The sequence below is a fragment of the Homalodisca vitripennis genome, chromosome 3 (genome assembly GCF_021130785.1).
Source record: "Homalodisca vitripennis isolate AUS2020 chromosome 3, UT_GWSS_2.1, whole genome shotgun sequence".
NCBI lineage: Eukaryota > Metazoa > Arthropoda > Insecta > Hemiptera > Cicadellidae > Homalodisca > Homalodisca vitripennis.
Window position 1 is genome coordinate 121,206,244 of NC_060209.1, and position 109,369 is coordinate 121,315,612.

At 33.9% G+C, this 109,369-nt stretch overlaps 1 protein-coding gene across 1 annotated transcript; it reads right to left on the bottom strand.

Annotated features, from left to right (window-relative positions):
- Nucleotides 1-5,715: 5,715 nt before the first annotated feature.
- LOC124357448 (ras-related and estrogen-regulated growth inhibitor) lies at nucleotides 5,716-92,282 on the bottom strand. The gene is made up of 7 exons (XM_046809269.1): nucleotides 92,155-92,282; nucleotides 84,095-84,230; nucleotides 25,031-25,167; nucleotides 17,461-17,616; nucleotides 14,525-14,677; nucleotides 14,159-14,318; nucleotides 5,716-12,995 (listed from the first exon to the last, which is right to left on the bottom strand). Exons 2-7 carry the CDS (start codon nucleotides 84,204-84,206, stop codon nucleotides 12,757-12,759), a joined length of 957 nt encoding a protein of 318 aa, XP_046665225.1. The 5' UTR covers nucleotides 84,207-84,230; nucleotides 92,155-92,282; the 3' UTR covers nucleotides 5,716-12,756.
- Between the last annotated feature and the right edge of the window lie 17,087 nt (nucleotides 92,283-109,369).

Sequence of the window (109,369 nt, forward strand, 5' to 3'; positions counted from 1 at the left end):
CTAGTCATTTAATATGTTCCTCACAAAGATAAGTTCAAAATGTAAAATACATTTTAACCGCAGTTTTATTCTATTTATCAGACGTACTCTTCATATTTATCACACGTAAAATGTCATATTAAAAATGGTAAAGGGATTGAATTAACATTACCAGCAATTCTTTGTTGATTTTCCATTCAAAGGAGAATAAATAAAACCGCGCTGCCAGGAAAAACATTTACATTTTTCTTCGTTTATCGACTAACACTATACAAATGTTGACGATTGTTCCTTTGTGAATAGAACACATCTGCTTTCTCGTATATTATAATTATTTTCATGAATATGTTCTTCTTTCACATGAACTTGCTCATAAGTGTGGTGTATTAAGTAAATATATTTGTAATTAGTTGTTTTAGTTTTCCCTCCTACTTTACTCCACTGTACTTTGCTTTACTTACTTTATATTGCCTTGTATTATAATTATTATAGTTATGATAATTATTATATTTATTACATAATAAATTCTCTCAATAAGTATTTAAGTAGTTTTGTCTAATGATGTAAGTTCATATTATAAATGGTAGTAGTTTGAAAGAGTAGTATTTATTGTATCTTTGATTGTGTATTATAGATTTAAGTATAATTACTTTATTTTTGTTTTTATATTTTAGTTGCCATTTGAACGGTGATATTTTTAAATTGCAGTAAGACCTCCAATCAGGCTAAGCCTTTGAGGATTAAATATTTTTCATGATATACTTCTTAAATGTATGTACGTATGTAAGATGTTGTTTGAGAAATAAATTTCTTTCTTTAAATATAATTATAGTTTAAAGTATGTGTGAGAATATTTTGTGAATAGGTATTTGGACCTTAATAAGAAATATATGTAAACTACTATTGTAATATTGCATTGCAATAATTGGTACTACCTGTAAAATATAATAAAAATACAAAGTTAAGAAATTGTGAAAACAATAAAAAAATATAAAAGTATTGTATGGTAATACAAGTAAATTTTTTTGTTCCTTTTATTTTTCAGGTTTGTTTTTAGTTTATGGCCTGAAAAAGATAATCTAATACATCAGAAATATTGGCCAATCCAAAAAAGTCTGCAATTACTGAATAATTAATTTTTATTTGTAAACAACTTTACAATTTATTGTATTTTGATATGAATGTTTGTTACTGGAAAACAGAAGAAATAAATTAAGAGAAACTAAATTAATACTACAATTACTTTTTAAACGTTTATAATTAAAATAGATGAAATTATTACTTTTTTAATAATAAGTAAATAATAGTATTATGGCTTACATATGCTTTCTTCCACCTTTACTTTTAATAAATTAAGTTCAGAAAGAGAGTGGAAAAGCCTACTCTTTCCAAAATGGTAAATATTAAACCCTAATAATATTGTACTCATAAATATCACATTATTATTGTAAATAATAAAACATAGCAACACAATAAATAATAAAGGAGTATTTCTGAGGCCCATTTTTAGGTACAAATGTACCATATATATTTTATCAAATTTTAAGATTTGGGCCGAAAGAAATATTCAGTCATGGTTTATAAAATCGAGGTTCAAAAAATGCCTTATTCTACTTTTGCAAGTATTATAAAAAATATATCAAGTGTATGCTACGTTACTGTGTAAATTTAAATTTCTTTCTTCTTCAACATTTTATCAAGGACAAATTTATATATAAATCAGTAATTCCTATTCTGCTATGGAACAGTGAAATATGGAAACTTAGGTCAACAGTAACAGATTTGTTCACATTATGTATTTCATTATTTATCGACATAGTAGACAGTTTGACTAACTGTTTAACGATTTCTATTATTTTATTTTTTGTATTCACGGAACAAAGTAATATGTTAGCTGGTTCCCTGCGAGTTGACACGTTAAAATCACAGTTCAGGATGCATTCGCCACGCACTGGATGCAAATAAGTCTGGACCTGGCAGGAATGTAATAGTGACAATACTCAGGTGGCACAATGACTGACAAGTGTACAGTACAAACGGAACCTTAACCTCCCCGACAGAGGAGTTTTTCTTCTCCACGCGATTTTCACAGTCGCCAGAAATACCAACGGAATTCTTACACTGACGTTATAAAATTACTCAATATATCGCACACTGGTTTCAATGCAGGAAATTTGCATTGAAAATTTTCAGATGGAATTGACAGGCGAGTATGCGACAATTTACTGTTCGATTTCATTGAATTTGGTATACACTGGACCCTAAAACAATAAGTTAATATTCGTGGACCCTTTAAGAAGGCAAGGAATTGATACTCATAGCTACTTCACAATAACGGGACGTTTAGGGAGCTCGGCAGCCAGCTTTGAAGATGTCTAAGTTCTCTGTCCACTGTATTAAGCGCTGTTCATCTTCACCATATGGAAGTTCGAAGTCGAGAGCGAGAATACCTCAATCGATAATAGTATAGAACGTGGAGCAAGTACAGCCAAATCCTCTCCATGTAGATGGGGACTGTGGAGCGACCCATTTGTGGAGCGACTAACAGTTTGAGCGACCACCCAGTGGACAAACTCAAATTACTTACAAGCCGATAGTACAGTGCCGGTCCCTGAAAGTAAGCTATCAAGTCGAAACCAAACAATAAGATGAAATACCAATAACAATAATTAACACTGCTCTTGCCAGTTATTTCTCAGCCTTAAGTAACTACATGACATAGCACAGGTCGTAGTTCTAACAGGTCGCGGTTACCTTGCTAAATACGTTCCTCAATTTTTAACGGAGTAATAACTCCTTTACAAGGACCTCAAATTACCGTTTAGTTAATTCTGATTACGTTACAGAGTTAGTGAGATCTTAACACCTACGATAAGAGGCGCTCATGCCAGAATAACATTCTATACGTGTGGTTTAATACGATTAAACATCTTGCCAATAAAAGTTGCCTCAACGGGACCGTCACGAAGTAAGTTTAAATTCCTGAATATTAACCAATATGATTTTTACCAAATGCTAGGAGCGAACAGCGCTACTAAATACAGTTGCATTCTGACTCGTGACTAGAGGTAAGACTTTAATAAGTAATCAGTATTTTATAACTGTTATTTTTCTAAAATATCCGTAACGGATACTGAGAACAAAATATACTGATGCCAGATAAATTGTATCCAGTACTCTATATGGTTACAACATACAGATATTTTCTCGTACCGATTACTTTTATTAGTCCTGATATACCCATCTCCTCACTGATACCGAACACTGAAATTCTAATACGAGGCTGATAGATACAAAATAAATACCGCGATTGTAACGCTACAAATGGAAAATATTGCAACTTCACAATGTAAATCACTTATCAACCTCGGTGTCAGTGATATATTCTTGAAATAGTTATTGAGTAATAAATGTGTCGTTTTATAGGAAACTAAACATGGATGCAAAACGGAAAAAGTAGCGATTTATGAATATTGTCCAGTCCTATCAACAGTGAAATCTTCAAGTACAATATTTGTAAATATATTTTGTCCTATAAACGATCTGTATCCAACCTAAAAACAACCAAAATGTGCAGCGAAAACATCTGGCAGTTGATCCTGTCTCTTCTGAAGTTCATCAACCAGCAGGTACAAATATCAGACGATACGCCAGTTATAATCTTAGATTCTAAAGATAACCAACCTATTTAGGCCTTTTAAAATCTATACTTACCATTAAGTTCATTATAAAATCGAACCCAACGGGTTACAAAGCCACTGGTTAACATTCCAAAGACCAAACCTAAACCTTACTCGTCGACAAAACAATCGTCTATCTTATTAATTGTCAGTAACTGCTTACATATCTAAAACATCACTGAAAAATCCAAAATTGATACAGCAATTTTGAAAATGATGGTCTGGGATTTCAGCCGTTTACAATAATGAAGACCGGGCGTTTAAAAATCTAATGAATACTGTGGCTCTCACTTAGAAAATTTCCTCTGGGACATATTTTTTAATACTCTGCTTCCAGCAACTTTTGAGGAAACCCTGAATGGTTAAAAACTAATTTACAATAGGAGGCCCAAACTATTTGCAATAGTTTCATGGAAATCACTGCACATTACATAAAATGATAATTTTGAAATGAAGCTATTCTGCTGGATTGCTCTGTTTTTGAGAGTTCTCACATATCTAACACTGGTAGATCAGATAACTGGGGGGAGGGGGGGTTTAATGGAACCAATAAAATATCGGTTATCATCTCAGACAATGCGAGTAATATTACTCACTAGTGCTGTAACCAAAGAACTGAAATGGAGACACATTGGTTGCTATGCGCACAAACTAAATTTCATACTGTAAATAGCTCTTAATGCAGTTGAATATACTGTAAAAAAGGTTATATCAATTTTAACATTCTTTTCAAAGAGCACTAGAGCTGTGCAAAAGCTTCTAGCAACAGAATGGGTATAAGGGCCCAGAAAAACTATCACAAGACATTGTTACTTGCTAGAATCTCCATTTTATGCTAGAGCGTTTTGTCTGGAAGATGACATGTTATAAACTAGCAACACTACACAAAAATATAGTACTATTGTCAATAATGAGTGGAATACTTGAAGGAAATTGTGACGTTCTGGAACCATGTTCTGAAGTAGCAAAAGAAATGTGAGCACTTTGTTACAGCTAGCAATGTCATCCTGATCATCTTTGATCAAGAAAATTTCTAATGCGTGTGAAGAAGGAGCAATTCGAGCTCCTTCCACGTTTGTGCACCTTAATGACAGCGGGATACGTCCCCTGTCTTTAGAGTTCAGTGGGCCGGTCGTAATCAGCTGAATGACGGCTGATCAGGTATACAGCAAATACGTTATCGTACCACGAACATGTCCTTGACGTCAGCGGTCCTTCGTGCTACTTCCTAAGTGAAAATCTCGCAACTAATCAAGATTGGTGCAGTATTTCAATCCTTTCTAAGCTATATAAATTAAATACACTCATTTTTAAATTGTTGTATTTAATATTAGCGAATATGGACTGCGGCTGGGTCCATATTGGTGTAAATTCACACACATAAGTCCATGGGATTAGGAACAGCCGCATCGCTCCACCCTGTCAGTCAGGGATAATGATACCAAACAACATGTAATACACTGACATTGTCACATAGTATACGCTTACTCATAAGAATCAGACGTTACTAAATAACTCGTGACGAAAAACAGCGGGAGCCGTGCTGGCCCCAACTTTGAGCTTGTCAGTGCCAAGAGCGTGAGTGCAAAGCGACTACCTGGACCATCAGCCGCAACTCTCTATCTGCTAATAAGTTTGTAAGCTTTTAAGTACAAGCCAATAGTTCTAGGACGCACGGAGCTTTGTTTCCATGTATTTATAGTAAACACGAAAAAATTCTTCGTATTATAAATACGTAATATACAAGTATGAAACACTACGTGTATAAATAGAGTAAGTATTTATAGTAAATATCTTTTTTTACTGCCTGGTGTGGGTAGGCAGGCGTATATTATTATTTTTATTATTTATTGCTCTAATTCAGTAATTCCTGAACTTTGATTTGTAGTATTAAAATTTAACACTAACAAATAAAGCATTATAGACAATATATTTGTAGGATTTAGAGAGTTTTTTATGAATAATGAAATACATGCAGCCTGAAACAGACATAGACATTCATTATTCTAGGTGGAAATTTAAAGGAAAACCATGTGTAAAATGAATAATAATTTCAAACGGTTATACAATATTTATTTACATTAACTATAGCATTAGTTATATACACAAAACCATTACACTCATTTTACTTACCTGTTGTACATTTTCATTTTATTGTATATCTAATATAATATTCTTACTGTGGTATATGTTATCAAAGTTTTATGATTCTTTATATTAATCTGAACATGTATATGAAATATTTATTAAAAATAATTTTTAACTTTATTACATATCAAATTATTTTATTAATAGCTTTTAATATGTGGTGTGTAATTTTAAGTTATCTACAACAAGTTTATAGCTCGATGCCTACTTATTCATTCATTTAAATATCAGAGATACAATTCCCACTTTTAACTTTACAATGTTGTGTTTTGTTTGAGGATTTCAACGTTTATAATGTGATATGTTACATTTTTTTTAATCTAATGAAAACCTTTGTTAAAACCCCATACCTATGATATAATTACTATGTTACACTCACTTAAAAGCAGATTATAAAGTATCCCAGGCATTATAAAAGTTTCAAGTTCTAGTTCGATAATTAACTTTGTACGTTTATTTTTTTACTTTCCTTCTTTTAATGGTTCTGCAAATTTGTGTCCCAGCTTTAATGCGTAAATTGACTCTTTAGTGTTCTAGTTTCACCTTTGATATTGTGACTTGTGTTTGTGCTCTTGACTTATCATGCTCTGACTTGCGCCCTGTGCAGTGACAACGCCTGAGTTCGCTAATATCATGTCTGGACTCCACGTAGTTTTCAAGTATGTTTAATTTATACCTCTTTTTCAATCTCTTTTTAGTGACAGTCCATTGATGCAGGTTGTAGATTTTAAGTACATGTATATGTACTAATTGTCTCACCTGACGAATAGGATATATATAAATCCTCGAAACAAAATAAAAGAGTATACGAACTACTTCAGCACAGAGTTTTTATTTTATTTTGCAAAAAAGCCCGTGAATTTTGTCCGTTCAGACTGACGGTGAACTGTTTGTAGTACACTGAACCGGATTCTACTGTAGAGTATATTTTCCAAAGTATACATGATTTACCATTCTCCCACAGCATTACGGCACTATCGTGTTTTTACAGGCACGTTTCACTGACGACTGATGTGTAGAAAATCAGCTACCCACGTGACGTTTGGCAGGAGCCTTTAATTCTTGTAACAACTAGGTACTTACTACATTGACAGCTAGCAATTTATATTTAAAGAAACAGCGAAACACCTATTGTGCTATCAACAGATTTAACGTACAACAAGAAACATTCACGCGTAAGAAGCATTACAAGAACACTCGCTTAAAAAGTCACAACCTCGCAACTACGGAGTGTCCATTTATGATATTGTTTATATGTGGTTTTTTGTTATTTCATCTAAGTTTGGCGTCCTTTCACAATCTTGAAAGTAAACTATGGAATCTTTAATAGATTGAACAGTCTTTTATGCATTAATTTTTTATTCGGACTTATTTATAATGGGTGATTCACTTGAGAGTTTACAATTTGAAATTCAAAGAATAAGCGTTGTATTTTACTTATTTGTTATAATATTATTTATACAAATTTCTCAGAGATTGACATTAAATATGAAAAATAATATCCTTCAAATGACCGCCACGTGCAACGTAAGACTTCAGCCTTTTTCATGAAATTTTCCGTACTTTCTTGTTTAGTTGTTGTGGAGTTTAATTGATAAAATCCTTTAGCTCCGGAATTGAGTTGGACTTTTTTGCGTAGACCTTCTGCATCAAGTAACCAAACGAAATAATTCAGTAATGCGAGGTCACGTGATCTTACTGGACAATGTTGATTATCGAAATGAGAGATTAAATGGCCGTGAAACTTTGTGTGCAACAAATGCGCGGTTTCTCGAGCTGTATCCCAAAGTGTATCCGCCGTGTTTTTGAAACCACAAGTCGTTCGAATCGTTATTCCACCTAACTCCTGCCAAAATAACCGCTTATCACCTCCCAATAACGTTTTCATTTGACTGTAACTGCATCGCAACGGGAATTTTCAAAAAAGTAATGGCCAATAACGCCCCACAAACCGCTACCTTTTGGATGCATTAGTTTCATTGTATATAAAATTGCATATTTGATATAATTTAAATTCTTAATTTTTAGTTATAAACGAAATAGTATAAGTATAATGGCTTGAGTTATAAGAGAGAAAAATCAAAACGAGCATTTTCTAATATGCATTTTCATGGTCATTTATTTAAAAGAAACAGAGAGAATTGTAAGGACTTGGTTATATTTGTTTAAAATACATATTTAGAGCCTACATTTTTCAAAGAAAATTTATATCCTTTAATAGCACATCAATTCAGAAAATATTTGAAATTTGATTTCAGAAAAAGTGTTTGTGTGAAATAATTTTGAAAATACTAATCTTGTGTAGCATGGATTAGATTCACCCTTTCGCTTTATTGCGTTTCTGTTCAAGTAGACTGTCTGTTAAGTATCTCGATGGACTAGAAGCACAACGATATTGATTACTCTTTTATGGTTGTCGTCTCTAGGCGCTGAGCCTCAGATTATAGGCCTAAACCTAGAGGTTCAGGTTCGAATCTCGGGTTAAGTAAGCATGGGACTTTAGAGAGCTAATAAACAATCATTTGGGGTCATAACCAGCCCTGGTAAACTGTCCCGGGCTAGATCGACCATCTAGAATAACTCATGTTGATAGAACTAATACAATTGTACATGTTTTATTTAAAATAATTAACACTTAATAAAAATATGCTTTATTTTAAAGTGCGCAGTATATAAATTAGTAATAAACATATTTTCAATAATATCTGTATCTGTATAAACATTGAATATATTTTATCAAGTTCTACCAGCCTAATGACACTATTGTAATAATTCTGAGAACCCCCATAAAATTGCACCTTGAATGTAGTAGCACATGGCTGATTGCAGTTTACTTGCAGCAAACAGCAAAGTTTAAAGTGAGTAATAATAATAATGATATTGAGTACATTTCTTTTTTTATGATTCTGGAGTAAGAAATTGGCCAGCAATGTTATAACTGCAAAGCCTGGCCCAGCTTCTTCTTCACAGCGAGTACTAGATTTCTGCATATTGAATAAAAAATCAGGACACCTAGTACACTACAAAGGGCTTATTATAAAGTAGTTTTTTGTAATGAGACCAACGCTACTGTGGAAGTGGCTGTACTATGTGGTCATTTACTGTCCTAAGTGAGCCATAAAATGATAATATGGGAGGGAATCCGCACATTTTGGTAGACATTATAAATACACTTATAAAAAATCTGCTTTGAGGTTGTTCATTTTGAGACCACCTGTTTGTTAATTTTTTACTATCATGAGTGCTTTTATTCCCCAGTATTCAAGTGCGGCTGGTTTACCTTCCAGTTGAACTTACACTGGGTACGGCAACAGCGATGCGTCACTTACATTTATGTCTCCATAGATGTCCAGGAGCCGCACATCAAGATGTTGGGGTTAAATTATTATATATGATAGCGGAGACGACTGTCGGTGTGGGTGGAGCTCCCTTAGTGTTAAATGTTATTGCAAGCCTGGAAATGAGGGAATACTATCCCCTATTAGTCACTGGAGAAGGGTTGAACAGAGTTAGCCTCTGCTTCTACCAAGGTGACATGACACATCATCTCATTGCTTTTAGTCCTAAGAGATCATTTGCGCTTCGTCCAGAATGACATAATATTCAGGACGGATAAGGTACGAGGGCATGCCTAATGTGTTCTAGTGTAACATCCTCGAGCGATAAACAGAAAGACCTAGTTCAGTCTTTATCACTCCAAAACCATAGGATATTATTTTAATTTTTGTTTCATAACAAAAAATACGAGATCTCTGATATTTCCTGTGTTATTCGGTTACTAGCACCTTTTTTATGAATGTGGTATTAACTAACATTTCCTATAGCTACATTTAATTCCTACCCAATAGACTTTTATGTGTAAAGCTGCGTTTGGTGTTGTATATATATAACAGTAAACAATTAATATAAAATATACATATGCCAATATGACTTTATGTAATATGTAATGAAAGATATGCAATTTTTATAATTACCACACACGTAGTTTTAGGCCTTATGATTTACATAGATAATTTACAACCTACTTAAATAATGTGATAATGTTGACAACTATACTTATGTATAAACGAATAACATCTAGATCTAAGCCTGGTTCTAAAACACACTGCTGATTCAATGAAAAGTTGCTATACAAAATAAATTAGGCCTTGCAATACATTTAAAACACACACTGGCGCTCGGGATAACTTGGCGGCTGCTTAAAAAGCTAATAAAGACAAACTAAGTTCTACTTACAAAGCAAATAGGAATGTTATAATCACAATTAGTTTTCTATGCATAACGTAACACCGACCAACAACTATAGATTATTGTATGTGATGCATTAACAGAAAATATTACAATCATATGACATTTAACACTGTAATATTCGGTTTATGTGGAGATACATGTGTATGGTTCAGCGCTTACAAAGTGTTTCGTAAACAGAACAGAATGGTACCTATAATCTTCAGTTAAATGTTTACGGCTGTTCAATTTCCAGCAATTTCTATTATGTACTAAGCAATTAATCTTTTTCGTTTACCGATGAATTTAAATAACAATTCCTGTTGCAATTATTACATACATGTAACTACAGTTTTTATTCAATGTATCAACACATACATATACAAGAAACTGATAGGATGAACGTTAATTTTGACTGCCGAAGCCTCAATATAAAATTATATTGTTTGAGTACATTATAAAATTGTATTATCAATACTTTAGCTCGGGCAGGTTCAAAAATAGAGAAATCGTTTTTTTTAATGAAAATTTACCTAAATGTAGAACTTATATGGGATACACCAAAACCGGATGGGTAACTTAAATCTGGGAAATCGAATGAATGTTCAGGAGCGGCACATCACTAACAGCAAATGTCGATATATTGGGTAAGAAGGGCTGATCGATTTCGAAAGTCGGCTGTTGCGGTGAGTGGGGCTTTAGCCTACATATGATGGAATATTTTCTCTGACATGAATGAGATAGTACTAGTACAGGTCATTCTTCCTCGTGGGATCTTGGTACGAGGCGGCTCCCACCCCCAACATAACCTTCCTGAATATCCTGTCACACCGGATCAAGAGTAAATGTTCTTTTAGGACTAAATGTAGTGAGTTATTTCTTCAACTTCGTATCATTAGTGAATAAAAAATTTGAAAACATTCTATAAAGAATGTGAAAGCAGCATAAAAGAATTAAAGGAGGGAATGTCTTCAAGGGCTGAGATTAATGCCTCCAGCATCGCAGCTAATGGGGAGTACGGCAGCACCTTCCGTCACAGATGGAGACGGACGATAAACATCCCTCGAATTGATATCAGTCAGTAACAGATCAAAATTGTAAACATTCTGATCACGAATGTCTGAGAGATCTAAAATTACAGTATCATAAATTCTTCAAAATGTCACGATCCGACTTGATGAGCTTTTTTCAGTTTGGACACTGGCTGCTGCTTTATCAATAAAGTCGTTTCTTTGATAGTCCTCCTGCCCAGGCTATAGAATTGGCCCATGAAATCTTTTTCTGGACTCCAATAAAACATAAATAAATGTTTAAAAAATATTGAAGCTGAGGCGGTCAAAATAAACTTAATCATTGATACAATACAACAAAGACGCATTCTTTACCTTGTGCGTACATTTGATTGTGACATAAAGTAGCACTGCATAGAGAAATCTACAAATACTATTGTACAAGTAATACACAAATCGCAATGATTAAGTAAATAAATTACACGAACATTATATCATAAGATTAGAATTAAATTTATGTTTATTTACAACTCGACACGTAGGTATAAGAATAATCTTGAGTGGCATGGCAAAGTTTAAAATTTGATATACTTTTAAATATTCATAACCACGTTATTTTATTTCGAACTGGACAATGCTTAAACTTCCTGTTCAATAGAGCATAGGCATTTATTATCATATTCTATTTTGTTTAAGGTAGTTATATTTCTTGGGTTTAATGCCTGTAATTTATGTTATCACTGACAAGAATTTAACGATTTTTTACTAAAAATTTACTTATCAAAACAGGAATAAATCTATGAACTGATTAAGGATAAATAGATTCTAAGGACATTAAATTTACATTAGTGTGTTCATTCGTTTTCTACTCCCATGTTCTACTGTCATGTTAAGGTAGTGTTGATCTAACTCTAACTCAATATGTACTTTTCAGTACACACAGTAAGAACCACAAAGGAAACACAAGAAACAATAAACTAAAATAGATCTAAAGGAAACCACAGTCAACCACAATGAGATTTGTAAAAAAGTTCTGAGAAAACAGTTTGAGCTTATAAAAATAGTGGCTCTATTCTCTAGCGTTCGCTGTAATGATTTAGATTTTGCGTCGTAACATTTTATATCTTATTGATTTTAAATATATAATTTATACACACCCAACTCCTTATAAGTTTTCCTCAACGATAGTATCATTTCTCATTTAACAAAGTAGTAAAGTTTTTACTACTATTGTACAATTATTATTTTATTAGTAATTGTAATAATTTGTCATAAAAATACTCAAAATGACTCAAACGCCCATGAAATGTAAAGTCATGGTCCATTGGTATACTAAATACAAGGTGTATTTTCTAATAAAATCTTTAGGGATAAAATCTATTATGCGCGTTAGTACTGCGTACTATTAAGTTTAAATCAAGGCTGACCAACAGCGGTTAAAAGCTCCTACTTCACCCAGAAAACTGTACAATATAATAACTGCATGGTGAATACAGTTGATATAGAATTCCAATGATTGAATTACAGGGATGTTGAGCAATATACCTATGTTATCTATTCACATGAGAGTCTTAAGTTAAATAGATCTTTCTCATTAACAATGCGTTTATCTGACTATAATCTCTAATAGACATCCGAACAAAATCTTTCGAATTAACAACCGACTTATATTAACCATGGAACTTATATATAAAAATGCATGGACAGGGAGATCAGCAGCTAGCGTTGTTGCCACGCATGGAGATGCTCATGCGTCGGTCAGCCTGGCGTGTGCTGGGGGTGGTGACCGGGGGTGGTGGGTACCTCCAACGTCGGGGACGGGATAGAAGGTGTCCGTCTGTTGAGGCTCGACCTCTGAACGGCGGCAGCTGCTCGGTCTCCGGTATCGGTGAAGGAGATCCTGGACTCGTCTCTTCTTCCTCATCCAACTCTACTTCTGTCCATCGGCGGCCTGAGAATACACCATGATTAAGTTAGGTTACCCAAATCCAAATTACAGCATAAGATATACTAAACTTAAAATTAAAATTAGTGAGGGAATAATTCCTCACACCTCGAGGAATATAGACAAAAAGAGTGAAAATAATTATACAGAAAAGAGTATACTATTCATCTTTGTGGAATCCCTTGTGGTATTTTGAGTGTTGCCAGGTATTTTTCATTTGCAAAAACTTGTACAAGTACATCCAAAGTGATACAATTCAAACTTATTGGATGCTGTAATCTACGGTATCAGTGGCATTTAACACTACATAAGACCTAAAGTAGTACTGAATTACCCTTTTCAATTCTATTAACGAACAATATTGACTTGAAATACCAACGAACGAGCTCCATCAACTATATGACGTTTCGATCTAAAACAAATTGGCTAATTATAAAGAAACCGTTGCCTTCTTATATAATCTCAGATTGAACTTAGACGCTCCAAAACCTTCAAACATATGCGTATTATCGATTTGGGTTGATAACTACCTTAATCAATTATATGACGTTTCGATCTAAAACAAATTGGCTAATAATAAAGAAACTGTTGCTTTCTTATATAATCTGAGATTGAACTTAGACGCTCCAAAACCTTCAAACATATGCGTATTATCGATTTGGGTTGATAACTACCTTAATATTTTGTATTCCTCTTGTATACTTTATTTGTAACAAAATACTGGAAATAATACATTACTGATTCGTAAGTTAAACAAGTAAGTGAATATTTTTACATATGTACCTACAAGTCAACTACGTAACAACAACATTTATTCCATAAATAATGTTAAGACAGAAGCTATCTCTAGTTTATTGATTTCAATGCTGACTTAATTCGCAGTGAAATCGTTGTTTTGAATTTCACGAATATCTCATTGTCTTTTACATTCCAGTAAATTTTATCGATGAAGACTAAGAGGAAGGCGTTTCCTAATTATATCCACACGGCAAAACAATTTATTAAACATATCAACAGTTAGGTTAAGGGGCATAGAAAGAGGTATGCTATTATTTGGAATAAACAGGTTGCCGTTGACAGAAGATGATGTAACGGCAGCTGAAATTTCTGGGCTATGGGGATCTTACTTGATTACTGAACCAGTAATATTACCGATAGACAAATGTTACCTAGGATCATGGAAAGAGAAGGCTTGCCGTTGGCAGATGCCGATGTGACTGGAGCTGGTGGAGTGTCTGGGCTGTGGATCTCACTCGTAGATCGCTTCAGTTTGGGGAACTTTGTGTGTACCTTCCAGAATTGGCACACGTCTCTAAACACTGCCCACACCTTTGTTAAACAGTAGCAGTTATTAAACCTCTTCATAATTGTATAAGGCACACATGACGCAAAATTAGTCCTTTCATTCTCATTGCTAACCGAGAACAGATATTTAATTATAATCTCCTATATATATATTAAACTCTTACATTTTCATAGACATTGAAATCGACTTGTTAACGAAATCATCTATTTTATAACGAATCGTCACTTACTTGTTCAATACTTTCTCTGACTGAAATTTCGTGGAAACAGACACATCCGATCTCCTTGCTCCTCCTCTGTCCATCCTCCAGCGACACCATTCTGTCTCCCCACTGGTCGACCTTGTTCCCAACCAGTACTACTGGGACATCAGTCACACTTTCCTGGAATATTAAACTTCATGACGCCTCAGTTTTGATATCTTAATGACTATGTGACTAGGTGATTCTACATTCATTTCGCCAACAAAAGGTATAAGAATGTCATACACGTGACCCAGTTCATAAATGCCAATCGAGATTCTGTATTATTTCCAATTAGTGTAAACTTAAATTCACACACTAAATATCATGCAAAACTTAATAAATGGATATATACCAGCAAATATACTGAAAGAGTCAACTCTCTTTTATTGTCCATAACAGCAAAGGATAACTATGCATTAATTGCGAATTAATTTAGGAAATGATAAAGTTAAACTTCTTTTTTCAATTTATTGGTTAACTAGAGGCAAAATATGAAAACTATCTAAACATAAACCAAGAATTAAGTTATCAAGAACACCGCTGTGTTATAATAAGGCGTTATGGGTAGTTATCTATAAATGTTTGAAATTTAAGATCGAAACTGGCAACAGATGTTATCACTAATAAATTATTGATACTTTGTGTGATTGTGTTAATAAAAAGTCAGTGCAATGACTAGCAAGTTAAATAAACTGTTTTTTTTTGTTTTCATTGAAGGTTTCCTATATTAACCTAGTATTCTAAAGAATGAAATAGGTTTAAAACTGAAACGTTTTGATAGTATTTTTAATTATAATTAAATAGTATAAATCTGTGTTCATAAATAAAATCAAGTGTCATATACGTTTATATTTGTGAAATATGCATATTTATGTTATACTACATTTTATAACTAATATTTTGCAGCGTAAGAATTGGGGTTATTACCGTAGAAGTGTTGCACTTTACTTGGGAGTGAAACAAAATAGGTATATAATCAAAGGTTTTCATCATAGGTAATAATAAATCAATACAGTTTAGGAATATACAGTGTGCATGAAAAGTCACAGAAAGGTTAATAATGTTTTAAACCATTTCTTGTAAAGGAATGAGACTTTGTATATCATATTACTTATAAAAATCTAATTGTGTTATATGATTTTTAGGATTTTATCTCATTAGGGGGACGCAAGGAGTCGGAAGAAAATCTTATATTAGAGTATAGGTCGAGATGTGAATTTAAATTCTTTCATAGTGGAACACAATGCCGCAAACTGAACATTTAAAGAAGAAAGTTGGGCGACCTATGCTCTAATTTAAAACGTGACTTTTTATGGGCCCCCCGATGAGGTAAATTACTGACAATTGCATGAAAATTTGGATTTTTATGCATTTATTGGATTCAAACACACTGCATGTGCATAGCAAGAATTATGTATAGAGCTTTAAGAAATATAATGATTATTATAAATAGTAAAGAATTAAAATACCGATTACTTTTACTCTTGTACCTCTTTCAAGTAAAAAAAAGAATATTTTTAAAGTTTGAGGTTAAAAATATAATCTATAAAGTTTAGTTCCTATGAATCGTTATTATTATTACCAGTACTTATAAAAATGTCACTACTAAGTGTTTAATTGAATCAAGGGGTGACCGTAAGGATCTTTTCACGTCCTAATGTTACTTAAACGGAAGGCAGTAGTTTAGCAATTCTCCCTTGGTAAGATCTCTATAAATGGGTTTTATTTCTTTCCAACAATCTTAAAGTAAAACAAAAATTAATCTGGGTATCAAATTATATGAAAATAAGAAGTGACATGGAATCACGGAACTGGTACAGTCGCAAGAATCTCAACCACAACACTCAACTTTAATTATTATTATTTTCGACCAATGTTTTTGCATATGCAGTATTATATAATTTTCGCATACAGAAAGAAATGTAGAATGTTTTGAGTGGATATTTTTTCACTTATAAAAGTTACGGCCTCCTCTTAACAAACAATTGACAAATAACAATGGTGTTTACTAGGAGAATGGTGAATGTGCAATTTACATAATACATTTTAAACATTTATACCTTATTTCAGGTTAGGAACCCACTAATTTTACGGACGACTTAATTATTTAAGCTTCTCTCTTAATCCCTCATAGAAACAAGAAAAAACTCATATTCAAGTTAAGGAAGAGGCATTATAGGAAAAAGTTAAGCGAGCGAGGTACATTCCCTTTTTTATATAATGTAGCAACTATGTATACACTGTATATTTTAAAAGCAAAATAAAAAAAAAACTCCTAACTATATATTATTAAGGATATGTCCCCGAAAGGATATAAATAGGAAGTACATAAGAAACATAGGACTGAATTTATATATATATATATATAAAAGTTGTATATTCCAGTATAATCAAATAAAAAAATTCATGTGAATATATTCTGTATTACGTTTGTTAAATTGGCGTAACTAGGTCTTCTTTAGGAGTGGCGATGGATCTGATCGAAGAGCGCATCACACACAGGTAGATAAATATTGATTTAAATCAGTTGGGGAGGCCTGAAAGTGAAACATTTTACTGAAGTAATTCAACAAGTTTGATTGCTGTATTACGAATATTTTATATTATTTTGAGGGTTCTTGAGGGGTTCCATCTACCTCACCTCTCTCATATTTACGCCGCTGTTATAATACCCAGTTGTTATTCCTTCAACAAAACTTTAGTTTTAAATGTCTGAAATTCAGAAGAATAAAGTCAACTAAATCCGAACGTGACTGTACGTTGTGGCTGCACGTGTTGGTTGTTTTTCTCACACAAGATTGAGCACAACCATAATGCAGGAAGAGAAGTAATCTAATGAGGCAGCCAGGTTGTCGTGGTGCCTGGCCGCAGTAGGAAGACATATCACATGTCCCCTCCACCTCGACTCCTCTGCCCCTCACCTTTGAGCTGTTGAGACGCCGCTTGCGCTTGTTATAGTTGATGAGGAACTTGAGACGGTTGCACTCGTCGAAGGAACACTTGTCCGTAACGGAGTACATCAAGATGAATGCCTCCGCCCACCGGATGTTGGCCTCCAGAGTCAGACACTCACTCTCCTGGAATATTTACACACATTAACAGTGGACCTTCAGAACTTAACCAACTCATGTTATGAAAATGTTCACTTTACATCGTATGCTGCCAGATGAATGCCTCCGCCCACCGGATGTTGGCCTCCAGAGTCAGACACTCACTCTCCTGGAATATTTACACACATTAACAGTGGACCTTCAGAACTTAACCAACTCATGTTATGAAAATGTTCACTTTACATCGTATGCTGCCAGATGAATGCCTCCGCCCACCGGATGTTGGCCTCCAGAGTCAGACACTCACTCTCCTGGAATATTTACACACATTAACAGTGGACCTTCAGAACTTAACCAACTCATGTTATGAAAATGTTCACTTTACATCGTATGCTGCCAGATGAATGCCTCCGCCCACCGGATGTTGGTCCTCCAGAGTCAGACACTCACTCTCTTGGAATATTTACACACATTAACAGTGGACCTTCAGAACTTAACCAACTCATGTTATGAAAATGTTCACTTTACATCGTATGCTGCCAGATGAATGCCTCCGCCCACCGGATGTTGGCCTCCAGAGTCAGACACTCACTCTCCTGGAATATTTACACACATTAACAGTGGACCTTCAGAACTTAACCAACTCATGTTATGAAAATGTTCACTTTACATCGTATGCTGCCAGATGAATGCCTCCGCCCACCGGATGTTGGCCTCCAGAGTCAGACACTCACTCTCCTGGAATATTTACACACATTAACAGTGGACCTTCAGAACTTAACCAACTCATGTTATGAAAATGTTCACTTTACATCGTATGCTGCCAGATGAATGCCTCCGCCCACCGGATGTTGGCCTCCAGAGTCAGACACTCACTCTCCTGGAATATTTACACACATTAACAGTGGACCTTCAGAACTTAACCAACTCATGTTATGAAAATGTTCACTTTACATCGTATGCTGCCAGATGAATGCCTCCGCCCACCGGATGTTGGCCTCCAGAGTCAGACACTCACTCTCCTGGAATATATTTACACACATTAACAGTGGACCTTCAGAACTTAACCAACTCATGTTATGAAAATGTTCACTTTACATCGTATGCTGCCAGATGAATGCCTCCGCCCACCGGATGTTGGCCTCCAGAGTCAGACACTCACTCTCCTGGAATATTTACACACATTAACAGTGGACCTTCAGAACTTAACCAACTCATGTTATGAAAATGTTCACTTTACATCGTATGCTGCCAGATGAATGCCTCCGCCCACCGGATGTTGGCCTCCAGAGTCAGACACTCACTCTCCTGGAATATTTACACACATTAACAGTGGACCTTCAGAACTTAACCAACTCATGTTATGAAAATGTTCACTTTACATCGTATGCTGCCAGATGAATGCCTCCGCCCACCGGATGTTGGCCTCCAGAGTCAGACACTCACTCTCCTGGAATATTTACACACATTAACAGTGGACCTTCAGAACTTAACCAACTCATGTTATGAAAATGTTCACTTTACATCGTATGCTGCCAGATGAATGCCTCCGCCCACCGGATGTTGGTCTCCAGAGTCAGACACTCACTCTCCTGGAATATTTACACACATTAACAGTGGACCTTCAGAACTTAACCAACTCATGTTATGAAAATGTTCACTTTACATCGTATGCTGCCAGATGAATGCCTCCGCCCACCGGATGTTGGCCTCCAGAGTCAGGCACTCACTCTCCTGGAATATTTATACACATTAACAGTGGACCTTCAGAACTTAACCAACTCATGTTATGAAAATGTTCACTTTACATCGTATGCTGCCAGATGAATGCCTCCGCCCACCGGATGTTGGCCTCCAGAGTCAGACACTCACTCTCCTGGAATATTTATACACATTAACAGTGGACCTTCAGAACTTAACCAACTCATGTTATGAAAATGTTCACTTTACATTGTATGCCGGCAGAGGAATTCTAGACCTTTTATTTATATAATGTTCTCAAGACAACTTGATGTTAAAATGTTATTGTTCAAAAACAAATATCACAGCTTAACCTTTTTGCTCTCGTCCTCTTTCTTTGATTCTCTGGAAAAATCTTACAAAGAGCATTTAAGAATATACGTCGTGAATTACAACGATTGAATTACACCTAATATACTTGTTCGAGTAGTGTCAACTTTGATAATCCAAACTGTTACGTTAAAGTTTTGAGGCTTTTTACGTAACAAATGACATGTTGAAAAGATTTTTCGCAATTTTCTACTCTATGCAGTAACCAGGTAAAGTGCAGAAGTAGTACGGTTGACCGACAATAATAACATTGTACATACATACAATTAAAAACAAAGGCCTTCATTTTCTGACTTGAACAATGTACCGAACACGTAAACATATTGTATTTTGTAACTTACAATTTAATGTTCTGTGGTGGAGGAATACAAAGTTATAACGAATAATAATGGATGAGGGCGAATGACATAACAGTAATATATATTTATAAATTGCGCTTTCAAACCTATGTGTGTAAGTCACCATTGGGAAAGTGCCAAAATTATGCATTTCTATAGATAAAACAAGTATATAGAAAATGTTGTCAGGTAGTTACAACCTATCATTACTAGATAGATTTGTTTATTGTTTTTGTGACCAATTTATGATATGTCGAAAGATTTTTTATACAGCCTCAACTCTTTTTCGAACTTTTACGGATTCCTGGAAATTTTATGTAGGGTGAAGATCTAAAGCTGAGTGTGGTTTTGTACAAAAGAGGAGAGAATATAAAAAATACACTAACCCTCATTAAGTTTGCTTGTTATACATATATTGTATTTTTACTAGACTCTTTTACATTCCTGCGAAGTTGTTATAAACAATAAGGTGGTAAAGAATATACGAGGAATCTACTTCACAACCGCTGCAAGGGTTACTTTGTCTCTCCACAGTCAGTTAACTTCTAACATCGTCTACCACGAACATGTGGTGTTGTGTTAGTGGGGTGAGCAGAATAAATTATGTAACTCGGTTATTTCTGAACATCCAAACACATGTCGCTGGCTATCTTAACCTTGGATCATTTTAAGGTCACACGTTGGGCTAACTTAGGTATTAATAAACGAAACCTCTGATCATGTAACAGTCTATAAGAATATAAGTCATCCAAGCCTGACATCTGTTATTTTAATTAGATAACGTTTGTAAACCAAATATTTAGCACGGTACTACTTTACTTTACCACACAAATATCTGACACATGCGTAATCTGTTCTATTTTACAGTCAAAGATAAGACTGTCTAGAATATTATTCTCAAAACCTTTAATCACTGAAGGTACTCCGCTTAAACGTAACTTAACTATACTTAAATTTTACTTGTTGCCAATTTATAAAATTTGGAAATGTATTATCGCTGTGTGTTTTACACTTATGAGGAACGTCTGATTAGAAACCAAATTAGCATGTGCTCTATTTGAGTAGGTGATCTGAGATATTGGCACTTCGGTTTGTACTGATTTTCGTATAAAATTCTGGTTACGTACAAAAAACAAACTGTACATATTGGAGGAAGGATTATAGTGCCAGAACTGACGAATTCTAGTATACTGGTAACCTCTGTGAGTTCAGCAATTAGCAACGTGTTGAATTGAAAACAGAGTAAATGATCATTTAGTTGGCATTTCAAGACAAGATTGGGAATAAATTGAATTATAACAGTATATACGAGTAATATGACATTAGTCAATACCTGCACTTATTCAATGGAAATATTTCCAGTATAATGTATTTCAAAGAAATAAAATCACATATTGTTGCTTCTCCAATTACGTTCTCAAACACGAAATCGGTTTGAAAATGCTTGATTTCCAAGTTTCGAGCACATATTTTCCTTGCAGTTAACTTTTAGCTCTACTGACATTTAGCTTACACCGTCTGTCATACAGAAACGACCGGGAAGAACTCGACTACAAGTTCATCTGGTGCCGAGACGGAAAATTCTTCATCAGGAAAGCCGAGTGTCAGCCAGTGAAAAAGATCAGCACTTATGAGTTCGACTTGAAAGTCACGCCTCACAGTACCTAGGCATGTGCGTGATATTTGAGTATCTACCATAATTATATGCAAACAACAACAAACTCATATCGGATGGATTTCAATAGCTTTTTTTTATTTCACAGAATAATTTAAACTAAAACGTGATATATGCGAACGTAAGAAGTATGTGACAAAATTTTGATGTTTTTGCTAGTAACCAAATTAAACATAGTATAAGTTTTGTAATCCTGAGCGAAATTTGGATTAGCAGTGACGAAGTCGAGCTAATATGTTTATGAGGAGGAATTTTATGTTATACTTTAGCCAATATTTACTGTGTTCAATTTAAATTTAAATTGTACCACAGCCTTTTGAAAATTAAATGTCAGTAATTGTTTTTTAATATCTTTTGTATTTATAGATTGCACTGTTATTCTGAAAATGATTTTGTTGTGGAATTAATTAATAAGTTGGAATCCATTCATAACAGTACTGTCCTTATCGGATATTTTAGTATAATTAACCTTAATATAATTTATAATAAGCCAAGTTCACACAGTTGTTTAAGTATGTTAATCAGTATAGGTTTTGTTCAGTTCAAACTCCCCAAATAGAATAACTACTAATTCCAAAAATTGTTTAGATCTCATTTTTATTATACTAGTTTATTCCATGTTTTAAAGTGCAAGTTTCGACTTAGGTTTGGCAGGTCATTGTATGTAAGACTTAAAAATAGTATTTCAAACATTAAAAAATCAATCTAGTAATAATTGCAATAATTGCAACATCCAGAACAAAGCACTGGTTATGTATGTCATTGTTGATCTTGAAAAGGTATCTTGTTACAAATAAGTTCTATAAATGGGAGTGTATGTCTTGCATCCGATAATGGTAGTGAAAATTCCAATTGCTTTATGAGTACTTTAAGTAGTGTAATTGATCATTGAAAAAATTCAAAACTTGAGGGCTAGAAAACTTAAGAAAGCTAGGTTAATCAGTCCTTAGATTAATTCTAAGTTACTAGATAAAGTTAAAAGAAAACACAAATTGCGCAAAGTTTCAATAAATAATCCGTATGATAGCAGTTTTCCTGATTTTTACAATAGATACTTGTAGTAGTTTAAGAATCGAAATTTGCGAGACAAAAAATTAATATTATTGTAAAACAGATTAATGAAGCAAAAGAAGATTCATTTCTTTAATAGGAAGTTGTAAATAATCTGAGTGGGTAAAATTCTAAGAAATTTGTTGACACAATGCAACTAGAAAACAGAATAATCTTGTTAGATCCGTGTATAATAGCTGTGTATTTGTGTTTTTTAGTTGTATAATGTTGTATTATGTATTTTGGTGAACTATTGTATTAGTTGAATTGATTAATTGTAAATATTTTATTTTTTCTGAGCTGAAAGGAAACTTTTTAGTTTGTCATGAATATTATTGTTATGAATATTATAAGATAAGAATTAAATGTAACAGTTGTGAATATTGCAGTGAGGGTACGGGGTCTTGCCTAGCAGGCCTTATCAGTGTTTAGTGCAGACGCCAAGGAGAGCAGCCCGGCTCATAACACACATGCTGTTCTAATCTGATAAGACTCTGATAAGATATCTGTTGCTTATTGTGTCCTATTCTGATAACACTACTCGTAAAAGTGGTCAGTCATTTCCTGGTTGTTTCCTTCTTGTAACCATGTACTGATTATGATGGAATAAAATCATTTATTCATTACTGTTTATTTACTAACGTTATTATAACGTTGTGATAGGACAGATTTGACAGAATAAATAAAAACTTTCAGAAAACTAAAATAATATTATTAGATAATTAAGTGACTGTTTCAAAATGTATAAGGACGTCGTGCGTACTACTAAAAACAGCAAGAGAATGGCATAATTGTGTTATTTTCAAAAGGAATACTTGTATTTACGTATAAAGATTTGAAAACTTCTGCCAACTCAATTTTGTTCAAACACGGCTGTGAACAAAATAGAGCCGGTTCATTATCAACTTCAACGTTGCAATATTTGGCTGTGAATAGAACAAGATGAAGAAGACAGTAAAAGTTTACAGGTATAGTTACAAATCATGTTAAATAATGTTACAAGTGTTGTAGTAAATTGAGATCACTTAATGTTGATGGAAGTAAACTTACCGTCTTTCCTACGGGTAATCGGCTATGAGGAATCCTGAGATGCAGTATTTTAAGTTTACGATGCTTCCGCAAAGAATATTCCATGGATGAACAGATCGTGTTAAAATAGATAGAGGAAGTGACGTACGGGTAGGGTACGAAAAGCGGACCCGGTTTTTTATATCGAAATTGGCAAACGACATTATATACTCATGACTATCGATATAATAAGTCGATACTAATTAATTATTTTGAACAATTAACTTAAATAATATATATCAACAGCTGAAAACACTTTCAAAGAATACACGTAACATAATATTTCAATTTTACATAAGTAACATTTGATTACTAAAAATGGCAGTGAATTTTAGAAAACTACACGACATTGCTTTGAAAGATGATAAGACGTGTTTTCGTGGCTTCAACATGTTGGACTCGTACCAAAAAACCCATTATGTGAAATTTGTGGGAAAGAATCAACTTCAGTTTTTCTAATTTTGGTTATAATAATTTGTTTCATCACTGTAAATATTACATTCATATTTTAACTTAAAACATATGATTGTTATTGAGGACTATAGATACTTTTATTTCGATTGATAGTCTAGGATTTGAGATGCAATATTAGGTATCGATGGTTACATTCTTCGATATAAAAAACCGGGTCCGCTTATCGTACCTTACCCGTGACCCACTTTAAGGTTATGGATCGATTTCGGGTTTGGAAAATATTTTTTAATGAATCATACCTCTTTGAGATAACTTTCCACATACAGAAAAAGTAGAAAAATGTATTATTCCTTATGAAACTACATGCATTTAAAGTAAGCTGTAAAGACAATGTGTTTTAATCTAGCCCAAATGAAAATGGCTGAAGATTAAAATGTTAAATCTGTATATTATATACATCAATTATATCCTTAGTAAAATGTATTTTATTTGTAATCCTGTACTGAACAAATATTTAAAATATTTAAATTTTCTTAAATTATTTCATAAAAGAATATAATCCACTTAAGTCGTAAAATAATGAAAACTGTCACCCTCAAATAAAAGAGAGACCAAACCCAACATCGATTGAACCATATTACCAATAAGATTTAACACATTTTATTATGAAATTCTTTTAACTAACCAGAAAATAAGACCTAACGCTGTGACAGTGTGTGTATGTCTCCATTATACTACAAATACTCACTAAATTCATCCATTATTTGTGTCATTTCACGAATGGCGGAAAGATGGTATTAAATGCACAGTTTATAGACGAACTCACATGAGGCTGGCCGGCAGTATCCAGGATCTCGAAGTACACCATCTCGTTGTCCATGACAGTGTGGAATGTGTAGACCTTCTCTAGCGTAGGATCGTACTCTCCGATGTAACGTCTGGTGATGAAGCGGACAACGAGAGCTGTAACATGGACAGTGTTGTGGAACATTATGGCTATTTTATTCTGTACATATTATTGCAGATGATTACACTACCTGTATATGATGTATCAATAAACTCAGACTAGTCTAGTAGGCTGTTCCACGAATTGGATCTGTTAACATATACTTATTATGTTAAACATTGTAGTTTTAAAGGCAATAATATCTTCTGTGGACAAATAATGTAAGATCGGCCAATTTTGTTTTCTTTTTGAGTCATATGTGTACTATATGTATCACATTACTCATTCAAAACAAAACTTTTTTTCTTTCACAAGAAAAATACGTTTGCACTATACGCCCATACGCTATTAAATTGTATTGTGAAATGTTATATAACAATATACTATTACAACAATAATCCATCGTTATATAAACACTAGGCATCGAGACCTAAGGTATTTATTGTGTTCTTCAGGTAAAAAACTAATGCATTTATTGATAATTTATTAATAAATGCACATCCATTATCATAGTTATGCAATAGTTAATTTGTAAACTTGAAGCTAAATGGAATGTAAAGGCTTAACTCGTAAATAAAAAGAATAGGTATCACATTATTAACATACACTTAAAGCCTGGCTTGGATTTCTGTATCCTCCGTCACTTTTAATCCTCAAAAATGTTTAATGTATGCTTTATTTGTTAGGTATAAGCCCCATTGAATATATTTTACAGAACTTACACCCACCGATTTATCTAATTAACAAATTTTATCTCTGATATGTATTATTTACAGGTAAGCTACCATGGAATATATTACAAATCTGATAGAACTGTAAAACACCAATTTAAAACACAACAGCCTTAAATGCTAGTCACAACACGTTGAAATGAGCCAATTTTGAGTCTACTTCGAATGTGTTTCTAGAGTAACCTAAGTCACTAACATCTCAAACGTCTAACCACCACAATTACGAGTAACAAAGCTAAAAAAGAAAACAATACACCTTACGTTTTGCTATCCACGTTCACACGTGGTCTGTGAGTGTACTCCGTGTTTGTGGACACGCCAAGTGTGTGTTGTCCACGTTCACACGTGGTCTGTGAGTGTACTCCGTGTTTGTGAACACGCCAAGTGTGTGTTGTCCACGTTCACACGTGGTCTGTGAGTGTACTCCGTGTTTTGTGGACACGCCAAGTGTGTGTTGTCCACGTTCACACGTGGTCTGTGAGTGTACTCCGTGTTTGTGGACACGCCAAGTGTGTGTTGTCCACGTTCACACGTGGTCTGTGAGTGTACTCCGTGTTTGTGAACACGCCAAATGTGTGTTGTCCACGTTCACACGTGGTCTGTGAGTGTACTCCGTGTTTGTGAACACGCCAAGTGTGTGTTGTCCACGTTCACACGTGGTCTGTGAGTGTACTCCGTGTTTGTGAACACGCCAAGTGTGTGTTGTCCACGTTCACACGTGGTCTGTGAGTGTACTCCGTGTTTGTGAACACGCCAAGTGTGTGTTGTCCTAGTATGCTAATGTTGTTTGTGACTTTGATACATGGCTTGCTTATTAAGTTTCTGAAATCTTGCATAATACAACGATGTTATGATTTGTATTCTTTGTTTTGTTTTATTATCATACAGTTTTCAATTATTATTCTTTCCGTGTTTTTATGATAAAAATTATGCTAAATGTAATTTATATATTTGTTTTAACCTATAAATACAGGTGCTACTGCGGATGATGAATTTTGGAGTGGACAGAGCACCCTTAGAATTAAAAGGGGTTGCTGGTCGCAACATGAGGTAGCACTACCGTCTATCCGCTTTGACTGGAAGAGATTGGAGATATCCCCCCTTTCTTTCAGGAGACATGTCTAAAATTTAGTGTCCGCTATCCCCCTCATGGGCTCTCACACCAACCTTACCTATCCATCTTGGAAGCATGTGCGTGATCTTTCTAGGACTATGTGCAATGTAGGTGGTGAAATCTCAACAATAGTTAAAGTTTCTTCAAATTATTTTCTTAAGTGAGCAAATAAACCTATAAATAATGTAAATGTGATTATATACTTTTTATATAACTCACGGACATTACAGTTCAATTTATTATTCACAACTTTATTTTTTGTTATTTTTGACGTAAGATGGAAAAGGACTAAAAATTAAACGTATATTCGTATTCTACAATAATTTGAAAATGCTTTAATCATGAATAGTACGTGACTATCGTTGAAAAGTAAAATAAAAATTCGTGAAATGCATGAAACGGTAAAAAGTTATAGCCCAAAGGAATATACGAGTGTCATTGTCTACCACTTAAATGCTCTGTCCAATATAATCGTACCAATCGTACCAACATGTATTTAACATGCATTTATTAGTAGTGCTGCACTGTGATATAGCTCATGCTAGAGTATTTCAGCCCTCTTGTGATACATAAATGTATCCTTAAACAAAACCAAAAATCAAGAAATTTTCAATATGTATTTATTTTAAAACACGAATTTATTCCATTAAATTTGTGTTTTTATTAATATTTTATTGAATTGTAAAACTTTATAGCTATAAAATATTAAATTATCATCAGAAAATTCATATATCTTTTCTTCATAATACACCATAATTGTTGGTTGATTTATACAAAACCTCTGTTGTCACAATCGTAAAACTATTATCAGGAACATATTGTTTCAACAAACTCTACATAAGTCTTTGCAATGTAAAATTATGACACCTATTGTATCTACATGTCGTTAGTTCAACCACTTTCTTGACATTTCTGTAAATTAAACTTTATTCCTATTATGCATACAAGAGCAGTTAAAATAATTCCGCTGTGCATTTATTTTATTACACAATAGTTCACTATTTTCACAAATGTTTATGAACTTTAAACCTGACAAAGATAAATGTATAAGCGTAAATGTATGAAGTTACATTTATGACTGTTACTCAGAAATGAAGATGTGCCTATATCAAACAATCTGGCAAGCACGTGATATTTGTGATCCTAAAAAGCTAAAATGACAACATATTCGTAATATAATATGATGAAGTTCCCTGGTCGCAGTAGACCACGAAAGCTATTTCATTTTAGTATTCGATTCTTGTGACAGAAGATCTAAATAGCAATCTTTATTAACTATTTTATTAAACTACATAAATAGTCTATATCTAAAACTCTAAAATCCAAGAATTTATTAAAATTTAATTCAAAAATATTATACTGATACGTTTGATTTTTTTTTAAACGCTTTACTCTTTTTCAACTTTACATATTCCACAATATCACAAATTGTAACGTCTATATAAAACTACGGATCAAAAAATTAAGTTAAGTGAGAGAGTACCCTAAAGTAACATCAATCAACCAGCCTTCCATCGTTAGTGGAACTCTCTGACTGCAAAACCGTGCAATAATCTCAAGAAAACTTTGTTCTCTCCTTGATAGCATCTATATAAAACCACTAATGAAAGGCGTAAAATGTAAGTGAGAGAGCGCTCTGGAGTACCATCAATCAACCAGCCTCCCATCATTAGTGGAACTCTCTGCCTGTAAAACCGTGCAATAATCTCATCCAAATTTCCCCTCTCTTCGATAGCATCTATATAAAACTACTTAATCGAAGGAATGAAATGTACGTGAGAGAGTGCTCTGGAGTACCATCAATCAAACAGCTTCCCGTCATTAGTGGAACTCATTGCCAGCAAAACCGTGCAATAATCTCATCAAAATTTCGCTCTCTCCTCGATAACTTCTATATAAAACCACTAATCGAAGGAATAAAATGTAAGTGAGAGAGTGCTCTGGAGTACCATCAATCAAACAGCTTCCCGTCATTAGTGGAACTCCCTGCCAGCAAAACCGTGCAATAATCTCATCAAAATTTCGCTCTCTCCTCGATAACTTCTATATAAAACCACTAATCGAAGGAATAAAATGTAAGTGAGAGAGTGCTCTGGAGTACCATCAATCTACCAGCCTCCCGTCATTAGTGGAACTCTCTGCCAGCAAAACCGTGCAATAATCTCATCCAAACTTCGCTCTCTCCTCGATAACCCTTTTAACTTCGCAGTTGTAACCATCAATCTTTAGATTTGAGTTGTGCCAACAATGCGCTTCGGTAAACTATAACGCTGTTTTCTGTTTGAACAAATACATTGGGCGATCTTGTAGTTTCATTTTTGAGAAATAAAATTACTATTAGTCCGATTTTCAGTTGATTCCAAGATTTCTGTTCAGAATAAATTGAATTTAAATTCACCAACATCTGTTATCTTTTTCGGTTTCTAAATTTAGTTTTTTATTAGTTGTACTTACGGTTTGTATTTGGAGTTTGAAATCACTATAAAATTATACAATATAATTTACATAAAAATATGTATAATTAATACATGTTTTATAAAATTGTATTAGTTTTATTGCCGGAAGAAGCATTCAAACAAATATATTTATTTTTTTAGTCACTAATATAATCATTACTTGTTCAATAGTTATATTTTCAATGAGATATGTGTTACGATTGTTTATAAAAACCGTATTACATTCTTTACATTATATAACCATTTAGATGCATCATCCTAAAACTGTCTAGAATTAATTGCTTGACACACTCTGCACATATTGTCAGGTAAAAAGTTAAATAAGATGTACAAACCATAAAAATATTACGTTTTCGAAGATCTTAGTGTGAATAAAAAATTACCAATATTTTATAACAACTGTTTGTCTAGGAAGAGCTGTGGGCTATGGCGTAAAATACGTATTCATAACGCAGATATGTTGGTAAGGATTGATTCGATCCGAAAGATGGATGAGTTAAAACCTAGCCTGTGATAGTCCCAGATTTGAGATGCTGCTCTGAGCGGAATGTAAAATGGAGCTAAATTCTACATTCGAACAAACATGAAAGAGTAACAAGTAGGGATATTAAAACTTATAAACATACAAAAAATACGTGACGGATATTTTAAAGAGATCTTTGGGGAGTAAAATTACATACAGCTACGTGGTCTTTTTTCATCACTAACCTCAATTGTCAATATTCTCATATATATATATATATATATATATATATATATATATATATATATATATATATATATATATAATTCATGAGAAAAATCCATCCAAAGACATAATTTACATGTAATAATGACATACCATTACTATTAACACTGCTTACTCCATAGTATTACTTACTTGTGAAACACATTTGTACAGGTTCAAAGTACCAAGAAACAATTTCAATATTATCAAATGTAAAAATAAGCGGTGGAACGTAAGGAAATCCAGCAGTTACTGAACACGCGATAAGGCAATTTATAAAAATCACTGTTGGACATTATCGTTCCATTTCTCATGATAAAAGCATCGTAGTAAATCCGTTCTTTTTGACGTATTAAATAATGATTAATGAGCAGAAATTTCTGATAATAGTACATAATCGAAAAGCATATTACATAAAAGTTCATTTCAGGCCACTAAATATGTATTCCAATAAACGTTTAGCAACAGTTAAAAACAATAATGGACATTAATACGGTGTATATATATTCATTTCTTGTAAAACAATGTAATCCGTAATTGTTAAATTGTGGAATAAACAAATAACACGATGTAAACACAATGTAAATTATCATTGGCGTACTCTAAACTAGACATTACGAGTAGTATATACTCATTTGATAAACGTGCTTGTACATGATGTAAACACAGTCAACGACAAAAAAGCGAATCACGAGCTTTCAAAAATACGGCGACACAGAGGAATTGGGTCAATTATAGCACAACAAGAAGTATAGTGGCGGGCGTGGGTGTGACAACTGACACCTGACATCCTTACTCTTATCTCCTCATTCTTACGTGTTCCACTTATACATTCAGTACTGTCGCTGGTTTCTTCTTCTTAATTAGTATTTTAAATTGAAACTTCCTCTTTTTAATTATACATCAATATATTTTACATGTATGTGTATTCAACAGAGGAATACAAAATCCTATAAAGGTTGCTCGTGAGATAAGGGGTGAACAACACGTGTGCATGTTACAAAAGTTAAGGTAATGTTTAAGCTATGACAGACATGTTTATTATTACTACACCAAACTGTTAAATTAATTAATTGCAGTAGTTAGGCACAGTAACACGTAATACGAGTGGTTATCATAGCCGAGCCACAACTAAGAACTGCTTACACCAAGGGCGAGCACTGGGTTTATTTCATTGCAAGATTCTAAACTAAAAATGTATTATTTTCATAACTACTTTGAAAACTCATTACAATTAATTTGAAATTAACGATCCTGTATTCAACAATTACACGATCTGTCTTCAAAACATGATCTATAATAATAACTTACAGGAATAATAAATAAATTGAGGGTTTGCTCCACTTCACATTATTACTGCAGAGTCTGAGATCTGGCGCTTGTTGAATATTCAACACTGTGAGCTTAAAACTGTGCTTCTAAGTCATTTAAAAACTCGATAACTAACTATCTAAATTGTAACCATTTTCATGAGTAAAAATAACCTTTGCGGACATGACCGGCTTGCTAAGAATCTCACCATTAACGATATTCCTTTAAACTATAGTCCAACCAACCTCGGATACAAAGACGCGGCCGATGCGACTATAATTAAAAAATTATAGTTCTTTAAAGGCTATAGAGCTCGTACTGTAGAACTATGTAACACACGTTTCAATGCTGTCGCAACCTGTCCGGCAGTGGACTTGAGAATGTAAATGTTCTTATTGACGACAGTAAATATTAAATGAACACAATCCAGACCCGTTATTCCAAGAAAAACAGACCTCATCAAGTAGTAAAGCACGGACTGTCTCAGAATGAGTCATGAGGTTTTGATTTGTTTCCTAATTACAGGGTAGTTTTCGTGGCATGTTAAATTCGTCCTAATAAACTCACAGGTCATCGTGTATTTATACACTTCATTGTTTTTTGGGAAATTTACATTCTGCTTTATTCAACCTGTATACATTTAGTATAGCATAGTATCGTTAATATAGTACATATAAGATTCTGTAGTGTTGCTGACAGTATCTTATCTGACTAATGTGAAAGTGGCCATGCTGAGAGATGGGAACTAAGTGGTGGAATGATTGTTACATTTTAGATTTTTTCATTTTAATCTATCTCCAGCAGGATTTATTGACAGCAGTTTATTTACAAAACGACTCAGTTCACATGACGATTTTACCAATACTGCACACTGCAGCAATACGGTGACATGAACTGTTGAATACATTTATTTGCGTATATGTACCGAAATGTAAGTGATAGTTTATGTTAAGGTGCAATAAAATAAATATACGTAATGGCAAGAACGTCACTCTGCCGTGCTACTGCTGATGGGCCTCATCTGTTCGACACTAAGATGACAGCTCACGTCTTGACAAATAGCTCTCCACTTCACATTGGTGTGACAAGTGTAGGTTTAATATGTCTGGCACGTCACAGTTTACATTACTGCCTGACTTGTACTTAAGTATTAAACATTTCTAGCTAAAGTATCGTTTTATTAAAATTCTAACTCTGGAATATTACTTAGCGACTGGATAATGAATTATAGCTATTTTGACGTAGTTCTTAACTACCTAAGTTGCCGCATGATGTTCTAGTCCTAGTCTCAATATTCCAAAATTTAGTAGACCATTATTTTATTGCTTACTGTACTCGTATTTCCTAAAAAAAATAGAGAGAGAGAGAGAGAGAGAGGAGAGAGAGAGAGAGAGAGAGGAGAGAGAGAGAGAGAGAGAGAGAGAGAGAGAGAGAGAGAGAGAGAGAGAGGGAGAGAGAGAGGTTGTAAGCAAGGTGTGGGCCTTATATTATTTATAACCACGTTAGAAGTATTCATAATAAAAAATAAACTTAAATATAACCCATTGCAAGATTTAACTTTAAACCTACCACTATATTCATATTCGTTTCAAAACATATTACGGCCGTATTAAGTTTTTATTCTATCATTTGTTAAATTACTGTACAGGCACTCGTAAAACTAAATTGGAGGCAAACTTTCAACCTGTGCTAAACGGTATAGGGTATGAAGAGTGGTATGACTAGAGGTAATGACTTCTCTGACGATATTTAGAACAATATATTCATTGAGCTTGTTTACATTTTACAGCGTTTCTATTTAATTAGCATTTACCTTGTAAGGGATTGTTATTGTTATTCAAAGAACAGTTTAAAGGGTACGAATGAGATGATTTTCTTACATTTAGCCTACGAGCTACACATACAGTAAGATATAACTGAAATTTAAGCAGTGTATGCATCATGTTGCCTCTGTAAAAACTGTAATTGAAGCCGGAAATAATCCATATTACCTTGGAAAAAGCAAGATACAGTGTTTCGTTAAGCTTTTGCTATACAATTTTGCTCTGAGCTTGGCGAGATAAACTGCAATAGAAGCTGCGTATACGAGTACACAAGGTTACCTTGAGGATAACGAGATACAACTGCAACTAAATCTGTGTATACACCATGTTGCCTCAAGGATGGCGAGATAAAACTGCAATTTAAGCTGTGTATACACAATGTCACCTTGAGGATAACGAGATACAACTGCGACTAAAGCTGGGTATACACCATGTTGCCTCAAGGATGGCGAGATAAAACTGCAATTTAAGCTGTGTATACACAATGTCACCTTGAGGATAACGAGATACAACTGCGACTAAAGCTGGGTATACACCATGTTGCCTCAAGGATTGCGAGATAAAACTGCAATTTAAGCTGTGTATACACAATGTCACCTTGAGGATAACGAGATACAACTGCGACTAAAGCTAGGTATACACCATGTTGCCTCAAGGATGGCGAGATAAAACTGCAATTTAAGCTGTGTATACACAATGTCACCTTGAGGATAACGAGATACAACTGCGACTAAAGCTGGGTATACACCATGTTGCCTCAAGGATGGCGAGATAAAACTGCAATTTAAGCTGTGTATACACAATGTCACCTTGAGGATAACGAGATACAACTGCGACTAAAGCTGGGTATACACCATGTTGCCTCAAGGATGGCGAGATAAAACTGCAATTTAAGCTGTGTATACACAATGTCACCTTGAGGATAACGAGATACAACTGCGACTAAAGCTGGGTATACACCATGTTGCCTCAAGGATGGCGAGATAAAACTGCAATTTAAGCTGTGTATACACAATGTCACCTTGAGGATAACGAGATACAACTGCGACTAAAGCTGGGTATACACCATGTTGCCTCAAGAATGGCGAGATAAAAGTAATGATGAAGCTGTGAACACACGCTGTGTTTATCTCGTCATTATTAAGGCAACTTGGTGACACATGGTAAGACACATTTTAATGAGAGTCTAAACTGCTGCAAAACTATAGCCTACACTGTAATTCTCATTTACTACAGAGTCTCCTAAGCAATTACTATCTTATAAAAACACTGTTTTTGTTCAACTATTTATTTAATTTTTTATTTCCTTTTTTCCTTTGCTATGAAAGGATCCGTGTTTGTAGCCTACCAATGGTCCTATCCATACAAATAAATTTCATCGTCAAATGCGTGACTAACCTGTAGTATCATTCTAATTTTGCTAGTTGTTAAATCTGTTAAATTTTTCTAATGAAGCAAGTTTCACAGAATTTGTAACATAAATTATATCCACAGTCTTGAAAATACCTTGAAAGCAACATATTCGGTATGTAGTCAAAGAATGCCTTAAAACAACATAACATCACATAAAGACGATATTACGTACATTCCAAACAGCAAAATTGAAATTTCGGATAGTACAGGTAAAGAAATTCACATTTGACGGGTTATTGACAGTCACATAGGAGTGAGATCAGCGAGGAGTGAATGGCTTGTATATTGTGTGACTGTAACAGTTTAAAGTCCATTGACAGTCACACATGAATGACATCAGTGAAGAGTGAATGGCGTGAACATTGTGTCACGTGATAACAGTTTACAGGTTATTGACAGACACATAGGAGTGAGATCAGCGAGGAGTGAATGGCTTGTATATTGTGCGTGACTGTAACAGTTTAAAGTCCATTGACAGTCACACATGAATGAGATCAGTGAAGAGTGAATGGCGTGAACATTGTGTCACGTGATAACAGTTTACAGGTTATTGACAGTCACATAGGAGTGAGATCAGCGAGGAGTGAATGGCTTGTATATTGTGTGACTGTAACAGTTTAAAGTCCATTGACCGTCACACACGAATGAGATCAGTGAAGAGTGAATGGCGTGAACATTGTGTCACGTGATAACAGTTTACAGGTTATTGACAGTCACATACGAGTGAGATCAGCGAGGAGTGAATGGCTTGTATATTGTGTGTGACTGTAACAGTTTAAAGTCCATTGACAGTCACACATGAATGAGATCAGTGAAGAGTGAATGGCGTGAACATTGTGTCACGTGATAACAGTTTACAGGTTATTGACAGTCACATAGGAGTGAGATCAGCGAGGAGTGAATGGCTTGTATATTGTGTGTGACTGTAACAGTTTAAAGTCCATTGACCGTCACACACGAATGAGATCAGTGAAGAGTGAATGGCGTGAACATTGTGTCACGTGATAACAGTTTACAGGTTATTGACAGTCACATACGAGTGAGATCAGCGAGGAGTGAATGGCTTATATATGAAAAATGAAAATGAAATGAAATAATGATTTATTCCAGCATTTTTTTACATATAAAAAAGAACAAAAACTTTTTCTACGGAATAAGAACTGGCCACGTTTACAAGTATTGCGGCCAGATTGCCAAAAAAGAATAACAACAAAAAAGCTAGAGTCCAGATTTTCAATTAAATGACACAGAGCCGCTCACTGTGACGTCTGTTCTTTGTATCACACTACAAATACATTAAATTATACAGCCACCATTACACTGTTATATTTAATAAAGCAATACAATTAATAATTTTTAAAAAATATCAAAACTATTTTAGCAATAATAAAGTTTTAAATTTTATTGTTCTAAATTACAATAATTAAAAATAATTACAAATTACTCAAAGAAAACAACCATATTTTTACCTTAAAGCTAAAAGTTCTTAGTCCTACCGATTCTTTTATTGACAAGGGTAGCTTATTAAAAAACGTAGGGCCACTATGACGAAATGAACATTTAAACGACGATTTATATACTTTTTGAGTTCTAAATATTCTACGATTTATATTACGCGTTAAGTATAAAAGATCAGTAGTTCCAGTATTGCCGCTTCTCTGGTAAAATAATCTAAGAACTTTATAGATATAAGTATGCTGAATGGGCAAAATGTTTAACTCCATAAACAAAGGAAAAGAACTGTCACGGATTTTTTTTCTTAATATAATTCGTAAAAAGTGATTTTGAACGACCCGCAATTTTTGAATTAGATATTTATATGCACCACCCCAACAAACCACCCCATATTGTAGTCTGGAGTCAACTAAGGCAAAATACAACGTTCTTAATAAATGTGTAGAGCAGAAATTTCTTAGAAAGTAAAATTTTCTTACCGAAGATTTAAGTGTTTTATGTAAAGAATTTATATGTTTTTCCAAGTTAAGTTTTTCATCTAAAACTATCCCAAGATATTTGAATTCCTTCTCTTTATTAATGGTCTCACAATTACAGCTAATCTCACGAGAACGATTGATATGATACTTTAAACTAGAAAAAAAAATTGAAACCTTTAAAATCAAAATTTACATATTTTGTCTTGCTAACATTTATTTGCATTGAATTTAATTCACACCAATTTCTTAATTTATGCAGATCGTCATTTAGAATTTCAGAAAGTGTTTCAATATTTCTATGACAGTAAAAAAGTGCAATGTCATCAGCAAAAGCATTTGGTTTTCCATTGAGGTTTAACTCCAGCAAATCGTTAATAAAAACCAAAAAAAGAGTCGCTGAGATGACAGAACCCTGAGGAACACCTAGCTTAACCGGTAACGCTGAGTTATATATTGTGTGACTGTAACAGTTTAAAGTCCATTGACCGTTACACACGAATGAGATCAGTGAAGAGTGAATGGCGTGAACATTGTGTCACGTGATAACAGTTTACAGGTTATTGACAGTCACATAGGAGTGAGATCAGTGAGGTGTGAATGGCTTGTATATTGTGTGACTATAACAGTTTAAAGTCCATTGTCAGTCACACATGAATGAGATCAGTGAAGAGTGAATGGCGTGAACAGTGAGTCACGTGATAACAGTTTACAGGTTATTTTACAGTCACATAGGAGTGAGATCAGTGAGGGGTGAATGGCTTGTATATTGTGTGACTGTAACAGTTTAAAGTCCATTGACCGTCACACACGAATGAGATCAGTGAAGAGTGAATGGCGTGAACATTGTGTCACGTGATAACAGTTTACAGGTTATTGACAGTCACATAGGAGTGAGATCAGCGAGGAGTGAATGGCTTGTATATTGTGTGATTGTAACAGTTTAAAGTCCATTGACAGTCACACATGAATGAGATCAGTGAGGAGTGAATGGCGTGAAGATGGTTTCACATGCTAACAGTTTATGTTTCGCTGAGTTTATCGGTGTTATTGCTTTGCAACAATATATTGTGTTAAAGAAGTTTTTGTAATTTTTATTAACCTGCAATGCGTTTGTATATAATAATATTTAATTTATAAATATAAAGTAGGGTAACACCAGTAAAATAAAAATACTAACATTTGGAAGTAGATATTGGAGAACTGTCACTTATTATTTATCTAACTAGCAGTAGTTATTGTAAAAAATTTGTATACTTGAAAATTGAGTAAAATAGAGTTGAATTGAAAAATCTAACTTTATTTTAATTATATGGAGTGTGCGGGTTAAACAGAACTCGTTAAAACAAATAAACGATTAAAAAGGAAACAATCAAATCCCCTTACTTTGACTTCAATACTTTACTATTTTTCCAACATATCCCACCACACTGCATTAAGGGTGGAGGCCCGAAGGTGCTAAAGGGGTAGTATCGTGGAGCATTGTCAATTATTAGATATTGATGGACATCCTGATTTCTTCAACTCATTCCTTCTCTCTTCAGGCGGAAGTACATACACTCCAAGAGATGTGTAACCATTCTTATTTACTTAGACGTCAACGTCTTATTTCAACCATACTTCTTTCCTGAATATTTTTGAGGTAAATAAATGTTATTGGGAGAAACCCTGATATCCGCCAGGACTATATACGCAATCCTGAGCAGAGCATTTCCATTTTCTCCGCTGCACAATTCCTGGAAGCTCCTAACCTCCAACAGCGGTAAACGGACTGTAGGTCCACGTCATAAAACTGCCGGAAGCATTTCTTACCTACTTCTTAAGGGGTGGACAGTAGGTCCACGGTCCCGGCCTGGGACCCACTGTCCGACTCACGGGTTTCTTTTGACGAGGGGTTGATAAGGGATCGTCGTACTCACACTGCAGCACTTGAATGGATGTTTCGAGATCTAAACTCTATATCTGCTAAATAATTTTCAGTACACTACATAAGACAGCTGCAAAAAGAATGAAACGAAATTATACTGTATACATAAAATAAAGTCAGGTTAGTTACGCCATTTGTAACTTAAGAATGTCTGTAACGATTATAGTGTCTACTGGTATATATACATTATTATACAAAAGATGGTCCAATATAAGGAATAACTAATACAAACTTACTATAGATGTTTATGATTCATTAGGACAATGCCAAATTAATCAGATAGTAATATAATGCTATATGGAATTCGTTAAGATATAATCCCTATTAGTAATCCACTTCATATGTGATAGCTTGAGTAAACTGTTGTTAATATTTGCTGCTTTAGCAGTACGCTGTGCGAATGTAGTGGAAGCATCACTGACCAGAATAAAGAATAAGTGCAGGTAGAAAAACTAATGCACGGCCAGGTCAGTTTTGAAAAGTAGGACAGTTAGTCCACAGGTTTCGGCGTGGACTAACTGTCCTACCCTGCAGAAAAGTGACGTCAGCCACCCTCGTCAAACTAGGCGTGGACCTACAGTCCTACAATCCCAACAGCGGTATGAAGCACTTATCACTTGGATAACGATGTGTCTCCAAGAATTCTTGACCTTAGTTGGGCGATATGTCTCATAGCATGTGGTATGGTTTAGATAGGTCAAAACCAATTTTAAAATAATAAACCAAATAAATATTTTAGCATTGGAGGTAAAATAAAATATTTCAAATGAGTTACACAACTGTAATACTAGAAATCTGAGTATATGACGCTTTCCTCCTCTTGAAGTTTACATCGGTAGCTATTAATACGCTACTTACAATTGAGTTTTTATTTACACCACTTTTAAAGTATTGTTTTTCCTTTAATGTGTAGAAAAAGAGAAACATGGACTGGCACGTTTGTGGCACAATTAGATTGCACGAATTTAGGTCAAGTAAATGACCTGAGCTAAGAAAAGCTTTAATTTCCTGGCCGAGATTGTTCGACATTCGTGTGGATCCTCGCTGAATGATAAGATCTTGGAACTTTGAGAAACAATGTGTTTTGGGCAGTAAAATGTGAAATAATAAATGTCTTATATGGTTATGAACAACTATGAATGTGTCACTTATGAAAACATATCTATACACATAAATTCCAATATTTATGTTGAGGATAACATTACAATTTTAGAAACCTTCACTTACTCTTCAAAGTCCAACTTCCAGAGGTTGTAAAATAACCTATTGCATAAACACATCTTTTGATCGTGTTAAAAATATATACATACCCCACAATCTTGATATTTTACTTTTTTAATCGTTAATTTAAAAAGTGTTAATTATTTGCCATACATAATAAATATTAACTCATATTATTGTAATCATTAACTGAACAACATTTAAAATATTTTGCCCATTCAATTATAAGTTTAAGTATGACTTTGTATGTATCATTTACTGCTATTTGTACTGAGTCACGCGTTTAGACCTTTTATGAACGTTGAAAGAAAACAATAAACCATTCATAACGTCCAGAACAGGAGTGAAAGAGCTTTCAACGGTTTGGCTTTTCAGTAACTGACATCATCATTCTGTGGAGAAAATTCGGTGGAGCAGCTGGTTGCGGAAATTGTACAAGCTGCGGAGCTTATGTTAGCTAAAACTGTATAGAATCAAATAATAATAAATTACTCCAGAACTGAGAATCGAAGAAATAAAATGTCTTATTTGATAAATTTCCTTTCAGGGATGTTAAATTATTGAATCACTGTCATTACAAGAATATATGATTGACAAAATCAAATATTACTTTTAGTTTTCCAAATTAGGACTTTAAGAACGCATAACTACTTATCTCCCGAAACCGATTGTCTCATAGTATTTTAATCATTTTATTTCAAAGGTAGGAGACATTCCAATAAGACTTCCTAATGTCAGGATAGCTTATTATTTGTAATACATTTACGATGTTTATTACAACGCATAGAACATATTATATAACATTCTACATTACTTCATTTCAAGTGGTAAACACACACACAAAACACACACACACACACACACACACACACACACACACACACACACACACACACACACACAGACCATTCATCGACTTTTAGTCTCTTATCTAGTTCCTTGGGGCTGATGTAACTAATATTCATGTATAAAGGCTGGATTTAAGTGTCTTCAAAAGAAGTTACAAAACATCATAGTTAGTACATTTTTAACTTGTTATATATTAGTTAAAAGGATAATTGGATTTCGGACACATACCATCGACAATGTTACAAACATTGAATACTAAGTTTCGAGGATTGGAATCCATCATCCTCATCAGGTGTCAAATATCTTAAGGCGTAAAGCCTGCAGAAATATATCCTGACGAAGACGGTAGATTCAAATTCTCGAAACGTAGTATTATATTTTGTACCAATAACAATTTAAAATGTCCGAGAGTACAAAATGCTATTTCCTCTTACTACCCTTTAAACCTTTTAACTTATCCACACCTCATAAAAACTTTAAAAAGATAGATACTTTGAATCAAATAATATTTCTAATTTGATGAAGTTTTACTCTGAATATTTTATGTATTACTATATATCTTATTTAATGAACCAGTTTTATATCCTGCTGCTTCATTAAGTAGCTACTAAAATTATTCTCCCCCCTCCCGAAAATCACCCTCTCTTAAGGCCCAAATCTCATCTAACAAAATCGTTCTAAAATGTACCAAAAATATTCATATTAGTAAATATTTAAGAATCATATATAGTATAAATACTGCATGTGGTTACTAATTAGTTTCAATACACTTTTTGTATATGAGTATATTTCCAAGTGTAAAATACTTGGAAATTTAAATGGACCAAATTGTATAGATTTTCACGCATGGTGAGAAGATGGGAGGAAAGAACTGCTTGGCCTCAACATCAGCTCCAATCATCGCCGCTTGTGCTCTGGTGTAAACCCTTGATACCAGAATCACTAATCCTTTAATGGATGTACATAAAGCAATCTGCATCCAAATGGGAGATTATTTTAAAGGTTGAACATCAACGAGTTCATTACGTTGCCGTAAATCAACTGCATAATCATCCTTAATACTCATTAACTGTTTGTATTGTTAATGAGAACATAAAAAACCAACTTGCGTACTTTTCAAGATTGCAAGTCTTCCAATATTAAACCTTACCTTGTTAAGTACACTAATAAAAATAAGAACTGGTTACTTTATTATAATCATTTATTGACTTGTATTACAATACAACCGTGTAGTTTTCAACCGATTTAAAATTATTTTGAATTGCACAGTAACGATTTATCAAAGCAATAATTTAGGTTTTCGCTCTAGTGCAAGATGATGTAATTATAATTTATATCTATAAATTAGATGGTACTTCTTTAACTAATACAACAAATTTATGAATTATCTGTGATACCAGCATCCACATCAAATATATACATCAATACATCAGAGTCATGGTTTCTTTAAATGTTGATTTGCGAAGTTCTGTCCACAACCAACGATTATTTTCTGAGATTTTGGTACAATTTTACATTTATTTCTTACAAAATCTACTACAGTTCTGAGCTTTCTATTTTATTTAATATTACCCAGCAGTTAACTATTTCCCCTAAGTTTCTTTCAAATTTTCCTCATTATAATCGTAAATTTTTGAGTCTATTAACTAGTCTAACTACTTTGTACCGTTAGTTAGTCCCATTTTATATAATGCAACATTTCACAACCTAGTTAGCCAGTACAACTTAATATTATTTTTATCCAATGTTCCGGAACTATATTATCGAGGGACTAACTACCTAATTGGCACGCGTATGAATATTTTATTGTAACCCTTGGTAGCAGCCCAACTACGTGATCAATTTCACTTCGCGCGCTATGTCCGTAAGTAAAATTTATATTGTTTTATTATTAAATTAGCCCTTTGATGCCAAACATATAAATATAAATGTAACGTAAAGTAAAGTTGTAAATAGTAAAGTAACTTACCCTTGAAGATCTTTTATTTGCTTGAATGAAATAGATACAAGTTGTGGCGTCGTCCTTCTGACGAGCACGTTTTTGTGATAAGTTTTTTGTCTCTTTAAATGGCTAATACCGTCGCGAATTTGTTTTAGGCGAGCTCACGTATTATTTGAGTAGATGGCTACCACTTTCATAACTTCTACTCCTCTTCTAGTAATTACCGACTAGAAATAACCCTTCTTAGACTACAGCTTCAATGTCTCGTGCCAAGACGCCGACGCCCGGGTTGTGAGTCTACATATTGCGAAGGGAAGTAAAATCTTAAAGTTTTATAAAGTAAAATATCGTAGGCATACTTCCATAGAACATTGGATATTTTAGGCCTACCTATCAGATATACATTTTTAGTTCTTGTACTCTAACTGGCAGCAACATGGCAAGGCATACATTTAATTTACCAACTAAAAGTGGTGCTTGTAAGTTTCATTAATTAAATTGAACTTATAAGTAAACTTTGCAATTCGAGTATTTATTACTACGACCTCAGAGGTCACCACCCCTATGTGTTATCGTCATTCGGTACAACTTGGCCATCAATGTTCTCAGACATTACGAACATTTGGTTCTTGGATCTTGCATATTCTCACGCTGCTTGGAACTCCTTACTTATTATCTTATTTTTTCGGTAAATACTTCGAATAAATATCTCACAGCCTCAAGTCCTTTTGAACTACCCTACGACATCGGGACCCTAGGCAAGTGACCTATGGTTCATATCTCACTCTTTATCGTAGTTCTTTATAAACTTTACATCGATTAGGATTACACAGTATTTATCTCCATACCATAAATGAGAATTTCTTCAAGCTTACCCTCGATCCTATGCCATGAGTTTTCCTAATTCATTCATCCTTGAGTGAAACAAGTTATTTGATCTCTCGTACTGTAACTCCTCCCACACTGTGGTAGAAACTATTTTAAATACTTACTATGGACTCTAGGAAATCATTATTTGATTATTATTATACATAAACGTTCAAACAAAACTTAAAGATCAATTCTGCAAAAAACATGTAATGCGTCGAAACTACTAAAATAACTAGTATAAAAAGTATAACAATGAGGAGGTAATTGCAGCTGTTAAATGCAGCAGTCACGTGGTTATTAATAAGCTATTAAACAACATTATTAACACGATTTAAATGAGGGATGCGTTCAATAAAACCTTTACTCTTCAGTTATTATTTGTTGTAGTTTAGTAATTTTTGTATAAAAATGTTCATCTAAAATTACAATTACCCTTTATATCGTTATTCTAATAAATCTTTCATAACACTTCTCGCTTTTTTTAGTTATTGCACTTTAAAACTTTTATATGGCCCCCACTTTGGAAACCTGATACGATATTTTTCTGATTTTTTCTTACAAAACAAGGTGATATTAAACTAAACTAATTATTTAAAATTATAGACTAAATATTTAGTAAAGTGTGAACTTTATACCAAATTATGGTAAATTTCAATATATATTTTTTTCTCTAAATACACACAGACTGACTACAAATCAAGTAAGATAGGACTATAATTTATACGACATTTGCTAGTTATTTTGAGATGTGAAATCAAATGCTGAAATTTATGGACACCCTGTTTAATTCTTTAAACTATGTGCTACCAAAGCTGTTGTAGAATCTAAGGAATTTAAAATTTGTTTAAATTACCCAAGAATTTTAAATATTTGTTGAGTTGTACTTGTAATGTACTTCTTGTCTAAAGTATTTCCGGTGTCTTAGTAGCGTTTGTATTGCTGTCTCGACAAAGAAAATATATACATAAGCTGTCTTAAAAGCCAACTCCGTTTAAAAATCGTCTACTTCTGGCCAGTGCATTCAGCCTATGATACTTTCGGTGCCGTAGTAGCACTAGAATTATTAACCTGATCAAAAATTATGTACATTCATAGATTTAAAAGCCTTTTCCGGTCAAAAAACATCTTTCCGGCCACTGCACCCTACTTGCGTTTTAAGGTATTTTCAGTAGCGTAGCGCTTGTATTGTTGCCCGATCAGGAAAACATACACATACGTTGGTTTAAAAAGTATATTTTCGTAAATAAGCGACAACTTCCGATCATTTCAATCTATTTTTTCTGTGTCGGTACACGGTTGAGATATACTTTTCGTGTCACATTTCACTTTTCTAGCACATCGGGAAGTTGGAAAATATAATATAATTCTCCTAAGGGCTGAAACCCGAGTTTCCCTCATAGATGTTTGATGAGTATGAAAAATCTTTTTAAATTTTAATGAGGAGTGTATGTGCCAAATTTCAACTTTCTGATATATCAGGAATTTCGAGAATTGGCGATGATTGAGTGAGGGCTTCGCCCTTTATATATGGAGGAGATGATTGATTCATGTGCAATCCACAATATAAATAAAGAAGCAAACAAAACTGCAACATCAATATTTTGAGTCAAATGAAGACACTCTTAATGACACTTTACAATTCAATACAAATTTGTAGTAACGAGATTGATCGAGTACTTTCAGACCTATTCAAAACATAAAGAGGAAAGGGGAAAGTTGATGTCAGCTCAAATAAAATACGACGTCACTAAATAAACTGAGAGATAAGACAGAACTAAAAGTGGGTCACTTAATCTCTTGTGGTTGGAAAGGGGCCAACGTCATCAGACCTGAGACTTTCGGAAACTTTACAGGCTTGAAACACTGCTACTGAAACTTTTAGATGGGTAAAGCGAGAAGTTAATTTCAATTTAAAAAATGAAGCGTCTTATAATATTTTATTAATGTTTATCAATAATATTTGTATATAAAAAGTGTTCGCTCCTTATTACACAACAATGTGGGATATTTGAAAATGTACAGTTCCTTCAAATTTCGTAGGCTTTCTCTGCAGCATAGCGATAATGCTGTAGCTGTAAACTCGAGAGTTCATACAAGTTCATACGAGTTTAAGGAGGTCATACAACTTGCTGATGTGTTAGACCGTTTGCCTTTAAAAAGGTTTGGTATAACGAATAAAGAATCAAAATGTCATAAAATACTCCAAAACAAATGCTATTGAATATTAGGTCAAACTCTTTTTGTAGGAAAGAGAAGCAGAAGCGAAAACTATTTTACCGTACCTACATATATTTTGTTAGCAATTCTACTAGAGATAGATATTTTTCAATTACAATCCCAAGGCATTTGTTGCACCACCAAAAGTCTTGCTAAAAGGCAGGAAAAATTATACCTGTTTGAAATCGATATATTTATACAATGTATTTTATATACAATTGCATAAAATAAGTATAACAGAGTGAGCGATTCTACGGAGCGTGATCCCTCGTGTCATAACCGTCACAAAATTCGCACTGTTGTTGACTATGTAGCTCGGTCATTGAATCTTTCCCGGGTTTGACTGCGTAGCTCGGTCGTTGAATCTATCCCGGGTTTGACTGCGTAGCTCGGTCGTTGAATCTATCCCGGGTTTGACTGCGTAGCTCGGTCGTTGAATCTATCCCGGGTTTGACTGCGTAGCTCGGTCGTTGAATCTATCCCGGGTTTGACTGCGTAGCTCGGTTGTTTAAACAATTAATCAATCATAATTCTTCTCATATTTTCCACCAGAAACGGGCACGTTCATTCAGTATGTGGCTGACAATGCTGATGTAAATGTAATTAAAATTAATACTTCAATAACTTCAGTTTTACTTTAAAAGCCTATACCACGAATTAAAGCACCTTCAGCACAAAAGATTTTGCTGCAAAAGCTCATGTTCCAATACAGGTTTTTGAAAATAATGGTGTAGTGGGCTACATTAAATCAAAGTCGAAGATTTTTAATATAACATTGAAACCAGAGCATTTTTAATTAAAAAAGAAAAGACGAAATAATGACTAAAAGAAGAAGAATAACCAAACATTCATTAAATTGTACTGGAATAGACTGTGGAATAGGCCTACCGGAGAAACCATATTAAAAAAAACGCACTAGGTACACTACCTCATAGGTAGCGTGTAAACATGTACATATTATAGATAATAAAGCGTAAGAATTTTTTTTTTTTTTTTTTCAATGGTTAGAGTTATGAAAAAAGTGTAAGGACAATTTGTGTAGATAACTGCATGATCTACAATTTTTGTCTGCCATATTTTATCATAAAACTAACAGTTTTGCTGAAAAGTAAAATAACCCTTTTTGCCCTTGACCCAACCTTTGACCTTGAATAAAATCTTTTGCAGACATGGGATCGATGGGGACTTTTCACAATTTCATAACAATGGTGCCCCTAACATCTATGCAATTGTTTCAGCTGGGAATTTTTGCAAGGGCCAATGTCTACATTGACCGGGCTATTAGACTTCTCACGAGTAAGAAGATTAACATCATGCGATAAAACTAGCATTAAAATTATTAATTAAGATCTCCATATATCATTAATAAATAATAAAGTGACCAGACTTGATATGTGTCGTGCTATGAGAATCAGCAATGGGTATATACAGTTCCTGGTGGTTCGGAAGTCACCTTTAAGCCGTTGGTCCCCAGGTTAAAGTGTTAGAGAGGGCTTCTTAGCCCTAACTTCGCCTGGTAAAATAAGACATTCTTTACTTTACTTTACTTTAGCCAATTTTTATTAAATCAATAATATTTGCTTTAGTTCATAAACGTACAGACCTGAAGTCATTGAAGTCTGAAGTGATTTTAAAAGGAAATTAATGCAAGGTAACCTCTATTTTTGGGATAAATTGACCGGAATATATATCTAAGGCCTAAGTGAAACAAACAACAGTTGCCACAAACCAGATTTGCAATGATATGTCTCTTACAACTGTGTTCCAGATTAGGATATTCAACGCTAACGTTATCGGTGGGCCACTAAGCTTGGAAAGCGATATTTCTCCAAGTATCTTGAGGTCCGTTATGAATCACCTCTCTGCAATTTATTCGTATCTTGCCGCCAGTTCAAAGAGCGTTAGCTCCTCAACAGTTGACTACCTAACACACTAACATATCAACACTCATCTAGGTCATATACAGAGTATTCACATATCTCAATGGGATAGTCAGAAAATGATCTGCAATAGTGAACAATTTCTCCACAACTCCACAACGGTTTGAAAATATTTTTATTTAAATCTATTTTATTTAACGTCTGTTGACTTATGTGAATGAATAAATAATGAATGGAACGAATGGGAATGCAATCTAGCCTATCTAGCCTTCAAACTGTTGAGGAAACGTCAATGCATTTGAACAAAACCACTAAAAACTCTATTGTGAGCTTGTCAGCTTGAAAATGTCTTGACGTTACACACTATAAAATGTTTGTGCATCTCTTGGCAGCGGCAGCGGCGAGACAGTCTTTAAACTGTAACTGTATACATTTACTGTAGTTGTCTAGAAAACTGTAACTGACAATATAAACATATCCTTTTTTCAGCTTTCACAGATCCTGTCCCAAACACGTAGAGCATTTTATCGTAAAAATCGTGAATCCAATAGGCAAAATCTATTGACCAATTTTAAGACAATTTATAAGGTTGATGTAGTGCTGAAATATTATTTTGTTACTCAAAATATTTTTGCTGAGAATCTCTCGTTTGACCCTGCTAACTCTCTCAACATTTGAATCATAAGTATTTTACATCGGAAAAATGTCGTAGGGTATTTAATAAGTACGTCTATAGAAATACGGGGAACCTTAAATGTACACTTAATAAATCAAAATGTATTTAAACATTTGTGCTTTAAAACATCAATTCAATTAACTCGTAGTTTCGAACAAGTTTGCTTATTTATTAGTCATTCATCAGAGAAATGATATTCTTTAAATTTCTGCCTAAAGCGCTTGGAGATCCCCGGTCAGATTTATTCAATTTCATAGACATCTTAGAGTTTTAGAGAGCGAGGTTTTTTCCAAATTTCAGTATTAAGAAAATATAAACACCTTACAGTAATTCTACAATATACCAACTATTTTACATTTACTGTTTCAAACAAACTGAATTAATTCTAGAATCGGATACGAAATCGAAAGCCATTATTGCTAAATTCCACAGATTCTGACTTATTTCCAATATAGAAAAACTGAAACACAAAAGGACACTCATACGGACGAAAATTAATCTTAGTTTCAATTTTGTATTTCTTTCAAAAGAGGTTAAGAAACGTCCAAAGTGTAATTTTAATGTATAACTTATTGCAGTAGTTGAGTTCCTACACTGACAAAAATGGTACTATAAAGGAGAACAAAGCTCTTGATCGTGAACTGAGTACGCTGTAACAGAGTGACAGCTGAAATCTGCTGCCGATCTGTCTGAAGAGACAAAACAACGTCGAAGCAGCTCCACTCCTTTGCTCAACGCGAGGGAGCCGAAGTTGCATAGCAAGTGAATGGTACCCACCATGCTGTGCTTAATCACCCAACTAAGTGGCAACGTAAGAATTCTTTAAGGAAAAATCCGTTTTAACTTTCAGGAATGTATCTAAACTCAGATTACGGAGGAACCTCTCTTTAGTGAGCAAGAGGACCGCTAGAGCACGACCAGGCAAGGATGTCGATAAGTGTCCCGTACAGTGTGTGTTGTATCTGTGTAATTCCAAGGTAGGTGTTGAAGATCGAGGATTCACCCTCTTTTCGAGTACCATCCCAGCCAGTGTAGAAGACTAAGACTCTACTACTACAGTTTTCCTGGCTAAGACGATCTGATACTAAAACTTAGTCAGGAATCGAACTACTACAACTGGTCATATAATTTTTTGGTTACATGAACAAATACATACAGGAATTATACATGTTTCAGTCTTAAATTAAACACGTTTTGTCAATGAGTGGTGTAAAGGGTTTAACCTTGAAATTATGTTAAAATCAAAGTATTTTTAAAATTAATAACCTTTTTAAGACAAAGGAAATCATTAATGGTGGCGAAGGTACAGTAGGTTTAGTCTACAGGTACAGTAAAAATGGAGATATTGAATTTACTTTATATTGTCAGGTTAATTATAGATGCTGGGAAATACAACCATTGGTCTTATGTCAGTATTACATTACTGTTTTTCCCAGTATATAGCGAGTAAATATTCTATTACTTTCAACGAATCTGACTGAGAAATACAGAACAATATTGCGTTGAATTGGAATTTTAATTATTTTAGCATAGTGGTACAATTTCAGACATTAGATATATATTTAGATATCGTATAAACGTTACATCTTTAGATACTCTTTATATTTGTTTAGCAAGGCAATTTTCGTCCTTGGGAAAACTTCTACATAGGAGTGGAACTATTTTTTAAAATTTAATTTCATTAAACCTTTTATCATGAAATATACAGGTTTACAAGAAAATCGAGTAAGATATTAAAAGCCAATGGAACTGGTGAGCACATTTATTACAGTCCGATAACAACAAACCTTAAACACGTTTAAAAACATAGTTTTAGTTAAGAATTGTGAGAGGTGTCTCGTTTTAAAGATATGATTAATATATGCACCCAAACGCTTTTTAGTTCTTCATAAAATGAACGGGTTATTCGGAAAAAATATGAAACCTCATTTCACTTCGTTGTTTGAGTAATACAAAAATTAAAGAGAATACTTAAAATATGAATGTGATTTGAAACGTAGTAATTGTAGCCTATATTTACTATGTGATTAGTATAATAAAATAAGAGTTTAAAAATTAAAATTAAGTTATTTAATTTAAAAACTGCTTTCTTTTACTAGTTATTGTACTAATATAAAGAAAACCCTGTAAAGTGTAGTTAAAAATTACTATAGAGGTATATCCCGTAACTCTACGACCAAAATTAAGGGCGTAGAGTGTTAAGCATTGTTCTTATGGGGTAAAACTTAAGGATGCTTTACAGCAGCCATCGGCCGAAACGCTTTCACTGTAAACGTCCACTCATGTAGTTCTCTTCTCCCACACATTCTTGTCTATTGTCTTTAATAGTAATTCGCCTAACTTTCAAAACATGGTTTTGGTCCAAAACATCAATTATCTTGAAAAAATTTCCACAATCTTAAAATACCAGTTTTTGTTTTACGTGGTTACTGGTATTGAAACAATAAATATTAAATGGTAAATGGTATAAATATTAAACTGAAACCCAAAATCTAAACTTTGTAAACACTTTTAACATATAGAAATGAAAGTACTATATATTTGTTACCAATTATCAAATTTACCTAGACAGCAGCAATCCTCACGATTATTCCCTATCCTAGGAGTATATTCATTTAACATAACATTAAACGAAAATTTTGTTTCTGATATGTTGCCCCTGTTATCAAAGTCAACGACCGATCAACTGTTGTCTAGGTCAATCTCAACCTCTCTCAAAGCTTCCGATCCCGAATTTTTATATCTTTTTACGTTAAGACACTTTGTCACACAGTCTCTTAAATATACCTTTAATATACTTAAGAGATAATAATAATATATACTTAAGCATAGGCTTATGTTACAGATCGATGATGGCTGATATGTTTAAAGAGGTTACTGATTTTTAATGATTAATATTGTCTTCTAAATAGCATAATCAATGTTATTTCAAGTTTATTTCAAGGAGAAGTTTGTCAGATTACTAGTGAAGTGATTGTAGAGAAGCAGACGAACAGAAAGGCCCTGGCCTTGATGTGCATCGCGGGCCCGAAACAACCGAGGATAGAACAGCTGATCCGGATGTCTGCACTGTTTGTAGCTGTAGCTGACACAGCTGTTACATGTACATGTTTTCTTTCTCCTGGTTGTGTCCTACACACCCCTCTTGGTAATTTCCTGTTCACGTCAGTTCAGTTGCTTGACCTAAAAGTGACCGGAAATCTTAAACTGCCGCCATTTTGATTCAACTTTTTGTATACATTTTTTGACAACAGACAAAATTCTTTATTCGTAATCTTAGATATCAAATGGTGTCACAATAGATTAATATTTTCAATTTGTTTCAAGTTAACAGATACGTCTGGTAAATAAATAGTTCTTATGTATAAGTTTAAATCTTCTAATTGGTAGGTTTTACAGTCAAGTAATTATTAATGTAAATTTTTTTCTTCACTCCTCCAGTTTAAGAACTCGTCCAGCGATTAAAATGGTCGTTGTGTAAGCCATTGTGTCAAGGCTGACTTGGGTCCTTTTCGTTGCAGTGCTTTGAGTTCTTCAGGGAGAACGTTAAAAAGTTTCCTGATTGCGTAAGAAGGTTTCTTCTCAAAGAGTGCAGTATGGTGTAATTGAAGGTGAAATTTTGATGCATGGCGGGTATTGTATGAGTGAACGTCGTTTATGGAACAATAAAATAAACCATCAACTATATCCATCAGTGAAAACGTCTTCATCAAAATATGGTTTTATATGCAAATTAAAAATAAGAAGTATTGAATAAGTTGTTATTTATATGTTATTAGTATTGCACTAGCACAGGAAAACGTATATATATATATATATATATATATATATATATATATTACATATATTATATTATACATTTACATATATCTCAACTGTTCAAGAGATGAATGATTGTAGAGCACGAAATAATTAAAACAAGAGACTTATAATTAACCCTGGAATAAACATCAAGTGTGTGTGTGTGTGTGTGTGTGTGTGTGTGTGTGTGTGTGTGTGTGTGTGTGTGTGTGTGTGTGTGTGTGTGTGTGTGTGTGTGTGTGTGTGTTTGACAGACAAGGAAGAGGAATTCGCAAGTGCCTTTATTAAACATGCTCAGGCTTAACGAGCAATGATGAGCTGAGACACGGCGAGACTTAATTGCGTCACAAGACTTGAAGTTTTTCACACTTGAATCGTGTGATTTTATACCAAAAGGAAGATGAGATTAAACATGCTATTAATATGACAGCTTTAATTATAATTAAAAATACTTTAATCGTAATTGCAGGATAAATTGGGGATATTTATATATTTACGTATAAATATATTTAAATTACTTGTAAAACTACCTAACCCCGAATCCATGCCAGCTCGAGTTAAAAGTTGTGTTTTCACACGATCCTACTCTAGTCTATTGGCAAGGCCCTGGCTCTCACCGAGACGTTACGGGATTGATTCAGGAAGGTCAGCACAAAAGTGCAAATTAACTTGTAGACCATGTTCCTTTCTCCATACCAGCCCAAGTTGAAAGTTGTGTTTTCACACGATCTTACCCTAGTCTATTGGCAAGGCCCCGGCTCTCACCGAGACGTTACGGGATTGATTCAGGAAGGTCAGCACAAAAGTGCAAATTAACTTGTAGACCATGTTCCTTTCTCCATACCAGCCCAAGTTGAAAGTTGTGTTTTCACACGATCTTACTCTAGTCTAATGGCAAGGCTGCGGGTCTCACCGAGACGTTACGGGATTGATTCAGGAAGGTCAGCACAAAAGTGCAAATTAACTTGTAGACCATGTTCCTTTCTCCATACCAGCCCAAGTTGAAAGTTGTGTTTTCACACGATCTTACTCTAGTCTAATGGCAAGGCCCCGGCTCTCACCGAGACGTTACGGGATTGATTCAGGAAGGTCAGCACAAAAGTGCAAATTAACTTGTAGACCATGTTCCTTTCTCCATACCAGCCCAAGTTGAAAGTTGTGTTTTCACACGATCTTACCCTAGTCTATTGGCAAGGCTGCGGGTCTCACCGAGGCGTTACGGGTTTGATTCGGGAAGGTCAGCACAAAAGTGCAAATTAACTTGTAGACCATGTTCCTTTCTCCATACCAGCCCAAGTTGAAAGTTGTGTTTTCACACGATCTTACTCTAGTCTAATGGCAAGGCCCCGGCTCTCACCGAGACGTTACGGGATTGATTCAGGAAGGTCAGCACAAAAGTGCAAATTAACTTGTAGACCATGTTCCTTTCTCCATACCAGCCCAAGTTGAAAGTTGTGTTTTCACACGATCTTACCCTAGTCTATTGGCAAGGCTGCGGGTCTCACCGAGGCGTTACGGGTTTGATTCGGGAAGGTCAGCACAAAAGTGCAAATTAACTTATGTGCTATGATTCTTTAAAAACGTCTCGTATACAATACAAAATACTATTAACGTTAAAGATCACTCCTGTAAAACGGTCTTGTCAAGGATAAAACCTACAAACAGTAGAAAACTTGTTAAGCCTGTGCTTTTGAAAACGCCAACGCGAAATAGTATTGGGCTTACACATTTTATTCAGACTCATCCACTCTGACAGGTTTTCACAAGGGATAATTTTACCTCTGACATCTTACTGCTGTCTTCTTTATTTATTCAGTTACCGGGAGAATAAAAACCTACATTTGCTGTAACTTAAAATAACTTGCGATTAAAAATAAAAATTGAGTTGTAAAGAAATTGTTAACGATCCAAAACTTTTAAACAGTATTCCATTTTGTCAAATCGCCTTTTTTATAAACTTTTTATCATTTAAAATAATAAAATGAGGAGAAACTACAAAGTATATGATCACATAAAACTATTGTCACAAAAAATTCGCATATTAGTACAGCTATGTATTATGTTATACTTACTGAAATACATTTAAACTTATGAGAGAAATTTCCCTAAAAATGTTTAAAATTACTATCAGAATCTTGATAAGGCAGCAAGAAAATATTTTCATGTTGAAGAATTCAGACGTACGAAAAAACAAACAATAATTAACTAGTTACAGTTATTATTAAATATGGTAAATAATACTAATATCCATTGCCTATAAATAAACCTCTTAATAATAATTAAAGCTAATAATAGGTTGATATTATCAAACACATATATTCACAAGATTAGTAAAAATTTCAAATGCCGCATACATTAGACTTTGTTTACATAATAATCTGTACAGATAGGTAAATAAATATTTTTAAAACCCTGTCAAAATATCTCCAAAAACATAACTACTTTGAATCTGGAATACTGCAATAAACTTTTATTAAAATATTAATTAATACTGTTAGTTGAATGATACCTAGATATGAGGCCCGTACCACTGAACCGGCCTATTATCGTTCTTCTTCAACCGCAAGCACAATTCTCTGATGAAGTGTATTGATTATCACACAGTATTTCTGAAAAAAACCATTTTAAACTTTCCAGAATTGGGTAGATTTTCGCCATCTTACTCCATGTTATATACCTTATACATAGTGTTATAAAATTAATGTATGCACTATGTTCATTTAGACCATGCGTTTTACATACGCAGTAGTTGTATAGATAGTATATCATTATATATTTATAGCCCTTTAAAACTTCACAAATTCTGTAAATATCGTAAATGGTGAAAAGAAGGGCAGAAAGAAATGTTGGCCTCGACATCACCTTCAATCATCACTGCTTGTGCTCTTGGTGTAAACCCTTGATACCAGAATCACTAATCTCTTAATGGATGTACATAAAGCAATCTGCATCCAAATGGGAGATTATTTTCAAGGTTGAACATCGACGAGTTTATTATGTTGTCGTAAATAAACTACAGCATCATCTACCCATTAATTGTTTGTATGTCAACGTGCAGAAATACGTCACAAATCTGTCACTTTGCATTTAACTGTTCAATAATTCGTAATGGAATTATAATAATTTTTCCCTTTTGAATACAACACATCTTTTACCTTTGGTATTATTTAGAGATTATATCTAAACACTTGTCCAGTAGTGTGATTAGCTAATATAATATAAAATACATAGTAAACAAAACTACTCATTGAGCCAGTGTATTTCAAAAACACAAAACCGCCATCAGCACAGCTCTCCGTGGTGCCTGTGTACACATTAAACATTACGTACAAACAATATTAAAAATAACACAATACTAATATATTAATTACAAAAATATAAAAAACACAAATATTTGTAATATCAACAGCATTAAACAAACAAGTCTTCAAAGAATCATAGACAATTTGCTAAACAAATAATACTTTACTTACAATCCTCCTATAATCATATAATAATACAACAACTATTTATTAATAACAGTCATAAACTTAACAATAAATTTGCTATTTCAAATTTAAAAGTTAAGAAGACTTTGCATTTCATCACGTCTTTTTACCATTGTATAAATATTAAAACACCACTTCATATAAATAGCTAATATCAAGTGTTTCAAACGTCCAAGATTTAAACTTATATATATATAAACTTAATAATTTTAAAGAGTAGCACAATTTAAGTTTTTCGACAGATTATTAAAATATTTTAGACCAACATAGGAAAAGGGTCGTCTGAATATTTGTTTAATGACTTTTTGCAATCTAAAATATCTTAGCTGTGTGTGTCTGGTATTGTACTATAAATTGTTAGACCCATCATTTTCGCTCCTTAAAAACATAAAGGTGCTGAACAAGCAAAACATTTAGTTGATAATACAGGGGAAACTAAGTTTCTCTAAAAGGATTTATTACTAATAATGCGTGCAAAAGGATTTTTTGATACCTTATATTTTTTAATGCTTAAACGTGCCCCCCTCCGCCATCGTTCAATACCATATTGAGTTTTTGAATTAATTAATGCAAAGTACAGAGTTTGCAGAAATCATAAGACACAAACGTTTCTTAAGAAATAAAAAGTTCTGGTTGAACTCCTGATTTTTCTATAAACAGCAGTAATATGGTCGGCCCAGTTCAGCTTTTATTGTAAAAAAACATCCATATATTTAAAATTTGTAGTCTCTGAATAATGTGGTAACCACATGCATATCTAGAACAATTTATCATGATGAAGCATGATATAACACTGGATATGGTAAACAAAACTCTTTTCAACTAAAATTAATGTACTTTGTTTTTTTATATTAACTTCCATTTTATTTTATAAACACCAATTCACTAACATAATTAATCCGTTATTTATATTATTCCACAAGACTTGAGTATCTTTTTTAAATATAAATAAAACTCAATATCTTCAGCAAAGGTATTCATTTTACTCCGGAAATTTTGTGTCAATTAATCATTAATGAACATTAAGAACAATGTAGCAGAAATAGCTGACACTTTTGGTACTCCGAACTACAAGCAGGGTTGGGTTAAGATGCTCACCAATTCTAACTTGTTCATGTCAGATAAATCCGACAATAAGCTGATAGGCCTGGGATTATCAAGGTCTACTAACATTCCTTTTTCATACAAAGGCGTCACGATACTTAATTTTAATTTTCTGGAAATACATCATGACAAACACCCAAATTAATAATGTTATTTAGTACTGGTGAAATATAAATTCGTTTTTTTTTATTGGATTAACAATAAATCAAATTCCGTGGAAATCTTATGTTTTAACTGTTTAATAGTATTAATAATTTCTTCTAAATTAGGCGGGTAAATAATGAAAGAGTTTTTAATACACTGCATCTCTACAACAGCTGGCCGCGTGACCTTCATTTAGACAACAATCAGCTGATTGTGACGCAATAAAATATTTGTTTATATTTTCAGCAATAATTGTCGGGACATTAGTCTGCCTTAATCTGGCCTAATCTTATCTACACGTTTCTTCACATTTTTCCAGTTAAATCTTTTAGTGCTCCATTGTTGTGCAGTATCACCATTACAGCGTGTAAGTGTAGTCGAAAAATATTTATTTGTTCAATAAAAATCTGTATCATTACTTAAGTTGGAACAGTAAGTGTTGCAGTACATCTTATACTGCATGTCGTATGGCCGACGTGTATACACCTTATATAGTTAGTTTCATTCTATTTTCAATTCGTTTTAACAAATATCTTGTTATCTATGTTCTAATTAACGTAGCTATAAATTAATATGGTCTTGATTTTACAGAAACAAATTTATTATTGCTATTTATTGCACTAGATAAAATATCATGATAATTAATAAACCTTATATTTACATAATTAGTTAACTTACATACTTTCCAATCAGTAATACTAAGATTATCTTTAATTAATGCATAATGAAACATAAAATGATTTGGCAATGCCAGCAGGCTTTTCTCGACATTACCTGACCTGTAATTGTCCTAATATACAATGATCAGATACCAAGATAAAAAATTTAACTTACACGTTTGTGAATTTTTTGGTTTTTTATAAATATGTCATCAATACATGAACTAGTTGTACAAATTCTTGTGGGATTATAGGTGTTTTGTATAAATCCATGGTTATAAAGTAAACTATTGTAATCTTGAACATTAACTGAGTCAACCAGCGAATTAAAATTCATATAACCTATCGATATTATGTTCTTGTATAGTTCTGGCATAACATCAGACAGCTCACTAAGAATCTGAGAATTCCTGTAGACTATAAATGCACAATTATGTAAAAAAAATATATCAGCAATTATTACTTGAAGTAAAATTTTATATATATATATATATATATATATATATATATATATATATAAAACAACGAAGATAATAATACACAACCATAAAAATACAATGTTTGTAACTCACTGTTCATTACATTATTTCTATTTCCTCCAAAGAAATAATCTTGAGATATCTGTCTCCCGGCTTATCTCTTGCGAAGAAACTTTCCGTCCTGACACCATCCTTACGTGTAACCAACTTCTCTGCAATTTATTCTTCAGCTTAGATAGGAATTGTTTGTTTTCTGCAGACATATGGTCGTTGATGTGAACATGCTGCTCAGGGAAATCCTTTTTATCAGACAACTTCCTCATCACCCTGTATTTGGAAATCCGGATTTGTTTTGATATTCCTTGTGAAATTGGAAATGGATCGTTTCTTGTTGTATGCCGGGATGCGGTGAGCAGCTATAACCGCCTCCACGCCCAGAGCTGATCCCACACCCTTCACCAAAGCCATTGTGTTTTCATTTGGCGTCGCTGGAACTTCACTAAATTCAATGGTTTCTTCTGGTGTATTTCTCAAGCGACTTTAGTCTCTCCTTGAGCTCACATAGCTCAGAGGTTAGGTATCATTCTTTGCTTTTATTTCCTGGAATGCTTTTCCAGCTTCGGTTAGTTCCTTATTAATTTCATTCATTAAGGTATTGGACTGGTCAATTTTGTCCCACATAAACTGAATGGACCGAGCTAGTGAACTCGGTCGTTTCTTTCTTAAATGTAGCCAATTAACTTGTGAAATTTGACTGGTACAACTGGTTGTGGTTTGTCCTATTACAATTTAACCTATTTTACAATGTAATTCTGATATATAAAAAAGCAAATGTATTGAAACATTTCTATAACAAAAATTCACAAAATCTGACAAATAGGTAGTATAGTAAAGGGGTGTATCCGAAAAAATTAACCAATTTTAAAATAGTTTGAATTTGTTCTCATGGATGTGTTTGGTTCAGATGTATTTGCCTTAAGTACATAATCAAATTCTCCCTCGTTAATAACAAATATTAAACATAGAGTGTGTGCATGAAACAAGGAAATAGTCTTATATTCATTTTAAATTCTCACTGTAAAGAAAAGAAATTATGTAAAAAGTAGCAAAACTTAAACTCGTTAGAGATTAAAAATATAAAAACATTTAATAGAGTGCTGGTTTTAAAATGGATAAGATGCTATAATCAAGTAAAATGTTAAATAAATCACACATATTATGAAATGAAATATAAGTTTATTTCTAAACTCTTCGTATTGGTATATCAAAATACGACTAAGCGCTTTGGATTGTTACAACAAAACTTCCTTAACAATGGTTATCGCAACGCATGTTTGTACAAAGTTTTCCTTTGAGGAAGTTCTGGAAGGATTGGAGCTTTCATCATAAACATTCTTACTTACATAGTGTGAAACATTAAAGTGAACGTTACAACAGGTTTTATTATTCTAGAATTCCTTATAAGAATTCCTTTTTAGCTACATTTTCACAATGAATAGTACGCCCACTAACGTGGATGTCCCCTTAATTGGACCCCAGAGTTCACACCGTCTATAAATACTTATTGAAGTGCAAGGTTCGTTAATGACAGGGAAAGGGTCAACAGATAGAACAAACACTCAATACTAAAAAAATTATTGTGAGACAATGAATTGCGTAAAATGAGTTGATAATTTATCAGTGTAAACTAGGACATTAAATTTATGAAAGTTATGAAAGCCACATGTAGTGAAATAGTTATCTTATGTTATGTAAACCGCTATAACCAACCGATAATGATCGATAGTGGGATAGTTGTAATGTACTTATCTACCACGCTTTAACCAACTGAAGTGATCAATAGTGAGTTAGTTGAAGTGTACCGACTCTACAACGCTTTAACCGGTTGAGATGATCAATATTAGGCTAATTACTATGTACCTATCTACAATGCTATAGTCATCTGAGGTGATAATAGTGAGTTAGTTACAATGTACATTTCTACCACACTTTAACCAGGTAAAGTGATAAATACTGGATTAGTTAGTTAATGTACCAATCTATAACGCTTTATCCAGCTGAGGTAATCAATGTGAGTAGGTTCACATGTACCCATCTACAACGCATTAACCACAAGTTGATCAATACTGGATTAGTTAAAATGTAACCATCTACAACGCTTTATCCAACTGAGGTAATCAATGTGAGTAGGTTCACATGTACCCATCTATAACGCTTTATCCTGCTGAGGTAATCAATGTAAGTAGGTTCACATGTATCCATTTACAACGCATTAACCAGTTGAGTTGATCAATACTGGATTAGTTAAAATGTAATCATCTACAACGCTTTATCCAGCTGAGATAATCAACGTGAGTAGGTTCACATGTACCCATCTACAACGCATTAATCAGCTGAGTTGGTCAATACTGGATTAGTTAAAATGTAACCATCTACAACGCTTTATCCAGCTGAGGTAATAAATACTGTGAGTAGGTTCACATGTACCCATTTACAACGCTTTATCCTGCTGAGGTAATCAATGTGAGTAGGTTCACATGTAACCATCTACAACGCATTGACCAGTTGAGTTATCAATAGTGGGATAGTTATCGCGTAACTATCTTACAACGCTTTATCCAGCAAGGTGATCAATGTGAGTAGGTTCACATGTACCCATCTACAACGCATTGACCAGTTGAGGTTATCAATAGTGGGATAACTATCGTGTACTATCTTCAACGCTTTATCCAGCCAAGGTGATCATTGTGAGTAGGTTCACGTGTACCCATCTAAAACGCATTAACCAGCTGAGGTTGATCAATACTGGATTAGTTAAAATGTAACCATCTACAACGCTTTATCCAGCTGAGGTAATCAATGTGAGTAGGTTCACATGTACCCATCTACAACGCATTGACCAGTTGAGGTTATCAATAGTGGGCTAACTATCGCGTACTATCTTCAACGCTTTATCCAGCCAAGGTGACCAATGTGAGTAGGTTCATGTGTACCCATCTACAACGCATTAACCAGTTGAGGTGATCAATAGTGGGCTAACTATCGTGTACTATCTTCAACGCTTTATCTAGCCAAGGTGATCAATGTGAGTAGGTTCACGTGCTCCCATCTAAAACGCATTAACCAGTTGAGGTGATCAATAGTGGGCTAACTATCGTGTACTATCTTCAACGCTTTATCCAGCCAAGGTGATCAATGTGAGTAGGTTCACGTGTACCCATCTACAACGCATTAACCAGTTGAGGTGATCAATAGTGGGCTAACTATCGTGCACTATCTTCAACGCTTTATCCAGCCAATGTGACCAATGTGAGTAGGTTCACGTGTACCCATCTACAACGCATTAACCAGTTGAGGTGATCAATAGTGGGCTAACTATCGTGTACTATCTTCAACGGTTTATCCAGCCAAGGTGATCAATGTGAGTAGGTTCACGTGTACCCATCTACAACGCATTGACCAGCTGAGGTGATCAATAGTGGGCTAACTATCGTGTACTATCTTCAACGCTTTATCCAGCCAAGGTGATCAATGTGAGTAGGTTCACGTGTACCCATCTACAACGCATTAACCAGTTGAGGTGATCAATAGTGGGCTAACTACCGTGTACTATCTTCAACGCTTTATCCAGCCAAGGTGATCAATGTGAGTAGGTTCACGTGTACCCATCTACAACGCATTAACCAGTTGAGGTTATCAATAGTGGGCTAACTATCGTGTACTATCTTCAACGGTTTATCCAGCCAAGTTGATCAATTTGAGTAGGTTCACGTGTACCCATCTACAACGCATTGACCAATCGAGGTGATCAATAGTAGGCTAACTATCGTGTATTATCTTCAACGCTTTATCCAGCCAAGGTGAACAATGTGAGTAGGTTCACGTGTACCCATCTACAACGCATTAACCAGTTGAGGTTATCAATAGTGAGTTAGTTATCATGTATGTATCTACCACGCTTTAACCAGCTGAGGTGTTCAATAGTGAATTATATTTCTGACATCTATATTCAGTTTGCCTTGTTGCTACGATGAACAATAAGTGTATATTTGTGGCAATTATAACTTGGTTTTTATTATTTTCTTTGTTCCGTAGTTGCTTTTCCCTTCTTTCCTAATCAAGAACATATATATATATCACAGATCAGACGAACTTTCTTCTGTCAAAAGACAACTAATATGGATTTTATAAGAGACGTTAAATTTATAATGTTATGTACATCGTAACCTTTTATATCTTTTTGCTAATAATGTGTAGTTAAAAGTACATTAACATAACACTAAATTATGTTTTATTTACGTGGCTGTTTCTTTATACACTGAAAAAAATTTTTTATTTAGAGCTGGAATTGGTACATTAGTTCAAAAATCACAGTCCAGCTACTTTCATAGTTGTTGCCGACTGATCGTTTTCGGAGTCCAAGTTCTGACGATTTTATGTTTTAGGATATTTTCTAAGATAGATGAGTACTTACCTGAGCTTTGAAACTTAAAAAAGGCGTGAAAACTAATGGTTACTCCTCAAGGAATATAGACACTATAATAATGTAAACAAATATAAAACCGTGGTTAAATTAATTAAACATATGGTTGTGCTGTCATAAAACCGTGCTTACACAGAACAGATTATTACAATTTTGACAGGCTCTTTAAATTAATATTTCACAACTTTAGAGACTAAGATGGGATTTTTCGATACATTAAAGACCAGTGGGGCTTAGCCTGAAAGGATTTTCGTAATAAGAAAAAGTCTTATTATAATGTGGAGTAATAACATAAAAGAGAAAGTCTATATTCATACCAGGAACTCTAAGAATGTCCTTGTATAATTTCAGTACAATCGGTTGAATAGTTTACGCGTGCAAGCAAAACAAACAAATGCACTTTCGCATTTAGAGTATTAATTAGGATTATAATGTTTTAATTTGGTTCGATATCTTTCATTTTCACCATAAAAACTAAATGCAGTGGACGACATTTAGAAAACATTTTGCAGGACGAGCTAGATTTGTTACTTTTCTACGCCATAAACTGCCTCCTGGACTATAATGACCTTTCGACTCCAAGTAATTCGCTTCTTGAGCATCCGCTACTCAGAACGAAGATACTTTAGCACGTTTTACCTCATACAAACTTTGCAACTAGCCGAACATCACACCAGGAATTGCTAATGCACCTTTCATCGTGCTTCATTCAAGATAGTTCAGCGACATACCTACATCACAATTACTTTCACAGAGAAGACTACAGCTTTGAAGTACAGGTAATGAAATAAATAAGTTCCTTACACATAATGTAACAATATATGTAAGGCATAAATATTTGTATGTTTTGAAAGTAATTCCTCATCTATATGTTGTTTTATCCATTTTTTGTACAAACACAGTCGATCTCATGACATCCATACGTCAACACGAACGTTAGGTATTTAATCCTCAATCCAATTTACATACAAATAGTTGGTTATAGCCGTTGCCCAGAATAGAACTGATGGTATAACAGAAGTGGCATAATTACGTTCTCTTGAAATAAAGTGAAACATTCAATACCGTCCAAAACGTTAAGGATAAAGGGCATGGACATTCTTTTGCTATAGTGGTAAAAACTACACAAATTAAGAAGATGTCTAAGTTACCTAACAGGTAATCTAATAATGTAGAAAATTAAGGTACTAGGAAAATTAAGTGTAAATGTGAATATTACAATAACAAGCATTTTCATAATGTACTAAATACATTATGTTTAGTAGATTACACTCCATGTTTTTCTATATATATATATATATATATATATATATATATATATATATATATATGTTTATTTATATATGTTTATATATATATATATATGTTTATATATACATATGTATATATAAAATATTAATTAGATACTATTCCAAAAGAGTAATGTTATCTTAAGTACTTATTGCGATTAGTTACCGTACCTACATTGTAAAATAAATTTAAAAGTTCGTCTATTTAATATAACTTATTAAATAGTTTACATATAAACACTGAGTTTAATTATGGCTTAAATTTCTAATCTAATTATATGAATTGTATAAATTACAATATCAAGAGTTAAGTATCATTGATTTGGTACTAGAAAAGAGACACAAAACATTACAATATAACAGAATTATTGATTTTCACATCCTGAGTCTTAAAGATGAGAGTAGATAAAATCGATGTAAAATCAGAAAATCAGAGGTGTCAGCGCCATCATTGATACTTGGACAGCATCCAACATCGTTAGAATCGAGGCTGTAAGATACTCTGCGGTATGGTGCCAGTAAAAACTTATCTATTAGACAAAATTCTTACAAGGTTAATAAAGACGCGAAGTACTAGACACTAGACAAAAATGTGTGTCAGAAACAAATTCTAAAGTATCCAGAACATTAATTCCGTTCATTTATACCTGGAAATTCAAAATAAAAGTGCTATTTTTTATTTTAGACTCTAAAATTTTCAAAATAATTATTTTAAAACCATTTCTAGAAATTTACTTTATTTGGAATGTAGTACTCTATTTTTGTGTTTAGAGAAGTATTAAACATATGACTTGTAAACTCCAGCGCTCTCAAAAATATCAAAAAATAATCAAATGTTTGCGGAATAAAATATATATTGAACAAAAAGTTTTAATATTGCTTCCACATTTCAAAAAAAACATTATAGTTGCCTGTAAAGTCGGTTTTACGGGCGAAGATTTTACGTGACAACGTCTTTTTCTCGGTAGAATATTTATTGATATGAATATTATTAAATTGCACAATAGGAACAAGGAATTGAATGAAAATAAGAATTGCACAAATTTTAACTATAGAAATATATTTTGTTTACTAAAACATTGTACATAATTTGAAATTAATTAAAATTTGTTATTGTAAATGGTAAAGTTGAATAAAACATTTACTAAAATTGGAATTTGAAATTCTTGCTAAACACAGTTAAATTCTAACTCCGCGCGTGGTGATTGGTCGGTTTAGTTCGTTTGTTTGGTCGCACTGTTATGACAGGTTAGAGGTTATAATTTGTTATTTTAAATGTTTGACTAGCAATACGCGCTGTTTCTTCTCAATCGACTGAATTACGATTGATTGCAGAGTGATTTAAACTAATAATTTACTTAACACTATCAACATTTGTCAATAGTATGACATAACCTATAAACTCAGTTTCTCAACTTTTGTGTCAATCTAACAATTAATCAATCAATCATAGTTTACGATAATGAAATATCAGTGTACAATTATTTACCTTTATTGTTGTAGTTGTTGTAAATGACGAATCTAAGCACTCCACATTTTCACGAATAAACATAGTTATCTGCTTTATCCCGTGCGGCGGACCCACAGTTATCTGCTTTATCCCGTGCGGCGGACCCACTGGACGGGCATCGTAACGTTACCGGGCGTTACACTTTTTCATGAGTGACTCCGAGCCGCAACCTAATTTAAGACGTTGTCACGTCAAAATCCAAAACATTATAAGGGATACGGGATTTTGTAGATAATTACTTCTGTTGAGTGATAACAAAATAAGTTGTCACAGAACAAAATTCCAATGTTTAATTACATTAAAATATAGTTTTTTTGGGTTATGAAATTTTAGTAATATATTTGTGAATTTTATACAGTTTATATACAAATTTTATATAAATGTATGTATATAATATAATATATATATATATATATATATATATATATATATATATATATATATACATACACACACACACATATATATATCTTTATATATATATATATATTTCTTGTGTGCGTGTGTATGGGGCTGAACACCTCCTAAACGGGTGGACCGATTGTAATGAAACTTTTTGTGTCTTCAGGTGGATCCGAGAATGGTTTAGATTCACAATTCGGTCCAATTTAAATAGTTTACAGGGTTTGTCCGGAAAGTAATAGGACTGAGTCAATTAAAAAAAATGTATTGAGCAAATCGTTACAATTCTTTAAAAACTTTCAAGATAGGCTCCTTCTGCGTCGATGCAGCGCTGCCAGCGCGATTTCCAAGCATTGAAGGCGTCACAGAAGCCATTCTCCGGAATAGCCTTGAGAGCCGCGGTACAAGCTGCTTATATCTCCTCTGTCGTCTCAAAATGCTTGCCTTTTTAGGCGAGAAAACAAAAAAAGTCTGGGGGGGGCCACATCTGGGCTGTAGGGCGGCTGTGGAAGAGTTGGGATGCCGGCCTTGGTCAGGTAGCTATTCACAAGAAAGACGGTGTGAGCCGCAATTTCTGGTCGCCAGTGAGCACTTTTGGGACCATCTTCGCACACACTTTGCGCATGTTCAAATGCTCCGTCACAATTTCATGAATGACAGATTTCGGTAAATGTAACATCTGGGCAATTAAATGAATACTTAGTCGACAGTCTTGAGTTCAAAACTTTGCGCACACGAGTCACATTGTCGGTGTTTGTCGAAGTCGAAGGTCTTCCAGCAAGGTCTTCATCAGCGACCTCTTCCCGGCCCTCCAAAAAGGCCTGGTGCCACCGAAACACACCACTTCTTGCTAAAGCAACATCTGGGTAAGCCTGCTTGATTATATCAAATGTCTCTGCCGCAGATTTACCGAGTTTCACACTGAATCTAATCGTGTACCTCTTCTCTAACGAACGCTGCATTTTCAGCTTGCACCACTCACAAAAACACGTCACTTGAAAATGCCTGTTCTGACTCTTCAGGTGCTCGGAGACAACTGACCAGCCGCTTGTTCGTTAGCTAGGAACACCCTCTACCGAATCCAGTCGTTGCGCGCACGCTCCGAAGTACAGTCTCGGCAAAAAAAATCAGTCCTATTACTTTCCGGACAAACCCTGTATTTAATTAATTTTTTAATAATAAATCGTTGTCGATGTTGGAGTATTTTACATTGGATCCGCCAGACTGCGCTACGACACGTAATACAAAGTGAACTGTTGCTTAACAGCTGTTAATACTTTCAGCTGAAGTTCATCAAAGAGGCAGTAACATTTGTTTAAATTTCAAATTTAAGCAGTTGTTATTGTAAAGTGCTTGATCAGTAGTGTAATGCAGATTTCAAAGATGAAGTTTCACCAATTGTTCTATGTAAACATTATAATATTACAACACAGCCATAATGTTTATCTATTTTAATTCCAGGTTGTCCCGACAGTTTGTGCTGCTATCAAATTTGTGTGTTGTTTTGTAACATCGTGTAATTATTGTACTAAGTGCTAATTGTAATAATACATTAATAGAGATTGAAGATATTTGAAGTGCATAAAAAACTATAGTTATTTTTTGAAGTTATTGTACTCATGTTGCAAACTTATTGAAGTGAGTATATTGGTTGCATAACCTCAAATAACCTAAGAAGCATACAAATCAAAAGGTTGTGTTTCTATTGTGTGAATAACTATATTGTTAACAGCTTAGATAATCAAGTTTTAAACTAATTGGATTTTAAAAAATTGTTATAATTTACATTTTTAATCTGCATTCAAAATTGGTCACACAAGTTCAAATTAAGTAGCATACAAATTGCATGTGTGAATAACTATTGTTAATAGTATAGGAATTGGTTTTAAATTAAATTCTGTTGGCCAGTTCTGATACTATACTGTAATTTTAAATAACTATAATGAAATTCGGTAGTTCAGATAGGCTAATCGAAAATATCAATAATTTGATTGTGATGGTGGCCGCTTATTATACTTCAGCCCGATAGGGAATACTTATTTAGTAATTTAGATAAATTAGATCGGAATAGGCCATCAGAATTATTCACTCATGTAATTTGTATGCTACTTAATTTGAACTTATGTGACCAATTTTGATTGCAGATTAAAAATGTAAATTACAACAAATTATTTTAAATCCAATTAGTTTAAAGCTTGATTATCTAAACTTTTAACAATAGTTATTCACATTTACAAAACACAACCTTTTGATTTGTATGCTACTTAGGTTATTTGAGGATATGCGACCAATATACTCACTTCAAAATTTTTCAAAATGAGTTCAATAAGTAACTATAGTGTTTTATGTACTTCAAACATCTTCAATCTCTATTAATGTAATATTACAATTAGCACTCACACAATAATTACACGATGTTACAAAACAACACACAAATTTGATAGCAGCACAAACTGTCGGTAAAACCTGGAATTAAAATAGAAAAACATTTGAAACTGTGATCGTAGCGCATTCTGCTGGATCCAATGTAAAACATTCCAAGATGGTCCACCCGTTTAGGAGGAGTTCAGCTCCATACACACGCACACAAGAAAAATAAATATAAAGATAATGAAATTCGGTAGTTTAAATAGGCTAATTAGAAATATCAATAATTTTATTGTGATGGTGGCAGCTTATTATACTTCAGCCTTTAAATAACTATAATCTAATTCGAATCGTCATTTTAGTAGTTTAAATAGGCTATTCAGAAATATCAATAATTCGATTGTGATGGTGGCCACTTATTATACTTCAGCCCTATAGGTAATACTTATTTACTATTCTAGATAAATTAAATTCTGTTGGACAGTTCCGATACTATACTGTAATTTTAAATAACTATAATGAAAAATTCGGTAGTTTAGATAGACTATTCAGAATTATCAATAATTCAATTGTGATGGTGGCCGCTTATTATGCTTCAGCCTTTACATAACTATAATCTAATTCGGATAGTAGTTTAGATAGGCTATTCAGAAATATCAATAATTCGATTGTGATGGAGGCCACTTATTATACTTCAGCCCTATCGGAAATCCATCTAATTTGTTTGTGTATACTCCTGAAGGGTTAACAAAAAATATTGTACATTCAATGGCATTACGATAAATTAAGTTGTAAATTGAAAAAATATACCTGTTATAAAATAGTTTGTTTCAACTTTTTTACCTTCAGATTAAGTAATTTTAAGTATATATTTAAAACATCCTCTACATTTCACATCACTCATGTTATACTCACACACTATCGGTTGGTTGAAGTGTGATTAAATGTACATGTAATGAAGTTAGATATTGTAATAACTTTTTAATAGACATTTTTATCAAAACAGCCCAGATTGTTACAGATTAATCAAAGTTTAAAATTTTCGAATTAAAGATGTGTGTACAGGACAACGTCTGTCGGGTCTGCTAATATATATATATATATATATATATATATATATATATATATATATATATATATATATATATATATATATATATAAATACCTTCCTATTTATAATATGATACTGTATATTTTGATGTGAACATTTTCTTCGATCGAAGGTGCGCAATTCTCCAGCTAATCTAACAAATAAGATCTCGAGGAAATGAGAATATACACAATTCTAATAGTACTACAGAAAACATATAAGCAGAACTGATGTTCGGGGAGGTAGGGTTCTGTTACCACAAAACAGAAAACATCTTCCTCTGAGTTTCGGCAACGTGACAATAGATTGTGACCACCGAGATCTTTGTGTTGAATGTCCACAATGCAATTGTAGATCACCGAGACAAACATCCCATGTCATATCTTGTTAGATTTCCCACATACCTTAACTATAATGGAAACATCCAAGACTATGCAGATAGCACTCAACGTGACAATGGATTGTGACCACCGAGATCTTTGTGTTGAACGTCCACAATGCAATTGCAGATCACCGAGACAAACATCCCATGTCATATCTTGTTAGATTTCCCACATACCTTAACTATAATGGAAACATCCAAAACTGTGCAGATAGCACTCAACGTGACAATAGATTGTGACCACCGAGATCTTTGTGTTGAACATCCACAATGCGATTGTAGATCACCGAGACAAACATCCCATGTCATATCTTGTCAGATTTCCCACATACCTTAACGATAATGGAAACATCCAAGACTGTGCAGATAGCACTCAACGTGACAATAGATCTTGGCCACCGAGATCTTTGTGTTGAACGCCCACATTGCGATTGTAGATCACCGAGACAAACATCCCATGTCATATCTTGTCAGATTTCCCACATACCTTAACTATAATGGAAACATCCAAGACTGTGCAGATAGAACTCAACGTGACAATAGATTGTGACCACCGAGATCTTTGTGTTGAACGTCCACAATGCGATTGTAGATCACCGAGACAAACATCCCATGTCATATCTTGTTAGATTTCCCACATACCTTAACTATAATGGAAACATCCAAGACTGTGCAGATAGCACTCAACGTGAAAATAGATTGTGACCACCGAGATCTTTGTGTTGAACGTCCACAATGCGATTGTAGATCACCGAGACAAACACCCCATGTCATATCTTGTCAGATTTCCCACATACCTTAACTATAATGGAAACATCCAAGACTCAACGTGCAATTGAATGGTTGTGCAACGTAGTTATTAACGTTTATTAAAAATAATATATTTGGTTGTGTCTTTATTTGTTATACAGTTTATATACAAATGTTATATAAATGTACGTATATATATATCGGGAAGCATATCACAGGAGCAGAAAATAAGTGTTTTTTTTTTTAACCAAAGTAGGTGTTTATATTTTCTTGATCAGGGGAAACAATGCAAACTCAGCTGTGCCAACGGATATATAATTCATATAAACCATAAATGCTTCTAAACCCGCAAAACTTTATATAAGAGTTAGACTTTCAACCTATGGTCCACTAACCATGAACACTGAAATAACACGTACCTGATTGTATGTCTGCTTCGACTAAGTAGACTACGGACTTTGATTATAAAAACTGCGTACAAAACCGTAGGTAACAGCTAATCAAATTATAAACATTTTCACAAGTTATATGTTTTATCTTGGCACACTGTATCTACTGAGACGTTTCTGGTTAATTTATGAAAATTTTAAATTAAAACTTGTTATATTTTATTTAAGTTGTTCGATGCTTATAATACAGTCATATGATATAGAGTACTTTCGTTTGAAATTGGTGAACAAGCATCTTATGTGAAAAATAGATTTTAGATTTTTCAAACTCCTCGACGAGTATTTCTCAAAATAAATACAAAAGATGATAATCTATGCGCTAATTTTTATGGACTATAATGAAGCTAGTTTGTAAAATTATATTGATAAATATTTAAAAACAAAGAAGTATACCAATATTATAAGCCAAAATTTAAATAACCTATATAAAATTAATGATAGTTATAATATTTAAAATCTATTTATCCACATAGTATTTTCCTGTTGTTATATTATGTTTCATAAGCTTAATGAATGAAGGTTGCATACGCTTCATGATCTATAAGAAAAAAGTCAACGTTCTGCGTTTGCCAATGACAGCTTTGATTGATTTATGACCTTTGAATGTAGATTTGACAATGGTGTTGGTGGCTTTTATTTATTAACTAATAATTCACACCCGGTTATACTATTAAATCATTCAATTTGTTAATTTGTGTTTATTAAATGAGCAAGGCAATTTACACACAATAAACTATAATAGAATTGCTGTATTGATAATAAAAGTGATAAATAATATCAAACAACTTCATAAATATTTATTATTTGAATAAATTTACAAATAGATTATTTCTGAACTGTTATACATGTCAACAGATTTCTTATATGGTATTGAAATGATCTTATCCTGTACTGATGGGCATGATCGATGAAACCAAAACCAGTTTGATACAATAAATAATTTTTCTCTCACAATGTCATCAATCATCAATCTAGGAGAAGCAAAACATCTAATTTTATTGCAAAATTTTATTTTAACTATTAACGTTCTACCTTATTTCAGGCGGAATATAACATCGTACATAATTTAGAATATATTTTTTCTGAATAGTGTTAATTTTTAACGCTTCATTTTGTGATCTTTTATAATTTTAAAAGCTATAGTTTAATAAACGTTTAAAATATCATCATAAATTAATGGTCCAGTATGAAAAAAAAACCACGAATGGTGAGTTAAACCACCATTTTCACCATGTGTAATTAATTCTTTAACTGAGCTTTTTTTAATTAATAAAACAACATTTCACACCAACGCGAATGCTTTTAAAATCAGATTCATATGCAGTAGTTCTATATTGTCTACGGAAACGCAGTTCTTGCGTAACATAACAATGTCTCACTAATTATAATAATAGTTCGTCACCGCTCATTATACAATCATTATAAATGGTATAATTCCCGTGTAATCAGTATAATCAATTACTTTTGAGTGTAAATCGAGTTTTTATTGATATGATAAAATTGAGTACACGTTCAGGTTTCCATTAAACATAAAAATATTGTGTAAGCTTATTAAAATTAAAGCATTAGACTAGACTCGTATTTACGCCACAACAACCTTGAAATCACTTTGCCACAGAGTATTCAAACTTGAAGCGTAAGTTTGCAAACCAATTAATCCCCCGCGCCGCACTACTGTACAACCAGACGTGAAACTTGAATAATAAACTTCTTGAATAAGTTATGAGAGTTGTCACCTGGGTGCGGCTTGAGTTATTGAACACCTCCCCTATCTATAATCTGGTGGCTGACCTCAGGACCCATTAAGGGATATGAGGCATTTTTAACATTTTCTCCAGAGCTTAAAAGACTATTATTTATTAACTAGCAGTTACCCGCGGCTTCGTACGCTATGTTATAGGCTGCGCACGTTGTATGAGCACTACTGGTTCGAGTAAGTTATATTACATTGAGTAAGTTATTATTATATTGAATTCCTTCCACACAAGTTGACTCACAGTTTGTGATTTAGATTTTGAAGTGGATGGAATAAAAATCGGCCTGAATTCTGATGATAAAATTACAATTATTGGTTTATATCGTTCTCCAAACGGATGCAGCAATATTTTTTTTGAAAATTTTGAAAATCTTCTAAATTCTATCTGTTTGAAGTCGTCCAAGTTTATCATAACTGGCGACTTTAACATTGATGTTTTAGACCACACCAATCCCCTGACCCAGCGGCTACGCGACATCCTAAATTCTTTCGGATTGATCTGGTCAGTAAACACGCCAACACGAGTGACCGCCACATCGAGTAAAGCCATCGACAACGTCATCACAAACATTCCAAACGCCTCAGTCACTGTTTTCAATGCGGCCATCTCTGACCACTTCGCTCAGGAGACCACTATCAGTAACTTTCAGCCAGAAATTGAACACACCGTCATCCAAAATCAAAAGAGACACTAGCTCGGAAAACATTGCCCTTTTGAATACGTTTTTAAAAAAATGAGTCCTGGTCGTTTTTAGACAATATTGAAAGCGTAGATGAAGCTTACACCGCGTTTTCATAATATTTTTGTTTATCACATAAATGTAACTTGTCCTTTCAAAAATTTTTAAAGAGCGCAAACAAGCAAAACAAAATTCTTGGGTGACGAAGGAAATTTTAGAATTACGTGAAACGGCTCAAATTTTATCATTCGATTTACATTAGCACCGAAAATGAACAATTTAAAACTTTTTTTTAGAAATTTTCAAGAGCAAATATCGGAAAACAATAAAATCTGCAAAAGCACGTAAAATTGAAACAAAATTGAAAAATTGCGAAAACTTTTCCAAAACTGCTTGGGGCATTATTAAAAATGTAACAACACAGCCAAATTGCCCAAAAAACTTCCAAATTCCAAAGCTTAAAATCCAGTACGAAATTATTTCAGATCCCTCAAAGTGGCAAGTGAATTCAACTCATTTTTTTCATCTGTTGCATCACTTGACCCATCATTCAAAGGCCTCAATTGCAGCGAAGTGTCATCGATGGGACCGGTCTCATCCATGGCACTGTCTCCAGTGAGTTGAGGAAGAGGTGGCCCCGCGTGATACAGGGATTGAAACCAAAAAAATCATGTGACATCAACGGCATGTCCTGTGTGGCTGCTCAAACGTTGCTCTAAGCATATTTTGGCTCCACTCACAAATTTGATCAACTTGTCTTTCGCCCAAGGCATTTTCCCCTCCCTTTTGAAATCTGCGAAAGTCACACCATTTTCAAAAAAGACGATCCTTGCCTTGCAAGCAACTATCGTCCAATTTCAATCCTCCCAGTTATGAGCAAAGTTTTTGAAAAGATTTTTCTTGTCAGATTTGAAAATTTTCTTGATCGTTTTGAAATCCTCTGTTCCGAAACAATTTGGTTTCAGAAAAAACAAATCAACAATCGATGCGGTCACAGACCTAATCGATACAGTTGTCGATGGCCTGGGGAGAAGAGAACATGTGTTAAGCATATTTTTAGACCTCTCTAAAGCATTCGACTGTGTACATCACGAAACACTGTTGTACCAGTTGACGACATGTGGTGTTCGAGGTCTGCCGCACAAATGGATCTCGTCTTACCTCAGGGATAGAAGCCAGTGTGTGCAGATTGCGAATACCCTGTCAGGAAAAGTTAAAATGACTTATGGTGTCCCACAGGGATCTATCCTTGGACCTGTCCTTTTCCTTGTGTACGTCAACAGATTGAACTCATCGATCCTTACGGGGAGGATGGTTCAGTATGCTGACGATACAACTCTCTGCATCAGAGCAAAAACTAAAGATGAATTAGAAATCAACTCATTTTTAGAACTGAATTCATGTATTCAGTATTTTTCAACACTAAATCTGAGGGCCAACAGTTCCAAATCAAGCGTCGTCAATTTTTTTCTCCGGCAGCAAGAACCTGACAACTTCGCTGCCGTGATGGCGGATGATGTTCTAATAGAAGAAACTGATTCCAACCAAGTTCCTCGGAATGCACCTAGATCGAGGGCTGACTTGGGACGATCACATTGACGGCATTTGTTCAAAGGTTTCCTCAGGCATTTATGCCTTACGGAACCTTGCAAAATTCTGCTCTTTGGATATACTAAGAACGGCCTACTTTGGCTTGGTATATCCACATCTGACATACGGTTTGAGACTGTGGGGCAGCTGTTTTAAATACAAATTCGAACGTGTATTTAGAAGTCAAAAGAAAGCTGTCCGAATCATTTCAAAATTGAACTTCAGAGATTCATGCAAAAACACCTTCAGGGAGCTTGGATTGCTGACTTTGCCCTGTCTCTATATCCTGGAGGTTGTTCTGTACTGCCGTTCTAAGTGTAACTTGGTTCAAGGCAGGGACGTTCACCAGTACGGGACTAGAGGCAGGGACAACTTCCGCGTTCAACAACACAGAACTGCAGCATTCGAAACGTTTGCCGTCTGAGGTTGGTGTCAAGCTAATCAATAAGCTCCCTGAAGAGATCAAACAATTGAATGACCAAAAAAAATTTAAAACTCGACTAAGACATCTTTTTGCTGTCGGTGGGTGTTTTACTCGGTTTGACGAGTTTTATGGAGAGCCGCTGGGACGAAAATTCAAAACTAACACCATCAATCCTCTGGTTCTGGTGTGGCAGTGGCAAGATTGTCTGGTGAGAATGAAGATGAGAGTGAATGAGAGAACCATGTGACTGTGTGCGTGAGTGAATGAAGTTTAGGCCTACCTTTTTACTATTAAATATTTATTTATGACGTTTGTATGCAATTTTATAATTGTTACCGCAATAAAAATATTATTATTATTATTATTATTATTATTACCAACGCCAAAGTTAAGTTTACTTTGTTGCCACGATCAAGAAAACACTACAAAAAGTGTACATTTATGGACATTGTACGAGGGCTATCCAGAAAGTAACAGACGTTTTAAAATAAAACCTTAACCAATTGAAATAGTAACGTTTTGTTATATACATTTAAAAACTACACTGTTAGGCTATTTTTTAACGTAATCCCCGTTCAAATTGAGACATTTATTATAACGTGACACAGGTTTTTCTATTCCAGCTTTGTATAAATAAATTTCCATCAATCAAAAAACCATAGCTGCTGTAATAATATCATCATTGTCTATAACTAGTCCATAAGTTATTATATAAATTTGTGGGTGCCAAGTGGCAATGTACAGTAATTACTTACAATGCTGATCATATTGATGGTCCATAGAACAAAACCTAGACACGTGTGTTTTATGTCATCGGAGAGGCTGACTCCTTTGGTCATCATCGTTGGTTACTTTTAAAAATGCAGCTTTAAAATATTATAATTAAAAAACCCAAATTCCAACCGCTCTATTACATGACTACACTACAGTATAGTTTTTATATTAAAAGAAGCATATAAAGAATAAGTTTTCAATAAACTAGCCACAATTACAAACAAGTATGTATTATGTAGTATTAATAATAATAAGTATATAACTTGAAACTATATACTGTAGGATAAATCTACTACTGAATTCCACGTTTGTATGAATTTGTGTTGTCAAGCTGAGAAATTGATCTTAGGTAAACAGATTTTTTTGTAACAATTTAGAAGCCTTAACTGTTATTATGTTTATTTTTAAATTTTTTTTAAGTTTTATTAAAATTTAAAATTTATTTGAATATTACTTACTATGATAGTGGCGATAATGGAAAGTGTCTGCTGCGGAAGAAAAATCCCATATCTAATATGACGACAAATGGAGACATCTCTACACGAGATATGTTTTTGTATGCACGAGGCGTGTTCAGAAAGTAAGTTCCGTTTCATTCTACTGCCACCGTAGCGCTGCAATCGGTGTTCCGCGCATGCGCAATAATCGTCATTGTTAACTGGCTATCTACTCACGCCATTTTAGTTGTTCTACGTTGTGTTTTCTGTTTTCTCTGAACGTTTAAAATGTTTAAGACAGTTAGTGATCCCGCCGAATGTAAGATTCGTTCTATAACAAGATTTTTGAACGTAAGGAATGTGAAACCGGCTTAAATTTATCGCCAACTTCGAGATGTGTACGGGAAATGCGGGATAATGAAGGAATGGTGAGAAAGTGGGTTTAGAATGTTTAATGGCAGATGGCTGAAGAGAAGGATAAGGTTTTTTAAGTATATAGTCTCAACAAGATATATGAGTAAAGGAAAAAACATTTTTCACGTGTAAAAACGTAACTTAAAAAATAATCCTTTATTCATATATGTTATTTTTTAATTATTTCTAATACTTTGACAGTGGTAGACCCCCTAGTGCGTACTTGATGGTTAAGTGTTTTGATTTTTACTCAGTTAGAGCCGTAGTCAAGGTGTTAACAAAGCTTAAGCTCATAAATCATTAAAAAGCATACAATGCTCTGATGTCACAATTGATATAGGAATCAATTGCATATTGTAAAATATGTATATCCTTTTATTCAGCCAATTTTCCTCTGTTCCAGTTACAAACGTGGCCAAAAATCTCTAAGAGAATGCCATCAGTCAGAACGAATGATCAATGATCTAGCCATTTTAGCAGAGATAAATTACGACTTTTATGAAGCAGTCAATAGAACACTGAGTGAGATGAATATGAATGAGAGAAGAACAGAAATATCTGTGAGATTAATGCGTAGCTTCCAGCTGACGTGAAGTCGGATGTGTATCCACCAAAACCTTGTGTTTAAGAATATTTATAGGAAGTTTTGAAGTATACAGTGGATTTTAAGCGTTTTAAAACCTTTAATTTTAATTTTTTTAAGATTAAATTGAAAGTGGCTTGTATTTTCGCTGATGTACGATAGATATTGGATGTTCACACCCACAGCATACTTACATGGGAGTTGTACGAGTGAGGTACACGAATAGCAGAAGTGTTAGAGTGCTGCTGCAAGAGTACAGAGTATCTCCTGTACGTGACAGGGTTTCAAGAGAGTATAATTCAATCGCTTGACTACTACTGTTGCAGTTCACCAATAATAATGTGCTTTAGGGAATTGTTGAATTGCTTAGAGCTTTTCATTTTTATATAATCTATACAAAGTTATGTAAGGCATATTATTTGTTGTATATAATACAAGTACATCAAAATGAACTAAGTAAACCTATGGAACCTAGCTTGTAGGACTCTGCTGGAAATTGTTTTAAAACTGTCCTATCATGGAAAGTGCACTTTACAAATCCGATTAGGTTTAAAAAAAATACGAAACCACTGACCAGAATGATATGATATTTTGCAATGATTTTACCTCTTGAGTGTTCACTATAAGACAATTCCACCATCCAAACTGAGGGCTTCTTCTGGTATATATTAATTAAACAAAAGACTTTACAGAAATTCTAGGTAATATATACGCGATGAGCCAAATCCAAAGTTTGTAATCATTAAAACTTTTTGGATTTTTGAATTAACGCATAAAGCATGGTTAATTAATTGATAATAGCATGGTTATTGGTTTAGATAAAAATTACCTTGGAAACGCCATTAATTATTTCAAAATATTAATAGACATTTTATGTAATAAACTTCATTCCAAATGACTTAAGCAATCTACGAATCAAGTATTCAGAAGAAACTGTCAAAATTCAGTAAAATTCCGATTATACAATAAAGCGTTAGTTACAAACAGTATTAGTTAGGTTAAATAAGAGCGAGAAAGTAAATAATTAGTATATTAAAGTAAAACAGTTTCCTAGTCTCAGAGTTAGCCTGGTATAAATCAGAGTGAGTGTGAGGAGGGGTGGGAGGTAACAGATATGCCCTCCGAGATACACGCCTCCTATAATTAACATGGAAGGCCATTTGGTTTTTATAAAAAGTTGCATTAAATAATTGGTTCATTACTATGGTTATTTTTACAGTTAAAATCATGAGTAGGTTCAGTACTCACTAAACATTGTCTTTAAGATCTGTAACATCTTATTTAATCAGAAAAAATATTTTAAATATTATGTTATGCAGATTTGTATGAAGAAGATCATTTCAATTTCTTAATTTACTATTTTCTGTCCTTAAGAAACAAATATTGCAGGTAAAAACGCAGATTTAAATTCAAGATTGAAATAGACGTAAATCTTTAATGAAAATACAGTAGTAAGTCTTTACAATGTCGGACATGTATGTGCTTCGCCAAGAACGTCATAGTAAACCATGGCTTGGAAAATAATTGTAAAACGATTTGTAAATGTATAGAATACTTGAGTCAGGTTCTGGAAGTAGGCAAAAGATTTTGGGGAGCGAAATTAATTGTTAATGAGCACCTTTAAGATCATTTCAGAAAGTTGTTTTCAATATCCCAAAGCTTTTCGTTGATTAGTTAATAGTTTTGTTCTCTATGTGTACATACCTAATATTACGCAACAACAGCCAACGAGATAAGAGACTCTGATAAAAGATTGCAACAACGGCAACTTTCAGTATTTTTATCTAGAAGACTGACGCTAATATAAATATTTTGACATAGCTGACGTATGGTTTTAAGTGCATCAAGATAAAAGATATGGACGCTGAAAGATTGATTATTTACTATTTTTATCCATCTCACCACTCTCTCATTTTGAGGCCCACTAAATGTAACGTGGATAATTATCGCTTCCTTTCTTCGCGGGAATTTCTTTGTCGGTTCTTTAAAAAAGTTTTGTGTGTGTTCTTGTACAATGCAAATTGAACTGTGTTATTTGTAGCGGAAAATGTGCAAAGCTTTTTAACGATTAAAACCTTTTTCTTGTGTTTTACTGTCTTTTGTACCGTGAAGTCATAAACTTTCAACATTCTATTTTACTTTAAAAGGCATATTTTATTGTAAAATATGTTTTATAGCACATACATTTTTCTCATTTTGCTGGATCATTTCCTCATAAATCCTAAGAATAAAGTTGTGTCCAAAATGCACACGATTTAAATTTTAACCACACCATACTTTATAATAACACGGTAGGAGTATGCCACAGCACATGTACAACAGGCTTTGCTTGTTTCGTACGATAAACTTTATTTTTATATCACATTCAATGTTAAAATGCTATATGATTGTACTCAGTTTGTTGACAAATTTATTTATTCTCCGATTTTCTCGTTACAATCATGGTTACTCGTAAGACCACTGTAAAGATATTAGCTAACGCTTAGTCAATTGATTTTATTTTATTACATCTCAAGGAACAGCATACACCATAATCGAACTCGATGTTGCCTCTAAATAAATACAGCTTCATGCATATTTTCGAATCAGTACAAATTCTAGATATCGTGCAGAACTGACAAATAGAAATGAAATTCCTTGCAGTCCCCTGAATTGTCTTCACTAACGCTCGGACAATTAAACTCAATGTTAAACAAACAGCTTATGATGGTGGAACTAATATTTATGTGCAGTTAAGCGGTGATCAGTACAACAGCACACTACTGAGACTTGAAGTGGCTATTATTGTTCATTGACCATTAGTGCACTGTTCATAAACGCATTCACTGCTAAATTGTAGTTGATTGCGCACCATGCTGAGATACTGCCGTACACAACCAGTCAGTACGTTAGTTGATCACTGAATGGGCGCAAAACCACACGCAGTTTGGTTCCAAAACTCTATTAACGTTAGGCCAGGACATACAAGGCGTTTCAAAAAGGACTTTGCAACTTTGAAAATTCATATAAATTTTATTCAACAAGGTACAGAGCTGGTTTTGGTGTTATTTTAAAGTAAAAAACTTCAAGTTTTTTTACCTTAAACTAAAGATGTGGCTTCCGTTGGTTACTCTGCAGACATCCCATCGGTAGTCTATTTCTTCCCAGACTCGCACTAGCATTTCAGGTGTAACTTGCTCAGCAGCAGCGTAAATTCTTGCTCTAAGTTCAGGTAGAGTGGCCGGCAAAGGAGGTACGTACACCATATCTTTTATGAAACCCCAGAAGAAAAAATATAGCGGTGTCAGTTCTGGGGAACGGGGGGGAGGGCATGCAATTGGCGCATCACGGCCAATCCATTGACCTGGGAAGCGGTCATTTTGAAAATCCCGGACGTCAGTCAGATAGTGTGGTGGTGCGCCATCTTGAATAAAGAAAACATTTCGTTCTTGGTAATCCTCATCGATCTGTGGTATTAAAAATTTTTGCAACATATCAAGGTACACTATCCCATTGATGGTTCTCTCTTGCAAAAAAAGGGGCCGTACACTTTCCTCTTGCTCAACGCACAAAAACGTTAACTTTAGGGCTATCACGAATATGTTGTAATGTTTCATGTGGATTTTCGCTGCCCCAAATCCTACAGTTATGTGTGTTTACCTTGCCACTTAAGTGAAAAGTGGACTCGTCAGAAAAGATTATGTTGTCCAAGAAATGTCCATCATCATCCACTCGATTTAACATATCCACACAGAAGTTCCTACGGGCAATCTTATCAGTGTCTTTAATTGCTTGTAAAAGCGAATATCGGTATGGTTTCAAGTGCAAACGTTTTCTTAACACACGCCAAACCGTCGTATGTGGTACTTGCAGCTCACGAGATGCACGCCGGGTCGATTTCGTAGGCCTATTTACAAAACATTGTCTCACTTGCTCAACGACTTCGTCAGATGTGCTTGGACGACCTGAGGATTTTTTATGTTTTACTGAGCACCCTGTTTCTACAAAACAACTATGCCACTCATAAATTGTAGGCCTACTAGGAGGATCTTTAGGGTACTTGTTACGAAAATCACGCTGAACTGTTGTCGCAGACTTCGATTCTTCAAACCGAAACACACAACTAGCACGCTCCGGTCCAGTGAAGGCAGCCATGTTTAACGTAACTGTCACTAACGCTTGTGCGGCGCGATTAGGCACTAGCGGACTACGTGAATCAAAACTTGAACTGTTTTCCTTTAAAACAAAACCAAAACCAGCTCTGTACCTTGTTTAATAAATTTTATATGAATTTTCAAAGTTGTAAAGTCCTTTTTGAAACGCCCTGTACAATAATTGTAGGTGATCGGGCAGTAACTAATTACAATTAAATACTGTACAAATATCTCTTCCCTCACAACGAAGGTAACGATAACGTTGTACTCTTGGTGTTTTTTAGGTCCCAGGAAAGTCACATTTTAGGACAAAGCATCTATTGAAAATTGGAAGGAGTACTTAAAGATATCTAATAACATATTAGTCGCATTTACAGTGGTCAAACTAATAACAACATTTTTATTTAGATCAGGTCAGAGAAAAACATTTGTTTGCCATCGTAAGAAGCCCTTTCGTATGCTGCCCAGGTTTCCAAGCAATAATAACTGTTGATATTGTTAGTTCAGTACTGAGTGACAAACTGATAAAATTATAAAGATACACACGACTTTCTATATTTTGGATATTTACAAAGGAAATAAATTTATATACTGAACAAGTCAAATTTACTACTAGAAGTCTATTATAATGTCTAACTGTTAATATTTTCAAAGATATTATGGTAGTATACTCCAGGTTTTCAAAATGAATTCTACGTAAGAACGAAAATTAATTTTAAATAAACGTCAGGTGGCTGAGATAATAAGATTTAAATACAGGAATATATTCAATATGTATAAGTAGGTAGTAATATGGCGTCTGATAAGTAATTAAAACAAACGTTATCAGAATTTCTGATTAAATAACACATCATGTTCTATTCATAAATACGAAATTTGGCTCAATTAGTAGTAAAATAATTTGGCTTAAATAGCGAAAGTCTGTAAAGAATTGTTTAAATTCATTTAGTAATTAATATTTATTTCTGTAAAAGTGTTTTACAAAGATGTTTCATTGTATTTTGTTTATGGCGCGTTGGAGAGGGATTTTACATTAATTTTCGTAATACATATACAAATATATGTACATATAAATAATGTAGAAATTAATTATAGTTCAAAATTGATTAACCGTTTCAATGCTTTCGCATTTCCACATCAACAGAAACTAGAGTGGAATTCTTTGTTTCTTATACCAATTTCACGAGAAACCAGGATATATGATTATACAATACAAGTTATTGCTCTTGGTTACCAACTATAAAATGTGTTTTATTATTATAATTATAAAACGGATCTATAAATACGTAGAATTTAAACCACAACATTATTATTTTTCACTTTTGCCAACAATAATTTCAAATTGCTCTTTCTTCTTACTTCAGTCTTTATTATATTGACTAGCTGAATACCAGTTTTTGCTAAGGGATCAAAACACCAACTTGATTCACTTAGTTTGTTTTGTGCATTGAATATAGTGTTGGAATAAATGAGTCAGTTTAATAAATATTTGTATTGTCTTGAATTTGGGTACTTTTAAATTGTAAACTTTAGTCTAGAATTTAAATTAGAACTCAAATCGTGTATGTCCAGGGAAATCTTTTTGACTTCAAGTCTTAAACAACCTGGCAAAGATCGTTCGGATTATTTATACACTACCATCATCCAAATCCTGTGACTCCCCATGTCGTATGTCAAAAAAGTAAGTGTGACAAGTCATCAGCTATTAAGCTAATGCTTCTTGCAGAGACAAAAAGTACCATACAAAATAGAGTCGTGACTGTTTGCCATTGGGTTTACAATAGTAGCGTTCTGTAATTTATTGTCTTCAATAGAGTTGTTAAATCTTAAAGTGTACTAGAGTTGGAGTACTTCGTTAAACAAACGAATCAGGGAGTCAAGCACATTAGTGGGATCTACAGCAACTAGAGTTGGAGTGATGGGAGAGAGACAGAGAGAGGGAGGGAGGGAGAGAGAGAGAGAGAGAGAGAGAGAGAGAGAGAGAGAGTTCTGCTCTTCTAAAACTGCCACGTACAGGTGCGATGCAATTAAGATTTTGCTGCCTCTTTAACTACATAATGCAATACACCACCACCATATGTCGCGTAACAAGCTATGCTTGCATGCTCATTTCATTCTCGAGTGTGGTGTACACCTACCTTGTTTAGTAATGCAGTATTTGAAACTATTTTATGTCCTATAATTATTATAATAAGGTGTGTTGAACCTTATGAAATTCTTAAACTTAACATATCTTGGGTTTTATAATAATTGAACAGTTTTGGTTGCAGTCCAAATGGAATATATTCTTTAGTTTAATTATGACACTTGTGAAAACTTTGTTCATATCTAAGAGCAAAACTTATTATATTCGGCGCGCAAAATCGTCACGCTCAGAAATACGTTTAGCTTAAGCGCCGAAAGACACTTTTGTGACAAACTACTTTTTTATGGACAACAAATTAAAAACTTTTAATTGTTATTTTATTCTTATTACAAGTCATAATAAGTCAACATTGTCATACTTAGAAAATTGTCATTTACTTGTACTCTTATCAAGTTTGAGTTTAGCGCACTGTAGAAATTTAAATTGTGCCTTAGCTTATTTTTATATCACTTCATAGATCAACCCAGGTATAAACACAGCTGTTATTTGTGTAATGTGATAAAACAGTAATGTTTACTCACCAGTCTTACCAACACCACACTGGCCAAGAACCATGACCTTTAGAGGCTTGTGGCGGGAGCAGAGGCCAATTTTGCAGAATGGGGAAGACTTCGGGGAGCTGATAGAAGACATATCGCTGTTGTCACCTCATCTTTCCTGCAATCCATACTCACATTTAATTAATTGCGTAAAACAGTTATTTTTAATTTACCACATACATTTCAAGTGAAATATTTTATGAAATCAACTCGTGGATAACGTATTAGTTACAAAAACATGTTACAAGAAACATTAACCCATAGACTGCTGCAGACGCCTTACAATCCACAAACATCCTTCTCTGAGTATGAAACTGTAGTGAGGTTAATAAATACATTAATTTTAACAAGACATACCGTACAGCCGTTTTATTTCGTGTGTACAAGATATGTAATATTTTGTGTTTATTCAATGTGACGTGTCTTTAAACTGATTAGACACCCCCAAATGGGTTAAAGACCAGTGTAATGTGGATTAGTCTCCTTAAAAGGTTTTCTAGGCCAAATATGATTAGTATAAATATTAGCGACACCACTATTAAGCATAACCTCACTTACAGGAGAAGCGAGTACATTAATTTGATTATTAATACTTAACAAACTTTGTATACAAGCAATATACTTTACTTTATTAATCAAGTTTATAAATGAATTTTGTTACCATGGATTAACCATGAAATGTGTGTTGTAGATGGAAAACTTTTTAAATGTACACATCAATTACATAATGTGTTTTAAAATATGCTGTTTGAAGAACTGGAGTCCAATAAAATGATATGGTGACATGGCGGCACTGTTAACCAACAAAACAGTTGTGGTTCCATTGGCTGCACTTGTGACGTTTACCGTTACATGTTAAAAACTTATGTTAGATTGTTCCAGAGACATACGAGTATTTAGTTCAAATGTATGAAGTAAAAACTAATATTATTTTCAATACTATTTTAAGTTTAATCTCTTACATCTACGCAACCTTTACTCTGCTTTTACCATAAGTGCAAAATTTTGCTCTTATAGATTTGCCTGTTTTTGATTTTACACTCTGAGACTTGTATATGTTATGCCATTCCTTAACTGCATAAAGCAATTACGATACAGGGTCGGTAAGTTAGCCCAACGTCGAATTTAATGCATTACGTTTTATTAATATTATGGATACCGCCCTTCCTAATATTATACTTCATTTTATTAGATCTTTCCACCCGATTCACTCCTTTTGCGCCTTTATGAAAGCCGATTTTTTGGAAATATACACAACTGAGAAAACGTTTAGGGTTATATAAATATATATTTTTTTTCATTAACGTCAATAAGAAACATGAAAATATACAACAAAATCTTTAGTCTGCAAATTTTATTCAAAATGAAAATAAGGTAACAATTTTCTTAAATAATTATAAAATTATTTCTATTGTTTTAAATTTTCATAAATTAATTGAATATAGTATTGCAATAAAAAAACATCACTTATTTAGAATACTTTAATGACGTTTCGAACATTTCAAATAACGTGTACCTTAAGACTCCTGAGGGAATAAGGAAAAACTATTCTTATTTTAATATTTAAATGAAAAGGTAACTTAATGACGATGTCAAGCATAAAATACTAGCTATTTTAAAATAAAATAAAGACAGGTAACTCTAAAGCTAGAACTCTACAGAAATTATTTAAGGTTAAGTAAGAACATCAGAGCTCTTTTAGCAGTAATTGTGTGAATGCTTGCAGATTTGGCCAAGCAGAGCGAGCAAGCATCAACAGTTGTTTCTGAATGCGATTGGCAGTAGTTAATTTGTCAATGGATGCCTACAATAGGAGAGTATCAGTGATGGTGTGGCAGTCCGGATTATGTACAGGCCATTGTGCGGAGTATGGATCCCACGGCACGGTTCAAATGTTCTGCGACACGTAGTGGTTTGTTCACTTGTTTTATACCAACAAAATACACATATTTGAGTCTCATATGTGTTTAAATAAGCAAGGTTAAATATGATCGAAAGAACAAATTCCTGATAAACGAGTTTTGATTTACATTAGTAACATTTACGTACAGTATACGGTAATAGCCTAATTTAACTTCAATAGATATTGAATCACTAAAAGTACTTGCTCCGCCGAGACTTCAACACGGATCTCTCACACACTATATATATAGTATGAGTAGTTAAAAGAATGGATACACTCTGTTAAGTTTGTGATGGATAAAGATGGAGGGGAGGAACTCGGGATTGCTTTCTACGAAATAGAAAGTTACTGCTACAACTTTATCCATTTCCCCAAAACGAAATTTGGGGGGAAGAGCGGCTTAATATTTTAAAATGTAAAGACCCATTAAGTGGAGACCTCATTTACGAAAATAAATTGAATAGACAACTACATTCCTTACAAACTCAAACCTGAATTACAGTTATTTCCTGCTGCAGGGCAGGCCTTCCTTATCAGTTTTATCAGTTTTGAGGAAGTCCAGTATCATGTTTAGTTTCTGGTTGGAATTAACAAAGTTAAAACGTGTGTTTGTGACGGAGTGTTTAATTGAACGAGAGCGCATTATTATTCTGTATATGCGAGGCTACGGAGACTGGGAGAGATCTTATTGTGAAGTAAGCAATGTATTTAATAACACTCATCCCAATCGAAACCCTCTATCTAAATAAGCAGTTCTAATAACAATCCAACATTTCCAGGAAACAGGCAGCGTTTAAAGACCATCCCAAACCTGGACGACCAAAATCGGTTACAAACGAAGCATTGTCAATTGACGTTTTACAGTCTGTTGTAGAAGATCCTCATGCTTTAACAAGAAATGCTTCTCAAATATTAGGTATATCTCAAACATCAGTTTGTAAAGTTTTATGACAGCGTAAAAAATTCGTTTATTTAGTTCATGAGCTAAGTGAGGACGGATTTTGATCGTCAAGTAGAATTTTGTAAAATAATGATGCGGGACATTGATAACAATAAAATTAGATTTAACAACATTGCTTTCTCAGATGATGCAACTTTCATATTAAACGGTAACAGTAAATTAACTCTCATTGGATGAGAGAGCAACAATTCCATCACCCTGGAAATTGGACGTTTACCTAAGCTTTGTGAGGATCAGTTTGTTCGCCATTTTTTATTGATTGAAACCTTAATGCTGAGATATACCAGGAAATGTTACAAAATCAGGTTTACCCAGCTATCCAAGTAGCTACCAACTGTAGTAAAGTTTGATTCCAGCAGGATGGAGCACCCCCACGCTATGGCCGCATGTCCGTGAATATTTAAACAATATTTTTCCAAATTGCTAGGTAGGCAGACGAGTGGCCACCAAGATCGCCAGATCTATCTCCACTTGACCACTTTGTTTGAGGCCACATTAAAAAAAACGTCTACAAAAATAAACCCCCATTACATTAATGACCTTAGGGACAGAATAGTAGCGGAAATTCAAACCTCCCGCGTCGATCCATACAGAGTGCCATTTTAAATTTCTACAACAGGCTTGGACATTGTAAGACTATCCTGGGACAGCAGTTTGAACATCTGACACAAAAACACAGGTTATTAAGTTTTAGCCATTTTATTGCTTAACGTTATTGTAATTACTATTACTATTGTAACTTCACCTTTAAAAACTTTTAATTGCCCTCTAAAATCCATCCTAGAGGGGTGTCCTGAGTTTCATTTTTCTATCTGTGTCTATGGGTTGAGCAGGATCCATTCATGCTTTTAATTTACTTAATTTCAATGAGCTGCCATTTTCTACTGGGTTGAGATAGAAGGCTCTAGTTCGCACTGTTCCTCTTCTTTTATCAATACCTTTCAAATAACGTGTCTTTAAATTTAAAAATTGTGAGCCACCCTCCCAAAACCCATTTTGGGGGAATGGACAAAGTTGTAATAGTGAATAAAAAGTTCACTTCCATTTCTTAGAAAGATTTCATCCCTCCATCTTTATCCATCAAAAACCAGCAGAGTGTATCCAAACTTTTCACTCGTACTGTATATCTGAATACTGCATAGATTTTTATATTCCATTTATATATCTACAAAAAGAGAGTATGTCCATATTTTTTCGGAATATTTTCTAAATTAGAATGTTTTATACACAACGTGAACTTTAAGATAATGTTATCACGGCTACAAATAAAGAGGGTGTTTCCGAGAATTCATTCTCTCTCTGCCGTGGACAGTTTATTATGACAGGATTTGCCGTCCCACTGATACAGCTATCCCACCTTTTCATCCGTTTTTACACAATCAAGAAGCGTTTCATTTTATAATTATTCCTTCAATTTTCTTTCAACTAAAAGTAAATAAAATCTATTGAATTAACTTTAGAAGTATCTTTTAATTAAACGTGAATAATTCATACAGGTCGTCAATATTGTTTAACTTAGGTAGTTTATGTTTAGGTTAAGTGTATAAATTTATATTACTGTAACCAACAGCTTGCAGGACAAATCGATTTGTACCAACAAACTTGCAGGACATATCAGTTTATTATGGCATTATAACATGTAACTATCGGCCTAAAATTTTGTAATGCAACCTCCAGGTAGCTACGTTACATTGTTAACAAAACATAGTTTACTTTCAAAACAAGTGGAGTTAAACATTTAAATAACGTACAGCACAGATGCAACTCTCTGAGCAGATTCTGTTCTGAGATGAACATTAGTCCCAAAAGCCCACCTTTTGAATGAATGAATTAAATAAAACACTATATTCCAATACAACAGGTTCACTTCAAATAAACAGATTCAATGTAAATGGCATTATTTATGGAAAATTGTCATTAATACACGATGACTGACTATCATTTTAATATTGCTGTCGGAATCAACGCCTCCACTGCTTTTACGTGTTCATATTGTTGGTGACGTACAATTGCTTACATTGTCTCCATACTGAAGCAATTCGCCTCTCTCCCCTTGTAATCAGCGGATTTTCTATAGGGTTTAATGGAATACACGATATAATAGAATGCATGTATTACATTTTACTGAAAAGCCTTTGTCTGAAACCCTATAAATGGATGTAAATATATCTATATATATAAAAATGAATGTTTGTATGTTTGTCCTTTATGGAATCGTGAACTATTGGACCGATCATGATGAAAATTTGTACGTATATGTATTTTTCCACGGAGAAGGTTTATAAGCTATGCCCATCCCTTTCCCGATTCAGGATTCCGCCCCACTGGTTACAGAAATACCCATAAGAAATGCATTGCAGCAAACATATGTTAACGTCTTTTCAAATTTTTAATCAGCTGTTCTTTGTAAACATATATTACACTTATAGTTTTAAAGCATAGAGTAAGCTTAAGAGAAACGACAAATTTTGTTTAAACTGTTTTTGCAATCACTGTTAAACATAGACTTTACTATCCAGATAATACAATTCAAATTTGACGTAAAAATTCACCTTTAACTGCAATATTTATTTAATATAAACCATGCTCATGCTTGATCAGAAGAGTAATGCAGATATCATAATTACTATCTTACGTTGGCTACAAATATAAAGAATGTTATAAAATCAACCTTAGTTGTTTTTTTTGACAGAAGTATGGTTCTCAAAACTCCGTGTGTACATATTCTCTCGATCGAGACAACAAAGCAAGCTCAATCGTGGCATCGGAGATATAACTAATTTAATCTAAAATTTATTATAGTAAAAAAAAAAAATTACTAAGTAATATAAGGACTTCGGTTCTTAAGATTTGCGTGCGAAGCCGTGGGTAACAGCTAGATAGAGGCAGGAATATGGTACATACCTTCATAATACGCCCAAGAGGCTCACGATGGAACGACTATCAATTATCTCAGCAATGTTTAGAATGTGATAGAAAAAGAATAAGTGAATAAAGTGTACTGTTTTCAACGGGAAATTGCGTGCGAAGCCGCGGGCAACTTTTGCAAAAAATTATTAAAATGCGCAGCAAAGCGCGCCGGGCCCGCTAGTTTTTTATAAAACCATTTATACAAGTTAATTATTTTTTACCATAGAACATTAATTGAGGTTTACTATAAAATTTTAAATACTTACAAAGAAAAATAACTTATAATTTTAAACCTCATCGAAAATAATACAGGCTAGACGGGCAAAAATTATGCATGGTAAGGTAAGGCGTTTGGTCGTTTCCTAGCGGATTAAATAATGAATTACATTACATGGAGGAAGGGACGATGACAATAATAGCAATCCGCGGCCGAGAAAGAGAAACTATCAAGAAAGAAGTACAGAAACCGAGAGTGCGACCTGTAACTGCTCAATGTCGACCAGAGTGAGACCAACCTATCCTGTAACCTGAGCCGAGGTTTGAGGTCGCAAAACCACGACCAGCTCTCTACAGACAGACAGACAGACCCGCGAATCCGATCCACTCGTCTAGTTAGAGCTGAACCTGGAGAACTGCAGCTAAACGTATATCAGTACTTCAACTCTATCAAAATTACACTACTTTATGTTCAGGTTGGCTTATAAATTTACATTTAGGTTCTGTTTATTAAAGCCGTTACTAATTTTGTCCATAAATGAATTATGGGTAATTTTGTCTATTAAATTCATTTCATATTTACTGAACGTGGTAAAATATCAATTAATTTACACAATTTCTTAATAAATTTTATTTAATTTATACCATTTAATTCAACGTCTGCAATTTATTTCTTAACCAAAAGTGTAGGCCCCAAGTATTTGGTATAAATATACAGTATTTAAAACCATTGAATTGAACGATTTAATCCTTTGAAATGTTATTAATATAATATTACAGTGTGTGATGGCTTAAGATTTTTTTCAACATGAAATATTGAGGATAAGAAAGTGACTAAACACAAAATTTAAAAAAAATCTTCAAATTTTATTTCCACGAATGTAAAAAACCAACTACTGGCAATATTGTTCATAAACTTTAAGTGCCACAATGCTGCATTACCTCACAAATAGCTTTGTCTTTTGTTAAGCGATTTCTTTTGAGGGGATTTACTTTGTAGCAAAGGAATAATATTTGTAAGGATATTTGAAAGAATCACAGAGATAGAGATAGAGAGAGAGAGAGAGAGAGAGAGAGAGAGAGAGAGAGAGAGAGATGCTGTGCTGTGTGTACTGCTGCTTATATATGCGCTGATGTGTCAATGGTGTTATCATCATTCATACTTAATTAAATAATTGATTAAGTGTCACTAAATTGAATTTATTTTGTAGTATCAATTGAGGAGAACAATATTAGGAAGATACCTAGTGACTTTAAAAATACATGTTGTTCATTTTGTCAACGATTCCAGTTTAACAAATGTGTACTAATTTATAGTCATTCATTTTAATTTTTACTGTTGTGAAAGTTATGCACTAACCGGTAAATATTATAAACATAAATGTTCTACAACTATCATTTTGGTTTTCAGACTCCTTTCGGTTCAATAATTATTTTAATTTCCATACTAATGAGATAAATATTTATGATCTATTGGTAATCCTACTATACTTTTCCTGTTATGAGGACGTATTCTAAATGCACTATATAGTTCTGAAAATACAACGAATAGTTACTTGTATAGTGAACAGGGTTAAGGCTTTACATATTATTAGGTCCTATTTATTTACTAGATTTTCCATTTCCACCACATTTTTAGTCTTATAAAACCACATTAATTTGTAAAAATTAAACGTCTTTATAATTATCTTTTGCGTATTTTTCAGTAATTTTTATTAATTGAAGTATCTTTAATTTCATGTCAGCATTTAAAAAATGTTGAAATTTTATTACAAATACTTGAAGAAATATGACTAATCCAAAATAAACTAACTTAAAGATTCTTTAACTGTCACAATAACGTAACATTTCATGATTATAAAATGAAAAATCCCCGCTGTGAGCAAAAAGTTGGCAAAATATTTATGCACCTACAATATTTCATTATTATTCATAATTTGTACATTTATACGAAACCGCCAAAATAGATATGAAAAACTGACAAAACAAACATCCCATGTGTAATTGATGAAAGAAAACATATAACACAAAACGAAAATGATCATCGCTTACCCGGTAAACTAAAGATGGAGGCATCCCCACGAGCAGTAAACAAGCACAATGATGAAAAACCTCAGCTGCTTAATCGAGAGGGGGAACAGAGTCGCGAAGGGAAATTACCAGCCACATTGAGTGAGCAAAGTGAGTTAACGGAGTGGACCAGTCGGGCTGGCGGTGTGGGGTAACCGCAAGCGCTGGGCCGGAATAACGTGAGGTGACGGTGCGAACTGACCCCCCTACATAGCCCTGACTTGTCAGTGTTACATGACGATATCGCACGTTCTGTCCCACATCACGATATACTTCCCTCATTTCTGTCCGGGAGATGTTACGTTCCATCATGTCAGGTTTAATAACGTGAGGTAACGGTGCGAACTGACCCCTATACATAGCCCTGACTTGTCAGTGTTACATGATGATATCGCACAGTTCTGTCCCACATCACGATATACTTCCCTTATTTCTGTCCGGGAGATGTTACGTTCCATCATGTCAGGTTTAATAACGTGAGGTAACGGTGCGAACTGACCCCCTTACATAGCCCTGACTTGTCAGTGTTACATGATGATATCGCACAGTTCTGTCCCACATCACGATATACTTCCCTTATTTCTGTCCGGGAGATGTTACGTTCCATAATGTCAGGTTACATGATGATATCGCACAGTTCTGTTCCACATCACGATATACTTCCCTCATTTCTGTCCGCGAGATGTTACGTTCCATAATGTGAGGTTGAATAACGTGAGGTGACGGTGCGAACTGACCCCGCTACATAGCCCTCACTTGTCAGTGTTACATGATGATATTGCACAGTTCTGTTCCACATCACGATATACTTCCCTCATTTCTGTCCGGGAGATGTTACGTTCCATCATGTCAGGTTACATGATGATATCGCACAGTTCTGTTCCACATCACAATATACTTCCCTCATTTCTGTCCGGGAGATGTTATGTTCCATTATGTGAGGTTGAATAACGTGAGGTGACGGTGCGAACTGACCCCGCTACATAGCCCTCACTTGTCAGTGTTACATGACGATATCGCACAGTTCTGTTCCAAATCACGATATACATCCCTCTTTGTGTGTGTCCGAGAGATTATAAAACGTAAGCCGACTTAAGGATGATAGGATTAACTAAATTTGTGATAAACCAATATGCATTAGCTAGATGTGAACTTAAAATGTTTCCAAGTTTCTAGCTCTTGTAGAGTATTTCCCGAGTTGCCCACTAGGATATAGAAAGCTCTTCTCGTTCAACTTCGCTAAATTTTCATCTCTTACAGAACTTTTTCCATCATGAATTTCTTCCCTCAGAATAAACCTTTATTGAACTCAATTACCAATGCTTTCAATCACTTTGATTATAAAGTTTTCAATTACATAAATATTTTTGTATTCAATTTAAAAAATGTCTTTTTGTTTCTATTGTTATAGCTGTATATTTTAAAATACCTTTATTTGGCCTATTAATCTTCATACAAATTTTCAAGCTATAGGAGTATCTCCATCCATTATTAAGGACCAAGCACCTCGAGTAATAAGTTTCGCTAACGCTTAGCCAGCTAAGGATAGTATTTTTTGATAATGTGTATTTAAATCCTCATATATGCCATGCATATATATACATACATTACGTAATGTATAGGTTACTGTAGAGGGGTAGAGGGGGTCACTTTAAATTATTTAATTACCACCCCTATCTTGTAACATGTCATTTGAAAGGTAAACTCAAAATAAACATCATGACGTGAACAACACATCTCTACGAGGATCCTTGTAAAAGTTATGGGCAAACAACCCCTTACACCTTAGGGTTTAGTTAAGTCCTGTTACGCCTGATATGTAATACATATTACAATTAGGTGTACATATGTTAAATTACGTGTATAAAGGCTAAATATATTCGTATATAGGTTTCAGGCATGAAAAGCAGTAACATAACTGTGTCATTAAATGCTTTCAAACCACTAAAGTAATAAAAACATTTAGTTATCTAAAATACATAGTTTTAAAAGAATAGCTATGAGATTTCAGACATTTTTCATCGTTTTGTGTTACAAAATATAAAACAGTGACTTTCGCATTCTACAAATTATACGCTGCCAACACGAACGCTTTAAAACATATCTCGATCCCGCAGTTAAGCTGGAAACACAGAGTAGGCTATTCCCAATCCCAATAAAATGTATGATGAATTTAACTACAGTTCGGAGGTTGGGAAGGGTTGTCATTGTGCTATAACATAAAGATGAGACCGAAATATGGAGTCGATGAGTTACTAATAACGGTTAGTAGCTCCTGAGTAGTCGGCAAAGATGAAGGTCTTTCATTGTCTATGTGTCGATTCCTTGAATCTTATGAAACGGTATATCAAACAAAGTATGTATATTTTCACATTTACCCCCAGGCTGGTGAAGTTGGGTTTATGTTGGTGCTACTGCATCATATTTCTTGTAATTATTCTACAACGGAAAAAGTACATTCTCCGGGGCAGGTAATATGTGTTGCAGCCTAATCAATAATACATCTAGGATCGTCTTGTGGTCGGTTAGGTAACCTCGACAGTACCTCTAGTTTTCAAGATATAGATGTAGTCCAAGTGAATATAGTTTGTCAATATTACATTTATTCTGGCATAGCATAGTTGACATTTATCATGTACATGTACATACCACATTTAGTCTGATAAACTTTAGTTACTGCTGATTTCAGTGTATGTCTGTCATAAAACTAATGATACACAGTTAGTGACGAATACAGTGTATTCAATACAGCCTAAGTCTGAAAAAATTGGGTTGTTGGTGAGTCTACTGTTACAACTAAAACTACCGAGATATGATTTTTGGAGAAATAATATTTCTTTCATTGAGGTTAGTGATATAGAATTGAATTAAAATCCACTGGATAAGGTCTAGAGGATTGTTCTATAGGGTTACTGGCAAAATTAGAAGGTATTTTCCTATTTAATATAACGTTAAGAGACTGATACTAGAGCATTAAGTAAAATCAAATCAGATTTATTGCCACCATTAAAAATCTATATTTTTGGGTGCAAGTCGTATAGCTAAAATAATACATTACATTAAATATTAAAAAAGTATTATAATTTAAGTGATCAATTTCATATTTGTTGTCGATTAGCAGAAACAAAACTTGAAATCATAGCCCTTCATCAAGGGTGTAGAAGGCCCTTTCAAAGAGATTAAAGTATTAATCTCCTCTTGAAGTCGATGGGCTTTGGGAACTTATATATTAAATGGTAAATCGTTTAATAAAATAGGACGAAGATACAAAAGTGATTTTCTAGAAGCAGCAAAGTAAAAGTTTTCAAGAGTTAGGCTATAAGATCTTAAATTTTAAAATGTGAAATTTTAATGTGTGATAGATTATTAAAGATTGTAGTGTAAAGACTCCGTGTGTTCGAAAGCGCTCCCTACAACCATCTCTAGTTCCAAGTCCCCAGACTTCTAAAAGCCTTCTTCTGAAATACAAACACTCTCGCCATATTTAACTGGGTGGTAAAATACCAAAAAATAATTCCCTACATCATCAATGAATGAAAAATACCAAAATACGCAAGTTTGAAAGCCTCTCGGCCTGTCTGAACCGTTCGAGCAATAAAGAAGAATAGCATTTTACGCCTTGAGCGATTTCAGAAGAGTTCCAGCTAGAAAAAAGGTGACAATATTGTCAGAGGAAACTACGTTTGTCAATGGCCTCCTGCGCTTAGCGTGGGAAAGTTACCGAACAATCTCGTGTTTAGCCAAAGCTGCATTGAGACTGTGAATCAATGCAATTCCAACACTACCATGCGGGGTGGGAATGAGTGTTTTAAATTATTACAGAGGAGAGAGGAAGTTGTAAAAGTTAGATATATGAGTAGAACTGGACAAAACACTCGTAGTAATAGATTGTTATATTGGATAAGGATGTGAGAAGCCTTGTGCCATACAATATATTGTTGTCCAGAACTGTGGCACCATTTATTTTTATTAGTGGTGACAACAAAATATAACAAAATTGAAACGAAGGGATAAAGATTGATGTTTATTTTGATGCTCCAATCACACTGTGGAATGTTGACTTTTCCTTCCGAGTGCGCGGACTAAAGAGAATTCCAAATCAGTACAAATTCCAACACCTCAGTAACGTACATTGTTTTAAAAATACTCTTTTGGCACGTTTTATGAAATAAACACATACAATTATTGTTAAACCACATGCGAAAATTGTTTACTTTTATTTCAGTGTACGCAATTAAGCACAATTACATCCACATTCACGTAATTAATTTTCGAAGTGAAACATGAAATATTGTGTTCGGTATTACGTGTTTTGCATTGAGTTACATATTCAGTCAATGAAACTCAGAAATAAAATAGCTGAGATCTTCTCGTTCAACCATGTTGAAGTTTCCATTCATAAGAATGGAAGTGTTTTTGTCCATGATTTTCTATTGTCATATTTGTAAAAGTATGAATATTGTTTAGAAATGCATGTAGTTTTAATCATACAATTTATATTTATTATTCTGTTCTCAGTATTATAACCACAATAAAGGCTTTGGAAAACTGACGTCATTTTAACTTACTTTATTGGTATCTTTACGTGTTATCATTTTCTGCCTCTCGAGTGCATGTGACTTACTAAATACTCTACATCTCCCCATGCTGTCCACCAGTTCTCTAAACTGCTATTATAATACAACACTCATTTACTATTTTTTAGTCATTTCGGACTTCATTAAGCAGAAAATAAGACGATATAAATCAGTAATTCTTAGCTTATAAAACCCATCTTTCTTTCTACATTACATACACAAAAATACATTTAATACACTTTAAATAAATACAATGGTTTTTAGCACAGAAAAGGTTGAACACATGTTCCACTGTTCGCAGCGGAACAATGGAGGTCCAAGTTACTAATCTTACGTCTAGTCGCCGGTCTACATTTGGATCATCGTTGTTTGTGGGCTTTATAAGACACAAGAATTATTAATTGGCAGCCAATGTGCTAAAAATAGTGCCTACTCTTGTTCATATCGCTAAGAAAATAGTGATTGAAAATACTTAAGAAAGTGAGGTACGCTCACTACATGTCGTGTGACAGGCTTCGTTGGAGTCGCATTCAAAATGTCGTGTATAATTAATTTCATACTCAAGAAATATCGCGAATAGAAAAACAATCGGACAGAAAAGAAAGATTTACAGCCCGTAGGTACACAGAAGAGAAAATTGTACAGCTCACTGAGTGAGAGAATTCAATGTTCCTCAGTCAAATCTCATGGGTGGACATGCGCCCTCATTGCGCTTATTCTTGTCTATGTAGAAATAAAGTTTTGTACAAACTTTATACACGTGGAATGATCCTCAAGCTATCGTGCGGATAGTTAGGCTACGTAATCTCTCAGCCGCCCATGTCCTTTATTACACAAGACGTTGCCTAAAGTAAAAATGCCGTTACAAGCACAACGTGTTTCGCTCAATTCGTTTTTAGTTGGGGGAAACACACCCACCTGCAGAGAGGGACAGGAGAAAGACTTTTTCCAGAACCCTTAATTTTATTTAAGCAATGGCGTTAAAGAGCCTAGCCTCAACTTAAAGTTGAGATTCAAATTTCAAGTTTATTTCTCGATACATTCTCGTGATATTACTCTGAATTGGTGATCCATGGAGGGATATGCAGAAATCGTGAGAGCTTATTCAACATATTGAAACAAATTTATATAAACATGGGTCCGGAAATGTTTTGTTAGTTTTGTAGTTATAGCTAGCGAAAGATTTCGCCCGGATTTCAGTTTACCATGTAAAGCGTCTTCTTGAAATTCTGGTAAGGTAGATTCAAAAGGTGGATTCAATAATTTTTTTCTGGTTTTTACCTGATAAATTGAATCAAATAGGTCTCAGAACTGTAAGTTAAGTAGTTTTCTAGGAAACCCGTGTCAAATAAAAAAAAAAAAAATTAAAAACATTTTTTCTTCTTTAGGCAAAAATAACTTTGTTATTTTACCAAGAAACAGATCAAACTTTTTATCAAAACTTTATTGCTTACTAAACATTTTATTCTGGACAAAACTGCATAAATAAAGCACACAGAAAGCGAATAGATATTTGATTAAATGAATTTTTATTCAAAACTGGACAACACACATTTTACATTTTACTGATAATAACTTTGTTAATTACAAATTAAACAAATTCAATTATTAATAAAAAGATTGTAAATTTCAACTCTTAAATGAAAAATTATTTAATAGAGTAGATTGTAGTGCTGTAACACCCTATATAGTTGAATTCGTCTCAAACTATCTATAAAATTATGAAGTTAAAACGCTGTTAATATTATTTAAAATTGGTTCATTCATGTGATAAAAGAAATAGGACAAATGTATTTTCCCAAGAGAACTAAAACGTTGGAAGTTTCCTCAAGGAAGCGGGAACGAGATAAAACTAAATGTAGAACGGTGAGGTTTTAAGTGTAGCTATCATGAGTAGACCAATCATAGCCATCTAACACTGTAACATACCATTTATGGTAACAAAAGAACTTGCTTGATAGCTTTAACCCAATAGCAACTAAGTAGAATAACCAGGGTGGGGACCCCTGTATTATACCCTAAGTTTTCAGTCTGTTGATCATTCCGTTCCCGAGACTTGATGACAACACACCAAGTAAGTGGGCCCCTCCCGCTATTAGTCTAAGAACCGTTGCGATTTTGCCTAAATTTCCAAATTCTCGATTAAATAAATCCTTTTCTAAAAGTATATCGACATTAAGTCTTCCAATGCTCTAGGGTTTCTTTGACTTTTGAGTATTCATGATTTTGTACCTAGCAAATAGTCTAAAATAATCATATAACTATAGTGTTCTGTATTGCTTGATGCTAATTTAAATGAAATGGTTTTAGTAAAGCTATTGTTTTGTGTCATTTGGAATAAAGAAGTATGCTCCTGACTCGATTATTTTAATTATTTTACCCCAAACCCATGCCGTGTGCGGTTGTGGCTCGACAAGATTGATTTTACAGTGATTATTCAGGCGCTCCTAACATACTGTACGGGTTAATTTAATGTAGTTTAAATTTAATATGATAACACAAAGACTGACGTTTTTATATTTTTATTTCATAAGTTGACATTACAATAAGCAGCTATTCAACAATAATATGATTTTATTGTATATGTTAAATAATTTTGAGAGCTATCAACTGAGTTTCAGACCATTAGCGTATTGTTCTGTTCGTAGTAATTGGGTTTCAGTACGTGTAAGTATTGTTTTGTACGTAATAATTATTGAATTATTGGAGTAGTAATGTCACACTTATTTATAAGTGAAGAATACGCTGATGTGGGGTATGTTAAGACAGTGCTGCGGCCGCTGTTGAAGAATAGAGTCAAAGTTACCCTTATCATCGCTTGGAGTACTGCATTTAGTTAAACACTCATCTTTGACTTTTTAAGTAAATTTTATTCACCGATGAGTCAGAGTTCACTCGTGATGGTATCAACAATTTACGAAATCAGCATTCCTTGGCAGAATTGAACCCGCTAGTTGCACACACACCGATTTTGGACGACCGATTTTTTACCGGCCGTCCAAATTCCAATAGTGAACTGAATGAGGGGACGGAACCTGGTACACACGCCGACAGCTGATCAGCGCCGGTAAAATGCCGGTGAGCAGCCGGCCACTGCCACTGCGTACCGCCGTTGCCGGTGACAACAGTGGCGCACGTGATTAAACACATGCTGGCACACGCACCGATTATTTACCGATCGTCCTCACAGCTCTCGCTCCGCTATCTTCACGTACAAATCCGTTTCGTTCGGTTGAAAATCGCCGAATTTCAGCTGTTGTTTCATTGTCCAGGTTAATGTCCAAATGCAGCGGTATAATAATAGTTTTTTGTTTTAAAAATATTCAAAAATCACCATACACCTACTAAACTATATTTTCAGATATCTAGCGAGCGGGTGCACGTTAACCGACCTACATTATTCCTTCAGAGTTGGGATTTCCACTGCAAGGAAAATAATAAAAGAAGTATGCCAAGCCATCTGGTTAGTTATGAAGAAAGCGTGTATACCTGAATTTACTAAAGATCATTTTGAAACCATCGTTTCGATTTTTTACCGACCGTCAAAAATTGGTGTGTGATTTTCAAAAGCGCTTAACAGGTTACACAGTTTACAGTTTCTTCAAGAAGAATTACTGACATTGCTTGAATATGTTCCTCTTGCAACGCGAAGCCAGCTACACTTCCAACGTGATGGCGTATCGTCTCATTTGTTTCAAAACTTGTCTCCACCTACTTAAATCAACATCCAAATAAATGGATCGGTCGTGGAGGTTTTATATACTGGCCACCCAGATCACCAGATCATTCGATGTTGGATTTTTGCATGTGGGGATCGATGAAGCAGAAGTTTACGAGGTCAAAGTTAATTCCCGTGAGGTGCTACTTAGACGTATTGATGAAGCTTTTACGCAGTTGAAGGAAAGTCTTGTTTAATTATACGGAAAGCAACCAGAGCCATTCTTAAACGAGCATAAAAATGCATTGAAATTCGTGGAAACATTTTTGAAAATGTTCTATAACTTGGTTGAATAGGTTTAGATTAATGTTTTCCAGTTAATTGTACTCTGTACTGTTATAAATAAAAAAAATATTTAATAAAACATCTATTCGCTTTCTGTGTACTCTATTTAACCGTTTTGGTCAGAATAAAATTTGTTAACTCACTAAAAAAGCAATTTCAGACCCATGTTTATATAAACTTTTTTCATTATCTTTACATGTACAGTGAGCTCTCGCAATTGCTGCATATCTGCGTGAATCACCCTGTATAACTGATTCAACGAAATATCGAATGGTTCAATGGAATGTAACGAGAGTGTACTAACAAATCCACCGAAAACATATGTTAAAATTTCATATTTGTTATTAAGCGTATTTTAAACTTTATTTATATAGAATAGATAGGCTTCGCTGAAGTCGCATGTAAAATTTCAAGTCCATAACTGAAATTTTGTTGCTTTAGGCTTTGAATTAGGTTACCTACATGTGTTACTGTGCTACATGTTAAAACTTCATATGATTGTACTAATTTTAATTCAAAAATGTATTTATTCCCCAATTTTATCTTTGCCATCATGTTTACCCATAATCCAATGATCAAAAGGGTTGTTCACTCTCAACCAAATCCCTTGGAGTGATATGTACCTTCATCGACCCCGATGTTCCTCATATGTAATCAAGTTTCATACAAAGAAAGTGTTCAAGGTATAGTGCTTGTAAGGATACCATCAGTCAGAAATGAATGCTCATATTTAATTAAATATCATATGTGTACATTGTATTTTTAAACCCCCTTTTATCATTAGACTAGCAGTTACCCGTGGCTTCGCACGCAATTTCTTACTGATACCCTATATTCCTTTCAAATAATATTATAAACACTCATAAGTTAGATCATAATCTCTGAAAAATATTCCAATCTTCAGATCCATTTTAGATTTAAGTTCAAAGTGTAGTGTTTTGTTGCCCTGAAGTCGGAATGTGAAACATGTTTTATAAGTACCACGAAACTTTAATGACTCATTACTCCTTCATTATATACAATTCCAATAACAATTAAACTATTTTAGGCCAGTGTAATTGACTACTAAACTTGAAGTTTTTAGCTTCCACTACGTAATTGACGAACCTAGTGACAGGCACCATATGATTTTTATATAATAATATAGATTAGGTCAACTTATCCCGGATAGTTATAACAACGTGGGGTAACAGAACCTACGAGTGTAAACCGTTATATATCAATAAATTGTTTGACTTGTAACATAAAGAATATTGGAGGCGGAAGTAAACTCTTTCCGGTTACTACGATACAAACACTTTGACCAACGCTTGGAAACCGCATCTCTTTGTGTCAAAGTTGCGGCAAGCTTTTGCTTCAGGGGTTCCATTTTTATTACAATTCCTATAAGAGAACATTCACCTTTGTTCTTATATATATATATATATATATATATATATATATATATATATATATATTAGAAAAAAAATCATTTTTGGCAGAGCGTTACCGAAGCCTGTCACTCGTGGGGCTGGAAAAAATTAATTTCTGTCTTTCTGACACGATATCTCGAAAACAAAGTGAACTACGACACAAAGGTTTGCGTAAAGCTTAGTTTCTATATAAGGAATACGGAGTTCACGATAGGGTACATCATTCCATTTGGCTGAGCGTTACCGAAGCCTGTCACTCGTGGGGCTGGAAAAATTAATTTCTGTCTTTCTGACACGATATCTCGAAAACAAAGTGAACTACGACTCAAAGGTTTGCGTAAAGCTTAGTTTCTATATAAGGAATACGGAGTTCACGATGGGGCACATCATTCCATTTGGCTGAGCGTTAGGGAATATTCTTTTACAGCGAAACTGTGAACAATCATATGAGATTTTAACAAGTAACACTTATTCATAGAGTGAAAAGTAGATTTAATGGAGTCAAAGTTAAAAGTCATAACAAATTTTAAAATGTAACATATTAACACGTCCAGCTTAATTATTCCAACAAATCCAACACCATTTTATGGTGACTGTGATGTAGGCTTTTTTATTTAAAACAGTGATAGGGAATCTAATTTAATGGGCAAAAGTGATATCATATAAAGTGGCAAAATACAATAAAAGGATTTTATCTGTAAAATTAAGATTTGTATTGCAGTTTATTTCCACACACGCTCGAATGGCTTCTATGATGGTGCATGTTTTACCATAGAATCTGGCTGAGTGTGGTTGAAAGCTACAGTAAGCTGACACATCACACCGGGGGGTGTAAGGATTTCTTTTCCGTATGACCGCCTGTCGTTCTATGCGTGATTAATGAAATGAGCAACATACTAGAAACTGTGCATTGATGCTCAACGAAGCCTGCTCCGTGAGACGTGATGTGGTGTACTCCTACCTTGTCTTTACTAGGCAACAATTCCGCGGTATCTTTATACTATATTTAGGGCTTTCATTAATATTTAAAAAATCGTTATTAAAACCTTTTAACAACTTTCTAGAGTTCTAGTTCCTTTTACCTTATTCTACGCTTAACCACGAAGCTCCTTATACAAGTCTAAACTTGTGTCATACTTTAAAGTCTAATTAGAATTATGCACAAGTTTTCATTTCATAGTCTCAGACTGACAGCCCTTCTTGATACTTCACATGTAGATAGAAATAATAATAAAAATGCAGTTATTGCACGAAGAATTGTAGATATTTAAAAGTGCTAGTTTGAACCGTATTTAAAATCAAGCCCACAGAAAAACGTCTCAAAAACCTCCATACGGATGTAATTATTATAGTATGTATATTGTTACTTATGATTCGAACGGTATGTATTGTTTTTAAAACATACAAGTAATATGTCATTATCTTTACAAGTTGGCCTTAAAAATCATGTTATTCTATTAAGCACTATTGCAATAGTTATATTACGATTAAAATGTAATCTCCGTTTTTCATAAACCTAGTACAAAGTTGAAAAAAATGATAAATTCATACGATTGTGGGGTTATTGATTACATTGAGATATAAATAAACTCAATCAAAAATTGGTTCTACCAAAATTGTTTTGCAAATTTCACCATATAGTTTGAGCTTATCAAGCTTTCACTTCATACTATCAACCTTTTGGGGAAAGGATCATTATAAATGCTGTCCTTTCTCTCTGTGTGGAAAACGAATATATGATATGATTTATTGTCAAAACTATTTCACTATCTCTACCCCTCCCCTTACAAATTTCACCAACTAAATGACTCACAACTCTCTCAAGGAAAGAGGACGGCTTTGCAGAATTGCACTTTAGATACAGATGGGTGTATGTAACAGAAACTTAAATGAGTTACAATTTATTGCTATTGTTAAGCCACAGGAAAGACTGACATTGGACTTAGCAATCACCATATTTATGAAGATAATTGATCTGTGTAAATACCCGCACATACCATTAGTGTAGAAATACATACTATAATTGATGGGAAGCAGTCATTTCCTTAGACAATCCATCAACGTTTATCTACCTCCTCGTACAGCTGCTAATTTGATACTAACATTATACATGTTGAATTCATTTCAGTAGTTTTCGTTGATCCATTATTGAACTAAAAGTAGCCATTTTAATTCATTTACTGCTGAAGGAAATTATGTATGATTGAGCATTTTTATTTATCATTTCTGAACACATTATAAATATATTACATCGAGAAGATATATAAATATTGTTATATTTAGATTTAAGTTTATATAATACACTACTTGGAGCAAAATTTCTTCTTAAAAATAGAAAAATCTGTAAGCTATGCTATAGTTTAAAACGCATCTCCTTTCTTTTGCTACGGTTATCTACCAATACAATAATTAATTAAGGTGCCATTTGATCTGTTTGATCTTAAAAAAGGAAGTAGAAAGTAACCGTTGGGAACAGGGTACGGCGGGCCGAACACTTATTAATTATTCAATTACTATAAAATTAACAAATAAATGCAAGCTGTTCGAGGAATATAAGCTAAGAAATGGAAAACGCACTCTCAAGAACTGTTTGATCATATTAATAAAATTTAATAGTAGACATGCCTTTGCATGTCATGGGAAACCCCTACCAATTTTTAAATTTCAGGCTAAAATTCACAAGATGTCTAGAAACCCTTTACAGCATAGATCAACCTGTATATAAATTTATAGCGTTTCTCCTAATCTCCTAAGACACAACCAATACACCCAAAAATAGCAAGATGGTCATCGATCGAGCGTGTTCGATAAGAATATAAAATGATGAGTGACGTTCCAAGTCATCAATATAATATTAATAACAGAGAAGTACTTGAAATATGGTTTCTCACCATCATCTGTCAACCTTTTAGCTTAAATTAACGCCGACTCTTCAAGGATGATGCCCAAAAATTCAAGAAGTGAATGTCCAAAGTATGCTCTATTGACCTAGAAACATTTTTGAAGTTTAATTTTGTTCTGCAATCATTCAAAATTTATCAGGGGCGAACACGTGCCAAGAATTCTGCTGAATAGGAAGTAAGTTTCCAAGGTAAAGTCACATTTCAACTGTACGATATGTTTAGTGATATAAGGCTGCTGAACCTTGAATCTGACCAGTAATCGGTTAGAAAGATAACATCCCTTAACACGATGCTATGGCGGCGTGACACGTCTGTATTAGTGGCGGTAAGGCCGTGTGAGCTAATACGTCGGATCTCTGAAATAGGATTGCATATATCTTTAGTTTAATGATGTGTTTATTTATTGTTTATTTACATATTTGAGACAACTACTAATTATGGCCACCAAACGACCGATCTTGTTAGTCCGAAATATGTTTCTCGGTGAAGAATATCTCAGGACACTCACTACTTAATACTGAAAATATTGAATATTTGAAATTTAGAAAGTTATCTACAGACTGAAACAGATGATTATATTTTAGTTTTTTTAAATATAAAGTATACAGTGTTTGACTGGCTAATAGTTTAATGCAGAACAAAGTTAGTCTACCATCTAAAACTTTTCCTACACATTACAAAGTAGCGAGTTTAAGCCATTTATTTAATAGCATATGAAATATTAATTTAACACTGTTATAAAGCCCACCTTAATGGACAAATATGTGAATGGCACAAATTACTTGAAACTGGTTGGCTTCCTTTGCATTGTGTCATGCTATTTTTAGTGTCTTTGGAAAAGAACAGAACAACAAAACAAACACACATTGAAAAACAGAGAAATGGATCTAACATGCCTCAACGAGCCATTCTTTTCCAGACTACTGTCAGACTGCAGCCGAAAAATAACAAGTCTTCTGTTATACAAAACCTATTATAATCGATTATTTTGAAAAGTTCCATGTCCCATGAACCTAGTCCACTACATGTTTTAGAACAATCGTTCCATCATCAGGTGGTTCAAGTGTTAAATGCTCCACAAGGGATTGTCAACATTAAAAAATTTAAAATAACATAAACAACAACAAAATAAATAAAGATAGAACATACAGACGGTTGGCTTACTGCACATACACGGTCACGACCGGGCGGACAGTAGACAGGTCGAAGTGTGCAGCTGCTACGCACTCCTCTTCCTGATGCGTTCTTGTCCTTTAGTTTACCAGCTGATAATAAGATATACTGTCCTTTTAAAATACAATGTGAACTAACCTTAAGTTTCTCGTTTAAAATATTACATTTTGAATCTTGATTTTCGAAATGTTTATATATTTCATGTTTTTCAAGAGTATCTAATTTACTTCCTTTCTTTCATGTACGTAAAATTTTAAATTTTCATTAATTTCCCCCATTTTGTAATTGTTGTTAATAAGATGCTTGGCAAAAGAATTCTTTTTCATTCAACCGCGGGTTGGGACGATGTTTTTTTTTTAATCTGGTTTCCGTTTCCTTTTCCTGTTTTCGTGTTGGTTTTGTTTTCGTTTGAGTTTTTGTGAATATTGTTACTTTTAGACTTTAGGCAAGATAATTCTGTTCTCTCAATGGTTGTTGTATTTATTAGATGTGGCAATGTGTTTTATGATATTGACTTCTCTATTGTAGTTCTTCTGAGTTAACGAAACTTTTCAAAGATGACGATCCATGGAATTGTAGGCGACTAATTTCTGAGAATATGGGTGGAAAGACGTGGGGTGTGTGGTCTGAACTGAATACGGTCTGTCCTGTTTTGTCCTTATTATCTTTTGTTGTTTGCATTTCATGTTATTTTTAATTTTTAATCGTGGACAACTCCATTTAGAGCATTTAAATTTGGAACTATCTGATGATGGAACGATTGTTGTGAAATTTATAGTGGACATCTACAACATTTTGAAACTGTATGACAAAGTATAGTTCCATATATTATTTACATAGTTCCGAGGCTATCGACCATGACATTTTGATCAACTTAGTAGATATTTTCCACTTCTACTGGAAGTAGATTACACTCGATGGAAATTGATGCTTGTTTGATTCACAAGCCTTTAGATGCGTGTTTTTCTTGATCTTAGAAACAAAAAGGAAATCATCTATAGTATCAGAAATGTACATTATTAACACCATCATTTGAAGGTTTCTGGTTGAAGTTGAATAGACTCTTTTTGATCGTAGAAGGGAAGTAAATTTCAAGGGCAAAGCAGCAGGATTTGGGCGAAAAGCTTGGAGAAGTAGGTTTCCATCCCACGTATGTATATAAATATATATATATATATATATATATATATATATATATATATTATATTTATTTATTTATTTATCTGGGAAACTGGCTTTCTCAACTATGAGAACAGTATCATCATATACCAGAAGTAAATGATAATGTTTGGAAGTAAACGCTTTTTGACCGAAATAGGATTTTTAAACCTGCATATGTTCATATGTTTCTTGGTTGAGGAAACAAGGCAAACTCAACTATGGCACTGAAATTGCATTAGACCGGAAATAAATCGCAATGAGTGGAAGTAGACGCTTTTTGACTGACCAAGCGATTGGAGTATTTTCCAGTGACTATCACTTATGTTCAATGTTGGCTACACTTTGTGAAAAGCAATATGCCCATACCATCCCTGTTATTCAGCAAGAAGTTGCGTGCGAAGCTAGTTAAAATAATAATAAGGTGGGTATTATTTCTATTCAATGAAGACAGTTTAATAGTTGTTAAATCAAACTGGTATGTTTACTAAAGAGGGACTTCTATCGATTTACATAATTAATTCAGAGAAACGACGCACATTACTGATGCTTAACAATATTTACTGATTTTGTCACGGAATTCGGACTACGTAACTAAAAAGAAGACAATGCACCTGTAGTATCATTTTTACTGAGCCTTTATCATTCTTATTCCAGTAAAATGGCCGAGTTGTTTAGTTCATTATTGTTGGCTTAACTTACACCCCGAGTTCATAAATTAAATCCGTGTAGTGTTTAAAACGAAATTAACTACAACAAATCTCTGATTTGCTCAACGTTTATACACAGTCCGAATGACGCAGTAGCACAGTAAAAGGGCTGTAAATCGAGCTGATACCAAGTGATAAGGACAATATTGCCTCTCCACTCCGTCAAGCCCTGACTAATGGCAGCTTTCCTGGTGACACAATCTAATGACCATCTGCTACTCTACCATTCAACTCTACTGCTGACGCTAGTACCGTCTATAACATCTCAAAACATGAACAACTGTATATTTAGAATATTATCTTTACTGAGAAAAGTATTATCCTTTAAATAGTTTTGTACATTACAAATTGTTTTGTTTCATAATAATTAATTCTAATTGGAAGACGATTTATGCGTGAGGCAGTTAAACTCATAACAACGTAGAAAAATATTTTGTGCCTCGATATATGAGATGACGCACTATACAACATAGTTTAATAATAATAAAATACATGTTCTACTAGTGTCTCAGCAAATACAATTTTTTACACTTCGAGTTTTATAAACATAAAAGAGGAATTACGTTTCTAACGGCTATAGGAGAAATTAAATTCAGTTATTTCCTTGTTGTTTGTACTTTTCTTTCTAGAAATTAATTCAACATTATCAATCAATAAGTGAGTGAAGCGATGTGTACAAGGAAACTTCTAGAACTCATCGGAATGCGTTAATGTCTTCATTTACATAATCAAGGAAAGCGTATTTACTAATCAACAACTAGTACAATATGCATATTACAATATAGTTTCCTTTCCAGTTGGATCTCAATTGTAATTCATGACAGGAACATAATGATATTTGATTTGAAGTTGAATTTAGCTCCAATTCACCTTCCTTTTATTGCAGCGTCTGGTATCTGACGCTGTGTCAGACTTGACTCCTGGAATCTGGAGACATGTTCGTCTGAAGAGATCCAAAGAAAGTCGGCAACGAAGAAGCTTAATACGAACCCTTACATCGTTCCGACATCTAAGACAGTTATAAATAGGTGAACTGGCAGTCCCATTGTCTCATCAGGAGCACAATTTAGAGAATTACGATGTCTCTGATGCGATCTCTAAGCACGGTGGAGCAACTGAGTTTTCTACACGTAACGTAACGCTATGGTAGGAAGGGTTGACTCAGCTACGCTATGTGCTAAGAGATCGTATTTTACGGAACACAAATATTACTAATTTATAATTTACAATATTTGGTTCAAGTATTAGTAAAACAATAAAT

What these genes read in the sequence shown, in the direction of transcription:
- LOC124357448 (XM_046809269.1), bottom strand. Translation starts at nt 84,206, where the DNA reads ATGTCTTCTATCAGCTCCCCGAAGTCTTCCCCATTCTGCAAAATTGGC. An exon ending in GTGTGGTGTTGGTAAGACTG is followed by an intron (nt 25,168 to 84,094) that starts GTGAGTAAACAT and finishes TCCATGTTACAG; the next exon opens with CTCTCGTTGTCCGCTTCATC. An exon ending in TTCTCTTTCCATGATCCTAG is followed by an intron (nt 12,996 to 14,158) that starts GTAACATTTGTC and finishes GTGTATTCTCAG; the next exon opens with GCCGCCGATGGACAGAAGTA.